A 125,515-nucleotide genomic window follows, 5' to 3' on the forward strand; every position below is an offset into this window, starting at 1 on the left:
TCCTGGGCTGGCACCGGGAGAAGGAGACACGGGAGGATGAATGGGCCCACCTTCCCAGCGTCCCAGATCGTTTTGGCTGCAAAACAGAGTTGAGAACATTCCCAAGAGAGAAAACCTCAGTGTATGTGGATGGACCTGGAGGGTATCATGCTAAGTGAAATAAGTCAGATAGTGAAACACAAAGAATCTATGATTTCACTTATATGTGCAATCTACAAGACAAAACCAACAAGCAAATGAAACAAAACAGAAACAGACTCATAGTTACAGAGAACAAACTGGTGGTTGCCAGAAGGGAGGGGGCTGGTGGATGGACAAGATAATGTGCAGGAGATTAAGAGGTACACACTTCCAGCTGTGAGATCCCAGGGATGTAATGTAATATAGGGAAAATAGTCAATAAGATTACTCAGCCATAAAAAGGAACAAAATTGGGTTATTTGTAGAGATGTGGATGGACCTAGAGTCTGTCATACAGAGTGAAGTAAGTCAGAAACAGAAAAACAAATATCGTATGTTAATGCATGTATGTGGAATCTAGAAAAATGGTACAGATGAACCTATTTGCAGGGCAGGAATAGCGATGCAGACGTAGAGAATGGAAGGGTGGACATGGCGGGGAAGAGGAGGGTGGAAAGAACTGGGAGATTAGCATTGACATACATACACTACAGTGTGTAAAATAGATAGCTAGTGGGAACCCGCTGTATGGCACAGGGAGCTCAGCTCGGTGCTCTGGGATGACCTAGATGGGTGGATGGGGGATGGGATGGGAGGGAGGTCTAAGAGGGAGGGGATGTGTGTGTTCGTATGGCTCATTCACTTCGCCATGCAGCAGAAACTAACACAACATTGTAAAGCAATTACACTCCAATAAAAAAAAAAAAGATTGTGAAAGCTTTATATGGTGACGAATGGTAGCTGGTCTAACTGTGGTAATCATTTCATAATGTATAAAAATATTGAATCACTATGCTGTACACCCAAAACAATATCCTAGTGTATGTTAATTATTACTCTTTAAACAAACAAACAAAAAAACCCTGTTTTCCCGGTGGTAGAAGTTCCCCTTCCCGTCCACCTCCAACCCTCATAGTATTTTCAATCTTCAAGACAGCAGTCAACTAAGAGTATAAAAAAGATAGAGACAGACAGGATTTACAAAAGTAACCTGTATTCCAGCCAAAATATCTTTAAAAAGAAATCCCTTCTAAAGGGTGGGGGGGCAAACTACATAAGACACAATACACTTAAAATATGTATTGAAATTACAAATCAAACTTTTCCATATGATTCCAAAGTACAAAACACAACATTAAAAGGCATTCAAACAGCTCTTTTATACATCACAGTGTTAGTGGCACAAAACGTACTGACATCTCAAAAACACAAACCAAACTTGTTTTTGTTGTTTTGTTTTTACCACCACTTGTCAAATACATAATGTATACATGTGCATGACTCATTCATGCATATTTTTATACAAGATTAAAATACACCCATGGTAAAATGAGCATGGAATGAAGGAAAGGTCGGGTACCTACCCCTCCCTGAAGGCTGTTGGAATCTCGGAAGACAGTATTGTGCAAACCAAGGACGGGGAGACCACGGGCTTTACACACCCAAACAGCAGGCTCTCCTGGTTAGGAGGCGTCCATCATTCTGCTTTAATGCAGCCCCTTCTCTCCAGCAGGCATTTTTGACAATACCAGTCATAACTCTTGTTTGCTTTCATAAGGGCTTGGGTTAATGATAAGGAATAAACAAGCTTTGGCATTTTTTAAAGAGACCTTCAGGAAGCTTTATACATGCAAAATGTTTTCCCTTGATGATTTTACTGTGATTATATACACATCCCAGGGTATTTATTAATCAATGAGAATCTGAGAAATATACAAAAAACCCACCCTGGTTCTTTCCAATCCTCTCATTTTTAAAGACGACCAAGGGAAAATGCTCTCTTCTAATTTGCGAAATAACCTTTAACATTTGTAACATAGGAGAGAAAGATAAAATCATCTTGGAGTAATTTTTGCATATCTGATACTCCCCTTCCCCCGGGAACTGGCCTGGTTGCTAAACCGGTTTTGTGCAATAATATGCTGTAAAGAGAATTTGTTCCCCTTTAAAAAGATGCCCGAGGTGGCGGATATTGGTCCCTCAGCCCGCAGCTCCCCCTGGAGGTGGAGCAGACACTGGTCTGGACAGCCATGCGTGCTGTCAAAGGCTCTGCGCATGCTCAGGTCCTAGGTCGGTCTCTGTCCCGTGAGCATCTACAGAGACGCCTCTGAAGGCGCTGGTCCCCTGTGACGATGGCGAGCTCGGCCGGCCAGGCTGGAGGATGCAGGGCAGGATCAGGCTCAGAGACCAGGCACGGCCGGGGAAACCTCACAGCGTTGTCAGTTACCAAAGGGACTCAGATAACCCCACCGGGACAGGGGCAGAGTCAGCCGTGGTCTGTCTCCATGCTCTTCCACCCCTCCTCCCCAGATTTAAAGGCCTCTAAATGAATAAACAGACGTGTGCTTCCAGAGAGTCAGCAGGAAAACCACCTGTAAAAGTGTCATTTTTAATTAAGACCAGCTCCTAAGCATCGAATCCCCAGGTTTTAGTGGGAGGGACCGAAAGGTCAAAACCCAAACCGCGGGCCACCTTCCCACATCCTGTTTACGTCTGACATCAAGCCTGGTTCATACTGCATCCCCACAAACAACGGGATGGCATTCCTCCCTGAAAGAAAAGGAGTCATATGGGGGCGATGCAAGTCTATGTAAGGATCTCAATGCGATCCCACTGGTATCTTTCTAGGGAATAGACAGTTTTCGTTTTGTTTTTACTGAATCAGACTGAGCACTCTGAGGCATGCCTGATGCAAAAACTCAGAGCAAGTAGGTGCCCAGCCGGCCCCAGAATTTCCGGTGTTCCCTACCTGGGTCAAACCATGTGCTATGAGCAGAGGTAAAGGCACAGGGATGGTTGATGCTCTAGATGTGCACGATTTACCCATGGACTCTTCTAGGAGAGACAAGACAGCCCGACTCGCTAGGAATAAAGGGACCTGAGCACTGACCCAGGGAATGCAACCTTTCCAAAGCCTCTGGTTCCCACCCCAAAGGAGGGGGTACTACTGTATGGACCTCTGTATGCAATGGGCAGCGGTGAGCACAGGCAGGATGACCTGGGATGATGAAGGCCTGCTCCGTGGACCACTGGACATGGGCCACGAGTCTGCTGTATTCCATACGAATTCTAAAGCGCACTCACAGATCATGAAGCCACCTCACGCCTGGGCCGCCAACCTCATCTTCAGGCCTCCTGGAGCTGTCACTCTCTCCAGAAAAGCCATTCTACCTCCAGGGCCGATCAAAACGTCTCAAACTGCAGAGACCTAGTGCCCAGGCTTCATCCAAAAAGATGGTCCCAGGCATGTTCTTATTGTTACTGAGTTTTCAAACTGCAATTATAAGGAGGATTTTTTGCATGTAATTTTGACACAGACTGGGTTCCTAAATGGCTTCGGTTTCAAAAAGAAAATCAATACTAGAGGGGAAGAGTGAGGTGAGCCTGTTTCTCCTAACTGATGAAATGTTAAGAAATAAAGACATTTCTCTATGGGAAGGTAAACCAGGACCTGAGACAGGTACCCAATTGCAGAAGTCAAGGATATAAAACACCACCACACTTTACAAATGTGCTTGCCACAAGCAAACAACTGAGATAAAAGTCAGGTTTTGTTTTCATTTTACTCCTTTGTGGAATGCTTAGTAAGTTTAAAAAAAAAGTTCCACCATGATAAATCTACAACATTTGCCTTTCTACTATGTTTAGAAGTCCCAAGTTGGATGCAATCAGTTTGCTCTTTAAAAGCCATTATTAAAGTCAACTTTCTGTAAAGAACACACTGTCCAAAGGCAATCGATGGAGTTCCGTGTGTCTTACTGATCCGGGCATCCTGCTGCCATGGTAATCGACACACACAGCCTGTAAAAGACCAATCCAAATAACTAAGTGAAATGGAAGATTTTTTTCAGCAGGGTAAGCAACAGGATTTGGAACTAAGATGATTTCTCCAAATTAGCTTAGTCATTACAAAAACTGTGAACATCCGGAAGCTTCTCCCCCAGCCCCTGGGAGTCCCCCAGCCCTGATAGGAGGCCCCCCTTCTGGGCATCAATGTCACTATTTGCTTGGTTTTGTCTGCTTGAGGAGACTGAGGCTACGGCCAAACCACAGGGATTCTCAGCAGAACTATTTCCAAGTAAAACATTTGGTTTCTGAAGACATGAAAAAATATTTACTGATACTTGGGTGAAAAGAGAGGAGTCCTGTGAGCTGAGCTGAATCACCAGAGAGAGAAAGACAAAAGGCAAACCTAAGGATGGGCATGTCCCTTCAAATGCATCCGTGTTTTCAAAGAAATGCAATGATACAGGAAACACGTTGATAACAGTACACAGCTTACAGCATCCAAAAAGTCTCCACAAGTTTCAAGAAAAACACAAAGAGCGCATAAGGCTTTCTAAATCTCCTGAAAAGTGGCTGAGCCAGAAAGGTCATTTAACCATAACTTCTTAAAATGCACATTTCAAGAAAAGGCATAGGATGGTTTCAATGCACCTTGTTGATTTTTCACTACTCAGTTGGGAAAAAAAAAAAAAAAAAAAAACCTTCTAAAAAGGATTTTACTAAATGCCATTAGTAATAAAAAGAGTTGTCATAAACAGAGTGCTTTTCTCAAGTCAGAACACTTGGATTCTGTCTGAAGTGAGATGCGATCCTTAAAAGACTGCTTCTCTCAGCAACGTGGCGCCAGCTTGAAGCCAAGGAGGAGACGGACAACATTCTGCGAGAGAAGGTCTCCTAAGCAACACCAGACGTTCCTAGTCTACCACCACCTGGTGGTCCATACAGCAGCTCCCTTGTCAAGTCTGCAGAGACAGCCTCTGTGGGACGTGTCCCACCCATGCCAGCCTTGCCTCCCCCACGCCGGGGTGACTGCACCTGGGGCCTCCGCCAATGATCTGATATCAGTCCCTGAAATCACGGCATCCGGCGTGACACTGTGAAGCTCAATGGGGCACATAAGGCAAGAAACATGTTTAGTGAGAGGGGGACGGCGGGGTGGGGATGGGAGAGAACCACGCTTCCCGGAGGTGGGGTCTTGTTCCAGCATCACGCCTTCCTCTAGGTGGGTAGGGGGTCGTCGTCGCCTTTACTGCACTTGCACTTGCAGCAAAGTACAAACGGAGTGGCCAGGAGCAGGAAAGGTGAAGCCACCAAGAGCAGGAGCCCAAATCCAGCAAAAATGCCCACAACCTGCAAGAAGGAAACAGAGGAGCAGAGGGTAAGTTGGCTGATCTGCAAGTTCAATAGCTAAAGTATAAACCACACAACAACCACACATCCATCATCCACCCACCTATATCCACCCATCTGTCCATCCATCCATCTGTACCCACCCAACCATCCAACTACCCATCCATCCATCCATCTGTCCACCCATCCATCCACCCACCTATATCCACCCATCTATCCATCCACCCACCTATATCCACCCATCTGTCCATCCATCCATCTGTACCCACCCAACCATCCAACTACCCATCCATCCATCCATCTGTCCACCCATCCATCCACCCACCTATATCCACCCATCTATCCATCCACCCACCTATATCCACCCATCTGTCCATCCATCCATCTGTACCCACCCAACCATCCAACTACCCATCCATCCATCCACCTGTCCACCCATCCATCCACCCACCTATATCCACCCATCTATCCATCCATCCCTTCATCCACGCATCCATCATCCACCCACCTATATCCACCCATCTGTCCATCCATCCATCTGTATCCACCCAACCATCCAACTACCCATCCATCCATCCACCTGTCCACCCATCCATCCACCCACCTATATCCACCCATCTATCCATCCATCCATCTGTACCCACCCAACCATCCAACTACCCATCCATCCATCCATCTGTCCACCCATCCACCCACCCACCTATATCCACCCATCTATCCATCCATCCCTTCATCCACGCATCCATCATCCACCCACGTATATCCATCCACCTATCCATCTATCCATCCATTTTACACACAACATCCACCCATCTTTCCATACATCTTTCATCTCTCCATCTACTCGTCCATCCACCCATGCGTGTTTCCATCATCTACCACCTGTATCATCCATCCATCAATCCATTTAGTCATCCACTCATCACCCATCCGTCATCCATCTATCCAGCATCCACTCACCTATCCATCCATCCATCCATCCATATTTCCTTCCCTTCCCTTCCTTCCTTTCACTCCCCCTTCCCTTTTTTCCCTTTTTTTCTTCCTTCCCCTTCTCTTCCCTTCCCTCCTTCCACCTAAATACCCAAACATTCATCCAATTATACATCTAGTTAAACAACAAGCTTCCTCCGAGCCAAAGGCTGTATTAGGGGCGGCAAACACAGAGGCACATTAGATCTTGGCTCTCAAGGACCACCCAGTCTGGTGGAAAGAGACCATGACTACAACTGATAAAAATACATTTTACAAAAACTGCCATTGGGTTCCAGGGTGTAAAGGGAGCCCAGGAGCCAGACACCTACATTAGCCAGGGGCAGGAGACTTTGCGTGCAATGGGAAACGGTTGAGATTATAAGGGTTATGAGGACGTGGGTGGTACACAAAAATGAGTGGGATAAGGCATTCCAGGTGGGAGAACAGAAAGGCACAGGCGTGGTGCATTAGGGGGTGACCAGACCTGTGTTATCCCTGGAGTTTAAAACCCAACATTTACTGCTACGAATTTTGATTTTTTTAAAAAAAAACATATGTTTACCCCTAGGTATGAGTAAATACCGAAGGAAGTAAGCCTCAAATGTAGACATACTGTCATTCAAATCAGGCAGTGAGGCTGGACAAAGAAGCAAGGGGGGTGGTTTTTTAACTGGTCCCCCCTCCACCAGCTGCTGGAGTCCAGAATCGGAATCCGAAGGTGGAGCTCGTCCGCCACCTAGTGTTCAGAGCGATAAATACATGAACCCCTTGGGCTCATGGTTCTAATCCTGACTCAGTGTGTTCACCTCTCTGGGCTTCAGTTTTCTCAATCATAAAATAAGCAGATAAAGTAAAAGATCTCCAAGAGCTAGTATCAGCTCTCAAGTATGAGGCTACGCTGCAGCATCACAGCAGTGTGAATGAAAGCGCACCCTTAGATTTTGCTGGAAAATCATCTCACACACACACACTCTCACACACACACACACTCTCTCACACACACACACACCGTGTTGTGTTTCTAAATTAGATTGTGCTTATGCTCAGAATCTGTGTTTTCTGCCGCCTGGCTGAGTGCATTTGTCTGAACATAATGTCAACGGTGGAATCACGCGGTGTGGACTCAGATCGTGCTCTGTTAAAATCACGCACGCAGATATTTCAGAATACATAAAACCCCCCAGGAAGGCATCACCGATCTGCAGGGCATCTTGGATAACCTCAACCACCTGGGACACTTTCTCAGTCTCTAGGGAGCCAGGGACTCTTGCACCAATAACACACCAAAATCCTTCACCAAATGCTCACATTCTTGGTCAATAAGACCCCATCTTCATTTTCACTCAGGCTATCTTGTCTCTTTCTTTGCATGCCATTGAACAAGCGATGTTACCCAGTGGGTCCCAACTGGTGATGGGAGGATACAGGTATTGTCAGAGGGAAGTCAGCCAACAGTAAAGAATGAGACAGGAAGCAAATACCTCACAACAAAAACAATCACTTCGTGAGCATCTTATAAGTACGTGTCAGGCAGAAATGATATACTGTAGGAAGACAGAAGGATAAAGAAGGAATCACGGTGAAACGAGGATCATTCCTACTGGCAAACCCTGATTTGAAGGAGCGGCTAAGCAGTCAGACAGTTTCTCAAGAGGTACACTCATTCGGAGCAGGACACAGTTTGTGTGACCACCATGAGTCCCTGCACACAGCCTGGTGGCTCTGCCTTAACCAATGTCCAATATGTGTTTATAGGATGAACCAGTTCAATGGAATCTAGTAGCTTCTGAATCCTCTGGCCCCAGAGAGTTCTGTGACAAAACCACTCCAGGGCTTGGGAACACTAACCCAAGTCAAAGTGACGGTGAGATGAACGGGACACATTTAATTCACTGAAACTTGGCATTGGACACAGCCTGGGTGTCTGCTGTGCCCAGGCCTGCATGCGCAGAGGCCGGGCCACTGGCCGAGGGCTGTGCTGGGGTATATGGGGGCTGCTCCCATGTCTCTTTCCAGTTCTCCATCCAATGACATCACCTTGGCAACTTGAAACAGCCATCCTGGGGGTGCTGACGCCGCCCCATGGCCAGTTGTTGAATATCCTCACTGCGCTGGCCCTGTGTGTGTTCTGAGGCAGGGGATGAATGAGCTAAGGGGGCCGGTGGCAGCTGCGTCGTCTACATGGAACGTTTACCGATTGCTCCCACTGCAGTCCTCCTCGCCCCACCACAGAGCCCCTCTTTTCTCTGCTTCATGAATATCTGCCGTTCTGGATTGGATAGAGTGCGAGAGAGTTAGGGTCTGCTTTTGTCCTCTGAGAGAATGGGTTCTCCTGTTGGGAGGAGGAGGTGGATGCAAATAATGAAAAACTTCTGCCCAAAAACAGAGTCAGGACACTGAAAACAGCCCCAGGAGAGGCGTCAGGACCCGCAGGGGTCAGGCAGGTGGAGATAGGGGCCTGATAAGGGAGACACGGGAAGCTGTCTCTGAGGATGGGATCGCCGAGCTGCTGTCTGCAGGAGAAGAACCCCAGCAGGGAACGTTAAGACGGCTACCCGTGCAGTGAGCCTGGGAGTAGCGTTCAGGGAGCAGGAAGGAGGTGATGTGGCTGGAGTGGAGGGGTGCTGCAGGGAGTGCTGGGGGCGGCCCAGGTCTTTTGCTCAGAAGATACGGAAGCTGGGGGTGTGCTTCCCGCCATGAGGGAGACCTGGAGAAGGAGGCGATCCTGAGGGAAAATCTAAACTTCCGTTCGCGCCTGTGCTAGCTGAAATGTACCGTTAGACGTCCAAGTGGAGATGGCCGGCAGCCAGGTAGGCAAGAAGCTGTGAGTTCGGTGGGGCCGCCAGGACGGAAACCGAAGTGAGGCAGACATAGCCTTGCAGTCCTGGGGGGCCGTGGGCTCTAGGAATGCACACAGAGGGCTGACACGACGTCCCCTCCCTGCCGTGGTCACAAGCGCTGGTCCCACCTGCCTATAAATGTAGAATAATGAAACCACGGTTGACCCTGGATAATGATCCAGTCCAATGTTCTCATTCCACCAATGCAACATCTGTGGCCAAAGAGCGATTCCAAAGGCCCCAGCACTTAAGACAGAGAGGACTGCGCGTCTAGTTCAAGTACAAGACACAACTTGCGTGTATTTTCCTGAGCGTAGTGAAAAACACCCTCAGAACAGGTCACTGCGCGAGGCCCCTGCCCTGTAGCCTGGCCTCGGGGGGGCTGAGTGAGGACAGCTCCACCACGTGTGAACACAGGCATCAGCAATCAGCCGCGTGTGAAATGCCACCCTCGGGCTAAGTGAGCTCTCTCTTTACAGGGAGGTGGGTCTCCTGCTCAGAAGAAAAGGAAGAGCCAGTGTGGGTGCGACTCCCCCTTGTCAGGTGCTGGCCTCCTAAGGAAGAAGATTTACTTGACTGAGAAAGAAATGCCGCCCTTGTCTCTTACGCACGATGGCTGGAACAGCGCCGGGAAAGGCAGGGGCCGCCGCACAACAAGCGTGTTTCCAGAGGTGTTCACGAGGGCAGGTGGAAGGCCCGGGCTGTGAGCCCTCAGTGTGGTCAGGGAAGGGGGCAGAATTAGGACGTGCAGAGCTGGGCATGGGCAAGACAGGGAGAGAGAGGGGTGGGTGATGAAGACCAGGACAACAGCGGGGCCACAGCGGGGCCAGGGAGAGGGACACAGCACAGCTGGGGGCTTGCGTCCCGAAGGCCAGTGAGTGACGAGGAGAAAAAGAGGAGGGGCTGCGGAGGGAGACCCAGAGTCAGGCCATGGAACGGGGGCCTGCCCGCCATCCCAGAGCACCTGGACATCAGCGCCTACTATGACGTCCGGGCGCTAGGAAGACACTGAATGCAATTTTCCTGAGTAAATTGATGGAAGATAATCAAACCTGCATTTCTGCTTAAGAGACTTGGTGATAAATGCAAAGTGAAACTCCACTCGCGGATCACTGACGAAGCAGATGATGAACGTGCCCTGAGCCAGAGCCCGTCTGAGGGGTAAGGGAATGGAGGCCACCAATCGGATGGAGAGCCAGGAGACTCACAAGGGAAGGGAGGCCTTTCCCAGCTTCCACGTGGATGCTTTACCTCCAAAAGCAAATTACGAGAGTGCAAGTTCCTTTCAGTAATGGAGGTTCTGTATCATGTGCTGGGAGGCGGTTCTAACTATGAAAACTGAAGGCTTAAGAGCGAATTGGTCTTGTGATTGCACACGAATGTCTGCTCTGGGCGGGGCTCTTCCACTGCACACCATGTCCCTCGCTAATTCCCAAGCCTCTGGCCTTCGTTCCTGGTTTATATGTCACATGCTTTGCTAGTTTTCGTGACTCCCTTACTTTCCTTTTGACACTGCTCGCTCATATTTTATTGTTTACCCCAAATCCAACACTAATATGTGGACATCTGTCTACAGCCCTGTGTGTCTCCAGGGTTCCTCACACCCCAAGGAAGAGACCCCTGCACCCCGAGTGCCTTTGTTCAATTCCACCAGCACCGAGAGGGGCCTGAGATCGGGGCGGGGGGGGGGCTTCCTTTGTCCATGTGGCTCCAGGGGTGACTCAGAGCTGGCACTCAGCAGGTGCCCCTGGCAGGTGCCGACCGACGATGCTGAGAGAGGCTGGTGGGAGGTGCCCCCAGGATCCTTCCTCAACAACAGGGGAGGCTACGGACCCCCATCCAGGCTTCTGCATTTCTCAAGGGCCCGTTCTCTAAATGACTGTTACCAGGAACTGCAACTGTTCCAGGACCCCAGGAACACGTGACTCACTCCCGCGGATAAGCAGGCACGAGGGCTGAGGTGTGAGCGCCCAGCCCAGCCTTGCTATTGGACAGGGTCTCCACAGCTCTCACATTCTCCTGGGAAGCTTGCCGTGCTCTTAGGGAGCTCAGGCCACATGGAGAGACAGCTCCTTATGCAGAAAGAGGGCCTTTACAGAAGGAATCAGGTTAAAATGACATTACCAGGATGGGCCCTGATCCATTATGACTGCTGTCTTTATCCATCGGGAAGTTTGGACACAGAGACAGATGTGCAGAGAGAAACATGAAGTACTGGAGAGGCGCACCTGGGAGCTAGGACTGCAGGGAACGACCAGGGGCCGGAAGAGGCAGGCGGGGCCCTCCTACAGGTTTCCGAGGGAGCCCTGCCCACACCTCGACTCCAGACTCCTGGCCTCTAGAACCGCGAGGGAGTCTATTTCTGTTGTTTGGGGTGCTTTTTTTACACAGCAGAGGTGGAGGGGCGAGCACTGGAGCTGGCCGTACTGGCCAGGAGGACGAAATAAAATGCAGCTAAAATCCACTCTCCACGCTGAGGTCGGCAGACTGGCCCTCGGGCCAGATCTGGTCCGCGGTCCGTTTTGTTTAGTTTGGTTCTTACAACTTTATGGAGCTATAACTCACATACCTCACAACTCACCTATTTACTGCACAGTTTGATGGTTTTTAGTGCACTCAGAATTGTGCAACCTTCACCACAGTCAATGCTACCACCTGATTGTTTAAAGCGTTTTCCTGGAATGCAGCCACGGGCCTTTGCTGGCCTACTGGCTGCGGCAGCTGCTTCCCTACCAGGCAGAGCTGATAGTTGCAACAGAGACCTTATGGCCTGCAAAGCCAGGACCGTCTACTGTCCGGCCACCTGGGGGCTCATCAGCCCTGCCACGTGGTCTGCAGTGAGGATCACCGAAGAAGCACACTTACGGGTGGTCTCCTTCTATTCCCACAAAACTGCCTGAGTCTCAGTTCCTGCATCTCCCAGACCGCCTGCTTCAAGGCTGTGCTGAGAAATGCCGACAATGTGGTAATGGTCGGAGCCCATCAAGGCTCTTCCCCGTACCCAGGAGCTGGCGCACACCTGAGTCCTGCCTGCAGCTCCCCTCGGTGGGCTCCCCCCGTGCCCAGAGCACACCCCGAAGATCGCACCTCATCCTGCAAAGCCCATGGGGTCAACTCTGATCATCTCTGACCACTGCTGCCTCCTGGTCCCCATGGACCTTTATGCCATAGTTCCTCCCATCAGCCCATCTCCGTTCCCCCCTGCTTGCACTGTCTCCTCTGCCTTGTCCCACCTACTCCCATGGCCGGCTCCCCAACACTCAGTGCTCAGTCCTAAAGCAACACCTCCAACAAGCCTTCCCAGCCACACCATCTAAAAGACCCCTCCCCAGTCACACCTCCCCTGTAGCTGAATTCACATCATATATATATACGTTATCTGTCCCTACACGGAATGTGGGTTCCATCAGAGAAGGATGCATCTATCTTATTCACTGGAGTATTCCCAGCTCCTAGAATACTGCCAGGCACACAATAGGAAATAAATACGTGTTGAAAGTATGAATAACCGCACCAGCTGCACAGACATCATCACCCAGGGACCTTTCCATTCCTTCCCTCTTACCCTTCTCTGTGACTAATTTGCTCACCTAGGAGCCTCTATGGACAGCTCTTCCATTAAAGGCCATGCAAGGACTGACTAAGCACAGTGGGTCATTACCAAGGTCGAGAGTAGGTGCAAGCAATGGAAAGCCTGATGTTGAAGCATCATCAGGGGCTAAGCGTGGTGCATATTTATTCCAGGCCTACTGAAAGCATCATCTTGGTCCAGGAAAAATTCAGGCAGGAACCCCATTTACTAGCTGTTTTTCTATATAACAGACCTTTGACCAACCGGCAAGTCTCCTGGAAACCCCACACACATGTACACATACACTCTCTCCCCCTCTCCCCCAGAGGTCAGAGTGTGAGGTGAGCGGCCTCCTACCTGTGTCCGATGCCAGATGACAGATGCCCTGGAATGACCCAGCTTGTTCCTGCAGGGCCCTTTATCATAATGGATCAGAAGGAAGTCATCCTGAGAAGGAAGGGAAAAAACAGGGGTGAGTGGGACAGTCCTCTCTGTTCAGTGAATGAGTCCTGCCTGGTCCCAGTTTCTTTTTTTAAAGCTCTGATTGGGGATGTGAGAGAATGAGGACAACAGCAGAGGAAGAACGTACACCCAGAGGGAGCTGCTGCCACCCCAGGTCCCTGTGAGTCCCCGGGCTCTCCATCCTCCGTGGAGCGTCCCCGACAGATTGCTCACGGGCCACTAGAGGGAGCCCTGCTCCAGCTTCGGTCTCTGCGGCAGCCTGGCTCCCCCACCCCCACCCCCGCCGGGCTCAGGGACTCTGTGCTGATGCAGGACTTCTGTACAAGTAGGTCAGAGCCCCCTGCTGCTCCACGAGCTGCCCCCAGCCCTGGCTGTGCTTTACTCCCCACGAGTCTCTGCTTGTGCATCTTCCCGCCACCCTGGCAGGATTATTCCGGGATGCAATGACTTCTTTATGTCTGGTCCATCCTCCTCGCCCTGAAATTCCTTCCTCTCAGCTCAGACCAAGAAAATGTTCTCAGTACTCAAGAGGAGACCCACCCTCCACCTCGGACTGTCTAGAAGTGAGAGACAGCTCGAGGGAACATCCTGCCCACCCTACCACCTCCAGGTGTCCTCACGTCCCACCTCCATCTCCAATCACCTTCCCCTGACAACCTTCACCAGACCGTCAGGTTCTTGGAGCCGGGACCCTGAGCTGATGTCAGCCTCTGTCACCACATCCCCGGCTCGGTGCGCGGCCCCCAAACCTCAGCGAGCAGCGACCGAGGAACAGGAGTGCATTTTCTGGACAAAGCCCTCTGCTTCTCCATGTACAGGAGGCGCCATTTTCTCTCCTATCGTCCATGAAAAGGGCCAGCTCAGTAAACAGCACAAGAGAGAGGCTGACGCTGTGTGTTCACTTAACTGAGCCTGTAAACATAGCCTCTGAGAAAAGGGGAAATAAGCACAAGGCCCAGCGTGTCTGAGGCGGGAAGTCACTCCTCCGAGGGCCAGGCAGAGCCGGGGGCGGTGGTGTCCTTTGGTCCTTAGCGGCCCCGCTGGGTGGTCCTCCCAGGGAGGCTCCAGTCTGATGATTTTATAGGTCGGCCTCGTGGAGCCTGAACACACGCTGGAGCATAAGGAAATCCTGGCTTTTTGGGGGTTGTGGCGAGGGCCCAGACGGCCACCCCCCGACTCACCCCCTGTCCTAGACCCTCATCTGTCCAAGGAAGCACAGGCGCGGTGAACGCACGCCTCTTCTGGCTGGAGCTTGTCCTCTCTGGGGCCATTTCTGATGACTTCTGTCCACGGAGACGCTCTGTTCCTCGAACTCCTAATTCTGTTTTCTTTCACCCACACACCACGGATAGTCACGTCCCACTTTAAGCCTCATTTTCCCAGGCTGCCTCTCACGGCCTTGCTCTGTAGACTCCTAACAGCCGTTGGATTTGTTTTCTGAAACGCAAGCTGAGCTGCTCTGCGTGACCCAGCTGAAAAGTCTTCAGGGCTCTCGCCTGGCAAAGCTGGACAAACCCGGGGACTGCACGTTACAGTCCCTGGGGCCGCCTGGGGAAACGCGGATCCTGACTCTGGGTCGGGGGCGGGGGGGTGGTACCCAGGTCACAGATGCCCCACGTGGCCCTCATCAAGCTGCTGTTGGACCAGTGTTTGGGGGGCACGAGCCCCCGTGCCAGAGGTCCAGCTCTAGCTCGGCACGGAGACCCTGGTCACGTTACCCGCCTCAGCCAGACACAGACCACGTACAGCCCACATCCTTCCTGACCACGTCCTGTCCTCTGGAGGTGACCCGTCTCCCACATTCTGCCCTCTGCCTGGTCGGCTAACTCCATAGCTGTGCCCACACCCCACTCCCACCCCAGACCCAGTGACCCACCCCGGAGGGGCTGCTGGGGACTCCACACCAGCCGTCCTGTAGCACTGTGCTCACGAGGACCAGGTGCTACTAGGGGCTTCTCAGTCGAGAGGTCACCAGCCCCTCAAGGTCACGGATTTTGCCAGCGGCATCCTGGCAGCCCAGGCCTCCATGCGGAGTTGAGTTGCCAACACTCACGGCATGCTTCCTGAGCAAAACAAAAGCCTTCTCCCTAACAAAAGCACTCCAAGTTGCTTTTACAATATAAAAGTGATTTCATCGTGACTTTAAGTTCCTGGATGAAGCCCTTGGGTATACCCACCGCAGGGCCTGCCAGGAACCTAGGTGCGTGGTGAGAGTGAATGTTTCCCTTACATTGTTCAGAGAAGCCTCATCAAGCTTCTGGGTGGAAGCAGAAACAATGGTGCTGGCGAAAGAGAGCACGGTGGACCAGATGCTCGCAGATAACAGTGAATTCCTCAGAGCAGCTCCACCACGGAAGGTGTGAGACTTCCTGTCCTACTCTGGCTGACAGTGACTGGTCGTACCCAAGCTGTTGGGTCTTGGGGTCTGAAAGATCAGAGAGTGGATGCCGAGTCCGTTCCTCACTCCTTCGGTGCTTTGGGGAAAGGTGGTTAACCTTCCTGGACTGCTGCTTAAAGTCAGGAAACAATCATTCCACCTCTCACAGAAGGAGCGCCCGTATGAAACAACAGGGCTGTGCAGCGCAAGTCACAGATAGGCTAACCTTCAGCCCACGTAAGCATCACTTCATAAATAGGGACCATTTACCACCAACTCCAAAAACGATAGAAGGCGAGCGGGTCCCTTCTGTCTGTAAGCGGTGAATGTTGGGCCCGCAGGGGCAGCAGAGAAGCAGTGCAGTCCTGGGCCTCACGGGTGAGGGCGGGGCCTGGCGGGGGGGCAGGGGCAAGGACAAGAATGGAAAGAATCACCCTAAGATGACTGATAACTCCGGGAGGTGTACGTGCCCAGGAGCCGGTGCTCGGAGAGGAAAATTCCCGAGAGGAGGGAAGGGGGCCGTGTAAGCCCCTCCTCCGTCTCAGAAGCTCTGCTGCTTCCAGACACACGTTCACACACTTGCCCTAAATCACGGCTACTGTCCTTGATTGACCGCTGCAGAGCAGACCCCCTGTCCCTCAGGGTCTGTTTTCTGTGGTCACAGGGTCACTTTTCAGCAGCTCATCACCTACAGAGGAAAACAGGCCACCCTTGGCCCCAAGGACACTGACCTTCAAGGAGGAAATTGCCCTGTGCTACCTCTGTCCCTGGTCCGGGCAGAGTCAGGACACAATGGGGCCTCTGGCCGGCAGGGACTGTGCTTTAGAGCCAAGTCAGATGGACACACAGACGGACAGAGAGGGTGTCTCTCCAGAGACCAGAGCAGAGAGAGAACAGCTTTGGGCTCAAAGGGGACAGACCTCGGGGAGGTCACGGTAGCAGGGGAGGTCACAGCAGAAGCAATGCTCCCTCTGGAAATCTGTGTCTGTCCATTTCTAATACTTCCCCCAAAAAATCTACCAGGAGATTTGATAACATGAGGTAAAACTGGCATTTCATTTCCTTCCCCCTTTAGGAAAAGTTGATAAGGAATTGCAAATTGCAGGCCAGACTTTAGATAATATAACATAATTTAATAATCAGTTTTCAAAAAAAAGAAATACAGTAAAATGCAACTTACATATATATTTATATTATGTATAATACAGGGAGACTATATATAGCCTATATATGATATATAGAGACTATATATTTGGACTATATATATAATTATATATACGATAAATAAAGAAACTACACACATAAAGCCTCTGACGGCCCTGAAGACTTTTTAAGGCTTCAGACATCATTCCAAACAGCAGAGACAGCGCAGGGCACACTGGGGAGACGGTGGCCGTATGAGGCCAGAAACTGCCATCCTGCCAGACGGCAGAGGGTCTGTATGTTCTTCTGCCCTGCAGGTGACACGAGGGTCACTAAAGTAACTGCCCCGTGCCCAGCATCCGCGGTCCCCTGCCTCCATCATCCTTGCTATTCCAGTAACGGCCCCTGCTATGGACTGTTTGCATTCCCCCAAATCCCTGTGTTGAAGCCCTGACCTGCAGTGTGATGGTGTTTGGAGGTGGGGCTGCTGGGAGGTGTTTAGGTTCAGAGGAGGTCATGAGGCTGTGGCCCCCATGATGGGATTCGTGTCCTTATAGGAAGAGGAAGAGAGTCCAGAGCTCCCTCTCTCTGCCAGGTGAGGCCACAGCGGAGGCGGCCGTCTGTACACCAGGAAGCGGCTCCAGAACCTGAGGACGCCGGCGCTGACCTCAGACGTCCTGCATCCAGCACGGAGAGACCAACGTCTGTTGTTTCAGCTCCCCAATGTGGGGAGATGCTGAGATCCTACCCACCCCTTTAACACCCAGGCTGAAGCCCAGTCTGAGCTGACCCTTCGCTCCCAGGGCTCCTGCACGAACTCCCATCTTTTGATACCACTGCATCCAGGGAGCTCACATTACCATAAATACGCACAGAGAAAACGCCTGACAGTGTAACTTCAGTGAAGCGGCTGGCGCACGCCTCCGGCTTCAGCCTGACCCCCAAAGCCCCCGCCGCGTACTCACGTCCAGGGACTCGAGGCAGTACCAGCAGAAGGCGTGCTTGCAGTTCTTACACATCATCTGTGCGCACCCTTCATCCCGCTCGATGTAGACCTTGCACTTGGGGCAGCGTTTGATGGGCGCGTCGTCCTCCTCCAGTTGGAAAGTGGAGCTGCTGAAGGAGAAGCTGCATCAGGGCTGTGCTCAGAGGGCCAGAGGGCCAGGAGACACCTGCCAGCACAGGTTAAGCACTAGCTCAAATAGAAGGACTGAGGTCACCTGTGAAATATGTTGAAACCAAAGAGACTCGAACTCTGGAAAACAATCACCGAAAAACTGTGAAGCAGCCAGTTTGGCTTGGGGAAAAGAAAAAGCAAGATCAGCACATGTCTAAATTTAGACGTGCACAGACAAACCAAAGAAAATAGGGCAAAAGGCTTAGAATGGAGGTCTCTGAATAATGGGATTATGGTCGAATTTTATGCCCTTATTCATATAATTGTGTACTTTCCTAAGGGTTGGTAACACATGGTACGTTCTTTGCCATTATCAGAAAAAAATATTAAAACACACACACATACACACAAATCGCTTATTAAGATCTACTTGGCTTGTCTGTACAAAACTGTTTTCCTGAGAGGTCTGAGCAGGCCCACAGGGGTGAGCATGGTGGCATTTAAGCTTGGGGTCAAGTGCAGCTCATCTGAACACTGGCGGGGTGGCAACCTCTCTGAGGCCCAGCCTTCTGGTCAGTGTGAGTGTGACAGATGGGGTTATGCATGTGTGAAGGGCAAAGGGCAGTGCAGGCCTGTGTGAAGTGCCCAGTAAACGGCAGCAATGATTCTATGCTGTTCATAACAAGACGGCCTAGGTATCTTTTTAGGTTGACTGTAGAACGATGTCCATCCCATGCTATTCATCTTAAAAGACAGCTAAAAATATGGAATCATCTGGAAAAGGAAGCCACCAAGGGCAGTCATCGCTGATTATGGGGCACGTACTGCTTGAACTCACTGCAGCTACTCAACGTCACCAGGAGAAAAGTGACTTCCCATTGGGATGAGCAGCCTTTTCAGAACCTAATGCATTCGTGAGTATAAATTCACTGCAAGTGAGCAAATTCTGGCATCCTGAGTAAATTCTGGCTGAAGGATCTTCCATAAGCATCGTAGTGAATGTCAGCCCTAATTATGTCATCGCTTTACACGGTTGTCTGAGGATCAGTGAGCTTCCGAACAATTGCAGTCTCAGGGTTTTCCTAAGCTCGAGGCTCCTACACCGTGGGGCACGTGCCCCAGCTTAATAGCTTCTTGTTTCGTTCACTAGTACAAGGTGACCAGGTAAGACGACCTGGAAGGAAGCAGTATGTCCTCGTAGTCAGGGGGTCTGGAGACAGACATGCAAGCCCTAGCTGGGCTGTGTACATACTATCAGTCTCCACGTCTGCAGACATGAGGCAAACTGCATCCGTCTCAGAGCGGGTGATGAAGATGTAAAGAGTTTCTCTGTGCTGAGCACATAGAACCCAGCACGTATATAGTAATCACTCAATAAATGCTAGTTGTTAGTAATACTATTACTGAAAGATAATACAACTGTAGCTCAAATTCATCTCTAATTTAACAGCAAACTGTGGACCAGCCTGGCTGCACAGAATGAGATTTACAATGAAGCAGGGCTGTCATAACACGTGCAGGTACCTCCATGGGGATGGGCAGGGGCCAGCCATGCACAGACGCTAGCTGCCTCCTTCTGGAATGAGCTTGATTTCTAACAAAGGCCAAAAGTCAGGAGGTACCAAGTCCCGTGATTAAGGTTGACTATCAGGTTAGAAAACGTTGTTTTGATTTGAAAGCCAGGTGTGACCTTAAAATAATGAAACCAATTTTCTCATGTGACTCATAAACTAATTTTGAAGGAAATGCCATGAACAGAGGCCACGTTAGTGGAGAGTGGAAAGCGCCTCTCAGGGAGACTTTTCAAGCAGAAACAGTTAAAATATGTAAGTTCTGGTGCATTGCGGCATGGAAATTATACGGTATAGACAACAGTTTTCAAACATTTTCTGGTACCTTAATTATATTTAAAATGATTATTAGTAACAACTACTACTATACACTCAAACTTGTGAAGGCAGGTAGGAGTCTTTTGACAGTTTCATCACAATTTACGTGGTCTAATGTCTTTAAGGGGCAAACACACAACATAAATGAGTGGGGCTTGTCAGGTGGTGGGTGGGAATGGGGGTTAAAGGAAGATTTAACTTAAAGGAAAAAAAAGTCTGTTATATGAAAATAACCGAGCATGTCCTCAGTTATAAATGGTAGTTGACAGTCAGCCCAGGGGCCAGGGAGACAAGAGGGAGTGGTGAGGACTGTGGCAAAGTAAAGATGCCAGAAACCCCAGATAGAGAAGGGGTTGCTGCCCAGCTCCAGACACCTGTCTCCTGGTGGGGATGGAGTTCCATGTGGCTGGATAAGCCAGAAAGTCAGATTTTTTGGGGGTAAAATCTTTGTTTTTTATATTTTCACAAAATAAGATTTGTGAGTTCTTACTCAAATTGCCCTTGTGTCAGTTTCTTAGGTGGCACAACCTGATTTTTTTTTTCATTTTGTTTGTTCTTGTCCTTTCTAAGGTATATCACGGATGATTTAATATACACGTATGTTGTGCCACCGTGACATAATTGCAGTCTTTGGGCAATGACCTCCATGAAATCAGAGCACCACAGATGAAGAAATACTAAGTCATCAGGCTCCCACCACCCACCACCCACCACCCTCCACCTTAAGGAGGTTTTATGGATCCCTTCTCCATCCCTCCCAAGAGCAGGACACCGGCTCTTCCTGACTCCTGGTTTCGCTGGTTCTTGGAAGGGAGGAGCCCCTCACTCACTAAGCGGGGCCTTCTCTTAAACAGTCACCCGACTGCTTCACGAGGGTACAGCCCCGCCTGCCCTCTACCTGCTTCTTCCCCAGCCTGGAAATCCAGCTCTCCCGGTTATGTGTAATCTGTCACACTCGCAGTGTGGCTCTCCTCACAAAATTATGAAGGATCAAGACCCTAACTATAAGTTAAGTGTTTTCGGCGCCTGCCGTATGCCAAGATGTGGGGTGACAACGCCCAAACACACACAAGAGCTCAGCCTAGTGGAGGGACTGGCCACATAAACAGATGAACTAACAGCCAACAAGGCTGGTGCTGTCATCAATGCAGACGATCTCCAGCGGGGGCACAGAGGATGGGTCTCCAACCCTGCCCCGGGAACTGGGAAGCTTGACAAAAGAGGGGACATAAGCCATGTCCTCGAGGGTGGCAAGGAGTCCCCAGGGGAAGCAGGAGGGCAGAGAAGGGACATTCCAGGCACAGCGCAGAGGTGCAGTCGGCAGGGGACAGGAGTGTGTCCGGCGTCGCCATGAGGGTCCCTGGGCAGGTCGAGCTGTGGTGAGAGGGGCGGGGGCAGCAGATGGGGACAGAGGAAGACAGGCTGGTGACACCTTCAGGTGGATGGTGAGATTTACTCCACCAGGAACTGGCCTCAACAGGCGCTGGGCCACCTCTATCTGATTGAACCAGATGCCACTGCAGATACTGGAGGACAAAACAGCTGAATACGATCAGTTTCTATGCTTCAACCTACTAAATTTCAAGGTACACAGAGTGATGCTGTGGTGTCCACCTGGCCATCCAGGCTGAGGGTCTGGCGGGGGACGGGAGGGCAAAACCGCTATAGTGGTTTACCGCAGCCTTCCTGCCAAGGCCCCCATTTCAGGGACATGTGGCCCCCTTGGCCTCAAGCACCAGGAACCTGTATTTGGTGATCCTTCTGGTGTTTCTAACCACTGCCCCCTCTCGTTTCTGTTCCCGCACCCCCATTTCGGATCATCTTCAGCACAATGGAGTCTTGGCAAAACTTCAGGTTATCACAGGACTTAAAACCCTGCCTAGTAACTGACTGTTCATACGTTTGCCTTTCTGGATGGGCAGAGTGTACTCTGTTTCTTATGCAACTTTATATTTCCAGAGGCTGGCACAGTGCCAGGCACATAATCAGTTCTCAAAATTTAATAATAAACAAATCCAGGTCTGAATGAGACCCAAGAGAAGACTGACCTTGGAGACTGACCGGGGTGCAGCCCTGTCCTCCCCAGAGGCACATTGAGGGAGAAGCCTGATTCCTTCTCCCGGCCTGCAGTCTGTGCCCTGAGCGTACCTGGTCTCCCCGGGAAGGAAGGTGATGGGCATGGTCTCTGGGCAGCCCTGGCCAGGGTGCCAGCTGGCTTTGCAGGCGGAGCAGAATTCCGTGTCGCAGGCTTTGCACTGCACCAGCTGCGGGGTCTGCAGCCCCATCTCCTGGAGCTGGCACACAGCCTGGCAGGTGGACGCCGGGCACCAAGTCCGACAGGGGTCCAGGAGCACCTCTGGCACAGGGAATAAAAACGGGCAAGTCAAACGCCGCAGGACCAAGGGTCTGGCGGGGCTTCGGACTGATGGACACGGACTTCACGTGTTTAAGGGAGAAAAGGAAATCAAGGTCAGACATAACATCCCCTTCACGATCCGGGACCCATCTGGCTCTACCTCCTCCCCCGCAGCCACTCCCCATTTCCCACTCCACTCACGTGGGGGACAGCAGATCCCCAAGTACCCCCAGAGTCCTCGTGGCTCAGGGGCCCCTACATCCTGGAAGCCTTGTGGTCCAGGGACCACGTGCTGCTCGCTGCCCGCCTGCCCTGGGACGTAGCTTCGTGGAGTCAGGACCGTCCTTCAGGCTCATAGCCTCACAACCTAGCCCAGTGTGGGGCGTGCATCGGGCATCCCCAAATACTGGTTAAGGATGGAAGGAAAAGAGGGAAGGGCGATGGCTGATTCTTCTTCCCATCGAAGGTCAGACCTCTGACTTATGACTATCTCCCTCCCAAGTTCAAAGCTAAGCCCTGAGCTAAGGACTGTATGAAATTCACTCTTCAACAGCAGGCTTTCCCTCTGAAGTGGAGCCCACGTCACTAAAAAGCCTGATTTGATGAAATCAGTCAGGAAGTTGATTTTGAAAAACAGAACACCACAACCCTCCCATTCCTTCACATCTGCTTTCATATCTCACATTTCTTTAAATAACGGTCCCGAGCTGTCCTTCACGTGAGCCTGGTTACTGGTTCCTTGGACCCTTTGTCCAGTGTGACTGGACTCTCAATGCAGGCCAGTGGGAGGGAGAGCTGGGCAGGAACCCACACGGATGCTGATGCAAGGCCAAAACGCCGCAAGGGAGGCCAGAGGATTCCAGGGTGTGTTCAAAGGCCTCCAAGTCAGCCACTGAGGGTCGCTCTTGAGAAGGAACGGACTGCATTGTGCTGGGAACTTGGAAGCAGTGAAAGGCGCTTGCAGGCTTCTCGGCCACGTGACCAGCGACGGCCAGGGTGGGTGGGTTCACCCACATCAGAGACAGGATTTGTAGTCACTGGGCACTCCAACAGGCTGGGGCTGTCATGAGCTGCAGGCGTCCGGGCCTCACCTCAACAGGCCACCCGTGTGTTTGCCATGCTCCCCAATCAGATGTGGATTCAGCCTGCCATGAATGAGCTCCTGTCAGGTACAACTGGACTAAAACCCATCTCACCACCAATCCGGGGGCTAACAGTAAGTATTTCAGTCTTGGAGGGCCATGAGGTCTCCATCCAACTACTCAGCTCTGCTGTGGTAGCACAAAGGCATCTGTGTTGATCCGTAAATGAGTGTTCCAATAAAACTTGATTTATAACCCCAAGCCAGGGGCCGTACTAATTTGGCCCACTGGCCATGGCTGGCCGACTCCTAACCTAATCTAACTTTTTTTAAAAGGTGAATTAATCAACAGCACAAAAGTATCAAATTGGTAGGTCTGGCAGAAGCTTTAGAAGACTTGCTAATACAGAGGAACACCTGCATTCAGGAAAATGTGATACTTTTTAATTGTTTTTCTTTATAATAAGGTAAAATCTTCCTGATGCGCCTAATAGTGAGCAAAGGAGTAAAGTTCGCTCTTGTCACGATGAGTTGAGAGTGGGGGCTTTTCTAAGACTGTCTCTGGCTGTCCGATCCGAGGCAGTGGTTTTCTGGGAAAACGCACGTGTGTGGGGCAGCGGCCTGCAGGCCCCTGGGCTGAGGAGGCAGGAGGAAGGCGGAGGGAGGGATGCAGAGGCGGCCGCTGCCCCAGGGTCCTGTGCCTTTTAGCAGGCGGCCCTCCCCCTCCATCATCTGGAATTTCTCTAAGAGCTCTGCCTCCGGTACTGGTGTGCTGGTGGGTGAGCCAGGGTTTGCCGCACCTACATCACGGGGCCCCTACGTGCCCGGCCCCCGAGGGCAGTGCTGCGGGATGTGCGCGCTCGGCCTTCCAACAGCTGGACACGGGCAGGTACGTCCTCAGTGGGGTCTGTTTCCCTGCCAACTTGGCAAGGTGTTTAGTGCTGTTGCCCCTAAAGGGGCAACACTGTCCAGTTTAGACCCTTCCAGTTCCCACCGCACCCCGCGTCTGCTCTGAGGAGCCTGTGACATCAGGAGGGGACCAGCAGAGTCTCTGCCTGCATCTCACGGCAGAGCGCCATCTTCCGTCCACTCCTCTTAGACGGCACACGTGGCTGCCGGCGGGTGGTGGGGGGAGCTTTTCATGAAAGGCCCAATTATATCCTGCAGCGCACAGCAGAGGAGACCCAGTTAGGGTTTCCATGGTAACGACTTCAACTGTGCGACCTGGGTCCTTATGGCACCGCCCATCCCTATGGGAGAGACTCCCTGTGGGAGATGTGGAGGGCAAACACTCTGCCCCATGGATCTGCTAGCTCAGAACACCCTTCTGTCGTGCGCCCGGCACACATGCCCCTGTGGGCACAGCCTGGGCTCCTCTCTCAGACGTCTATTGGAATTCTACATCATCACCCCGCTGCTGGAGTCTGCCAGCTGGTTGTACAAGATGGGATGCAATCAACAGGAAAATCCACACCGGGCAACAGCAGAGGTTTTCTTTCCAGTTTGTGTATATACACACATATCTATGTCTGTCCATCTACCTATGTATTACATATATATGTTATACTATACATTAGATACATTATATCATATGATATAACTATTATAAATATTGTATCTTTTATATATATATATATATATACATATTTGTATATATTTTCACACAAGGCAAGTAGTGTATTTTCTTGCACACTAGAAGAAACTCATCTTAACTCCCATCTCCCAAAGGTATATTCATAATAGATTAATGAAGCAGTTCCCTAATAGCTCTACTTATCAAAAAGCCCAACTCTTTTAAAAGATGTTTTTCTTTCCTTTTTTTTTTTTTAACATCTTTATTGGAGTATAATTGCTTTACAATGGTGTGTTAGTTTCTGCTGTATAACAAAGTGAATCAGCTATACATATACATATATCCCCATATCCCCTCCCTCCCACCCTCCCTATTCCACCCCTCTAGGTGGTCACAAAGCACGAGCTGATCTCCCTGTGCTATGCGGCTGCTTCCCACTAGCTATCCATTTTACATTTGGTAGTGTATATATGTCCATGCCACTCTCTCACTTCGTCCCAGCTTACCCTTCCCCCTCCCCGTGTCCTCAAGTCCATTCTCTGCATCTGCATCTTTATTCCTGTCCTGTCCCTAAGTTCTTCAGAACCATTTTTTTTTTTAGATTCCATATATATGAGTTAGCATACAGTATTTGTTTTTCTCTTTCTGACTTACTCCATTCTGTATGACAGACTCTAGGTCCATCCACCTCACTACAAATAACTCAATTTTGTTTCTTTTTATGGCTGAGGAATATTCCATTGTATATATGTGCCACATAAAGATGTTTTTCTTTCTTAAACACAGCTGTCCTTTGAGAAGCACACTGTGAAGGGCCCAGCATCCCCACTCATACTGGTCCATTCTCACTGCCCTGGATACATAAACAAATGCCTGCAGCGTGGTGTGGTCGGCGCCCAAATAGGAGCTCGTGTGTCGTCCAGTGGGGCATGCAGGCAAGGGCGATGGACCTTCCCTGGAAGCTTGTTTGTTCCCAGCCTTGGGGGTCTTCCAGTTGGGAGAGTAGGTGCTCAGAAAGCACCTCACAGCCTCCCTCCTGGCTTCCTGCTTCCCAAGGACCTGGCTGGAGGAGTGGGGAAACTCAGATTGAAATCAAGGCTCTGATATAAGATGAGACGTGCAAAGTTCACAGGAAGACAGTGTTTGAAACTTTAACCATAGGACTTTTTAGTAACTAACGGTTGTCAGAAAATCATGGCAACTGTCACTTTTAATCCAGTCACCATCCTCATTTGAAAACGAATTTCAAAGGGAGGGAGTACGTTGAAACTTGCTCACTGATCCTGTCTCAGAATTTGCTCAGTGACCAGCTATAATCAAGAGCTGTATTTTATTAGCCCTAATATTTTAACATTTCATTCAGACCGGTCTCTGGTCCTATTAAGTCCGAGTCCTTTTTGTGTGTTTTGCTGCTTTAAATGTAATGCTAGAAAAATGTTTTAAAGTGATGGGTTTGAGAGATATTTTTTTAACCTAAGTCGAGTTGGGTTCATTATTATGCAAAGGAAAAAAAAAAATCTTTGACTAAGCTAAAGTTCGGAAGAAATAACACAGTTAAAATTATTATGTAGGAATATTTACCCAGCTGCGTTTTTAAATTCAATGTCATAGAAAGTTCATTTTCTTGTAACCCAAGTAACTGCCACTTTCTGTCAAGATTCCCACTGGAAAATGTTTTCAGAAGACGCTCAAAGTCTCAGAAATCCAACTTAATTTTATTGCTCCACATACTGACTTTTGTATCACATGACATTATATTTAAGCTATAAACTGCCCCAAACCAAACAATATATGGCATTTGAATAAATAAACTCTTGAAAACAAATTTCAATGCCATCAAAAATCCTGTTTGATTTTTTTTAGGTTGGCCACACATTACCTTTTTTTTTTTGTTTCTTGAGAAGTGAGCCTCAAGAGGAAATGCAGCTATCTTTAGCAGTTCTTTAAAAAAAAAAAAAAAGAAAACTTTCCACATTCAGCTAAACTAAGAGTCTCTGGACACTTTACTCTAGTCTATTCCGCATTCCATTCCCATCCTGATGGTGTTTTCCTGTAAACACGCCACCCAGGGTTTCATCTCTCATAAATGCCTGATCCAGGCAAGGACCGAGAACCAGTCCAGGAAGAGCGGGGAGCAAACTTCAGTGCTCACAAACTGAGCTGAAAATTTTACAGTCCGGATGCAGCATCTTCACAATAAAGCTTTACATAGAGAGCATCTTCTACCCATGTCTTATTCTGCTCCTTTTCAGATGAGCCCAAGGTCCAGAATATATATGAAAACGAGGCCAAACAGAATCCACAGACTCTTTAAAGTACCATGTTATGATCCTGAAGTATTTCAGACGGCAAAGGGAAAGACCCATCCCGGACGCTCAGCGTGTCTGAACTCTGGAGCGGCCCAGCTCCAGCCAGCAGGGCTGGGCAGGGCACTGCGGGGGACCTGGTCCACACCCCACCCCACTACCCACCAGAGATGGAAATCAGGGCACGTCAGTGAGTCCCTGTGGGTGTCAGGTTAACAGACAACCTTGTCGGGCTGTTGGGAGACTTGGTGAACTAAGGACTCAGCACCCACTGGTCCCAGCGTGCATGACGCAGCCTGTGAAGGCGATGGACGTGTGTGCGGTCAGGATGGCGAGCGCCACGATTCCACCCTGCGTGACCTCGGGACTTGCTTCCAGGCCTTTGTATCTCTTAAATTCTCTGGAGGTCAAAGAATTAGTTCTCAGATTGTTAGGCCTTAACCTGGCTGGAGAATAATGCCCCACGAGGGTCTCTTTAAACTACCCCCCAAATCCCAAACCCCTAGAAGCAAGCTGTGTTTCACGAATCTTTCCTGTTCTAACTAGATCCCCAACAGAGGCCTTCCAGCTGTGAGCTCTGCAGAGAATTCAAACGACAGCCGAACTTTAGAAGTCTAATTTACATCCATGTTTCCACTTCTGCTGTAGCCAAATGATCTATAACCACAATCACCCAAAGCACTCCCCGAAGTTACCCGGATTCTGTCACGGGCTACGACACTGGGGCACCTACCTCTTTCAAATTGTAGCTTTTTGTATTTTTGCATGATTTCAGCTGCAACCATACACTCAATCTAAGGGAAAAAAGAAAAAGGAGTATAACAATCTGAGGGCTAGACTACAATGCCAGGTCAGCCTAGACAGAACCCATAACCCCCGATCCGCTGAGGAGCCCAGGCTCGTGCACCCCAGTTTTCCCAGCTGAACGTGCCTCGTTCTCCTGTAGGTGGCCCTGTTTGGGGCAGGCAGCATCAGGGCAGCTAATTGCAGTTTCTAATCCTTCTTTGATCAAGAGTTCCACATACTGTTTCAGGCACTGAAAAAAAGAAAAAACAAAACAGAGAAATATCTGTAAACATCTTTACTTCCCTAAGGCTGAAGGAGCAGTGAGGCATTAAAAAAAAAAAAGGGCAAATCAAGAACATTGTTCCAATGCATTTTTTTGTATATTTACCGTGTAGCCATAGCAACGACCAAATTAGGGGTTGTATTCACTCAACAAATATTTGCGTGGTACCTCTTCTGCACCGGGACTAGGGATGCGGGCTGGACCCCTGGACCCGACCTCGGCAAACACCATGCCAGTGCGCCCAGGTCAGGAGCAGAGGCATCGAGGGAAGCAGGGAAGCCGCGTCCCTCAGACACACATCAGACGTCAGGCGCCATGCTCAGTCCCCTATATTCCATTGTTTCACGTGCTCCTTAGAATATTCTCGCAGGAAAGGTGTGACCATGTCATCACTCGGGTGTGAACACTGAGTCACCAAAGAAGGAACTGCCAGCTCACCCAGACAGCAAGGGCAGAGCCCAGATTCCAAGCCAGCCTCGCCTGCCTCTAAGTCGCCCCTGCACCCCACACCGAGAACCCAGGTATGGCTGCCCATCCTCCTTCAGGGACCCCTTACTTACTGGGCAATTACTTGCTACCACCTTCCGCTACTTGGCAGTCTGGCTGGACATCTGAAGTAAGTCAGAAAAATCAGTGAGGGACACAAAGCAAAGTTCATACCAAAGCGAGGAGGCCTTTCCCAATGCCAGTTTACTCTTGCTTCACTGTCTGCTAGTCGTAAAAATCCAATACTCCCTTAAAAAGCCTTTGTAAACAACAAGTAGAAGAAAGGTCATGACCTTCCCTAGTTGCAAGCTCACTACCATTTGTGACTGAGACAAACATTGAAGCGCTTACATCAGAACTCAAAGAGCATGGGAAACCAGACCTTTCAGAGAAGGGACAACAAAGCACAATATCTCACCAGCGTCTCCAAACCTCCCTTCAGTCACAGCCCAGTGTAATACTGGGGCTCATAATTCCACCACCACTACACTATTATAATAACACTATTACGTGTCACAGCGATTCAAGAAAAGCACATGCACTGTTGGTGGGAATGTAAACTGATGCAGCCACTATGGAGAACAGTATGGAGGCTCCTTAAAAAACTAAAAATAGAACTACCATAGGACCCAGCAATCCCACTACTGGCATATACCCAGAGAAAACCATAATTCAAAAAGACACATGCAGGGGCTTCCCTGGTGGCGCAGTGGTTGAGAGTCCGCCTGCTGATGCAGGGGACACGGGTTCGTGCCCCGGTCCGGGAGGATCCCACATGCCGCGGAGCGGCTGGGCCCGTGAGCCATGGCCACTGAGCCTGCGAGTCCGGAGCCTGTGCTCCGCAACGGGAGAGGCCACAACGGTGAGAGGCCCGCGTACCACAAAAAAAAAAAAAAAAAAAAGACACATGCACCCCAATGTTCACTGCAGCACTATTCACAATAGCCAGGACATGGAAACAACCTAAATGCCCATCGACAGACGAATGGATAAAGAAGATGTGGTACATATATACAATGGAATATTACTCAGCCATAAAAAGGAACAAAATTGGGTCATTTGTAGAGACGTGGATGGATCTAGAGACTGTCATACAAAGTGAAGTACGTCAGAAAGAGAAAAACAAATATCGTATATTCACGCATATTTGTGGAACCTAGAAAAAAGGTACAGATGAACCTGTTTGCAGGGCAGAAATCGAGACACAGATGTAGAGAACAAATGTATGGACACCAAGCGGGGGAAGCGGCAGGGGGTGTGGTGATGGGATGCATTGGGCGATTGGGATTGACATGTATACACTGATGTGTATAAAATTGATGACTAATAAGAACCTGCTGTATAAAAAAATAAATAAAATAAAATTCAAAAATTCAAAAAAAAAAAAAAAGGAAAGCACATAAGCTGTTTCCTAAGCCTCTTCCTCCCCCCGGCAAAATGTCTAATCCATTTCATTATAAGAATGCATGGTTCCTAGGAACGGATGGGCCTAAAATCAGATCCAGCTGCACTTTCCAGTGGTTCTGTGCTTTGAACAAGTCTGCCTCTCTACCAGCCTCATTTTCTGGATCTGCATTTTAGGGTGGTTCAGCCTACATCATGGTGGAGTTGAAAAAATATTGTGCAAGGGAAAGAGGTCGAGAACTTCCCTGGTGGCTCAGTGGTTAGGAGTCCGCCTGTCAATGCAGGGGACATGGGTTCCATCCCTGGTCTGGGAAGATCCCACATGCCGCGGAGCAACTAAGCCCGTGCACCACAACTACTGAGCCTGCGCTCTAGAGCCCGCGAGCCACAACTACTGAGCCCATGTGCCACAACTACTGAGCCCACGTGCCTAGAGCCCGTGCTGTGCAACAAAGAGAAGCCACCGCAATGAGAAGCCCACGCACTGCAATGAAGAGTAATCCCCACTTGCCGCAACTAGAGAAAGCCCGTGCGCAGCAACGAAGACCCAACACAGCCAAAATAAATAAATAAATAAGTAAATAAGTAAATACATTTATGTTAAAAAACAAAAAGAGAAAGAGTCTAGAAGACTACATGGACAAGAGTGTATGCTCAATATATAAATGACAGTTGATCTAAATGGGTAATTCTCACCACTTTAGCAAAACCAGAATATTTCATTCACTAAAGACTCTAAAGATGGCAGTTCCTTTAAAAAATAGAAATCAAGGTAGTCCTCGAAAAGACCCACCTCCTACAGCCTCTCTCAAGAGCACTGAACAGAATGCTAAGACTCCACGTGTCAGTTGCAGCCTGGATGCCTACGACCCAAGGGCCCTGTATGCCTCTGTCCTATCCAAGCTCCCTGTGACCACGCGGGCCCTGAACTCAGGTTTTCCCCAGATCATCTATGTTTCACCAATGCAGTGATGATGAAGAGAGCTCCAGAGAACCGAGTAAGGATGAGCCTAGTCCTGGCATTGCCTCTGAGGCCTAAGATGGCAGAGGTTTCAGAGGTAAACTCATCAAAACCAACACGGGAGCTTCCCAGAACGAGGGAGGGGCAGAGGAGGAGGGAGGGGGTCACGCCGAGCCTCCATCAGGCCTGCACCTCTTCAGGAGGACGGCACCAGGGTTTGGTGGTGTGCTGAACCCCGACAGCAAGGTCTGTTCACGGTGGGAGGTGACTGGAAAGCGAATGTCCCGTGTGGGGCTGGGGGCAGAGGCTGAGGCAGAGAAACACCGCAGGCTTCAGAGCTACAGAGACACCTGGAATCCCTGCCCTTCCAGGCAGAGCCGCGGACCGGTTACGTGAAGAGTTTGGGCCACAGCCCCCTTGACTACAGAATACAGATGCCCATCTTGCTGGGCTTTTGCAACGGTAAGAAAGAAACTATGCAAAAGCACCCGACACAATTCCCAACACACAGACCAGCTAAGTGAGAGGGACCGCTGTTACCTGCGGTGTGTCTCTCTGGGTGACAGATGCCTTACAGTCATAGGTGAAAAGAAAGTCAGAACCTTAGCAACAAGATCATCATTTTACTTTTTACAATTAAGTTTGTCTACATTGAGTCTCTGGAGGACACTGGAATGCCATAAACTGATAAAATGCTGAAAACTCTCACAGTACTGTGCAGAGAAGTACGTGACGAGAGAAGGTTTACAAAATGCAACCATGAAAGCTGGTGTGAAGCACACACCCGGGGGGCATCTCCGAGTCTGAACGACGCTGTTGAAGAGACGGCACATATCAACAAGCAGTGCGTCACGTCTGCGGAGGACTACCCAGCAGCGTCCGTCCTATGCCACTAGCAGGCCGCTATGCAATTTGCAAAATGACTGTGCTCTGGAAGCATCCGTTTGTTTACTATATAAAAAGAGATGAGGATCTAAGTGTCTGACCAAGCACCCACCGAAAACAAGCCCGGGCTTCTTCCAGATATAAAGCAGACCGTGACTCACAAGCTATGGTTTTCAATCTAATAGCAAAAAGATGTCTTGAAACGAGCACAAAAGTACGCCAGAGAAACCTCAGTCAAAATATACATGACAAAGGCAGACACTGATGTACTGATACTTCCTACCATCATATTAGTTATAGCTCTCTGTAACCAAATGCCTCAGGACCCTGTGTTCATCACTACCTGTGTTAGCCAACTAAATAAACGGGAGGCTCTTAGGAGGTGTTAATCACTCCCATTTTATGGAGGAGAGAACAAAGCTCAGGGAGGTTAAAAACGAGCCCAGAGGTGGAGTCTGTAAGTGTAGGAGCTCGAGCTCAAACCCACGTGTGCCGGACTCCAAAGAGGTGAGGATTTTGTTTTTCTAAACTCGTGTCTTCTTCCTCCCCAATCAAGAATTCTTTCATAAGCAATCATTTATTACTTATTTTCTGTTACCTCATGAGGTTTTTTTATTTTTCTTTCAGTACAAAGCATTGTATGCATTTTAAAGTGGCAAAGTCTGAGTCAAACTAGACTGTGTCTTTATGTGTCCCTGATGCTTGGATGCCAGGACATTCCATGACATCAAGACCCCAAGGCCCCTGTGGGAAAAGATGCGGGTGCAGATCCTTAAGACGCACTGTGCTGGGGGCTCCAGTGGGGTCCCACCTCAGGGGCGCGGGTGGTCAGGAAGGCATCCCAGAGATGGAAAGCTGGCCGGAGGGACAAGACGTCCCAGCAAAGGAGCGTCTACCACACAAAGGGCAGGAGGAGGGAGGGGGGCTGTTGAGAGCCACAGAATGTTCCAGGCCTTTCGTTTTCCACTCTGTCGTCCAAGTCTTTGAAACCCGGTCCAAAGGCAGAGGCAGCACTGCTGATCTGCTAAGGTACCTCCGCTGTGCCAGAATTTTTCTGCCAAGGAGAAGGGGGCCACGCAGACACCGCTGCCTGATGTAAAGTCTGCAGCAAGCCTGAATTTCATCTGCTTTCTCCCTTGGAGGCCTGCTGGCTACTGATGATGCTAACAGCTGAAAGAAACCTCCAGAAACTGTGCTCAAAGGTGCTTGAGTAGCTTCTGCTTACCAAGATCCACTGTTTACAAACAGTCCATGCAGGCAGGTCCAAACAACTGTGGTGGGACCCCCACGAACAGTGTTCAAACAGCAAGGACCCTGGAATCCCCGCCCTGGGTTGGGATGCCAGCGAACCCGCCTGCCAGATGTGTGACTGGAGCCGGAGCTGTGCCTCTCTGAGCCCCCGTCCTCCACGGTGTGGAATGAGACAAGCCTGGCGGACAGAAAAGGGTGCCTCTACAGTCAGTGCCCCAGGGTCCGCAGTGCTCCGGCATGGTGCCCGCACACGCACCACGTGTTCTGCCCGGCATCCCCTCAGCCTCCATCACTGAGGGTCTGCTTACATTCCTTCCCCATTAGAAGGCAGGCTCTTTGAAAGCAAGAACTGTTTATCTCTCCAGTCCCTGTGCCTGTGAGTGCTGGTAGAATGCAAGGGATTAACAACGCCGCAGGGAAAGGCAGATGCCAACAACTGGGGAGCCGAGCGCTCACACACACGACAAGCCGACACCCGCATGGACACAGACACTCAGCAGCCGTGCAGAGGAGGGGAGACCCAGGGCGGCACGGACCTCAGGTCACTGCCAAAGAGCAGCTGGACGACGTGGCATCCCAGGCATCTCCGCAGGCGGGGAGGGCAAGCCCTTCCTCACAGAGCTGTCCTCAGGGAGGCGGGAGCCACTGCCTGGCACAGCAGGCATGACAAGGATGCTTCCTGCATCACCCCCCGCCCCCCGGCCATGCCACCAGGGGCTGGAAACCTGAGCAGGCCACCCAGCCGGCCCCGTGGTGAATGTGCTGGCCGTGACGCTGCTCCAGACTGCAGGAATGGGACTTTACCCAAAGCAGGCGAGTCCAGAGTATGAAGGTTGCTATTGTAAAAGTTTTAGAGGAAAACAAAATTCAGACGTACTTTCTACCAAAAGAAAACCCCCAGAAAACAAAACCCAACTCTCATCTCTGTGCTCTCTTTGTCCTCGGCTCTTGACAGACCACAGGATCTGCTGTCTCCTGGACTAAAGCTCCCCTGAGCTCCGACCCCTCGGCTTTGCTGAAGACCAGGTGCAGCCCCACAGTCAGCCCTGCTCCAGGTAACCTCAGTGCTCTGCTCCCTGGCTGTCCTTGGGCCTTTCTGGGGAGAAGACACCATTCTCTCCTCCGCAGGGAGGGCGCTCTCCTCACCCTCGGGCTCTAAACGAGCTGCAGGAGATGCCGTGTGTGTAGGACAAGGTCTCTCTTCTCCTAAGCTGCAGAGAAGCAAGTATGAGCGTTTCACCAAACCACACCTGCATCACCAAGAGCTCCCAGGGAAGGCCAGACAGAGCCGGCTGTGGTGGGCAGGGTTAACATGGAAATCAGAGTCAGGGACCCAAAGGGGTCCTCTGTTTCATCCACTCAACAGATATTCATTTACTCTGCACCAAAAGTCCAGGAGGCCGGCAATGCAGAAGCAACAGATAAACCTTGGGTTGAACTCTTCCTGAAAGTAGAATGAGTGTGTTTCGTGCGCAGTTGTGTGGGATCTGTGTGTTGTGTGCATGTGAATTTAAGAAGGCACGTGAGAGAAGGGGATGCAAGGATATGATGAGTTTGAGGGTCTGAGGGTGTGACAATGGGAGTACATGGGCAACTGCTCAGAATAGGTGGTACCTGAGGGCTAATTCTAACAGAGGGGTACTCTGTTCACCCAGTCTCGTTAGGTTCAGCTGTCTAGATTTTCCAAAGGACTGAAGATTATTCCATCGAATGGAGAAACCAAGACTTTTGTTTGTCTTTTATCTCATGAATAAGAAGGGGCTGGGGAGACCGAGAATGCCCATTTGGGTGTCTTGCCATCAGTGGGGCAGGGTTCCAGGACCCTGACTGCAGCAGGATGCGGATAGGCCTCCTGCAAGAGAACAGGGAGGTCGGCTTTGAGATTCAGAATCAAGTGCACAAAACAAGGAGAGAGAAAGAGGGACCCAAGTGTCCTTCCTGGGTAGGAAGGTACTGAGATCTGGGGGCATGAGAAGGAAGCCCAGTGCCCGTGACCCAGGACATGGCCTGCAAATGCCTCCCAGCAGCCCTTCAGTTCTCTGTTATGTTTGTCAGCAAAGCTGATACCAGGAGTCAGCACTTTCTTCTGCATGGTTAATGCACAGGCATCAGGTTTTAATGCAAAAATCAAATGCACCGGAGTCAAGGCACACCCAGTGAACGTTCTAGAGCAGCTGGCCCCGTCTTTCTGAGCTGCAGTGTCCCTTTTAGGAGATGGAGAATCCTGCCCACTTGGCAGGGTCTTATGGGAAGTGCGGCCATGTCGCAAGGCACGGGGTAGACCACCGGCAATCAGAGAAGCTGTTCTTTCACCCACAAGGGGAAGTTTTAGAGGGACCCTAAATCCAGACGTAAAAATGAAAACCACACCTGCGGAGCCTGTGAGCAGTGCCCCACCTCGCCGGCCCCAAGAACAGGAGCAATGACGGTCACACAGCCAAGGAGGCCAGAGGGTTCCCTGGGAACACACGTGTCTTCCTTACCCACAAGTCACCGAGAGAGATGCCCTCGCTCTACCTGTGGACAGCGCAGGGTGAGGACGTGCCGTCTGCAGCTGCTACCATTTTGTTACCATCGCTGGGAGCCCCAGCTCTGCAGGCTTCCTGGGTCACGGGCAGGATCCTCATGCCACCGGAAGCTCTTAATGCCTACACAAAGGCAGTGCCAGTGGGACTGGCAAGTGACAATGTCCGTGCAGTCTGAGAGCTCAGAGACTAAAGAGTCCCACTTTCCTTCCCTGGACAAGGGCATCAGAGAAGACGGGGAAAGGGACTCGCCCAGGGCCCCCCATTGTTAATGGTGGGGCGGACCCTAGGACTAGTCAACACTTGTGAATTACAGCCAAGTGCCCTTCCTGCAGTGTCCAAACTGTGGCTGTCTATGCAAACAATGCCCTGCCGAGAAGCTGGTCTCACTGGAAGATTCATGCACTTTCTAGGCCCAAAGCTTTCTGCTCCTTGCACATCTCTGGCCTCATGTGGGAGATGGATGACCCAAGCTGCCCTGCTCTCTGCACGTCACCATCCAAGCACAGCTGCACATTCGCATCTTTCTGGCCTGATGCCCTTCTAGTCCCTGCCAGTTATGTCACTGTGGGAACCCCCCATGACACCCCGTCCTTTGCCTGCCCTTCCTGATGGGGCTCTATCCATCACGCTTTCTTCAAGTGACCCCCTGAAGCCTGCCGGGTGAGTTCCCTTCTCTGTGTCGTCACATACCTCTGTTTATACTGCGATTACAAGTCTTTCCATCCCAATGACAGCAACCCAGACCTCTCTCGCGCCTACACATGGGATCAGGAGAGTAGAGACTGGAAGCTCTCATCTCCCCCAGGTACCCAGGGCACCTGGCACAGGCTGGCGCTTGACAAGGACTGAAGAATGGAAGTGACCAAGCACCCACTTTGTGCAAAGCTGATGGGGATGTTAAGGTGTGCAAGTCAAGGTCCATCTCTTCACGTGCTGGATTTCTGGATGAGAAAACATAACTAAGGGAAAGAGTCAGAAGTTCTGGGTCTCGGAAAACAGACATTTCCACCTTCCTGATCCCTGGGGCGTGTTATTTTGAGGGGAGAACCACAAAACCCCACGTCTTTGAGCCTCAAGTCCCCCCAACCTTCGGAACAAGAAGATCCCCTCCAGTGCTGCGAGCTGTCACACTGACCCTGCTTTGTCAGCAGTGAAACACCATAAACGTTCTATGTTATAGGATGCTGCAAGTATAGGGGAGACCACAATGGCCTTGATGGGCTTCATTTTAGCTTAAAATGTCATACATTTTAGCTTCTGGTCCACGGGGCATCTCCCAGGCCACCAGAAACATAGGCTGACGAAATGGAGGTGGGATTGGCTCTCAGTGCAGGATCTTAGTTTAAGGACATGTTTTGACATAAACGTCAACAACCCTTTCTCTCCTCCCAGTACTTTTGCACAGAAACTGATGGTCATACTTGAAGATTTCACATTTTTGCACACAAATGTTTACGTTTATCTCTTTAAGTTTCATTCTCACACTCAGCCAAAACTTGACCTTTTGAGCTACCTGGTGGGCGTCACATCTCCAAACCCCTGGAGCTTAGCATCATACCTGCAATGTGCACGGGGCTGGGAGGGTCCCTCCAGCCACTGAGACCCTTGGACCAGTGCATCCCCCTCCTACCTGTGTCACGCCCCACCGGCCCCGTGCACAGCCTCTCCATGACCTTTGAACTCACCCTAAAGCCACCAGGCCCCCTATAAACAAGGGAAATCCCCCAGAACATGTGTCATGGTCACGCCACGTTAGTACGTGGTAGGCACACACTTCTGGTGCTCGAGGAATCTGGGGAGATGCAGGTTAAATCAACAGCTGTCCCTCGTGTGGGTTCCTCGGGGCTTTCTCTGTGCTCTTGGGCACCCAGAGCGTCCCAGGGGTAAGGGTAGAGAGAGGGACACGGTATGCTGTGTTTAGTAAATCCACTGAAACACACAGATTGTCTGAGTGCATCTTTGAGGACAAGTGTTCCTCAGGACACACGCTTGGGGAAAGCTGCCCAGAGCTCCCTCGAATCCCTGCGGTTCTAAGTCCCAGTTCAGAAGCGAGATGGAGAGGATCTGAGCCTCCACGTGGCAACTCCTTCACACGTCCTTCCTGAACCTTAGGGTAAACTCCGTTCAGCTCCATTATACAGATGAGGCACACAAGGGAAGCTGAGGTCAGAAACAGCCTGCGTTTCAGTGCCCTGACGCCTGACCCCAAACACCAGGCTTTCCCCTCGAGCCCCTTCCTCCTTGAGGTCAATCTACCTCAGACCTAAAGCCCATAATTCTCTAGTAGTGTTTTATTTGAAGAGTGCCCCCTTTCAGCTTTGCACAGTTTTCTCTCTTCACTCTTTCCTACCTTCCCAGGTCTGTCCCCAGGAAGAAGACAATGGCAGTTCTGCTGGCTGGGGGCCCCTGAGGCCTACACAGAGGGGACAGCAGGTGACGGAAGCCCTAGGGGACATGGGCGCCTTCCCCCAGTCTGCGACACGCAGGTGTTTCCTGTGCTTCACGGTGCAGGGAGCTGCGGACACAAGTAAGCCTGCCTCAACATCTTAATTTTTAATAAATGGCTGTGAGAAAACAATCACAGCTGTCACCTGTTTCTCAGCGCTCCCAGCAAACCCCTCTTTGAGAAAACAATGTTATTTTCCTCTGTTCACAGTCCCTGGCTTAAATTAAATGTTTGATCTGAATTAGACTTGCCTATTTATTTTCACTACTATGCTCTAGAAATAGAAAACTAAAACAACAATGACAACAAATGAAAGGCTGGGTAAAACCATGCCAGGGTGAATGGGCGACCTCAGAGTGGAAGAAAAGAAGTCGTGGGCCCGTGAGGCCCTCCCCACACGACGCAGGCAGGGGACACGAGTGGCAGCAAGCTCGCCTACAGGCACATCTGCAGAGGAGAATCGAGCCAATTGGTTGAGATTGCGGAAAACTCCCCTTCAGGCAAGAGGGGGCAATTCTTGCATAAAGAGAACCCTTTGATCCATCCCCACGCTGGACCATCTCATCCTCCAGAAATGAAAACAAGCCCAATTCTCTGTGTTCATTGGCTGCACGTCTGTCTTTCCACCCACCTCCCCCCAGGGCTCTCTCCCTCCCATCCTTCCCCAGCTCAGAAAAAGCCCAAAGCAACTTCCGGTGGTCCAGGTTGAAGTTACTTTCCTGGGGCTTTAATGAGGCACATTTCTCGGCTGCTAAGCACACGGCTGAGGCTGACTCTGTGCGGTTCACCCCAGCTGCCTCTCCCGAATCGTGGGCCCCGCTGCAAACCAGGCATTTGGGGGCAGAACCGTGCCCTCAGGAAGCCAGTGTCTAACACAAAGGGAAGTCAGAGACCCAGACTTAAACGATTGAAAGCTCCGTCTCATCCGTAAAATGCAGATGATGCTATTGAATGCACATAGGTCCCAAACAGACAAGGTCTGTAAAACAGAGGCAAACAGAATAAGGTCTGTAAAATAGGGGCAGGAAGAAAGAAGTCTCTGAAAACCAGGAGGAGGCTGTCGGGGACAGAACCCAGTCCAGACGTCTGAACCATACATGGGAAGGCCGTCCCTACAGTCCATTTATAACAGGAGTCAAATTCAGAAACTTTTTTAGTTTTTCACAGTTTAAAGGAAAATTGTTTTCTCCGGACTTTTCTTTTCTTTTTTTTTTTTTTTTTTTTGTATTTCTTGAATGGGAAGAAAAACCAAGCAAAATTAAACGAGACAAACTGAAAACAAACCCTACACCCTCATGTTTCTCTTCTGATAGGTAAAATGCTGGGTCTGAGAGAGGCCTGATGGGAACAGAAGCCCCTACAGGCATTAAGAGCAGGCCATTTGGCCCACGGTGACGCTGGCTGCATCTTCAGGAAATTCAAATGTGATTTCAAGATGCAGCCTCTCCGGCTTAGCACTAAAGCAGTGACGGCTGACACGGAGAGCTGACTGTTCTGCCGTACGCACTCACCAGGCCAGCACCCCTGCAATCTCAGTCATGTCACTGTTCAATTAAATTTAAAGGGAGCTGTGGTGAAGCTTTGCCTTTCCAGAAAGGAGCGCACACGCCATGCTCAGGGTTTCTCCACTGCGTTCCCAGCTCCTAAGATTCTGTTTAACTGATTACTTTTGCACCACGAGCGCCTGCAATCGAACCTGCTTGGGGAGCCTGACTGATTTGGAGGAGAATCCCTCCGATAACTGGGTAAAAGTGAGGGCAAAGGGCTGCACGGTGTCTCCAAAAACAAAAGTGAAAAAGGCTCATCCTGAAATTCTTTTAAACTGGCGTTTTCTGCAAGACCCACCAGGGTACAGAAGATGCATTGGCACTGGGCAATGGTCGTCATCTTCTCCACTGGGTACTCCCCGAGACACAGCTTGCAGGACACCAGCGGGTCCAGGGCCAGGTCCCAGGTGGGCCGGCACCGTGCTGTGGTCATGGCAGATTAGTCTGAAACGAGAGAAGCACAAGCCATCAGACACCTGTGGCCTCCACCAGAACTGAGGCAGGGGTCACTCCTGGCTGAAACTGGGGCTCTGGGGGGTGGCCAAGTGAACACTGAGGGGCCCGGGGTTTTAGAGTCCTCATCTGGGTCCTCTGAGAAGTTTTAGCCAGAGGTCCCCGATCTGAGTCTGTGGGTGATTCCCTTCCCGTATTGATGGTAATATTCAAAACGGCGAGTGATCTACCCGTCGGCATCCTTCCCTCCACCCCTCCGATGGGTACTGAGGAAGACGCCGTCCACTAAACGAAGCACCCAGCTCAGGAGGGCAGAACCTTAGCAACCCGGCAAAGGAAGCTTTTGTTACTAACTATTAGTAAAATAGTTACTAATCAGATCAAAGTGTTCTCCAGTCTCTGCTGTAGGGATATCCCAGGGAAACCAGTTGGTGGAGTTCTGGCCTCTCTGTGCCCTCCCAGTAGAATGGTCCTTCCACACTGGCTTCTGTCCTCACCACCCAGGTGTCACCTGACCTTCCAGAAGCAGCTCAAGACCACTGCCTCCGAAGTCCTGGAAGACTGTCTAAAATTTAAGTTTCAGGGAGGCAAGGCCCTTTGGCAGATTTGTTCATTTATGTGGGTCAAGTGCGTCCAACAGTGCCCGGTATGTGACAGACACTTCACAATCACCCACGGAACAGTCCTCACTTCCCCACCCTCCCCAACATTCTCTGTGCACATCCACCTCTGGTCTGTGTTCCCCTGATAACAGGCATCTTCCTATTGCTATGTTACACACCGATTTCCACTGCTTACTGCTCGAGGGAAACAGAGAAGGTGTGAGTGTCCAGCTCTTAGCTCGGCTCTGACCCACGGTGGCCTCAATAATTTCCTGTTGATTGACTGAATTCTTGCATCCAGGGAAATGGCTCCCTGCTCCTAGCATACCCCCTGCGACTTGATTTAAGCCTTACAACACTTATTTTGCACCTGTGGTGGGTAAGTATGTGCTTTATTCTACCAGCAGCCCCTTGCCCCCCAAACTCAGAACTGAGAAAGATTCAGTTAAAATTTCAGATAAAATCCACGGCCATCCAAACTCTCATTATCTGCTATCCAAATCTCAGGATCTAAACTGATTTAGAGAATTTGGTATCCTTCCCTACTGAACCCCTAACCTCACTCTCTAAACTGAGGCATGAAAAGATTTGGATGGCAAGACACACCTACATTCCCCCGGAGTTTGTGAGGCCACGAAAAGAGGGTTTGTCTTGTTCAACTCCACATGTACAGCAGAAGACTGTACGCATAACGACCAAGGTACACACATGAAGGGAAAGAAAGCAAGACAAAGCAACACCAACCAACGCCCAGAACGTACACAAAACAGCTCTCGGATCCTGGAAAGTCTCAAAGATGCGTGAGACAGAGCTCCCCACCTTAGGGTCTTCGGATTCAACCCAGGAACATCCTTTGCCAAATAAAAAGCTAATTGATAACACAAGGCAGAGTGTAGGATTATGTGTGAAATCAGTGCTCAAGGCACTCGGGAAAACTGGAAATCAGCCTGGGCTAGAATCTTCCGGATAGAACTTCGCAGGGGAGATAAGGCTTGAGTTTTAATGGGAGGTTACATTTCATACAGGTGAAAAGGGGGTGGATATCAAAATAAGAGAGAGAGGTAACCCAGCATCTTTCACCAGGCAACAGGGTGTGGAGGCAACACCATAGGGGCAGAAGGAACTCTGCTCCTCCAGGGCAAACAGAACACCCCTATCTAGTAGGGTGCTGGCTTACTTGGCCACTGTCAGCCTCAGTCTGCTCATGTGTGTGATGGGGCCACAACCTCCATCTCCCAGGGCTGGTGCAGGATTAGCAGAGATCATATGAAGGACCTGACACACATGGGCAATGCTCAGTAAACCCTCGTCCCTTCCCCTGGGATGCCTCATTTGGCCATAGTTTATCCACCTGTGAGAAGGCCTCTGATGATACCAGCCAGGGGCTGGGTGTGCAAGTTATTTCTGGGGTCAGGGAGCTGTCATGATACTTTTTTTTAGAAAAAAATTATATCCATTTCTCGTGTTTTGACAGTCACAGCTCACCGGGTATCACTAAGCAAATATTTACTTAGGACGAACCACTGTGGGTTCTACGCAGGGCGCTGGGGGCGGGGAAGGCACGTGTGAGCTGGGGAAGAGACTCTGCGATGGTCTTGGGAACGCACAGAGGAGGTAAGACACGGTGACACACGACCCAGGCGCATGAGTGATGTCAGGGTGGCAGAGCAGCGGAGGAGACCCTGACCTATAAGAGCTCAAGCAAGTGAGGGGAGTTACTGAATTCCGGCGGGAATCGGCATTAGGAGTGAGGGCGGGAAATCCGAGGTCGGGGCAGGGAATGGACAGCAGCCTCCTCCCAGGACAGTTAGTATCTGTGGGCGACTTAGTCTAAAGTAAGTGCACTTTCCATTGTTAGAAAAGAACTCTGACACAAATTCAAGTAATTTTGGGGTGGGTTGGAGCCTTCCGGCTAATTTAAACGAACATGATCATTTGACCTTCATCCAAGGGCACCAGAACACTTAGGTGATTTGGGGGTCACTCAGAGATCTGGGGGTGCAAAGTGTACCAGAATCAAGGCCTCTCCTGTCCCTGAGTTCATTTTCATTTGGCACATCTCCCTGCATCTTGAATTTATGCTTATTATGATTATTTTAAATGTCCAGTGTTGCCTGGATCCTGGGCTCAGGTGCCAAGACTTTTTTCTGTATGTTTCTCGGCACCTTTTTTTGTTTTAATCCTTAATATCTCTTAAAGCTCACAGTACAGAGTGTCAACTGTGTTTTGATTAAGTCTGTTAGCTAAGCCCTATCAGGGATCACAAAGCTTTACTGGAAGCATTGAGAAACTGCCTAAGACTGGAAATGTCCCCAAGAGGACAGAGGTTGCTTAATTGGCTTTTCTGTCCTGGAGAGCTGGGGAAAGGCTGCAGTGGACACTGTCCAAAAGGTCTGGGGTCCAGATTCTGTAGGGCACTGAGCAGCAGATGACATGTCACCCAGCAGACCTGGGTCCAAATTCCTGTTCTGCCACTTGGTCATGTGATTTTGGAGAAATTACTCAACCTCGAGGAACTTTAGTGTTTTTCTCTCTGTAAAACGTACACACCATCACCTCCCAGGTACACTTGTGAAGAGTGAGTGAGAAAGAATACGTTTAAAATTCCTGGTAAGTAAAGGTCATTAGGCTCTGTCGGGTTCAAGAGCTTGGACGTTAACCCATATGAACCAAGGGGAGGAGAAAAACTGAGAGATGGTGAGATGGACTTAGTCTTAGGAAGTTCACGCTGATGGCCGTCATCTTTGGAAGAAGCAAACACCAAAACCTCAGAAGCCTCCTGCTTTATCATCTGCTGTGCAGGTTGCTCCAAGGCTGGACATCACCCCAAATGGCAGAAATCAGGGACTTAACCCTTTGACATAGTCCTTGAATCCCACGGCCCTGACCCCACTCACTGCCTTTCACCCTGGACCACTGGTCCCATCCTGGCTGGTTCCTCCTCAGACAATTCTCTCTCCCCCAGCTTCTGAGCTTGGCTCCTTTCTTGTTTACAATGACCCTCAGTTCAACTTGCAAGGCTTGACCTCTCACTTCCTTTCTTCCTGGATCATGATTTCCTCTTGACCTGAGACAGTGTGGCCTCCACTGCCCTGGGCACAGGTTAGCTGCAGCCTCTCACCTCCCAGCCCCAAGATTCAGCCTTGAAGCAGGTCAGACATGGTCTCCTGGCAACTTGTCAGTATTCTTTCCTACAGAGTAGACACTCTCTAAGGTGAGCTCACAATCATGATTCAATGGGAACAACAATTGGACATATTTTACCAAAAAAAAAAAAAAAAGGATACATTGCCTAAGCCCATCACGACCTTCCCGACACACAGGATGGGCTGAATATGATTTTGCAAACATTGAACAGCTGCAAAATTGAAACAGGAATTTGCAAAGAAAATCACAATGCACAATAAGAGAAAAAAAGTGTTTGTTTTCCTAATGTGCATGTCAAGTAGAATGAAACAACAAACTATTTTAAGAACATCTGGTCAATTATAAGCATTATTCAATCTAAGCAACTCAAAATGTTTATAAGGCAAGTTACTTATTAAGCACGACTGGGTTATGCAGAGGGTGCATTGTGATGAGAGGTATACAAAGGTGAGAAAGAGCTAGAAGGGAAAAAAACCCATTGAGGGAGATAGTCTTAAAAGTACGAAGTGGTTATTTGGCCAGGACCATTGCACCTGGGCTCTGGGGCTGTGGATTCTGAAGGTCCCTACTCACCCACTGTCACCCCTTCAAGGCAAAGTAGGGGAAGGGAAAATCAAATTGGTGTCAGCCAATCACTGCAGGACTGCCCTAAAGCCGGCAGAGGCATGTTGGTGGTTCTTCCCCAGCCGAGGGGGCAGGGGGAGTCACAGCCATCTGAGTTTTCACTAGCCTTTCAGGGAATTCCCATATGCAATGAAGTCTAAGAACCGCTGGGCTACATGATTCCACAGGATAGCATCTCCCCCGAGGACCCTCCCACCCTGAAGCCCATAGGGGCTTAAGCCCAACACATGATCACCTCTCAAAAATGCTACACTGCACAGCCTGTGTCTGCCAGGCACGGGGTTAGACTCTGCATATTAGCCTCCTTTATTCTTTGCCATGACTCCCTCCATGGAAGCGTGGCCTTTCCACATCTGCCACGTGTGTTAGTTTGTCCCCCAAATTGAAAAGCAGTGCTTTCTACCCTGCTGGACGGTGCTGGTCACAGGCAGACAGCCCATTACATACACATATATGTGCATCAGGCATTATGTGAACCAATTTTATACATTATTTCATGTATCCGCACAGTGACTTTGAGGCTTTAGTAGTTGTTATTATTCCAATTTCAACAATGAGGAAAGCAAGACACAGAGAAGGCACGTAACCAGCCTGCGAGACGTCCTTTGTATATCCTATGCATTGCATGAGAAGGGAGCCTTCTGGGTCTGTAGACAAACTAATTCCAGTTCTGCCACGGAGCTTCCTGGGCCTCACCCGAGTGCTTCCATGTTGGCGGCGGGGTGGAAAGCTACAACTTCACAGTTTGGAGCTGCCAGTCACAGCAGAAACATGAGAACGGTTGCTGGGTAGAAAACTGACTGCAGGGAGGTTGACTTATCCAAGTGTATGTGGTTCCATGAGCCTTCAGGAAGGTGTCTGAGTGTCATCTCCTCCAGAGGAGACGATGCTGCTCCCAGGTATTCACGGAACTAACGTGAAAACATATTCACACGAACACTGTGCATGGATATTTACAGCAGCTTTACGCATGACTGCCAAAACGTGGCCTCAACCAAAATGTCCTTCAGGAGGTGAACGGATAAATGACCTGTGTGTCATCCAGACAATGGAACATTTTTTCAGGGCTAACAGGAAATAAGCTATCGAGCCATGGAGAAACATGGAGGAAACTTCAATGCATGTTATTAAGTGAAAGAAGCCAATCTCTCTGAAAGGCCACAGACTGTCTGATTAAAACTATATGACATTCTGGAAAAGGTAAAATTATGGAGACTGTAGAAAGATCAGAGATTGCCTGTCAGGGAGAAAAGGATAAACAGGCCGAGCACAGAGGCTATTTTAGGACAGTGAAACTAATCAGTATGATTTGTAATGGTGGATGCATGTCATTATACATCTGCCAAAACCCACACCAAGTGTGAGCCCCAATGTCAATGGTGTGGGCAAAGTCATGTCCCCCACAAAGTTCCTATGTTGAAGCCCTAACCCTCAGTGATGACTGTATGTCCTTTCAAGGCAATGAAGGTTCAGTGGGGTCGTAAGGGTGGGGTTCTAATCCAGTAAGGCTGTGGCCTTATGAGAGAGGAAGATCTCAGCATCGCCCTCTCTTTCTCCTACAGGTGAGGACTCAGGGAGAAGGTAGACACCTGCAAGCCACAAAGAGGGCTTTCACCAGCACCTGAGGAGAACCCAACCCTGCTGGCTTCCCGATCTTGGACTTGTAGCCTCTAGAACTGTGAGAAAATACACTTCTGTGTTTTAAGTCACCCAGTCTATGGTGTTTCGTTATGGCAGCCTGGGCTAATACGGCAAGCTATGGACTCTGGGTGGGAGGGATGTCTCAGTGTAGGTTCATCGCTGTAACACCCACACCTCTGGTGGGGATGGGATGTCAGCAGTGGTGGAGACCTCAAACTCTTCTATATGGTACCTCCCTGTACAATCTGCATCAGCTTTCTAAATATAAGTCCAAATCTGTTAACCTAAAGCTAAATTTAAAACCAAATCTGTTCATCTAAACTGCCCTAAAATAAAAAGTTTCTTTTAAAAAATTTGTTATTTTCATTTAAACCCGAATAAGCCTATTAACATGCAGAGTCAACTGGAATCTTTTAAGAATCTAAGATTTTAATCTAAGACCATGTTTTCCCCAAGCAGTATTATTTTTATTTTTTAACTTATTTTTTTTTTCTATTGAAGTATAGTTGATTTACAATGTTGTGTTAGTTTCAGGTGTACAGCACAGTGATTCAGTTAAATTATATATATATATATTCTTTCTCAGATTCTTTTCCATTATAGGTTATTACAAGATATTGAGTATAGTAAACTGTGCTATACAGTAGGTCCTTGTTGATCGTCTATTTTACATATAGTAGTGTGTATCCATTAATTCCAACCTCCTAATTTATCTCTCCCCACTCCCTTTCCCCTTTGGTAACCATAAATTTGCTTTCTATGTCTGTAAGCCGATTTCTGTTTTGTAAAAAAGTTCATTTGTATCATTTTTTTTAGATTTGACTCCAAACAGTACTATTAAGTGTGATACTAAAAATCAGAGGAATACGGGATTAAATATAATTGGGCAGATTCGTGTGCTTATTTTTAACCATCAAACCCCGCGCGGGTCTTCAGGTGGTAACGAACACAGTGATACTCCAAGAAGGCCGTACAGTGTGGTTCCGCTGGACGAAGCACAAAACACGCTCCCAAGCACAACCACACACCATCAGGTTAAAAAGGGAAGAAAAGGCTACTTTTCAGTCATTTCGCTGTCACAGGTTCCCCAACATTCAGACTTTGCAGGGAAAAGAGCAAAGAGGAGACAATCAACAAGGGGCCCAGGGACCAGAGAGAACTCTGGCCTGTCCGGGCTGCACTCTGCACAGGAGAAACAGCCAGAGGCCTGTCAGGCACAGGTAAGGGTTTCCACTCCACATGTCGTAGAGGCCCAAGGGTCCCTTACCACAGACAGGACGAGGAAACTTGCCTTCACTTAACCTGGGACCTTCCGTTTACTTCCCTCCTGCCTCCCAAAGATTCGGACCATTTTACAAGCATATAAACTCACCTCTGTTAACAGTGACCCAGAAGCCTCTTTGTGCTATAAGCATGGATGTCTAAGGCAGTCAGCCATTCCCGGGCAAACAGGTCCTGTTGCGCTTGGCTGCCCCCCCCACCCCATCCCTGAGGCCCCATCCAGTAAGGCAACCCCCTTGCCAGGCCGTCCCACAAACCCGTGTCCCAGCCGGGCCCCGCGTCTGAGGAAGGTAAGCCTGTTTCCCCTTGAGGTCTTCAGTTGGTTACCCGACACTGGTGTCCCTCAGTCACCTTTTCCGTAAAATGGGGTTTTTAGTTTTGTCTTTTTTTTTTTTTTTAGTGCTGGGAAATACTTGCATTCAAGCAGGGAAGGGAAGGCAGAGGTCTGGCCCGATGCTCTATTCCTTTAATGCTGTGGGATCTGCCCCGGGAGCTTCTCTGCTTGTAGTTATCTCAAGTTCAACATATTTCAACTTAACCCCCTTCTAGATGTCGTTTGGAGGGCGAAGGAGATCTGCTTCCCATCGCCACTGGGCTCTGGGGCTCTGACTGCCTTGCCTATAGATTCATGGCTTGATAAATTTGTCATATTCAAAATCTTGAAATGTACTAAAAGTGGTTTAAAAAAACATCCACGAATGAGAGCTCTGCACCTTTCAAATGCACCTGCACAGGTGAGAGCGAAGAGGAGTTCCTTCACCTGGCGCATCCTGACTGTGATGCAGCCTCTACTCCTGGGCGCTGAAGTGCACAGTGGGGTTGAGGGGAAGGGTGACTTAAACGAGCCGCCTCCTTCCACAGAGCAGGCCCACATCCTCCCTCCATCCTACCCTGGCGCTCTGGGTCTGCGCTTCTCTTGCCAGAGAAAACGTCTGGGCTGGGGCGAGGCCAACACAGTGAGTCTTCCTGCAGCAGGGCCCGGAGCCCGTCTGCCTGCCCGGGGTGCCAAAGAGGGAGGTCCACACAGACAGGACAGAAAGCCGGCTGAAAAGCCCTTACAGACGTTTCCAGCGCCAGCCGGGGCGCCGGCCTTGAGACGCTTCCTCCCCGGCCTGGGCAGACCTGCGCACTTGCTTCTGGAAGCTGCCCCTCTGCGGGAGGCTTGGCTTATGAAACAAGTGACATTCACGGCAGAGCACTCACTCACAACGCCCCAGTATCCTCCTCATCACACACTGCTTCCCGCAGGCGGCCCAGCCCAGCCTGGCTCTCTGACCTCGGTCCAGGAATGAAACGAAGAGGGAGACACAAAGGGACTATTATTCCCACCGCAAACGTCACACTTTGGCTACCAGCGAGCGACAACTTTAAAAGTCAGACATAAAGGCGTTGCGTTTTAAGGCCGATGGGGATCCTCATCAGATTGTGTGTCCTTTGAGAGATGATTGCCTTGCTCCCAGCTGTTTAGGGATTTGCTAAGAGGTCACACGGCCACCTCACGCCATCCCACTGCCTTCTACCTGGTCGTGAACTACCCTGATGGTACTATTGCCAAACCTTGCCAGTGACACAGTGAATCATTATCTCCACTTTTTAGTTTTCAGATAAGGACACAGAGAAAAGAGCAACAGAACATGTCCACACATGTAGGATAGAGCACGGACAGCATGGGCCATGCCCATTCCCGGCTCTAAACATTCCTAATCACACTCTGCCAAAGAAAGGGCCCTCAGTGGGGCACAGGTGTCCTCCGCGTCCCCCCGCCCCTTTAAGTCAGTCCTGGTTGATGGCAGGTGCTTTGGGAGCACGCTCTGGCCAGCTCAGGTGGGGGTAGGACAGGTACGTAGCTGTGTCCTTCCAGGCACCAAACAGAGGTCTTGCTGCTAAGACAAGGAGCCTGGGAAATTCCTTGGTGTGGAGCTTGTCAATCCCTTGGGTTAACAGAACAAGACGTGATGGAGTAGGGAACACGCAGTGGGATGGACACGGGCCTCTGTGAAGATTCCAGAAGCCGGGGTTCTCATGTCAGCATTGCTGCCCACCGACCACGCGACCCCCGGGACCTGTCCTGGACCCTCCTGGATCAGTAGCCTCATCTGAGCACTGGCTCGGGCCTGGCTCGCAGGATTCCTCCAGGCCCCTGAACCCTCCCTCCTTCCACCCACCTGGGAAGCTGTCACCCAGCTCTCAGCAAGAGTGACTGCTGCTGTGACTGCAGCAGCAAAGGGGGGCCTCGGCGGGGGGCTTGGGGGGCGATGCATCTCAGAGAGAGAGAGAGCTAGAGGATAAAACATGCTCTCGAAGGATCGATCCTGCCACCACAGACCCATCTCAGAGCTCAGGTACTCCTGCGGCTGTGAGCCCTGTCTGTCCACGAAATCATCTCAACACTCCTGCCCGCCCTTTCTAAGAGCTCATCACAATTCCACCTCAAGCCCCTCCCATCCCAACACCTATGGTTACACACCCAATCCTTCCATGTACTCCCGATCGGTAGTTAGCCAGCCGGCGTTAGGCTTCTGTAATGATCCAAACACTGTTCTAGACACGGGATGACAAGGGCCAGAGGTCTCACCCACACAGCACGTCGGGCAACAACCAAAGCCTTTTCTCCGGTTGAAGCACCTGCTTGTGAAGACCTCAGCATGAAAGAAAAGGGATCAAATAAAAGGTATAGAATGACAGGGAATCTGTTCAAAGAAATCTTGGGGGAGTCGAGCAGAATCACCCTTTTATCAATATTGAGCTGCAGATGGTTTCGGCTTCCTTGATGTACTTTAGCCAGAAAATTAGGTAAAATTTGGAGCTTCCAAATACATGCAGCAGATTTCTTATTGTACCGATATATACACTTCTTCTATCAGGTTTATTTGGATTTTGTCTTTGCTTCTTAAGAACAGATGAGAGGAAGGGGTATTGCTAAAAACAGAGTAAGTGGACACCATAAACTCCACTCGGGTAGTTAGAGCTGATTCATGTTTTCAGTGAGGAGGCCAGGTATCTGCCAGATTCTCTGAAGACAGAGTTGGCAGGATGACATGTAGGACTCAATGAGGGGCCTGAAATAACCAAGAGGCACACATGGCCCAGCCTGAGGTTCCGGTGGTGTCCCTGCAGGCCAGGCCATGGCACGTGCCAGAGGTCTGGGGTCGTTCAGGGTCTGCATGCCCGAGAAACATGCATACACATATACCCCTTAGTTTTCAAATGTACATGATATCATTGGGATGAACTAAAATGTGTCCCTAGGGGAATTCACACCTGGGACAACAGAAGGCAGTCTTCCTTCGATCATTCATTAAACAGGTATCTCGGAGCGCTTTGTTCCAGGCACTGCTCTGGTCACCGGAAACGTTAACAGTGCACAGACTCTGCAAGCACCCCTGCCCTCTGGGAGCTAACACTCCACTGGGAAGACAGGAAATAAATGAGGTAAATCGGTAAAACAGACAGTATGTCAGCCAGTAATGCGTGTGCAGTGGGCAAAACAAGCAGGGTGGGGGAGATGTGCTGAAATGGTGTCCAGGGTCCCCGACAGACCAGCGGGGCAAAGGCAGAGGCCAAGAGACCAGTGGGAGACAAGGGCAACTGTCCAGGTGAGAGACGGGGTGTGTCCGGGTGATGCCATGAGAAACAGGCCGAGGACAAGCGGTCATACTCTAGACCTGCTTGGAAAGAAAAGACGCTAGGACGAGCTGACAGCCCAGGTATGGCTATGAGAGAGACAGGGTCCAGGCCAGCCCCAAGGCCTTTGACCTCGCAAGTGGAAGGACTGAAGGACAGAGCTGCCCTTGCTCAAGTCTGGTGGGCGTGGGAGGAAGGTGCCAGGGTTTCTCCATCATTTACCGCCGGCTGCAGGATCTCAACGAGCCTCTCTGAGCCCAGCTCAACCGCTTTCCCAGGAAGCAGACTCGGTGGGTACACGTTACCAGCAGGCAAGGCAGGCTCTGCACGGGGCAGAAGCCCTCCAAGTGAAGAGCAGAGTCTGCGAACCAGGGCCAGGCCTTTTCTTTGTACAACCTTCAAGCTAAGAATGTCTTTTTGCATTTTGAGAGACTATAAGGCAAAGAAAAACACAAGCAAAGAAATGTGGGCCAGCAAAGCCTAAAACGCTCACTATCTGGCCCTGCACAGAAAAGCCTGCCAGCCCCTGATTTACAGGTGGGCATCCTCGATTCTGTGGGTGGAGCCAACTAGGACTCCTGGATGAGGCTCAGAAACAGGAAATTCCTACAAGAAGTCCTCCAGGAGAGCAGGCCCAAGGTCAGGACCAAGGCCAGGGACTGACGACAGCAGCCTGGAAATGTCACTTTAAACACACGTAACCGTGAGCAACTCTCCAAAGCCTGAGGTTCGAAGAAAGGAAGTGAAAGAACTAGAGGTTTGGGCCCTTTCTCTGCTTCCACATGTATGACAGCCAAAGGCTGGACACTGCCTGGACAAGACAGTTCTCAGTGCCCCATCCTTTGTGCTCTAGTTCATTGAGACCCAAGGGCTCCTAAGGATTTGTCCTAGAAAGACCACAGCAGGCGCAAGTCAGAAGGTCCAGTGCACACCCTCAGCACCCAGGAGACTTCCTGTGGGAAGGCAAACAGGAAGCTTTAAATCCCGCTTCTCCTAGTTGGAGCAGACCATGAGGTGATTGCTCACACAGGGACCAGACACATAAAAGTGCAATCACCTCGTGGTGTGAGCCACACTCAGTCCCCACGTCTTTAGATCTGGAAGCAGTAACCTCTGACACCTGCCAGCACAGGCATGGGAGAGACATGCAAATCCCACGTGCAGAGCAGGAGTGGTGTCCCCTGCCTTGGACCCTGTAACACTTCTATGACAAGTATCTTCCCTATGCTATCTCCAAACTCTCATTTACACCTCTGGGTATACTCAGAGTTCACTTTTAATCACCAATAAATTATAACCCGCTGCACCCCGAGTTGGGCAGAATCCACATCACTCTATTCCTTGGGGGCTCAGCTATTTTCTCATTGTAATAATGGCCTGGTAACTATTAAAGGACCCCTGTATTCAGAAAACGAGAGCTTGGAACAAGCCTAAAGAATCCCATGTCACCTTCATCCGTATGATGATTATGACAATAATATCACGAATCTTTGTTTTCCAAAGCCCATGACCTACAGACTATCACATCTTTCACCTTCTTTCAATCATCTGATCACCTACATAAAACCCCCTGCATCCCATCACCTCCAGTCACCTGTCCCTCTTTATGTTACCCCAGGCATTGTCTACACGCACGTCTTTATTTATGTATTGTTTTCTTCCCCCTCGAAAGTAAGTTCCATGAGAAGAGTCAGTATTACCATCCGACAGTTTAAAAAAACCTACTCAGAAAAATATGGCTGTATTTAGTTCTTTCCTTTACTGCCTAGTTAACTAGGTGGAAAAAAAAAATACTAGCCTCAGTGGGCATTACTTATTTCATTGGGGTGAAGAGGACATACCTATTTTCTGACCAAACAATGCTGAATAGCGTCTCAGAATGCCCTTGTGATTGCCTGCAACTGTTTCTGAACTTCTATTCAAAAACACTTTCTATTGTATAGCTGATAATCAACACTTCAAAGAAGGAAATCAGCTCAGTTATCTTCATTTAACAGATAACAGCAGAGGCTGAAGAAGAATAAAACATTTGCCAAAGTCCCAAGGTAACAGACGGCAAATCCAGAATTCTCACCCCCTTCCTGACTTTCCAAAGCCACATTCTCTTCCCGCACCAACGTTTCCACTACTCTCAGGTCCACCGAACGCTCTCAAGGCACCCACTGCTCAGATTGCTGACGGGGTGGCAGAGTCTTCCCTGGGGCTTGGAGAGGCTCCTTCACTCACAAGAACTCCACTCATGGCCCCTCTACTCTCGTCCACTGCTCACAAAAGCCAATTGCTAACCTGGCTGTTCCACCTTTAGATGACAACAGGCCACCCTCTGAGAAAAAACGCCACTGCTGTTTTAACCTAAGAATTTTGAAAGTGTCATGTTTTGCACATAAAAATATCCTTTCCGTCACCGAGAGTCCTCCAGTTATGAAATGAGGCATTTGGCCCCATGATGGTTAAGGACAGTCCATTTAGCTGGCTAAGATACCGAAATCAATCCAGCGTTCCACTTCCTTGATGAGATGATGAATCATAATCTCACAAAAAGCTCCTCTGTCTTCCCCAGGCCCAATGCCAGAGTCTGTACTTTCTAATAATCAGGAGAAACGATCTATCACCCTACTGGGTTTCCTAACCTCTTTGTGAAGAAAGCTGGGTCATCAGTATGTCCTTGGACAGGACTGAAGACCAGGGGTCCAGAGGTGTGGCCAAGATTAGGGAGTCAGGAAGGGTCCTGAGATCCACGTACCCAAGCCCCAGGCTCAACCCTCGCCCACGATTCTAGAACTCATATTCCAGTAGGGACTCAGAGAACATCACAGCTGCTCCAATCTCTCTTTTCTGCCCCTGGCTAAGGAGACCCCAAGTGCAGATGAGCTTACTGGATGGAGAGAGAGATACCCAAGTCATGACAGAGAGATGGGATCATGGAGATGCCACGAACCCCTTCTCGTCCCTCTCCTGTTCCAATACCCCGCCTGTCCCCACTCTCCAGCCTTTAGCTAGACAACACTGGGGACTCTATTAAATATCAAAACCACAAAACTTACTCAAAATTAGTTCTGACATGGTGGCGATGATGCCCCACAGGTGTAGACACAGAGCTTCAATTTAGAGAAGAGTCACAAAGACAGAAGGAAGGCCCCAGACGAACAGAGTCAGCACTCTTCCTGCAGAACTACTTCACCGTCTCCTGAACATGCAGCTTTGTTCGAAGCCCACCCATGAGGGAACTGGATGTAATCAAATAAACTGATGCAACCTTTCCTGCAGGGAAACAGATGCCAACTTCAGATAACTCTCAAGAAAACACCAGCTTCCAAGGTGGGCAACATTCCTGCTGGGAATACCCATAAGAAAGCCAGTCTAGAAAGCGCATTTATTTCCAGCCCAGTGTTGAAACCCGAGTTGTACTCCTCGGACCGGCACATGGTGTTCCTGTGCGTGGAGCCTTCCTTCACGGAGAACAGACGTGGAGAAGTCTGTTTCGGGGAAGGACCAAGTTGTTGACATGATAATGGGTCTAAAGGGACTACGTTCTATCAAAGACATACAACTCTTTGGTCACTTGAGAATCATCAGTGTAGAATTACAGCACCCAAAATAATAGGACCCACTATGTCCAGCCAATGTTTTCCTCTTTCACAGATTTCAGGCCTCTGACGCGTCAAGGGCCGTCTGCATGCTTCCTCACATTCCAGAAAGGAGCAGGCTCAGGTGCTCCAGGGCCGTGGAAGACCACACACACCCTCATCCACAGGCACCCAGATCTCATCTCCAAGTCTGCTCGCACCTGCGCAGAGACGATGAGGGATGGGGGCCGAGGGGCTGTTTCTCCGGGCTCCGCAGCAGCCTCACGTGTCTGCAGGACGCTATTTCATCAGGTCTCTCCTGCTTGAAAGCTTCTGACCCCTCCCCAGCAGTGCAGATGCAATGCAAAGCCCTCAAGCTCCACCTGCACCCACCTTCCTCTTCCTCAGAGCCCATCACTGTCTGCGGCTTACCTTACTTATCTCATTTATCCTCTGCCGCCCTTTCCTCGAGGAGGCTGATTTTCATTGTCTTTTCTCACACTTGCATCCAAAGGCCCCGGCACAGAGGACGTGTCCCATGAAAATAGGTCAGCACAATCTACCTGATGCTCCAAACTCATGCCTGGGAGAAAGCCAGGGTGACTGGGTGAGAGGGATCTCTGCTCTACTAGAAGCTTTTCTGGAACAGGGAGGATTTTATGTCCATGTCATATCCACTACCTGGTATTATGGGTTACATGTGGAAAGTAAATATTTACTGAGTGGATGTCTCAATAACTACTAAATTAGCAATTTGGTGTGACTTTTCTCTGCAGTGAAATACAATTGCTCATTTTGGCCCAGTTAAATTTAGTGAAAGTTGTCCAAAGGACCACGTCCAGTCACCTGTGCTCTGGTGTGAATTCATGTGGAAAGGTGCCAGCTCTCTCTTCCTGGGAGCCAGGACACTGGCCGTAGCCACTCTGTGACCTTGACCCACCTCCTGGGCACTCTGCACCCTGATTTACTCACGTGGAAGATGACAGGGCTGATCCTCCACCTATAAAGTCAACTGCACATTTTTAAAATTATAATTACCTGGCTATAGTCACGGAGCCACTACTTAACACACATGGCTAATGGTAACACATAATGATAGACCACTACCGAGAGGCAACAGTCAATCTTCTTCAAGGACCTTAAAAATGTTCAACTCCTTTGATCAAGTAACACCGTTTCTGGGAATTCATCCATAAGAATAAAAAAATCAGGACTTCCCTGGTGGTGCAGTGGTTAGGAATCCGCCTGCCAATGGAGGGGACACGGGTTCGATCCCTGGTCCGGGAAGATCCCACATGCCGTGAGGCAACTAAGCCCGTGCGCCACAGCTACTGAGCCTGCGCTCTAGAGCCCCCAAGGCACAACTACTGAGCCCACATGCCACAACTACTGAAGCCTGCGTGCCTAGAGCCCGTGCTCCACAACAAGAGAAGCCACCGCAATGAGAAGCCCGCACACCACAACGAAGAGTAGCCTCTGCTCGCTGCAACTAGAGAAAGCCCGCGCACAGCAACGAAGACCCAATGCAGCCAAAAATAAGTAAATAAATCTATTTAAAAAAAAAAAGAATAAAAAGAATCAAGGGCATTAAATGTTCATTATAGCATTTCCCGTAATATTAAAAAAGTTTTCAGAGCATAAATATACGTTTTAAAAAGAAATATCAAACCGGTAAAAACGGAAGAATGGAAAAGTACGAGCCAGAGAACGATATTTTACAGTCTTAACCAATGGCTTTACAATATAATTGTGGATAAAAATCATATGCTATGCTAGCCACCACAGACAAAGAAAGGATACACACCCACACAAGTAAAATCACTGCTTCATTAGAATGAGGAGACATTATGTTTCTTCCTGGCAATATTCCTTTATATATACAATTTCAAAAAATTCTGCAAAGCCAAGGTAAGTCAAAATAAATAACAAAATTATTTTAAAAAACAGTTGCAAAACTTATTCCAGTTAATTTCCTTTGTACAGTTTTAGAAATTGAGAGATAAAAGAGCAACAGTAATAGAAAATGATCAAAGTACAAGAAGTAGTTCACAGGGAAAGAAAGACAAGTGTCCCCAGATGGACTCATTCCTAAGAAGAGAGATGCAAATTCACTGCATAAGATGCCACTTCTCAACTCTCCAACCGGCAAACATTCAAACGTTTGACAAAACACTCGTCCACGAGGCTGTCGGTCAATAATTGCTCTCCTGCCCGACTTGTTGGAGTCCGAGACGATACAACACATCAAAAGGGTTTTGTTGTCAGAATCTACCGACACTTTACCTACATTTATCCTTTGAACCAGAAATCCCACTTCTCGGGCATGTGACCAGTGTATGTGTGAGCAAGTTTGTCATTGTGGTCTTGTGTGAAATATCAAAAGATTAAAAACAATCCAAGTAGGTGACAGGTTAAATAAACTGAGGAAGTCAACCCTGGAATGGATTACTAGGCTACTGTAGAAAGAGGAGAAACATTCCACGCATTAAAATGGGAAGATTTGAACGATGTAGTAAATTTAAAAGGCAAAGTGTAGAACATGTATTTTGCATACTGAATGTTGTGTAAACTTCATATGTATATTCGTACTTATTTGTATTTGCATAAAGAAACACTGGATGCTGCAGGCACTATGGAGAACAGTATGGAGGTTCCTTAAAAAAATAAAAATAGAGCTACCATATGATCCTGCAATCCCACTCCTGGCCATATAGCTGGAGAAAACCATAATTCAAAAAGATACACCCAGTGTTCACTGCAGCACTATTTACAATAGCCAAGACATGGAAGCAACCTAAATGTCCATCAACAGATGAATGCATAAAGAAGATGTGGTATATATATACAATGGAATATTACTCAGCCATAAAAAAGAATGAAATAATGCCATTTGCAGCAACATGGATGGACCTAGAGAGTATCATGCTAAGTGAAGTAAGTCAGACAAATATCATATGATATTTATATGTGGAATCTAAAATAAATACAAATGAACTTATTTACAAATAATGCCATTTGTAGCAACATGGATGGAAAAACAGATTATCATACTAAGTGAAGTTAAGCCAGACAGAGAAAGACAGATCTCATAGGATATCGTTTATATGTGAAATCTAAAAAAATGATACAAATGATCTTATTTACAAAATAGAAATAGACTCACAGACATAGAAAACAAACTTATGGTTATCAAAGGGGAAAGGGGATAAATTAAGAGTTTGGGATTAACGCATACACACTACTACATATAAAATAGATAACCAAAAAAGAACTACTGTATAGCACAAGGAACTATACTCAATATCTGTAATAACCTATAAGGGGAAAGAATCTGAAAAAGAATATATATATATATAACTGAATCGCTTTGCTGTGCACTTGAAACTAACACAGCATTGTAAATCAACAATACTTCAACAAAAAAAAAAAAAAAAAAGAAGAGAAAATGGAAAAAAAAGGAACACTGGATGAATACCCGAACCATAATTAAAGCAGTTACCTAGCGGAGTGGGCTGGGCTAGAGGGTGGAGGGACTGACCGGGCACAGAGGCAAAAAGGACTCTTCAAATATTACCTTTAAATAAGTTGATTGTGAACTATATGGATACTCCTGTTTAGAGATTACAAAGATTTTAATGAAATAAACTTAAGTATTTTAATAACAGTAATTTAGAATAAACAGAGGGTCTCTTGCCTGGTCCTAATTCCATCAAGGGATAATGCCTATTCATTCTACACATAGACTTGCGTACTTAAAGTCAGGGGAAGCATTTCAAAATTGTATAAGAGAAAAGTTCCAAATGATATTTTAATAGTGTTTTTCTTCTCTGAGCTAGCTCAGAGTTCCAGAACTGTCAACGTATAAATGCTCTCCTCCATGTCTCTTCCAAATTTAAAACCTGGCATTTATTTTATTGTTGAAAGGCTCAACGTCCTCTGATCAGCTGCCTGTCAGTGCTAAGTTCTCAGACAAGGGCCTGTCAGCTCACAGAGTAATAAGACTTTCACAGTGTCAGCCTTTGGGGGAGGGTTTTATACTTCCCACAAGGAAAAAAAAGCAACATCAATTCAAATAAAGATTAAGAAATAATAATAACAGCTAACATTGACTGAGAACTTGCTAGGTGCACAAATTCATGAGCCACTTAATCATACAGCAGCTGTAAGAAACATCACCCCTCATTTGCAGGAGGGCCGGGGTACAGGGAGGCTGAGTGGTGGAGGTGGGGTGCATCTCTCGGCAGGCAGGACCCAGGCCTGTTCTCTAACCACAAGGCTGTACGTCTTTATTTTCTGAATGCAATGAGACCGACGTAGCACTGGTTGTCACGAGGCAGCTATAACCTCAGCGACACGCGGGACCACGCTCCAGTCGCCGCTCTTGCTTTTTAAGAATCCTATGTGTTCAGTTACAACATTCCTGGTGAACAGGGGTAAGTGAGCTCGCCGTCCCAGTTTACAGAGTATGAATGAGATGGAGCGGGTAAGTGGGTGGTGTCCAAGCTACCATCAACAGACGAGCACTAAGCATGGTCTGGGAGCTGTGGAGTCTAGAATTCTTACCCAATCTTAATTTCTACATCCTTCCTTCCACTAGTGAATAATGTGCTATGAAAGCCCAGTAAAGGTATAGACCAGAGGCTGGCAAATGTTCCCCATAAGGGTCAGACAGTTCCTACCGTAGGCTTTGTGGGTCATAGAGAGGCTCCGCAGCAACGGCTACACTCGGCAGTTGTAGCCTCAAAGCAGCCGGAGGCAGCTCCTAACCCATGGGCGGGGCTGTACGCCAATGAAACCAGGGGTCAGGATATGGTGTAGATGCCTGTGGGGGAATCCTGCCCGTCTTTCTGACCGTCCCGCTGCTCTAACGTGGTTCAAGACTGTAACAAAGTTTGCCTTTGTTTTGTTTTGAAATCATTTCTATTCTGAATGCCTGAGCCTGCAGTGAAGACACTACACAACCTGAGGCTTTGCCAACTATAGCCCGAAGAACGTGTGCACCGAATAGCCTGCCTGGCTTCACGCAGGACGGGGACCCAGTCAAGGTCAAGAAAGAGCCTTCCACTCAGGCCACGTGCTCTAGTGTTTATTTCTCGCAGAAGTCCTGGGCCTTTGCTCGCGCGGATGTCCACGCCTCTCCTCCACCTAGTGAATCTGTGCCCCCCTCACCATCCAGCTTCATGGCATCTGCCAAGATCACTGCAGTGCGACCCTCCCATGACCCTCCCATGAGTCTCCCCGGCCCCAGGTCCGAGGTACCCCGACCACAACTTAGATTCAGACGCAACGTCTTACCTCCATGCTCAGTATCTAAGACCCTCCAGACAAAGCTACGCCATCTTGCCTTGTGCTCCTGACTCTTACGTAAGCATTTATCCTGTGGGTCAATGGCAGTAGGATGGCTTTACCGTCCCAGTACACACGCGAGGAGCTGAGAAGGTGCAGTACAATAACCCGGCCAGGCTGTGGTTAAAGAGTTAGTGGCAATCCTGAGAGAAGATCCTAAGTCTCTTTATCCAAGGAGCCTAAGACATCACAGGAGCCTAGTCTGATAGACAGTGGCCTTTGCTGAAAGTGGACAATCTCCAGGACCAGAGGCCACTGGGTTTGAATCTCAGCACGGCCCCAGGATGGTGGCAAATCACTTAAACTTAACATCAGCTTACAGTTACCACGGCACTATCTTAGGCTGTATAAAATGCATACTGCTTCATTTAATACTTCCACCAACTGTGACGTATGCACTCTTATCCCCATTTTATAGATAAGAAAACTGAGGCCCTGAAGTGCTGCAACTTGTCCAACATTAAGTGTCAGAGACTAGTTCCAAACTGAGGTGTTCTGGCTCCAGAACCCCACTCTTCCAACCATAAACTCTAGGGCCCCTTGGGCCTCACTGGCAATGGTGTCTGTTGTTATTGATCATTCAACACATGCTGTTATTATGATTATTCTCTCCTCATTGGCAGAGGATGTACACCTCTCTAGCTAAGGCGGGTTGGAGAACTGACCTCATCAACTCTTTCCTGCCTCATCAACTTCTCCGCCAGCCACAAGCATCTACAGGAGGTCTTCCTCTGGGAGTCTGGGCCTGGACACAGCCCAGGGATGGGCCTCCTGATCTCGGCCTTGGTAGGTGTGGACAGTGCCCTCACGGAGGGTCAGACACACCCTGGAACACTGCTGGTTGCCTTGTCAACCGAGATCACAGCAACACCTACAGCCAATGGTAAGATGGTGCATAAGCTAGAGAGGCCAGGAAGTGGGTGGGGAGGACCTAGAAAGGGAAAGCGTTGCCAAGGAGTCTGATCCTACGCTCCCATCCCAAGAAAGAGCAATTAGCCCACAGAAGAAACCACCTGGGGCTGTTTCTGCTCAGCCTGACCCACTCGAAAATTCTTCTAAAAGGGAAAAATCAGTTACAAACACATGAAGACTTGCAGTTTAAGAAGGTGAGGGGTGCGGTGAATGCCAGAAGTTACATAACATCCTTTCTGTAGGCTGGGGGAAAGCTGTCTCCCGAAGTTTGACAAATGAACAAAGAAACGTGGCAGCATTTCAGACTGCCACCCAGTCTTTCTGTGGAACTGATGTGCCCACGAGTGAGCCCATCCCAAACCCTGGCTCGTGATGAAGAGGAGAAGGTGGGGAGGGGGAGGGAGATCATGTAAAATTAGCATCTTCTCAGCTGTGTGCTGAGCTGGGGCTTCCAGGATAGCGGACGGGTTCTGTGGCTCCAGCCTGATTTGCGGTTATTGCATAAGGTTGTGGGCCTGGGGGTGGGAGCCGTTCCTCCCCAGGAGCCTGAGAACAAAGAAATGAGGCTCCTCCCCCACGGCCCACCGCTCGGGAACCAGGCTGTGGTCTCCCCTGTGTGCAAGCCGGTAAGAAAAGACCAGAAAGAAAACTGCATTAAATTCAAAAGAAGCCAACAGGAATCCAGAAATATACATGCTGTACTTAACCTACAGCAGAGAAACACGCAAGGCCTCATTCAAAGGTAGAGTTGCAGTTAAGCAGAGTTTACTCCACACTTGCTAACACAGTAAAAGAGGAGGGACAGCTCTGGGAATCACACTGTCCAAGCCCTCTTCCATACACATCACTCAGAGACAAGAGACCTCCATGGCCACATAGCAGAGCGGCAGAATCTAATCAGAAGACAGGCCCCTAATCCCCAGGTCCGCGGAGGGGCTGTACCAGCACAGTGAGATTGGAGGGCTGCCTGCGCTGAGAATAAGCTGTTCACACAGCTGAAGTGAGGGGCAGAGGGCACGAGGTCTACAGAGAAGGGTCAAGGAAAATGCTCAGTAACCCTGACGCTGTATCTTGTTTTCATCCAGACCCACCCAAGAACCCAATCTGTTTTTCACTCTTAACCATCACGTCTCAGAGGTAGCTCCGTCTTTTAATTCTGCAGCATTCATCATCTTCCTGGCATTTATGCGGAGCAAGATTGGAACTACCACGTGTACCGGATGCCAGTCGGCGGGACCGCCCCCCAGCCATCGCATCACAGCCCCGTCCTGGGCTCACAGCACCAAAGAAATCAGGCCGACTGGAGAAACCAGACAGCTGGAGGAGCATTCAGACGGGTTCACAATGGTTCACAGACTCTTGGAAATCGGAGGATTAAGAGAACACTGCACAGCCCTCCCTAGAGGCCCCCGCATAACTTCCGGGCTACGGTGAACCTCGAGCCAGCTGGAGCTTCTGCAGTCAGGACAGAAGAAGACAGTGGGCAACCAGAGACACCGGCAATAAAGTCAAACAAGGTGCTAATCAGTATTCCTGTTCCTCTAGATTTGCCAGATATTTCACAAAGTGTATGTTATACTTTGTAAGAAGAAAAACAAGTAAGAAAAATGTGGCAAAGAAGAAAAAAGTTTAGGAAAGTAAGGTAGAGCTGAGTGATTTTAGCGCACAAAGTTCATGTCCTCAAGGTTTTTGTTTGTTTGCCATTTTTTTTAACAAACTTTTTTTTTTTGCGGTACGCGGGCCTCTCACTGTCGTGGCCTCTCTCATTGCGGAGCACAGGCTCTGGACACGCAGGCTCAGCGGCCATGGCTCACGGGCCCAGCTGCTCCACAGCATGTGAGATCTTCCCGGACCGGGGCACGAACCCGTGTCCCCTGCATCGGCAGGAGGACTCTCAACCATTGCGCCACCAGGGAAGCCCCAAACGTTTCTTTCTGCAATAAATTGTGTGCAGGCCATGCTTCAGGGGCAATACATTTAGCTCAAAACTTCAAACAGGGACTTCCCTGGTGGCACAGTGGTTAAGAATCTGCCTGCCAGTGCAGGGGACACGGGTTTGAGCCCTGGTCTGGGAAGATCCCACATGCCACGGAGCAACGAAGCCCATGAGCCACAACTACTGAGCCCGTGCACCACAACTACTGAAGCCCGCACACCTAGAGCCCGTGCTCCGCAACAAGAGAAGCCACCGCAATGGGAAGCCCGCGCACTGCAACGAAGAGCAGCCCCCGCTCGTCGCAACTAGAGAAAGCCCGCGCGCGGCAACGAAGACCCAACACAGCCAAAATTTAATTAATTAATCATTAATTTAAAAAAAACTTTGAACAGGGACAAGGTCTTGGGAAAAAGGCAGGGAGCCCTGGGTCCCTTGAGAAATCTCCGTAGGGTGAGGAAACTCAGCCCCTGAGGTTGTGCAGGAAGAAGGCCCACATCCCTGCCCCCCGGGACTGCGGGCCGAGAGCACGTGGCTGGAACCAGATGACCTAGGTCACACCCACCTGCGGCCCGTGCTCTCTGGGGACCTTGGGCAAGTTACTCAAGCAACCCAGCCTCAGTTTTCCCATCTATAGAATGAGGATAAGGAGATGTGCATTAGTTAGTTAAGGCTGCCTTAACACACCACCACCGACGGGCAGCTGAAACAACAGTCATCTATTGCCGCACAGCTCTGGAGGCTGCAAGTCCCAGGGCAGGCTGGGGGCAGGGTTGGTTCCTCCACAGCCCTTCTCCTTGGCTTGCAGACAGCCATCTTCTGCCCATGTCTCTTCACATCGTCCTCCCTTTTGAGGTGTCTCTGTCTCCATATTTCCCCACTTGATGAGGACACTCATGATATTGGGTTAGAGTCTGCCCTAATAACCTCATTTCAACTTAATTCCACCTGTGAAGACCCCAGGTGACTGCTGAGGGCCCTAAACTCAGCCAGTGCCCTTCACGGACTAACCATCATTGTCATCATCACTCTCAGAGCTCCATCCCTGGTGACAGGCTGTCACCAAGGCCGTGTGCAAGCCCTGGACCAGAGGCAGGAGGCACAGCCCGAGGCACAGGACCCCATCTGTCCAACAGGACGAGTCACACCCTGCCAGCCTCACCCTTTCTCTGCAGGGGACGGGGTGGCCTGGAAGGGCAGCACTCGGGGACACAGCGTGGCCACCATCACCCTTTCTGATGTGGAGGAGGAAGATTTGCAGAGCCATTGCCCACTGCCCCCTACGTTCTAAGTGCCTCCTTTGTCCTGAAGAAGAGTGAATTAGTTTTTCTAGACATGGTGGCTCAATTGACTTGTAAAGAACAAATTTACAAGGAATTCCGGGCGCTCTTTTGTATGGTTGGAGAGAATGACCTTTGTGTCAAGCATGTCTGTTTCTGTGACAAGAGCAGGCTGGGTCAGAAGCCCCTCATGCCTGCTGCTGCCACAGGACACACTAAAATTACTGGACGGGCTGTGTTTTCCCAGAATCAGTCAAGGGTTTGCCCGGCTGTGGAGGTGAACAGCAGTTGGCTCAGCGGGGCCTGCCAGCCAGGAGGGAGCTGCGGCCCTAATTCCCACCTGGCTTCCTTCTGTGCCCTAAATGTTCACCGCACTCCTCCTTCGACCAAAATAAAATGGAAGTGTTTTTGCCAACATATTTCAACTTGAGAGTCATTCTGGAGGATATTGTGACTCTGTATTTTCTAATGCAAATAAGGAAAGCCCGAGGGCCCTGGAATGTCCCTCTGCCAGCCTTCGAGACAGTGGCCCAGAGAGCGGAAGAGACTTGACAAAGGGACGCACTCGGGGTTGGCAGGGATGGGCTGTCTGCGGACCGTAAGTCCAGTACGTCTGCCCCTGCCGTGCTGTCTTTGCATCAGACTGCCCCAGGCCATAATATCCTGTCTTCATAGAAAAGTTCCCTTCACTCCGTGTCATAGTGGCAATACAGGGGGAATAGTAGTGCAGTGCAGGAGAGGGACACAATTTAAAAGCAACTAACAACAAATCCCACAGAACTAAGAATCCTTTCAAGAGGGAACCATTTCTCGGGCCCCAGAGATGTCAGTGACTTATCATTGCAAGCAGTGACCCGTTTCTGAAAAGCATCAGTGTTCCTTGAAATGCTCATAGGAGGTCCGCCAACACACGGATTCCAAATTCAAATAGGTTAGCGCTTTGAGTTTAAAAGTACATCCATGCCCTTTAATTCATCTGATTCTCCCAGCAAGCTCTTGGCTTTTCCCTCGTTTCGCACATAGAGAAACAGAGCCTATGGAAGCATCTCAGCTTGGCCTCCCCCAGAAGCAGAAGCAGTTGATTTCGGGAGTGATCCCAGAGACCCAGCTGTAGACGTGCAGAGTGAGGCAGGAGAGGAAAGGCAGCCAGAGCAGGATTCATCAGGAACAGCTCCCCCCATGGGTCATGGGGGCTTCCTCCCCACAGCTGGGTGCTGCAGGGGGCGGGGCGGGGTACAGACCACAGGAGTCACTGCAGACCGGGGGTCTCCATCCCCCCACCAATGGGAGTGCCCAGCTCTGAGCTTCGGGAAGATTTCCTGGGGCAGGTGACAAACGGGCTGTGCCTTTCTGTACATGAGGAATTAGATGTTTCACAGAACATCTTCCAAGCTTGATTTGGGGTAATTTGTCAGATAAATTAGTCTCTAATTGGAGACAGAACAACCTAAATGCACAGAGATGGGTGAGAATTTATTAGAATACGTGCCTGAATTGATGAGAACCTGCATTCAGGGGGATGGCGATGGGAAAATGCAGGAGCATAGGATGGATGGGACAGTCAGTGAGGGAAGATGCCAGAGGGATGCGGGGAAGGATCAGGGGCTGGGGAGGAGGAGACAGAGAAGTACCCCTCAAATGCCCCTCGCAGGTCCTGGAGACACTCTTGACACGGTAACAGAAATCAAGATTTGAGAACAGGAGTCTGTGCCGGGCAGAAACATGGACGTTAGCAAGACAGAAGGGCTTCCAGGTGGACACACAAACCCAGTCTCTGTATCCCAGGTCTGTCAACAGGGAATCGGGTAGCTCATACACCCATCTGGGTACCCACAGCCCAAGGGACCACCTGGCATGCCGAAACCTGCCCAATGGCCCTAACCACTAACCTCCTAACTGTCCTGTTCACAGAACACCCTCCTCGGTTATTATTCTACTAGACAAACTTGAGGTTCTTCAGACCACCCCAAAATAGCCTCCAGTCACTCACCCTCTCAGACCAATATTGACTGGACTTCATAAATGCAAGGGAGGAGGTTGTTAATTTAGCTACCATTAGCCTCTACCCTAAAATGTTCTTTTTATAACAGATTGTTTTGGATATTTTGGTGATTGGGGATTTCTCCAGTGGCCATTTACCCTTCTCCCAAAACAACCCTCAAAGCACAGCCTTTCCCGTCTCTGGGAAGCCCAGGGCTGGACCATGGCAACTGGATACCGTGCAGTCTGCCCGCTGTGCTTGTGGTCTGGGTCCTGCACCCTAGCCTGAAGGTGAAGAAAATACCCAACATGGAGAAGATACCCCCAATCTTAAAATATTCTAGAGCCCTTCTGGCCAATTTGTCACAATTAAGACTCACACGGTCAATTAAACCTCCTCTTTTCTTACTATGTAGGAGTTAAAAAAACGAGGCAAACTCAGGGCCTCACGAGGGCACAGCAAGTGCTTGCTGAGTGAGGACTTTCCTAATACTGAACGTGGGATTTTGGTTTGGGGACAGTCTTCTTTTTTCTTCCCTTTTCTTTCTTTCTTCTTTATTTCCTTTTTAAAATAACACTAAACTTTTAAGTCTCTCAAAACTAAAATGTAAATCCTGTTTAAAAACTAGAAACGTAATAAATGAAAACCCCAAAACACATACCTGGTAGTTAAAACAAAGATGTCCTTCTACTATTACAAAGTTACTTGCAGAAAAAGAAAAAGGTTGTGCTTATTTCACTGTTCACCTGGAAAGGGTAGACAGATGGCTTCATCTAGGAAACCCTGAAGGTAGAATCCTATAATATTTTCCAAGAACTGGTGCCACTGGCCTATCAGCCCTGCACATCTGGGGAAGCCACCTGCACGCGGATCAGCTGCCTGTGCTCACGTTTTACAACCTTGTCCAAGACTTTGGGAGGTTCTGCCTTTATAAGAAACTGGTCCCCCAAACTTTATCAAGGCCCTAAATGCACAGACCTTGCTGTAACTGAGAGAAATCTACCTCCCCAGGGAAGGGGGCCTGGTGCTGCCAGCCCACGCACCCCAAGGCGCCCATCGGCCTTGGCAGGTGTCGGGGTAGCGGGGAGGGCCGGCGGGGAGCCCTGCACAGACACCTCAGTCTCCCCAGCAGGGTCAGAAAACCTGTCTCGTGTCACCGCCTCAGACAACCCTTCTTCAACAGCAAAGGACACGTCCTCATTTCCGCACCAGCCTGATCACTGCCCATTCGTCTGCCGAGTGCTTATGCTTCTGTAATATGCTCAAAACAGCCTCGCCAGCCAAGGCAAAGGAAACAGTTCCCACCTGAGTACACGTGGCTACACGCAATTCCAAACGAGGGCCCCGCATAAACACGCACTCGGGACCCCGTTTTATGCAGAAAACCCTGCTTTTGTATCTCATCTCCTTACTCTCTCCTTGATCTCAAACCATAAGCCCTGCTCCAAATAAGGAGAATTCACACTGAAACCAGTGTGTTCCTTTGCCCCTGCTTTTTCGTTGTTCCTTTCCATCTCCGCTACTCTTGCAATGGTTTTCCTTTAACCCTACTCCTCTTTTCCGGGCCACTTCATTAATTCTTCTACAGCTCTGCCTCAAGCTGCTGAGGTGGGCCAGTTGGTGAGCAAGGAAAACACAAGACTCCCAGAGGGACCCTTCTCCAGTGCAAAACCGCTTCACTTGCATAGCCTGTGTGCCCGACGCCTTCCCCAGCTGAGGACGCTCGGGACCAGGGACTAGATTAAATGCATCTCCGTGACCCCAGCCCCTCATCCAGTGACTGGCACGTAAAGGACAAATGAGCCAGAAACCCTGAGTTTTACCCCTGGACAGGTCATGAACCAGCTGGAAGACTTTTACTCATCAATAGGAGGGAGGGAGGAAGGGTGAGGAGAAAGAAAGAAAATTGGAAGAAAGATAAAGAGAGAAGGAAAGGGAGTTAGTTAAACCACGTGGTTTATTTGGTTCTCTTCTCTTGTAATGTTCTTTCGTTCCATCATTTTCTTTCCAGACGTGGGGCTCAGGCAGAGGACATCTAAGCGGACATCACACAGTTGACTACACAGATTCGTTCTGAGAAGGGGGAGGAAGCCAGACAAAGGGTTTAACTTAGGAGAGCCAGGTGCCGAGGAGCAGCGTGACATGTGAGGAGAAGGTGGGGGCACGTGGAGGGCTCTCGGCTTGATCAACACCTTCAAGAACAGGAAGAAGCCAACACGGGGGAATCTCTCTGATCAGAATCGGCTGCGTGGTAACTTGGTGCCCTAACAGAATGAGTGGAAATTATTTTCTCTCTAAAATGCACGGACATACTTCAACCCAAAGACCCCTTGCTTGGCCAGTGAGGGTGAAAATACACTCGTGCAAGAGTTGGGCTTGCATCGTTAGGCATTTAAAATCTGTGCCATCAGAGAACTCATGATGCCACCTCGATCCCTCCTCTCAAGGCCCAGTGCCTCTCTGTGGAAGGGACAGAAAAAGATGTTCTCACGTGCCTCAGACACAGAAAACTGGATCTCAACAATCAATCTGCCGCTCTCAGACTTGCTGCCTGATTCCAGGCCACACGCAACTTTCCCCCTGTCCTCTGCTTCCCAGCGCCGAGGACGGCCCCGTTATTCTTCCGTCTTTCAAGATCAACATTATGATCGTGCGGTCTCCCTAGACCAAGACCAACCAAAGACTCCAAAGGTCCAGCATTGGCCTCACGATGGCACAAACCATGGAGAGGGCAAAGGGCCGTCCAGTCCGTGTGTGAGGGTCTTCACTGGGCCCTGGGTAGGACAGCATCCAGCCTCAGGAGGTTTCCAACGCAGGTGATAGAATAAGACACGTGCACAAATAACTACACAACATAGAAGGGAAAAGAAGTGATGTTTTACTGGTTGCCCAGCAAGTGTTAGGAGCTTTACCTATTTACATTAATTTAGCCATGACCTCAGTCCAATGGGATATTTGTTACCCTAACTTTACAGATGAGGAAACCTACTGTCAGAAGGTTAAAGACTTCTCACAAAATCTTACATGTATTTAGTCAACAATGGGAGATTTCCAAATGCCAACCAGACACCATAGCTAATGCCAAACACTCTAGGAGTTCCCAGTAGAGACACAGCGTTTCCAGATGAACTCATCGGTAATGCTTCACGGAAGAGGAGCTATTTGTGTGTGGCTTTAAGGGACTAGTCGGATGCTGCTGTGCGAGAGGAAAGAGATGCCAGGCAGAAGGGCCAGGGAGTGATGGAAAGTAACAAACCACATGCCAGAAATGAAAGCACGACCTTGCTGGACCCACCCGCATCGGAATTCCCATTTCTTAGTGACATGTGTCTCTTGAAATAAAGTATTAACGATGTCATTATCATGCATGTCTCATCTCTCCAAATACATAAACATCTCTGTGAAGGCTGGATCTATGCCAAATATCTTCAAATCCCCAAAAGGTCCACTCCCAGAGCCTTGAGTGTAGTCGTCACTTAACGCAAATCTTAAATGAACAGATAGCATGCTGAGATGCAGTGTACTTTTACAGGAATTCAACGGCAAAAATAAAGTACCTCCACCCCTTAGAAAATCATTGTTTCTTTTTCCTGATCTGATCTTGCTGCATATTATCATTGTAACATCTGAGTACAACGAAAGAAATAAAACGCAATCTAAATATATATCAAATACCTATGAAGCAACCAACCTCTCTGTAATGCAGTAAGAGGCAGTGAGAAACCCACGGACTGCTTTAACATCAGACTTAAAAAAGAGAAAAGCATTTATTATTTCTTTCCCAATTGCAAAAGTATGGCTTGATGTTTTAAAGAGAAAATACAAGAAAAGGCATAAAGAGTCAAATGATAAACTCACAAACCAAGAAAGACATGAAGGAGGCCAGGTTTATTTCAAACACCTAAGCAGGCTGTTTTAAAGGTTTCTTCAATACCACACACACACACACACACACACGCACACCCTAAACTGGCATTACACTGAGCAGTGGCTTCACACAATCCCTTCACTGCCAAGTTCAAAATAAAAGGCAGACAGTACTTTCTTCTGTTCTTCCTTTCATACTGAAGGTAGCAAAACAAACCACTTGTGAATGTGAACACGGCAGAGCTCCCGACACCCTGCCTGCAACACCTCACCCATCCAGGGCAAGGGGAGTAAGTACACACACAGCCACATGCAGGGCGATTTGCAAAGACAGGACTGCCAGCACCTCTTCCTTTTATAGGTGAGGAAATTGAGGGCCAGTGAGATGAAATAAACGCCAGGCAGAAAGCAAGCCCATGGCTCCTCTGACTTCAGTAATTCTTTCCCTGAGCTCCAGCACGTCTGAGTCATGACTGCTTTCTCTTCACGTTCAAGATTGGGTTAAATTTCTTCAGTGACAGGTTTTGGTCACCACTTCCCATAACGCGTGCCTGGCCGCTCTCATTGCCAGGAGGAAAGGGCAGCATGTAGGGATCGTCGTGGACATATGCCCCCACTCAACTGCTAACAAAACAGAAGCAAAGGCCCCCTTCTGGGTGAGCCTTCCAAGCATCAGAGCAGGCTCTTGCGATGCTAAGTTTCAAAAAATAAGAACATAGGCCAGCGTTTATCTGGAAACCTCAGAGGGCTTGGCTCTGCGATAAAGACTCTCTTCCAAAGGCACCAACGTCTCCATCTACACTGTACATCTTCCCTAGCCCACCCCAGGGGAGAAACAGAAAAAAAAATAAAATTAAAGGGTTTCAATCAGCAAGAAACCAAAACAAGGCACAGTTGACTTTTCCTCTTCTCGTGTGTCCGTGTAGTTCTCCAAAGGCCTCCACTGCCGTAAATTTCCTCTTCTCGTGTGTCCGTGTAGTTCTCCAAAGGCCTCCACTGCCGTAAAGCATCCTCTCGACTGTGAGAGGCGATCCGCACATTTCCAAAGAAGAGCCAATTCTTAGAATCTCCGAACGTGGGCTGAGGAGATCGTAGGAAGCAAAGCGTCACAGAGAAGAAGTGGCTTAGAGGAGAAATGTGGGATCTCTGTACCTGCAGGAAGGTGAGATCGAAGTCCTATTTGATGCCAGACAAGTCTTGGGGGACCCATGGGACTTGGGGCTCCACTGGCTGTTCCAGCTACAATTCTCCTGCCCGGACGTGAGCACGCAAACGGACCCAAGGCCTCCATGCTCTTAACTAACCATCAAATTCTGCAGAGGTTCTGAGTTTCTCTCCCACTTCTCCATCCCAGGTCTCAATTCCTCCTCTTCCCGTCCACCTTTTCCTACTCCTGGGAACCCCAGACCTCTCATTAGGAGAGAGGTTGTGAACATTTCAAGGCATCCTAAGAGTCCAGGGATGTGGAATTGAGAGCTCCCCGGGTTCAGGCCTGGGATGCTTGTGCCGTGTAAGATCGCCGACCTGGCCCGGGGCTGTGACTGGGCTGCAACAGCACCTTTTACAGGGATCCGGAGGCCCCTGTCCTCGCAGGGTAGGGATGGGGGAGGGGGAGGTGTGTGTTCCAGGTAAGTCACTGGGGCCACTTGACAGGAGCATCGCACGTCCCTGCTCTAAGGGGAGAAGAGGACGATCAGGGGAGAAGCCAGCCCTGCTCGACGGTGACCGAGCCACATGCTGGCTCATCTGAAGTAGGATTTAGGGGGGCTGACCGATGGGGAAAATATAATTCTTAATTCAGTACCCAAAGTCCTCTCAGATGGCCCGCCCGCTCTAGACCTTGATCTCTGCACAACCCACCACAGTGTTACTCTGCACCCTGTGCACTCAACCCAGATCATGACCCCGCCCCTCTCCTGCAGGGTTTTGAGAGAAAAGTGGCAGTTTCTCCACGTTTCCATCCTTTAGGTCTTCTAACGTTTGCCTTCTGCAAAATAGAAGCTTAAGACACATGTGCTGAGTGGATCTGGCCTCGGGAGAACAGGCACAGGTGTATAAAAATGTACAAAAGTAAAAGACAGTGTGCCCTGACCGCTGGACGAGTGGAGGGCGGAGGGCGATGCAGCGGGCAGATGTGGCGTCAGGTAAACATGGCCATTAAAAGGGGGTCAGCACTGACCAGCCCTGTGGCACAGGCCTGACCTCTCTGCGCCTCTGCTTCATCATGGGAAAAACAGGGGCATAAGGCCTGTCTCGTGCGTGAGGTTTCCGCGAGGGATGAACCAGCCTCTCTGTGCACAAAGCCACCCACGGCCTGGACAGAGGAGACCCGCCAATGCCAGCTGCCTGAATCCGGCGCTTCATGACAGAGTCAGCACTGAACTGAAGGGAAAGGGCTTTTAAATGATTCTTAAAGAAAAAAACAAAACTCTAAGCTCCCTAATATTGACTATAAACACACCACATCCTAACTGCAAGGGTTTTTAAGAAGTGGTCAGTGGGGCTGGTCATCCTTCACGGTCTCAGGCACTGGCAAAGCTAGCCCTTTCAGCACACGGTGGCGGTAGCCCAGGAGGACAGAGGTGAAACCTCAACTCCTCGACAGCCCGAGGCCACCAGGCTCCCGACACCTGAGCCAAGGCCCAAGAAGATGGCATCAGGCTGGTGAATGTTCATGGTGAAGCCGGGCATGTGGAAGGGGGGGGGGAGACGGCACTCTGGCCTTCCCCCTTCACATTGCTGGACAGCCCACCTGCGTCTGGACAACCCGCCGGGCCCCTCAAGCCTCTGCCCCCCGGTCTGTGTGTCTGTGCATCTGTGTGTCTGTGCACCTGTGAAGGCAGGCGGGCTGGCTTAGGACCAGGAAGGGGCCCCAGGGTTTGCACAATGATTTGGGGTAGAAGGGAAGGGGGTTCTGCATCCTCCACCCCAGCTCAGATCACACATGATAGCTGATTTGGAGGGAAAAAGTTCCACTGCCAAAACAAAAGCAGTTTGTAACATGTGGCCTATATTCGTTGCTAAGGCCCCTGTGGGTCTGAGACCCTCTGAATGAACCCTGCTGCTGTGGACAGCCTCTAGGTCTGGCAACACCACCTGCCCTGACAACAAAAACAAGGACCGAAAGGCCCCCGTATTCCTCTAAATCCCGTGTTTTCAGGCACTCGCACACTCCCGGGGTCAGCGACATCTGTGCAACGTGCGGGCCAAATCCCTCACATCTCCTACCAAGATTCACGGGAACACCTGACTGATTGGGAGGGAAGGCCAGCCTGGGACCCTCTGGGAAGTCAACCGTGGTCACACGGATGTTCCCAGAATAGTGGACGCTGAGGCTCTGGCCTGGCCCGAAAAGCCACATCAAAGGCCCAGGAACTTGCCACTATGATTCAGGAGAGGCTGCCATGTCATCAGCTAAAGGTGCGAGTCCCAGCCTGACTGTGTGATGCCCAAAGGGGCCCAGAGCTACTCCGGAACCGCAGACAGGTCCCATGGCCACTTTCTCAAGGTCTGTGCCGAGAGGCCTGAGGGGAGCTAAGGACCTTTCTTCTTAGAAACTGCTCTACCTGCAGTAGGGCTTTTTTTCTCCCTCGCTGGGTGATGAGAGAGCAAGGAGAGCTTGTCTGTTTTTTGTCCGTCTGTCTGTGTACACCGTCTCTGTCACAGCATTAGCGAGTTAGCTGGGCTTTGTGTTTCCATCATTCCTGTTTACTTTCTGGACCTTTCCCAGCTTCTACAGGAGCAGCAGTGCAGAGCAGGGGGCCTACGAAGGGGCTGCAGGGGCAGGGCCGATGGGACGGGGCCCAGCATCCCGAGAACAAGCGGGCCTGTCCCCTGAGGTTGCCACATGACAGCCACTCTACAGACTGCCGGCATCCCTCTGTCAGCTCCACGCACAGGGCAGAAGCCCTCCAGGGATTCACATGCTTCCCGGAACGTCCCCTGCCGCTCCCACCCCGGTCTGTAGGTGACTAATGGGACACATCCAAGATTAGGTGGTCTCAGTCCAGGAGAAAAGCTGAGAACCTGTATCGGGCTGCTGACCAGTCAGTACAGGGTGCTGGGAAAGCAGGGAGTGTGAGGTCCCCACGGGGCCTACAGGGTGACACACAGGGTGACACAGCTCAAAGACTGGAAAGGGTGGAGCAAAGGATACTGCTTTTATTACAACAGAAGCATTTCTAGAACTAGCTCTCAGAGCAACCCTCTAAGTGTTCTCTGGGATCTATGAGAGGCCCAGAACCGAAAAGGCTCAAAACGTTTTAAGTGTTGGGCTTCCCTGGTGGCACAATGGTTGACAGTCCGCCTGCCGATGCAGGGGACACAGGTTCATGCCCCGGTCCGGGAAGATCCCACATGCCGCGGAGCGGCTGGGCCCGTGAGCCATGGCCGCTGAGCCTGCGCGTCCGGAGCCTGTGCTCCACAACAGGAGAGGCTACAACAGTGAGAGGACTGTGTACCGGAAAAAAAAAAAAAAAAAAAAAGTCTAAGTGTTGAGAGAAATTACAGTGTTATACAACCCCATAAACATCGCTGAGAGCCAGAGCCGTGCCAGAGCGCTGTGCAGAGCTGCTTGGGAGAACACAGAGACGAACCCCATGGGGCAGCCTCCCTGGCAGAGGCCACAGCACCGTCCGTACATCAGGGGCTTGGAGCCCAGGACAAGCGCCAAGGTGAACGCCAGGTAGAGCAGATTCCCTGTGAGTGACCCCATGGCAAACCCCCTCTTCTCCATCACATCCTTCCAAATACCCATACTGCGCACACACATGTAAGGGGATTCAGGAGGGAATTCTTGAACTGTAAACGCAGTCCATTTACTCACTGACTAAGTGCACGGCCTTCCAGGTGCTGTCAAAGCCCAAGGAGATGCACGGTCTTCCCCACCAAGCTCACAGTCTACTCAGAGCTGGTTAAATCCTGATGACAGGGAGGAGGGACATGGGCTCCAACAGAAGCAAATGCAGGGGACAGGGGAGGGGCTTCTCCACCGAACTGGGTCTCAGGACCAGCTTCCTGCAGACACTGGACCGAGGGAAGGGAGTAACAACTGAGAAATCACTCCTTGGACTCCAGCCAGGTGCGTGCCGGGGGCCTCCGAGCAGACAAGGCCGCAGGTAAGCTGGAGCTGCCTCGTGGGTTCAGATAAAGACTCTTATCTTGGTCCTTGAAGCTCTGGGAGCCAGTGATGGAGTTTTGAACAGAGGGTATGTTTATCATTTTAGGACGATTACTCCTCGGCCAGTAATCCAGTTAGATTACTGGGGCAGAGAAACCAGTTAGAACTTTGCTGAAGATCAGTAACAATTTGGAAGCGGCCTCTCTGTTTTCAGCAGTGTATGTACATAGTGAAAGGCTACCAGAGAACGTGTGAGGGCATGGGATCTAAAGCGGCAAGCCTTCCAGAGCGTGATGCTGAGGCAGCCCAGTGCCCCCGGGGGCCAGTAGATTAAAAAAGGGCATCTTTGAGGATATACCGGTAGTGAGACGAAAAGAACCCCTAAGATTCAAGAGACCTAGACTCAAGAGCCGATTGCACATTAACTTCACAAGCTCTTGGATGATTCCACACCCCCTGGAAGCCTCAGCGCCCTCATCTGTAATTTGGAATTAATAGCGACCACCCCACGTCTCATGGGGCGGTCACGGGGACTGCATAAACGAAACGGGAAAGCATCAGGGGCGTCCGCGTAGGAGCATCAGGCAGGGAGCTGGCGGCCCTCTGCTCTCCGCCCCCTGACTCTCTAGTTCAGCCACTTCACAACTATTTCGGGTCCATACCTGTGCCAGACACTGAGGCTACCGAGACAATTAAGGAAGGTGCCGCCCTCAAAGAGTTTACGAGAAAATAAGTGACCATTACTGTGCATCTTGTCCCAGAAAAATAGAAACAAGAGAGGAATTTGCCCGTCGGCAGCCATGACTCAGTGCTCTATGGATCACACCCCCCTTACCATGTAATCTGGGATATTCTGGAACAGCCATAAGCCTTGAAATGATTCAGAGGGACCACCTCGTTGTCAAAGGTCTCGGAGGGCTCAAGGCCATGTGATATTTTTACAGCTTCTTTTGGAGTCAAGAGCAGTACAGATTTTGTACTTACTCTGAATTTAACCAGCATTTAAGCGTGCTGATTATAGCTGCAAATACACTTTCTGCTCCTGCGTGTGACTGGAGAGTGGCCAGGGGAGAAGCCTTGGAAATTTACAGAACAGAAATAGCATGTGGTCTGTCTGCTTGAAGGAATGGGTCCCTCTGTGACCAGCAGGGAGAAGACCAGCAAAGGGCCTGAAGCAAACTCAAGACAGAATAAAATGAAGCTTTTTGTCACCATCTCCCTGTTACCAGCCACCTTTTCCCCAGTCTGGGAGACCCCTAAGAAAGCCGACAACAGACCCGGGGCGGGGGTTTCAGAAGACACAGGACGCAGCAAGTCTATCTGGTGAACTGGGGTCACCCAAGCAAAACGTCTAGACATAGTTCTGAATATAAAGAAAATAATGAAAGTGGAAACGTGCAAATTGCTTCCTAATTGGCTTTGCACGAACGAGCAGCTGTCCTGGTTGTGGAAATGAACTATTAGCGGCAGGAAGGCCTAGAAAAGGATGCAAAGACTTGATCTCTGCTCCAGCCCCCAGCCAACCTGGGGACCTTTGATGTCTCCAGCTTCTCCTCTGCTGAGCTAGGAGCTAGAAGGAAAGGCCTTGTGTAGGGTCTGCACTTCCCCGGCTCTCCCTGAGGGCCAGGGTGGGGAGGCCTTCACTGGCACAGGCTACAGGTGCCCCAAGTTTGTTCCAATCTGAGCCTGTTTATTTTTGAGACATCAGGCTTCCCGAAGACTTCTTTGAAGAAAGGATCACTGAACCACCTCCCTGAAATAATTGTGGAAACCACGTGATACATGAGAAGCACGATTTCCTTTAAGCAGAACACTCCACAATTCTATATTCAGACACATCGGCACTGCCTGGCAGGGAAGCGTGCAGGAGAACAGAGAGTGTGATCTTGCCCCATAGGGTCTGGCATAGTGCCAGATCCCAGAACTTCAAGTCACTGAGAAAAACATGGGACAGAGAGGTTCCTTTTTAAAGAAATACACACTTGGACTTGTTTTGTTTTGTTTTGTTTTGTTTTTTTGAGGGAAGAGGGTATAAGTGTCTTTATAAATGTTGATATACTATAGAAAATAAGGGTAAAATGAAATTACAGAATTAAAAAATCTAGAATACCATGTTGATAAGAAGCAATGTTAATGTTGTTGTGTCCTCTCTGTATGTTTGCATGATGTATGAAGGAAGCCCCTCTGTTTACATACAGGTTACATCTGGATCAGTCATCTGGTCCAAACTGACCAACAAATATTTCTTTACACTAACACTTGCTGCACCCATTTCACTGACCATCTACATAAATGTCCGCAACGGGAGAGGCCACAACAGTGAGAGGCCCGCGTACAGCAAAAAATAATAATAATAATAATTTAGTAGGAAAATAACCAACCCTATTAAATCATGTAAGAAATAAACTGATTAAACTCAATAGCCAAAAGAAATAAATGATAAAATTGAAATTTAAAAACAGAGATACACATAAAACCACAGGAAACTGGAAAGATTGGAAGTCAAAGGATGGAGAAAGGTGGTCCAGAAAAATGCAACCCAAAGAAAGCTATCAGACAAAAGAAGACTTAAAGCAAAAAACATAGCTAGAGTAAAAGAAGGCAATTATGTAACAATAAAATACCCAGTTCATTACGTAGCTATAGTAATTCTAAGTTTGTATATATCAAATAGCTTCAAAATATAAAAAGCAAAAATAAAATAGTTTCTGAAAAGAAATGACAAATATACCACCACAGTGGGGAAATCACAATACATTGTTTAATATAGCAAATATAGAAAATTAGGAAAAACAGAGGTGATATGAAAAGCACTATTAACAATCTAAATTTAATAGACATAGGAACTCTCATAATCAACAAACTGAAAATCCACAATCTTCTCAAAAATACACAGAACATTTACAAAAACTGACCTTACACAGGGACATATAGAATGACCAGCAAATTTCTAGTAACTGGTATCATGTGGATGATGTATTTTGACATCAGTGCAATTAAGACAGACATCAATAATGAAAAGATTCTCCATGCTTGAAAAGCACAGAAGACTCATCAATAAACTCATGGGTTTAGAAGAAAATATTGAACTTTAAAAACATGTAGAACTAAACATACTGAGAATATTGTTTAACAAAACCTACGAGATGCCATTAAAGCAGTACTAAGAAATTTATAATCTTAAATGCTTATATTTAAAAAGAAGTCTAAAAGTTATTGAGCTGTCTCTGGCTTAAGAAGTTAGAAAAGCAAGTAGAAGAAAATAACTATTAACAGGTAAACAAAAATAAATAAAACACAAAGTTAAAATAGAGTCAACAGAGTCAAAAGTATTTTTCTTTGAAAATAATAAAACACACTGGCAGATTGGTCAAGGAAGAAAAAAGAGATATGGCCCAATTAACATATTTGTAATGAAAAAAATGGATAGGGATTTTAAACTAAATGAATAATTTTACGCTAATTTTAATTTGAAAAACAGGTAACTAGGAATATACTCCTAGAAAAATATAATTTAAGAAAACTGAAAGAAATTCAGTTTAAAAAGAAATAGGGATTCAGATCATTTTAAAAGCCTCAAAAAAATTAAATAGATAAAAATCTTACAACAAGGAAAGCACGAGTTCTTGTTTTTAGCTGAGTACTACCAAAATTTCAAGAGCAGATAATTCAAATCACACAGAAAATCTTGCAAGAAATAGAAAAATAGAAAAAAAAATCCTCTTTAAATCAGACAAAAAGCAGTTAAAGAAAGGAAAAATAGAGGCCAAACTTACTCATGAGTAAAGAAACAAAAATTTAAAACAAAATAAGAGCAAATAGAATCCAGATGTGCATCAGGCATGTATTTAGGGGGAAAAAAAGTAAAGCCGAACAAGCTAGATTTATCCTAGGCATAGAAGAGAGTTTACCATCGGAATGAGCCATACGTGTAAGATAACATAGTAATAGAAACAGTGAAAATCATGCGATCATCCTAATAGATGCAGAGCAGCCTTTGATAAAACTCAGCATATACTTACGAATAAAAGCAGAAAACAAAACTGTAAAACAGAAACATAAGGGAACTTCCTTAACCTAATAAAGGGTATTTGGAAAAAAAGTGATAGCAAACAACATTCTTAATCAAATTAGAACACTCCTTATAAAGATTAAGAACAATGAAGGGCTATCTTCTATTGCTCCAATTCATTATTGTACTGGAGGTCCTAACTCAAACAAGGAAAACAGGAAAAAGAAAATGTGAGAATTGAAAGGAATAAACCATACTTTAATTATTCACAAATGGCTTTTTACATATAAGAGGATCCATAGACAAAATATTAGAAATACTAAAGGTTGAGTTAAGAGGCTGGATGCAAGATCAATGTATAGATATCAATTACACTTTTATCCTCCAGCAAAGACGCCATCTCTGAAGGCACCCCAAAACTGAGGTGGCTGGAAACAAACAAACATGGCACATGTACCTAAGAGCATACAGCAAATGAGTAAGATCTATCTACAGAAAAGTATAAAGCTTTCCCAAAAAACATTTGTGAAGACAAATATATGGATACTGACACAATGTTCATGGATAGGAGAACTCAATATCAAAAAAAGTCAATTTTTTCTCAATTGATGTATAGATTGACTGCAATCCAAGCAAATTCCCCACAGGTTTTGTTGTTGTTTTTATTGTTGCTATTGCTGTTTCATAAACTAACTCTAAAATCTCTATAGAAGAGCAAAAGTCCACGTACAGCCAAACATCACCCAATAAGAGGGAAAAGATGAAAGGACCAAATATCAAGACTTCGTAGAGAGCTACAGTCATTAAGAGCAGGCAGCACTGATACAGAGGTGGGCAAATTAACCAACATACAAATAGAGACAACACAGAAAAACAAACCCATGCACTTGGGGAAACTCAATATATTACAGACTGTATATCCCAGATCAATAGAAAAAAAGGATTATTCAATAAGTGGTACTAGGAGAATTATTATTCTTTATGGATAAAAATAATCCTGGATTCTTCTATCACACACAAAAATTAATTCCAAATAATTGTAAAACTGATAAAAGAAAATAAGGGAGTAACTTATAACCTTGGGATACAGAAGAATATCTTAAATGAAAGGCTCTAACTATAAATGGCCAAGGTTGTATACATTAAATACATTAAAATCAAGAACTTCTGTTCATCAAAAAGCACCTTGTGAAAATATATGGCACAAAATAGAAGGTAATATTTTTAACAGTATGAATCTTCAGAATATATAAAGGATGCTTTCAAATCAATGAAAAAAAATATACAACCCATTGGGAAACTAGAACAAGGAGATGAACAGTCCTTTTACAATAGATGAAACAGATGATAATTAAATATGTGAAAAGAAGCTCAATATTATTGGTACATTAAGTTCACTTCACTATTAATTTGTCAAAAATTAAGAAGTCCAATAACACCAAGTGTTGGGATAAGGCAGACATGAATCTTAAAGGACACTTTTATTCACTGCTGATGGCAATGTGCATTGGTGGTATAATCACTATGGAAATCACCAGGACATTTTCTTGTAAAGTTGGTCATGAATTAGCCTTTCTTCAGGCCCAAACTCTCCTCCTAGGTATATAACCAAGGAAAAAAATAGTGTACGTATAGCAGAGATATATGTGCAAGAATATAAATAGCAGAGTATTTTGTGACAGTAAAAGACTGAAAATAACTCAAACACCCACTGACAGGAGGAAGCATGGATGTTAACCTTATCAGATATTATGTAAGCGAGATGAATAAATATAGCTACATGGAACAAGGTGGTTAAATCTTAGAAACAAAACACTGAACAACAGCATGACACAATTTTTAATGAGTAACATTATGTATACTTTTAGGAGTACAGACTACCAAAAATAGCAAGGGAAGATTAAATGATAGTGCGGGGAAAAGCAGTCAGATAGAGGAAAATGTCGACATCAATATCACAGTGTTAATATTTTTGTTTAAGAGACAGGTTCATGGATATTCATTAATTATGCTTCATAACTCACATACATAAAGTGTTGTATGTACTGGATCCGACTTTAAAAGATCTGCACATTTCTTTAAAAGATCTGCTTAGAATGGTGTTGTCTAATCTGGTTCAGATTTAAAATGAGTATCTTTTCATGGGTACTAAATTTTCTAGATGGGGAAATTAAAAAAAATTAAAAAAATAAAAATCAATAGTGGTTTCCTCTGGGGAGGACAAAGAGATGAAGCATTTACATTTGTATTTAATAACCTGTCTATATTTTAATAATTTTACTACATGCATATACGTATTTAAAAAATTAAGTACCCAGCTTAATTGGTAAGCTTTAGGAACTCGAATTTGGTGGTTATGAGCAACAATAGCTCATTGGATTCAGAAAGCTCATTGTTGATTCATCATCAATGAAATTAAAGAAAACAAGGATGTCCGGGCTGAGTTGGTGGCCAGCTCTCTGAACGGATGTCCTGGACCATGCCCACACCGCCCCCCAATCCCACGCCTCCATCGCCCCGGCCAGGGAGGCAGCTCTGGGCACAAGACGTCCAGATTCAACTCCAATACCAGCTCTTAAGGTCTACAGATTTCATGATCCTTTCAATAAAGAGGACATCCTTTGGGTCCTGTCCTATAAAAGAATAAGAACCTTCCTCAGATTATGTACTTGTAATTTCTTCTCTATTCTATTGGAAGCTTTTTGATTCCCTAAAAACGGGGGGAAAAGGACGATGAAGTGTTTTCCCCTGGCTAGCCCCCTCTTCAAAGATTATGAAATACGATTTTTTTCCCCATCTTGGAGCAATTTATACACAAAACATCCTGCTTCTTGTTAATCCTCACATTCCATTCACTCACTCACACAGTGGAGAAGTCACAGTCTGCTCTTCATTCTGATGTTTCAAAACCCTATAGTTCATTTGATTTTCTTTCTGGGGGATATTAGTGATAAGATTACACTCTCTGGTGTTCACTTCAGCTTGCACCACAGTGTTGAACTTGAACTGAGCAGAGAGAATCCAGAACACAATTACAAAGTACCCTGTGGTCATCTTATACAGCCTACACTTCCTAATACTTCTAGGGATGGATGCCCCAGAGCCCAACTGGCCTCTTCCCTCACCACACCAACCCCGCCCACTAATGGACTTCACAGTGATGTTCCAAAACTCCGCAAATAATTCATCACATTTCAATATATATGGCCTCTCCCATAGCTGCGTAGTTACTACTGGCACTGAAGATGTCTTGCAAACCTAAATAACTTCCTGTTGGCATGGATGCAGAGGAACTGACATTCTAATACATTGCTCATGAGACTGCCAAATGTTACAGCCAATGTAGAAAACAGTTTGGAAGTTTCTTGTAAAGTTAACCATATCTAGCAAAAAAAAAAAAAAAACTTAAATAACTTTGTTTCTGAAATTTCTGAACCAAGATGTTCTCCCAGACTTCCTAATCCTCCCTGCTTTCCTGGTGCTGAGAGTGCATACAAAACCTTCTTTATCAGGCAGAAAGGTCAAGTGAGATCTGGAAGTTGGGTGTCCTGGCTTTGTTGGGCTCCACCACCAACTTCCAGCTGCATCATCTTGAACAAGTTGCTTTCAGTCTTAGTTTTCTCAACTGGACAGTAGGAAGAACAATAGCTATAATCACAGGAGAGCTGTGTAAGCTAATAACAGTACACAGTGCACATGGAGGTTCATGTATGAACTCCAAAGCGGTATACCAACGACAGCTATTAGCAGCCATCAGTAGTTACCTCATCTCTCCCTAGACATTTGGACAGTGGCTTCAGAAGCCAGAGAGTAAATCAAACTCTCTAGGGTTGTGGCTTCTTCCTGCTGTGCTGGAAGACATCCCTTAGCCAGTTCCTCCAAATTCCTGCAGCCCTCCCTAGTAATCAGAATATCCCTCCTCAGAGAACGCATGACTGCGGGAATGCCTAGCCCTCCTCACAGCTGTGAGCAACGTGCTTCCTGTCATCTTGTTTGCATCTTCTGTGGTTCCAAGGTCCAGCCCCACCTGCACACACACTACCCTCACTGCCCCTTCCCTCAGGTCCCAGAGGAGGCGGCAGGTGGTCATTTCATTTGCATTTGGTTCCTAACCAGTAAATAATAGCTGAAAGTTGTTTACACATCATGAGAAATGTCCCCATCCTTCACGCACATCTGATCCTCACAAGGACTTCCAGGTAGGTAGGGAAGCATTGCTGTCATTCCCGTTTTGCTATGAAAATATCCAGGCTCTGAGACGTCAATGACTTTCCCAAGCTGCACTGGGCAGTTAGTGGTGAAGCTGGGCCTAGACCTGTCTTCTGACCCCCTGTGTCCATCACTTCCTACCACACCACAAAGCCTTGAATTTGCTCTGTGTGGCACAAAGCAGAGATTTTCTGGTTTTGTTGGAGAGGGGCTGGGCTATAGCCAAAAATAACCTTTTACAAGTACACAGGCCTTTAGCACATTCCTCAGTTGCCATTAAAAATTATAGAATTTTAAATAGTTGCAGAATATGTAACTTCTGGCATATTGGAAATATCGCCTTTTTAAAATAAAGTAGCAACAGTTGAAAAAATGTAATTTTCAGTATATCATTTTTTTTAATATGCATGAATAGCTGAAGCAATCCTGAGAAAGAAGAACAAAGCTGAACACTTCTCAATTTCAAACTATATGATGCAGCTATAGTAATCAAAACAGTATGGTATTGGGTAAAACAGACACATAGATCAACAAAACATAATAAAAATCCCAGGAATAAACCCATATGTATAGGAGCAATTAATTTTCAACAAAGACACCAAGAATATACAATGGGGAAAGAATAATCTCTTCAATAAATGGTGTTTGAAAAACTGGATAGTCACATGCAAAAGACTGAAACTGGACCCCTATCTTACACCATAAATCTAGAAGAAAACCTAGGCAGTAAGCTCCTTAACACCAGCCTTGACAATGATTTTTTTTTATTTGACACCAAAAGCAAAGGCAACAAAAGCAATGTAAACAAAAAAAGTAAACATCAAACAAAAAAGCTTCCACACAGCAAAGGAAACCATCAACAAAATGAAAAGGCAACCTACAGAATGGGAAAAAAAATATTTGTAAATCCTATGTTTGATAAGGGGTTAATATCCAAAATATAGAAAGAACACATACAACTCAATAGTAAAAGTACAGGGCTTCCCTGGTGGCACAGTGGTTAAGAATCCACCTGCCAATGCAGGGGACACAGGTTCGAGCCCTGGTCCGGGAAGATCCCACATGCCATGGAGCAACTAAGCCCGTGCACCACAACTACTGAGCCTGCGCTCTAGAGCCTGCGAGCCACAACTACTGAGCCCATGTGCCACAACTACTGAAGCCCGTGCGCCTAGAGCCCGTGCTCCGCAACAACAGAAGCCACCGCAATGAGAAGTCCGCGCACTGCAATGAAGAGTAGCCTCCGCTCACCTCAACTAGAGAAAGTCCACGCACAGCAATGAAGACCCAACACAGCCATAAATAAATAAATAAATTTATTAAAAAAAAATAGTAAAAGCATAAATAATCCAATTTTAAAATGGGCAAGGAACTTGAATAGATATTTCTCCAAAGGAGATGTACAAATGGTCAACAGGTACGTGAAAAGATGCTCAACATCACCATTCATCAGGGAAACACAAATCAAACCACAAGAAGATGTCACCTCACACCTGTTAGGATGTCTATTATCAAAAAGACAAGAGTTAACAAATGCTGGCAAGGATGTGGAGAAGAGGGTACCCTTGGGCACATGATGGAGATGTAAACTGGTACAGCCACTATGGAAAACAGTATGGAGGTTCCTCAAATTATTATAAATATAACTGCCATGTGATCTAGCAATCCCACTACTGGATATATGTCGAAGGAAACAAAATCATGAACTCAAAGAGATATCTGCACCCCCATGTTCACTGCAGCTCTATTCACAGCAGCCAAGGTATGGAAAAACCTAAGGGTCTGTTGGCAGATGAATAGATAAAGAAAACGTGATATGCGTGTGTGTGTGTGTGTGTGTGTATTTATTATTATTATTATTATTATTATTATTATTATTATTATTATTATTATTCAGCCTCAAAGAAAGAGGAAACCCTGCCATTTGCAACAACATGGATGAACCTGGAGGCTATTTCTCTGTCTGGAAATAAGCCAGACAGAGAAAAAGACCACACGATATCACTTACATGTGGAATCTAAAAAAAAGGAAAGAAAGTAAAACTCAGAGAAACAGCAAAGAGGAGAAAGGTGGTTGCCAGGTGCAGGAGGGTGTGGGAAATAGGCAGGGGTTGGTAAACGAGTGTAAACTTTCAGTTATAAGATGAATAAGATCTGAGGATCTAATGTACAACATGCTGACTATAGAGGCCCCCTGTTTAAACAAATACACTCAGAAAAAAATTTGAGAAAAAATACATTCATTTCAATGCACCTCTCCATAGAAAATACCTTAATACATGATTTTATTATAACCATGTTTCAACTATATGTTTGTCCATATTATTTGCATATTTAGCTCTTCCAGTAACTTAAGAGATGAAGACAGTTTTCACTGTCAAACCAATGAGCCAATGAGAATTCCTTTCTATCAGAAAGATTTTACCTTGTTTTTAAATTCAGATAAGTGTGTTTATATATAGATGATAGATGAATTATGGAATACACCCATAAAGTCAGCCATTAAAATAAGTAAATTCAGGATTAAAATGAGATTGAGATAATTCAATTATGCTATGCAGTTTTCAATACATGATAATGACTAGATACTAAAGGTTTCCTCATTGATATTAATCAAGCAATGCTAAATGTAGCTAACATCATAAGTATGATAAAAGGATGATATTTCTCTGGTAAAAGTGCTTGCATGTGTTTGTGAAGCTCTGTTCTTAGGCTTTGGGGAATAATCAAAAACGTACTGTATTTTTTAAATCGGGGGGAAAATATTCCATTAATTTTGTTAAGCCACATGATCAAACTTTTCCTTTTGACTGTTTTCCCTGTTTTCCATCTTTTCTTTGTATTAGGAGCACAAGAGTGCCCAATGAATCTGTGCAAATCACTTTTTAAAAAAATCCTATCACTACCCTTAGCAAATCATAACGGTCCCCGACCAGCCACAGGAAAGAGTCTAACTCCAAACCTGCACGGTCCAGCCCGAGTGGCCTTCCGTACTGCCTTCTCATCTCTGTCCCTCTCTCCTCTCCACTCAGACATGTCTCAGCCGTGAAGGGATCTAGTACTCAGCACCCACTTCTCACAGCCTCACTTCTGCTCTGTCCCGCGCTCAAGTTTTGGGAATTGGCGTTCCACATCTGCTTGTTAACATTAGTCAAAGGAAAACATAACAGCAGAGACCCGCCCCGTGTCTACTCCTCCATCTCTCTTGGCCCAAGCACATGACCTTGCACATAATAGATGCTCATTAAGTGTCTGCTGCTTGGCTGTCTAGAGAAGTCCACACTGCCCCAGGGAACAGGCACTTGCTTCTCCTTGATCAGTGGTTCTCGTTGCCTCTGCACTTTGGGATGGGGAAACACCGAGAACGCTCACGGAGACTTACCCAGGAAATACTGACTTGACAGCAGGGCTTAGAGGATAGCACATATAGCTCTCAAAACAAAACAACAAAAAGAACAACAAAAAAATTTTTTAATTAAAAAAACAAAGAAACTGCAATTGAGACAAACGTGGAAAATGTGGTCATTAAGATTTATTTGAACTGGGCCTTCCACCATAGCAACTCAGAACAGCATCTCTAAGTGTTTCTATTTCTAAAAATATTGCTCGTGTAACTACCTCAGCCACTCCAAAACCATCAGAAGTTAAGCAGGGTACTGATATTTTCGATTCTAGTTAGAGTTTTAAACGACCTTTGCCTTAAAGCTTCACCAGCCAAGAGCAGGGTTGAGCCCAGCTGTCCCAGCTGCAGCTCTCCACATGCCGGCCATTCCCAAGGCTGAGTCAAGGCCAAGGCTCAGTTAAAGTTTCTTAACAGAAGATTTATTTTCTTACCAATGACATTCTCCACTGGGGGAAGAAAGAAAAAGAAAAAAATGAAACTATCTTTTAGATATAGCTATGTCAATGACAGAAGTGTGAATTGGGGGTGGTTTATATCCAACGGAGGCCGTGTCTCTTTATAAAACCTAACCATTTAAAAATATCTTTGCTTGTGCTGGAATGCCATTTTCTGGTATTTTGGCTTCTTCAACATGAATCTTTTGTAACTATGAAGCCATTTCAGCTCTTGGAATTTGCTGGAGACAGATTCCCAAGCAGAACGTCCTGGGAGGTGGGAGTGGGCAGATTCAGGAAAGAATGCACAATTCCACTTGGCCTTGCAGTGCATTTGTTCCAGGGTGCTTTCATGTTTTCCTCATACCTGAGGGAACTCTGTCTCTGGACCAGCAAATGTACTGCAGAGAGGGATGCAGTAACCTTAAAACGTTAAAGTCGAGGTTAAAAAAAAAAAGAAAAAGAAAAATCCTCTTAGTGTCCAAGGCCTATGAAGAAGGGGAAGGGCGGCTTCAAATGTCAGCTGTCACATTTCCTGTGTCTTTACTGCACTGATGAGCTGGCTGCAGGCCTCCCTCTGCCTCAGCAAAGAAATGTGTTGGTAAGAAATTAGCAATATATTCCCAGTATTACCAGAGGAACATTGGTAATATCGGTATCTGGTTCAGGATTCAACAAGAGTTCTCGAGCAGGCCCTTTCACAGTGCAGGCAGTGAGGGAGCTCCCAGGTGGCCTAGTGGCTAGGACTCCGCACTCTCACTACAAGTTCAATCCCTGGTCTAAGAACTAAGATCCCACAAGCCTAGAGGTGTGGCCCAAAAAATTTAAAAAATAAAGGGCAGGCAGTGAAAAGGCAAAGCGGGGTGATGAGAACCTGAGGCTAGGGGGAAGGAACGTTGGAATTTAGGTTCCCAAAAGCACCCCAAATCCCCAGGTTCAGGCACACGGTCAGCCCACCACCTCTGGTCTCCCCAGCCATTCCCTCCAGTGTCCCCGGCCAGACAGCTCTGGCCCTTCTCCTGTACCTCCAATTCCCCTATCGCCCAGCCCAACCTCCTTCTCACGACTGATGTCCTCTGTCCTCAAGTCACCGTGGCAATCTCCAGGTGACCTGGGCCATCTCTCTCCTGCAGATGCTATTGCTGGGGCCACCCCTGTCAATCTGTCCCTCTCTGCTCAGCCAAATGACAATTCGATTCTTTTTTTTTTTTTAATTTTATTGGAGTACAGTTGATTTACAAATGTATGTTAGTTTCAGGTGGACAGCAAAATGAATCCGTTATACTTACGTATGTATCCATCATTCTTTTTCAGATTCTTTCCCCATACAGGTTATTACAGAATACTGAGTAGAGTTCCCCGTACTATACAGTAGGTCCTTGTTAGTTATCCATTTTATAGACAGTAATGTGTATGGGCCTAGACATTACCATACTAAGTGAAGTGAGTCAGACAGAGAAAGACAAATATCATATGATATCACGTATATGTGAAATATAATTAAAAATTGATACAAATGAACTTTTTTACAAAAGAGAAACAGACTCACAGTTCTCCATAATTCAATTCTTGAGCTATTGTGTGTGTGTACCCTCAACTCCACAGCTGAACTGTTTAGAAAAACACACAATCTCACTGATGAGTACAGGTGGACTCTTACGACTAACAGGTGATCACTCCGCACCTCCTTCCCTTTTTTCCCAAACTTACAAGCCCTCCTGCACCATGGCACTCTCAGCTGGTGACTTTACTTCCTATTTCACAAAGAAAATAAAAGCGATCAGAAGAAAACTCCTCTTCTGAGCACTACCTCGGCCCCCATGTATCTGTCATTTAGTCCGTCCCCCACCAGTAACTATCTGTGCTCTGCCTGAAGCAAACAACTCCACCTGTACACGAACGCACCTCCCTCACCCACTCAAGACATGCTTCCAGCAACCCTCTGTCCTATATTATCAACTTTTTACTCTCTACTGAATCATTCCCATCGGCGTATAAATAATGTTAATGCTTCCAACTCAAAACGAATTCTCTTGGCCTGACTCACCCCACCAGGTACCACCCCATTTTCGGCTCCCCTTTGCAGCAAACCTTCTCCAAACTGCCGTCAACAATCTAGGTCTCAGAGTTCTCCCTTCATCTTTCCCTCGGTTGCCATAGTCACCAGACCCACATGACATTTGCTGTTTTTACCGAAGGCACCAATGACCTGCGTGGCACTGATCCAAGAGTCAATTCCAGTCTCCGCCTCATCTGGCCCATCCACACACTGGGCACAACTCATCATTCCCTCCTTCTGAAGTGATTTCATGTGGCTTCCAAGATGCCTCACACTTGGATTTCCCCTCCCTCTCCGGGGGCTGCCTCTTGGTGTCCCACTTCCTTTGCTCCTCCTAAAGCCGGAATGTTCCAGGGCCCAATCCTGAGAACTCCTCTCTCACTAGGATCTCACTGACCTTATCCCTTTAAATCCCAACTGCAGGCCAGAGACCCCCATTGTACCTCCAGCTCAGATCACCATCTTCAACTATCGGATGTGGATATACCTGTCCACTCAGCATCTCCATTTGGGGGGGTCTTATAATCTCAAACTCAACCTGTTCAAAACTGAACTTCTAACCTCTTTTGGCACCAAAAGGGCCAAAACCCTCCCCACCCTGCAGACTTCCCCATCTCAGGTGGCGACAACTCCCTCTAGTTGCACAACCTAAAATCTCTGCCATCATGATGGACTTGCCCTTCTTCTCAAGCCCCACACCCATTCTGCCAGGACATCGTAAAGGCTCTTTCTTCAAAATATATCTAGAATGTGACCACGTTTCCCTACTTCCACGGCTACCAGTGGCGCAGGCCACCAAATTATCTCTTGTCTGACTTACTACAATGGATTTCTCTAATGACCTCTAAGTGGTCTCCTGGTCTACCCCCCATCATTCAACACTGATACCAGAATGAGCCTATCAAAATGGATCCCGTCCCTCCTCTGCCTAAAACACTGCACTGATTTCCCATCGTAAAGCCTAGAATTCCCCCCAATAGCCCGCGATGCTAACAGGTTTCTGTTACCTCCTGACCACTGTCTGACCCCACCACCCGACTCACTGCTTCTGCTGGCTCCCCTGCCTCTCGGTGTTCCCCCAACGTGCTGCGATGCACAGACTGGACTCTGGGCCTTCACACCCACCTTTTCTTCTAGCTCCAAGTCTCTTGTCCCAGTCGGTTAAATGGCTAATTCCCACACTTCCTTAAATCCACGTTCAAATGTTGACTTTTTTATGAGACCTCCCGGAGCACTCCATTTAAAACTCCACCCCTCTAAACTTGGTAGCTTTTTATTTTCTCCACAACACTTATGCCTGGGAATGAGACATGAAATTTACTTCTTCACGTGGTGGTCAGTCTCTTGGTGCCTGTCCCCACCCTCCACTCACACGCCCCCCCGCCAACCTGGAATCTCCATGAGAGAAGTTTGTGTCCGTTGTGCTCACCGTGGGTCCTGGGTTAGAACAGCACCTGGCGCAATACGGCTGCTCAATCCATATGTTCTGGACAACTTAATGAATCACTGAGACCCTAGGGACGTCACTTTGATCTTCTAAACCTGTTTCCTGGTCTACAAAACCGGACTAGCAATAAGAGCCTCATGAGCTTGTTAAAAGCAGAAAATGAGGACCCGTGTGGTAGCCTTTGTAACATATTAATTACTATAACCGCTTAACATAATATGTTGAAGACCATCCTCAAAACTCATTCGGGGAAGCAAACTAGGCAATTGCTTATTTGGTGTGGTTTAAGAGGTACAGAAAAACCCATCCAGGTTGGGGTCTTTCCCAACAATGGCCTGAGAGCCCACCAAGAAGACATAAATGAAGGTTTTCAAGCTTTCATTTTCCAATGTCAAAGTTACCTTTGAAAAGTCCTGATGGGAGGAGAGGAACGGTCTTCTGGCCAAATCCTGGTGTCCTGATGTGCTCAGCTGGCCCTCCCTCTCATGACAGGCTGTCCATCTGGAGTAGTGGGGGAAGATCTCTGGCACTGGGGTCCCTGCAGACCTGGGGGATGGGGAGTGTATCAGACTCAGCAGGGTGAACACCTGGGGAGCAGGAGAAGGGCACAGGAGCTTAGAGAGCAGGTTGGGGGGTGGCAGGGGGCAGCAAAGATGATTGTGCTGATTTAGAACCCAACATCAGCCTTTCAAATCCCCAACCCAAGGGAGAAAGCTATTGATATAACTACTAGAAATCTAATCTGATCAACATTTGGAAGGTACCACTGGAGAAGAAACTAAGGTTTATGGTATAGGTAATCAAATTCCACAAAGAAGTTAACAGATAAATCTACCAACACAGACAATTCTCAGATAACAATGTGTCCCTGGGTCTCCATTTCTGTCCCCTCCTTTTCCAATCACAGCCATTCAGGTTTGCCCCAGTGGGACTCCTACAGGCAGAGGTTTAGGGCCACAGAAAAGTTTAAACATAAGGCAAGATTATGTTAACTGTAATCCCCAGGGCAACCACTAACAAAACAACTGAAAAAATGTATAAGACGTGAACAACAGAATTAAAATGGTATGCTAGAAACTAACACAAAAGAAGGCAAAATGGAGGAATAAAGGAACACAAAAGACATAAGATCCATAAGGAAAAAAAGCAAAACGGCAGACATAAATTCTATCTTATCAGTAGTTACACTAAATGGTCTAAACGCTCCAATCAAAAGGCAGAAATTGGTACAATGGATAAATAACATATGCTGTTAGAAGAGCACCAGAACAGAATCAAAAAGAATAAAATACTTATGAATAAATTTAACAAGATATGCAAGATTTGTACATTGAAAACTACCAATATATCATTACAAGAAATGAAAAACTAAGTAAACAGAAAGGACATCCTGTGCTCATGGGTTGGAAGACAATATTGTTAAGACAGCACTACTCCCCAAATAGGTCTTCAGATTCAATGCAATCTCTATTAAATTCTCCGCTTTCTTTTTTGCAGAAATTGACAAGCAGTTCTTAAAATTCATACAGAAATCCAAGACATCTCACATAGCCAAAAGAACCTTGAAAAAGAAAAGCAAAGTTGGAGAATTCACACTTTGGGATGTCAAAAAAAAAAACAACAAAAAAAATGCTATTGTAATCAAGAGAGTATGATACTGGCATAAGGAAAGACATAGAGCGCAATGGCTTAGAACTGACAGTCCAGAAATAAACCCATACATTTACGGTTAATTGATTTTCGCCGAGAGTGCCATGACAACCCAGAGGGTAAATGATAGGCTTTTCAGCAAATGATACTGACATTCAGAAAATAAATCTCTACACAGACCTTACACCTTTCACAAAAATTAACTCAGAATGGATTGTACACCTAAATGGAAGAGCAGAAATTATAAAACTCTTAGAAGAAAGCATAGGAGTAAATCCTTGTGACCTGAGATTACGTACTAGTTTCTTAGATATGTCACCAAAAGCACAAATAGCAAAAGAAAAGTTAGATAAACTGAGACTCCATCAAAATTGTAAAGTTTTGTGTGTTATAGAACACCATCAATAAAGTTACATCAACCCACAGAAAGGGAGAAAACATATACAAGTCATGTACCTGATAAGGACTTTGTATCCAGATTATATAAAGAACACATTCAAATCAACAATAAAAAGACAAATAACCAAATTAAAAAATGGGCAAAAGATCGGAATAGACATTTCTCCAAAAAAGATATCCAAATGCCCAATAAGCACATTTAAAAATGTTCAACATGGTTATTCAATTATGGAAATGCGAATCAAAACCATAATGAGATACCACGTCACACCCACTAGGATGACTAGAATCAGACAGAAGATAACAAGCATGGGTGTGGGTGTGGAGAATTCTCAACACTTACACATTGCTACTGGAAACTGAAGTGGGGCAGCTGCTTTGGGAAATAGTTTGGCAGCTCCTTATAGGGTTAAACACAGAGTCACATATGGCCCAGCAATTCCACATCTAGGTATGCACCCGAGAGGATGGAAAACAAATGTGCACCAACAACCTGTACATGGATGTTCATAGCAGCAGTATTCAAAACAGCCACAAAGTGGAAACAGCCCCAATGTCCATCAACTGGTGAATGTGAAAACAAGATGTGGTATGTCCACAGAATGGATTTGAAATGCTACAATAAGGATGAACTATGAATATATCATGCTAAGTAAAAAAAAAAAAAAAAAAAAAAGTCAGACCAAAAAGGCTACAAACTGCAAGAAAACATGTATATGGAATATCCACAACAGGTAAATCCAGAGGGACAGAAAGTAGATTCACGGTTTCCAGGGGTTTGAGCCAAGGCAGAGTAAGGAGCGACAGCCATTGGATCAGGGATTTGGGAGGGAACTGAAAATGTTCTGGAGTTAGATGATGATGATGCTTGTACGACTCTGTGAATATGCTGAAAACCCCTGAATTTTATACTTCAAAATGATGAATTTTATACTATATGAGTTACATCTCAATGAAACTATTATTGAAAAAGAAATATATCAACTGGAAAAAATGTAAAGGCATAATAACTCCAGAATTTCCCAAGTTTCTCTCTCCACAAGTACAGCATCTGCTCATCAGAAATGCAACACCAGCATCTGAACTTGGCTTATTTTTAGGCATCTATGGTCAGGAAGCAAAGAACAAAATCAATTCTGTCTTTCTAGTCACTTCAAAGTAGGGCATCCGAGAGCAGCAGATGTTTCCATCGGAGTAGACGTGAGATACATCCCAATGGACAAATCCACATCTCCTCTGGAGCTAGCGCTTCCTCCCTGTGCTTTTACTAAAATGACAAGCTTTGCCCACGTGTGGCCTGAGCAAGTGAGTTTTCCTGCAATGCTCCTGACCAGCTCCCAAAGCCTACAGCCTTCAATGTGGAGGCTGAAACCTCTGAGCTACCCCCGCCCGTCACCTGGTCCCTGCACAGAGCAACCCTGTCCACCTGCAGGAAGCTCCTCCTCTGCCCTGAAGCATCAAGGTACCAACTTCAGAAAATATGACCCTGTGTTTGCACATCTTTTCTCTGCCTGTACTTGGCAATCAGTAAGAATCCTTCAAACAAAAGATAATACAAAAGTCTGCTTTACTACATGTTTCTGCCATTTTTCCCAGGTACGAAGAGCCAGTAAATAGAACTATAATCTTCAGCAAGAAAGAAAAGCTCTCGGTGAGCTGCTGCAGTGACAACAGAAGACTTTTAGCTACATTAGAAAAATGTTCATGAAAAGAGGCTGCACGCAGAGCTCTCTGCCCGGAGGCTGTGCTGTGAGCCTGTGTGTTTTCAGGCTGCCAGCAGGTCGGAAAACCCGTGCCCACCTTCCAGAGCCCCACTCTGGGGGCTGCCTTACGCTGGCATCGCCTGGGCTCCACAAACAAGCAGGGGTTAAAGTATTAAAGTGCTGCAGTGTTTCCCACGGTGGTTCTTCAATCACACGTTTTGTGGAAGTGGTGGCCACCTCCAGCCTTGGCTCAATCCTCCAGGTATGAAACAGTGCCCTTCACAGAGCTCTGCTTACAGAGCTGCACAGATTGTGATCGGTCAGTCCCCATCCTAGGTCCCCACAAGCCCTGCTATTTTTAGTGCTGGTGTTGCAGAGAACTGGGAATATATGTACTGGGTTTTAGCAGAAACACCTATAGTAAACATTTATCAGTTATTAACCTTTTTTTTGCACTCCCACCATCTGGGTGGGAATGATACAAAAACGGATCTGCCATGATCCTGCTCTCAAGGAGATCAGAATTGATAGGAACTTTTATGCCCACACATTACTCTCCTGGGTGATTAAACATAAAAAACATTACTTTTTGTCACTGGAAGAAATATGACACACCACAGCCTAGGACCAGGCTTCTTGTTTCCTAAGTCTGTGCTCCTCTGGAATCTCAATTTCATTCCAATATAAATTTAATAAATTCACCCTTTTATAGGAACAGGGATGTTACATCAAATAACAAAGGTCTCAACTGTTTGGAATAACCTGAGAAAGCCAACCTGGTACAAAAATACGCATTAAAGAAATTATTTCACCAACTGTATGTACATCAATATATAAATGGGTCCTATTAGTGAGTTATATATAAGATTATTCCTTGCTAAATTAATTCACCAAACAAAGAACAGCTGGAATCACTAAAATAACCAGGCTTATTAGAAAAAAACTGGGGGAATTCCCTGGTGGTCCAGTGATTAAGACTCCGAGCTTCCACTGCAAGGGACACAGGTTCGATCCCTATTTGGGGAACAAAGATCCTTCATGCTGTGCCTCATGGCACGGCCAAAAAAAACAAAAACAAAAGAAAAAACTGGGGTTAGTGATAACCACTCAAAACCTTCAGAATTTCGTAATACATATACGCACACCCATATATATATATATACACATACTGCAGGATTGCTTGGCCCTGCTGAGGGAGCACTGTGGTCAGATCTAGGGTGGCAGGGGGCCAGGCGGAGCACTCCCTCACCTCCACACAGCAGCTCAGGTGCAGGCACACAGTAGCAGGAAAATGGACTTAGCCAAAAATGGGTTTTGCCAGGTGATTACTAAAGTGGGAGAAAGGGCCACATTTCAGAAAGAAGAGGATTGAAGACATAAGGGTGGCAGTGAACGCTGAAAAGAAAGTAGGGCTGACGATCCTGTGGGGATGACATATTTCTGAAGACCAGGAGCAAAAGGATTAGCTGCACTGAGGAACGATAGTGATCAGAGTGGGTGCTGGATGTCAGGTGTCGGAATAACCAGGTATCACTTTGGGAACGGGCAGATGACAGAATGCTTCACAGCACTCTTTGCGAGATAAAAACTGGAAAGTGACTTAAATGTCCATCAAAAGGGACAAGCTGAATAAATAAGATGGTGTCTTTCATATAAGTGAAGAAGGAGCTGGACCTGCAGGCATTGGTATGAAGAGATGTCTAAGACATAACAGCAAATACAAAGGCATAATACATAACAATGTGTAAAATAATCCCATTCACAAACATAAGTTTTAGTTATACACTCACACACACACAAAATTCTTCTAGAAGAATGTAGAAAAAAACAGTTAGTGATCACTTTATACTACAGAGAATTTTATTCCTCATTTTATTCCTAATTAAACGTTTTTGTTTCACTTTCTACACTTATAACTCTAAGCTTTTAGAACTAAAGTTTTTCATGTAGTCTATTGCCCAGGAGATGCTAACATTGAGAGAAAGGAGTTGTTTTTCTTTGGCTTCACCCAGGATCTCGTACTGCAAACTGAATTAAAATCCCACAGAAAGCCCCATTGCTTTGCATTCCAGGGCTCCCTGAAGCAAACCCTTAGAGCGGGACTGGCTCTGCCATGGGCACAGGGATTAGAGTTAGTGGAGGCTCTTCCTTCTTCCTGTCTGTCTCTACACTGGACGGACATTGAGACTCCACTGGTTATCAGCACAGACTCCAGCTCACAGAGTGAGGTCCTCCCACTTACCTACGATTCCGTACACACGAGTACTCAAGAGAGATCCAAAGGCAGTCCCTCTACCTCTTCCCAATCTTTCAATTTCCAAATCAAGAACTGTCTTTTAGTTGCTGCTGGGCTTGAAAGTTCTTAATTCAAAAATCCGTGTAGTTCTACTCAGTTCAGCTTCTGTGGCCTCAGCAAGTGGAGGCTTTCGTATGTGCAATTTGTTTGACTCTGAGATGAATAGAGGTCTTGTCCGGCGTGTATAAAGCCATCTCTGTCTACGGGTATTGTATACTAATAGCATCACACACTGGGAGACAGAGGGCCCCACAGCCATCCCTTTGGAGTCGTCCTGCAGTTAGTTATTTCACATTTGTCTTCTCTGGGGGAAAATAATACACGGTCTTCAGCAATGGAGGTATCTGTCAAATTATAGCTATGGAACAGATTCATTGGCTCCTTAACTATCAATTAATTAAATGATTTTCAATTATCTTGTTGTGATAAAAGGCATTTGGCTAATACCATCATCCTTCCTGATTCTAAGAAATGACTCATAAAAATGAAGCTAATTCTTAGGTTTAAACCTGCTCACAAAGAGCAGATTGATTTACCCAACTGGATACTGAATTAGGCACAGATTAAGCAGCTTGTTATAGTAGAGGCATTACCACAGGAAAGAATGGTTTATTTAGAATGGTGAGATAAAACACACACCAACTTTAAGAACTTAGAAAATAACTCCTTTGACTATGTAGCTCTGAAAAGGAGAAAGGTGGATCTTTATGTGCTGATAAAGAAAAATCCAAAATAAGTAGAAAAAAAGCAATATGCAGCATTTCCCACTTAAAAAGGGAGGTGAGAGGGACTGGTGTGGAAATATATAAGAAACTGATAGCAGGTGCATCTGGTTCAGAAGATTAAAAGCCTGGGGCAGAAGGAAGAATTGCTTTGTACTGTAAAAGTTTTTATACTGTTAGACTTTTGAATTTTTAATGTGCTATATATGATTTTTATTGAGGTCAAATTCACATAGAATTAACCATTTTAAAGTTAACAGTTCAGTGCATTCAGTGCACTCACAATGTTGTACAAGCAGAACCTCAATCAAGTTCCAAGATAGTCGCATCACCCCAAAATAGAGCCCATTACCTACTAAGCAGTTCATCTCCACTCTCAGTCCAACCAGTCCCTGGCAACCAGAAATTGGCTTTCTGTCTCTATGGTTTTACCTATTCTGGGAACTTCATACAAAAGGAATAATACAATATGTGACCCTTTGTGTCTGCGTTCTTTTGCACTTCATTTTTAAAACTAAAATTTAAATACAATATTTCCTGGAAAAATTCCATTCAAGTCATTCATTATGTTTTTCAAAAATATTTAAATGCCTAATATATGTAAATCCATTATATCATGTCCCATAAATGACAGAACAATGAAATTAGCCATGAAAAGATTATTCAGCTAATTATGTTCCACTTCAAAGGGCAAAAAGTTATCAGCCTACTGAAGAAAAGTTTGAACACCTACCCTACGCAGAATCTCCTGCAAAGTATCATGAGTAATTTAGAAGGAAGAGAAGGTTAGATTCAAAGCTGGAAGGGAACAGAGGTTTCATTCACTTATAGGTTAAAAAGTCAAGGCCCAGACCCACAAAGTTCCCCAGCGTCACACCGCAGTTCTGAGTGCCCTGGTTTCCATTGATATCCTCTCCAGTCTCACAGCCAATGCCTTCACAAGGTTTGTTATTGAACAAAGGAGAGTAAGGCAGAATAGCACATGTGGGCAGAAAACTGTGAGGGTGGAGACCTGAGGTTTCAGCTCTGACACATAAAGAGCTGTCACTCCCATTCTCACACGAAAGGGCTGGACAAACCCACAATCAGAAACTTTTTGGACCCATCAGAAAACCGAAGGCGCAGGGCAAACCAATCCCCTGAAATCTGGAGAGGTCACAAAGTCACAGCCAAGATCTGCTCACCAGAAGGAGAATCCTCTAGGCCATAACAGATAGGATCACCTACATGGTAATTTTCATGAATTGCTAGAAGTTGAGTATGAACTAGACTGAGCGAGAAAGAAACTACTAGGGGCCACAGTCTTGAGGAGGCCCCCATGCTTTGGTGGGTTTGACCTCTAGGAATCCCACCAGGTTCTCACAGTGAAGAACCAAGAAAATTCACTCCTGGTTCTAGCTTGGAGAGGGGAAGAGTAACCAACTGAAATATGCCCAGATGGTCTACATAACACAGGCCCATTCTGCAGCCCTCACCTAACCTGAAGAACAGCAATGACTCCACTCCAGTCCTGTCTCACCCTGTCTCACCCAAGGAGGAGCAAAATAGCTAAGAAACTCTTGTGAAGAACACAGCCCAGGTACACTGTCCTGCTGAAAGACTGAGGCTTAATGTTGAGAGGATAGAATGCTCCCCTGCCTCGCAACTTACAGCCCCATTAACAGGGCACCAGTATGGTAACAGTGAATTACAGGTGAGAGGGCTGCAGGAAACAGACACTCTCTAATGATGAGCTCTTAGGAAAGTTCTTAGGAAACCACAAAGACGTCAGGGAAGACAAAAAAGTTCATGAGAGGAATTTGAAGCCTCTGGCACCTACAGCTACAGCACACATTAAACACAGCTCAGCTCCTACCAACATTCACATAAAACCTCATCCTGAAGGCTTTCTACCTTAGTTCCTACCAACAAATACATCATGCTCAGCTATCAACAAAAAACCCACAAAGCATACCATATGCAAGAGAAATTGCAATCTGAAGAGACAGAGCAAGCATCAAGCCCAGACCCAGACATGACACAGATACTGGAATTATCACACAGGGGATTAAAATAGCTATGGTTAATACAATAAGGGTTCTTTGGGGCAGCGTAGACAAAACACAAAGCCAATGGGTTATGTGGACTGAAAAAAAATGCACAACCTAAAAGTTGAGAATTATGTTTTATTTGGAGGATTTTCTGAGGACTTAAGCCTGGGAGACAGCCTCTCAAATCACTCTGAGGGACTGCTCTGAAGAGGTAAGGGAGGAACCAGGATGCATAGGAGTTTTGCGACAAAAACCCAGTCTTCCGAACATTAAAAGATTACAGTTAATTAAAGAAAAAACAGACATCTCAAGTTAATGAATTTAGCGCTTTTCTATGTATGGGAAGATATGAGAGTCTGGACTCATCCCGAAACCATTCCTTTGACGTGCACCTCAGCTATCCAGGGCCAGTGTCCTACCTTTCTCCACCCTAAATCCCCTCAGGGTACACAGTCGGTGGCGGCTGCAGTGGCTGATGGCTTGGTGGCCACAACATCTTTAGTCTACTGGTGTGGCAGGTGACATTTTTCACCCACAGTTATGTAAACATAAAGATGGAACTTTTTTTAAGAATCAAAGGAAACGCTAGAAAACAAAACATTGTAAAGAATGAAGAATGCCTTAGTCAGGCTCATCAACAGAGTAAGCACAGTGAAGAGAAAAGTCAGTGAGCTTGAAGACAGGTAAAAGGAAGTTCCCAAACTAAAATGCAAACCAAAAAGAAAGAGAGAGAGAGAGAGAGAGAAAGAGAGAAAGAGAGAGAGAAAGAGAGAAAGAAAGGGAGGGAGCGAGGAAGGAAGGAAGGAAGGAAGAGAACATCCAAGAACTGTAGGAAAATTTCAAATTTCAACAGTAGGAAAGTTCCCCAACTAAAATGCAAACAGAAATAAATAAATAAATAGATAGATAAATAAATAAAAGAACATTCAAGAACTGTAGGAAAATTTCAATATACATACGGACATAGGCATATGTCAGAATATGACATATACATAATTAGAACACCAGAAAAAGAAAAGAGAGGAAAATATTTGAAGCAAGCATGGCCGAGAATTTCCCAAAATCAATTACAGACACCAAACCACAGATTCAGAAAGCTCAGAGAACATCAAATAGGAGAAATACCAAAATATGTACTCCTAAGCATACCATACTCAGCTGCACAAATCAAATACCAAATGAAAATCTTGAAAGAAACCAGAAATGAAGGAGAAAAAACACTGTACCTATAGAGGAGCAGGAATAAGAAAGTAGATCTGACTTCTCTACAGAAACCGTACAAGCAAGTAAGTGCAGTGAACTATTTAAAATGTTGAAAGAAAGCCACTACCAAACTAAAATTCTATTTCCAGGAAAACTATCCCTCAAAAGTGAAGGAAAGGGCTTCCCTGGTGGCGCAGTGGTTGGGGGTCCGCCTGCCGATGCACAGGACGCAGGTTCGTGCCCCGGTCCGGGAGGATCCCGCGGAGCGACTGGGCCCATGAGCCGTGGCTGCTGAGCCTGCGCGTCCAGACCCTGTGCTCCACGATGGGAGAGCCCACGGCAGTGAGAGGTCCACGTACCGCAAAAAAAAAAAAAAAAAAAAAAAAAAAGTAAGGGAAAAATAAATACTTCTTCAGACAAGCAAAAATTGAGGGAATCTACCATAAAAAATGTAAAGTTCTTCAGAGAGAAAGAAAATAAGTCAGAAACACAGATCAACATAAACACAGGGAAAGAGTTAGAGAGAAAATAAATGAAGGTAGAATATAATGTTTCATTTTTTAATTTTCTTAATTGATCTAAAAGAAAATTATTTAAAGCAGGAATAGCAACCGTGCATTGGGTGACTACAGAATATGGATAAGGGAAAAGAATGCCAGTGAAGTCATAAGGGCAGGGAGAGAAGAATCAGGAATACCTGCTATAAGGCACCTTTCCTGCATAGCAAGTGGTGTAGTGGTATCTGAAAGCTGACTTAGTTTAGTAAAATATGTGTATTGAATACATACATATATATATATATACTATATATATATAGCAAACTCTAGGACAACCACTGAAAAAGTTTAAAAATAAGTATAACTGATATGCCAATAGAGGAGATAAAATAGAATGATATAAAATACTCAAAACCAGAGAAGTCAGAAAAAGGGGGAGAAAAAAACAAAGAACAGATGTCATGAATAGAAAACAATTTCAACTATGGTAGGTATTAATCCAACTATATCAATAATCACTTTAAGTGTGAACGGTCTAACCATACCAGTTAAAAGTCAGAGATTTTCAGAGTGGATAAAATAGCAAGACTCAACTATATGTTGTCTAAAGAAACCCACTTTAAATAAAAAGACTCTGGTTAAAAATAAAGGAATGGGGAAAGACATAACATGTTAATGATAAAAGAAAGCTGGAGTAGCTATGTTAATTTCAAACAAAGCAGACTTCAGACCAAGGAAAATCATCAGGGATAAAGAAGGACACTACATAACAATAAAGGAGTCAATTCTCCAAGAAGACATAAAAATACTAAACGTGTATGCACCTAACAACATAGTGGCAACATACAGACGCAAAAACTGACAGACCTGCAAGGAGAAATAGACAAACCCACTATTATGGCTAGAGGCTTCCCCACTCCTTTCAGCAATGGACAGATTCAGCAAGAAGAAATGCAGTTAGTACATAGCTGACCTGAACAGCACTAAACAATCAACTTGATTTATTTGACACATAGAATATTCCATCCAACAACAGCAGAATACACATTCTGCTACTTCATATGGAGCACTCTAGGCCATAAAACACATTTTAACAAATTAACAAAAACAACAAAAATCATACCGAGTATGCTTTCACTTCACAATGGAATTAAATTGGGAGTCAATAACAGAAAGATAGCTGGAAAATCCCCAACTATCTGGAGATTAAACAGCACACTTCTAAATAACACATGGGCCAAAGAAGAAGTCTCAAGAGAAACTAACAATATTTTGAACTGAATGAAAATTAAAATATAACTTATCAAGATGAGCAGAATGTAGCAAACACAGTGCTTACAGGGAAATTTATAGCATTAAATGCCTATATGCCAGAAGAAGAAAGATCTAAAACCAATAATCAAAGCTTCCTCTTTAGAAAACGAGAGTAAAGAGAGCAACTTAGGCCTAAAACAAGCAGAAGAAAAGACATCATAAAAACTGGAGCAAAAATCAATGAAATCATAAACAGAACAAAACAGAGAAAAGCAACAAGAGCTGATTCTTTGAAAGATCAATAAAATTGATAAACATCTAGCTAGGCTAAAATTGTGATGGTTAAGATGGTACATAAAACATAAGGAGTGTGAGCTTTCAATAAGAAATGCACGTAGGAGTAACCTCAGCCCATAGCCTGTATCTGCCATGTCTACCAGCAATGCAGTGGTTTAGAGCATTTTCACTGAAAATTTAAAGCAAAACAACAATCAAAAGAGAAAAATAAGGAAAGGAAGAAATGTGGCATTATTTCATTTAGACTGTGCTCAACAGAAACAGCTGAAAAGCTAGAGAAAATAACAGCCTTGATGGGTCTAATACTTTCCATTTCTGTGGACCAGAAGGGCAGTATTATATCCAGCCAGGACGTGCTTCCCCGATGGAATTTGAGTGCATTTAGAGGCAGTATTTGTCCGAGTTCCCAGACCCCTCACCACTTCCTCACATCTCATACCTGGCTGCCCCCGTCCCTGTGGAATTCTGAAGACTTATTCGTGACTCTGCCTTTTGGATAGAGCTTAAAGGCGTTTCTTCAGGTTTTCTCATTGGCGATTTATGAAATCCTCAGAGGAGCCAAAAAAAAGAAGTAGCCCTAGTACTAGTCTCACTTTTTAGGTGAATAAAATGGGACCGTTTACAGAGAGGTTAAAGGTTTTTGCAGAAGTGACCGATGAGATGTGAAGTCTGGGGCAGGATTCTGAGCCACCGGGCCTGCAGTCCTGCTCCGTTCAGCTCAGGCAGTGACCATAACCACAGGGCTAGGAGGTGCCCGGACTTCACAGGGCGAGTCATGGTTCTGACATGAACTGCCACTGCTGGGATGCAGGGGCATTAGCTACAAGCCAGCCTGAAAGAGCCCCCTTTCGGGAAAAATGTCAGTGTTTGTATTGCTTTATCTTGTTTAACAGAAGGGATGTCTACTAGTTTACACTCATTTCTCTTCAAGCCCTGTCAGCAGAACGTCCACTTGAGACACAGAGTTATTTGCTGAAATATATTTGTTGTATATGAAATAATAAAATTTTTTGAGGGGGGAGTGAAGAATTTATAATTAAACGTTTTTAAACTGAAATAAGTCCACTATAAAATTAAACAGAACCACAATTTAAAAAATCAAAAATAGAAAAAAAATGTCACAATCCTTGTGAGTTAGGATTTCCTTTCTGTGGTATATTTTCCATCTTTGTACACATATCATGTATACACTTCAGTCTCATAATTGTTTTCATTTAATGATGTATTTTAAACATTTTCCCATGACCATAATCTCTAAAAATCTTACCAAATAAGAGCGGGATATTTGCTTATCCATATTTAGATGTTTGCCATTTGGGGCTATTATTAAAAACACACAAAGAAACAAATGAAGAGCCTTTGGGCCTCAAGCACTTCTTTTACTCCAGATTTAGTATCATTTCCTTGAGCAAAATTCTCCAAAGTGCAACTGTCTGAAGTAATCATGTGGTTACAAATAAAAATCATGCATTTATCCTTCAGTCATCCCTTCCCCCAGATTAGACCTAGCAATTCATTCTTCCTGCTGAGGCAACATGATTTATATTTAAATGCTCCCTGCTCTGCAGCAGGGCTCACCTCATCATATTAGCAAATTTTCCCTGTAGCTAACTTATCTTAGGATTGTTTTTCAATTAAAAAAAATTTTAACCCAGAAATGTTTTATCTTACTACCCAAGGTATTTATTATCACATAACGGTAGTTACACTGTAACTAGACTGATTTCTAGATAAGCAGAGTGGTATAAAGTACATGGGGTCCATGGAAGGAAAGATCTACACACAATCTAAGCTAAAATGATACAAACTACATTTGCAGCTTCTAGATGATTATTTTTATTAGCAGTTCATCTAAGGGTTTTTGTCACGTGGGGTCCGTTTATAAATGTCAGTGGTTTTAAAAACTACCATATGGTAGTGTTTCAGAAAAAAGAGAAAACTTTTAAACCTTCAGGCAGTATCTTAATGTCCCTCATTTATTTATGTTTTTAACGTACTGAATTGCGATAAAAGTTTAGCACACTGAAGCTGGGTGTAAAAGGCCCTGTGCTGGGAATTCAAAAATGAGTGATAGGCCTGGCCTGCCATTTAGCGAGGCGCGTGTGATAAATAAATGGGGAAGTCTGAATCTCAGAAGGCAAAAGCATGGAGAGCAGTGCTTACCTCAGGGATGTTTTACTCCCAGAGGCCCCACCATGAATCATGCCAAACACTAAAAAGTACCCTCATTTCAGGTTAAATATGATTTTCTATATAACTGTGTCTTAACTCTCAGCTGACTAAATGACAGTTATATTTTGTTGACATAACACGACACGGGTGTTACCATCAATTTTGGCTTTTCAGGTTTTGGGCTTCTTTTTGTTTCTTGTTTTTTTATAATACTTTGGAGCTAATACTTGTTTCCAGGATTTTAAAATACTCAATTTTGCAAAGCTCGCAGGCCCTAGGCACCGTGCCTGCTGTGATCGCGAGTGAAAGGATGCTGACTCAACTCCGTGTCATCCACAAAATGCCAGGGCAGTTCAGAGCCAGGATGAGGTCCAAAGGGGCCACGCAGAGCTCCCAGGAACCGGCAGGAAGAGAAGCAGCTGGTGAGCCAGGATGACCACAGGAGAAGGCAGAGTGCCGAGTCAGGAAAACGGAAGTGAGCCTGGGATGCAGGGAAAAGCAGGTGATGTGGAGGCAGAGGTATCCTGGGTCGCCCTGGACCATGGCAGTGTGTCCAGTGACTGCGGGGAATACAGCCAGCCAAGGAAAGCAGGCCAGAGAATGGAAAAGGCAGGCGAAAGAAACACATCTCAAAGATGCAGGGAAAAAAAAGCTGGCAGCTCTGAAAGCGGGGATGCAAACAAGGCAGGCACCGTTGCCGGGAATGAGGACGACAGCTCTCCGGAGGTCAGCTAGAGAAGGATGCCTGGGTGGGTGGCTGACCAGCTGGAGAAAACACTCTAGAACATCTTAGGCGAGATGTGTGGACTCAGGCCAGGCACAGGTGGCAAGATTCACCAAGAGGGGACATGTGTGGGAGAGGATTCTCTCAACCAGCCTCCATTGGGCATCTAGTGGTGGAGGACTGGTGGATACACTTGACCTGATCCTGGACAGCGGGTGGCCAGAAGCCGATGTCCCAGGGCAAGCCAGGTGGACACTGTGAGCCATGGGGGACTTGGGAGAGAAAACCAGGAGGGCGGCTATTAACCCGAGGCCGGAAGTTGACAGTCGAGGCAGATTTCAATGATCAAGGAGCTTTGTAAAGAAAAGTGTTCATCTAAGGCGAGCCCCTCCTTTTACACATAAAACATAAAAGTCCAGGACTTGCATCTGAATTGGTACTGAATGGACTCAGTGGAATGCTTGAATCTGAATAGCGAAGGCTGTGGAGAAGAGGATGGGCCGAGCTGGGCAGGAATCTCAAGCATCCAGGACTAAACTCAAGAGAGAACCGTCCAGTGACAGTAAACTCGACACAAGTCAGGCCCAGACCCGCTCCTGGCTGGCCCCACCAGTGCCGAGTCCCCGGGTGGCCAGGTTCTAGAAGGGGGCAGAGCTGGGCTGGTCACAAGGTCTGTCAGCTGAAAAAGAAACTCACCCCTCCAAGTCCCTTTGGACCATCAGTCCAAGGAAATATCAGGAGAGCCGCATCGGTAATTTTAAACGTTCTGGTATCCACATTAAAAATAAAATGTAAAAATAAGCAAAGGAAATTCATTTTAGTAATATATTTAACCCAATACAGCCAAACTAAAATCATTTCAACATGTAATCAACTTCAACGTTATTAATGAGATATCTTGCATTCTGTTTTTCACATTAGATCTTGGAAGCCAGATGCTTTCTACACTCAGGACACAGTTCACGTGGAACTGGCCACAGTTCAAGGGCTCAGCAGCCCCACAGGACGAGTGGCTGCTGCCTGGACAGCCCGGACCTCCACCCGCACTCCCCTCTGCCTGCCCGCCTTTGGTTTGCTCCTGCTGTACCAGGAAGAGGTCCCCAAAGAGAGGCCTTATCTGTCAGGCCCCAGGACACAGCTCAAGGCCTCCAACCAGCGGCCCCCTCGGGCAGTCGAGCTGGTCCTCCTGGACAAAGGCTGGACCAGCTGCATGTGGCTGGGGACAGGGAGAAAACAAGGTCACTATCAAGGAAGCATGGCTTCAGGCCAAAGGAAAAGAATCCTAGGAGTGATTAAAGTATTAACAGATAAGAACTGTTCCCGGCCACTCTGCTGTAGGAAGGGTACATTCATCGAAGGACAAACTGAAAACATTTCCTTCAGAGACTTATCACGTTTGCACATTCCACAGCCCAGGACCTGGCTTAGGGTGAGGGCTCAATGAATATTTACTGAGCATATTAAAAAGCATGCACCTTACGTTGGAGCTATTTCACAAATAGGAGAGATGGAGAGTGAGCAGTGTTGCTATATGGAAATTCCTATGTGTCCCAAGTGATTGTTTTTAGTGAAACTGCAATTTATAAAATTACAAAAGTTTACGAGATTGATACCTGTCCGTCCTGTTGATTACTGAACAGCACACCCTATCTTGTTCTAGAAACGCCTCACCAGTCCCCCCGCCCCACCCCCCATGGCTCACCCTCACTGTCTATTCCTTCATCTGCCTTTCAACCCCCAGGACCAAAACCATTTTGCCAAGTGAATGAATGAACAAGAAGAAAGAAGGAATGACGAGATTGTTTCTGGACTGGAACATCTTTGAAGGAAAAAGACGCCTACTAAGTTCAAGAAATATTTACTGGGCACCTACCGTGTGCCAGGTGTTAGAGGGATACAGAAATGAACAAGACTGGACAGATTTCCTGGCCCTCGTTGCACCCCAAACCACAAACATCCACGGGAGATTCAGGGGTGCTTGCACTACACTGGCGAGACACCACGAACATTTAAGCCACGTGCACAGTGGTCTGGATCTCATCCCATACGGATTCTTGCCTTTCAGAGAAGAGCAAGTGACAGCAGCAAAGACATTGTATTAAATCACAGTCTAGCCACGCACCACCCCGGAAGCTCTGTCCTGTCCTGTCCACTCGGGGACGCTCTCCCTGCTCCCGTGGTCTCTCACGTTCTCAGCATCTCTTACTCCCTGGAGTTGCCGTCCAGCCCACCGCAATGAGACAGAAACAGAGGCAGCCGTGGTGCTTTTGGAAAGGGTGGTTTCCATGATAAAGAAAGACAAATGGATCTGACACCAACTGCCCCACCTCTCCGGCTACCTAAACACGGGTGTGAGTGCAGCCTGGAGAGCCATCTGGCCCCGGGGTCCAGGGCAAGACGGTGCAGACACAGGAGACCCTGGGTTGTCAGAGCAGCTGAACCAAGGCCAGCCACCAGCCCCTTCCATGGCTTGTCACAGAGGGCACAGGGAGTGTTGTGTTGCTGGCCAGACATACAGTAACATACAAGGACATATGCACATGTACTGCATGGCACTGGGAGATGTGTGTTATGGGCTGAACTGTGTCCCCAAAAGATATGCTGAACTCCTAGGTCCCAGCGTCTGGGAACATGACCTTATAAGCGTCTCTGAAGATGATCAGCAGAGTGGGTTCACCCCAGTATGACTGGTGACGAGCCATTTTGCCTATCTTAGTCCATCCAGATATCCCTAACAAAAATTCCACAGACTGGGTCGCTTCTAAACAACAAACATCTATTCCTCACAGTTCTGGAGGCTGGGAGTCCAAGAACAAGGTGCCAGCAGATCTGGTGTCTGGTGAGACCCATTTCTGGTTCACAGACAGCAGTCTTCACCATGTCCTCCCACAGAGAAGGGGCAAGGGAGCTCTCTGGGGTCTACTTTATCAATACAAGGGCACTAATCCCATTCATGAGGGCCCCACCCTCACGACCTCATCTAAACCTATCACCTTCCAAAGTCCCCACCTCCTAGCAACATCCCACTGGGGGTCAGGTTTCAACATACGAACTTGGGGGGCACACAAATCCTGGGTCTATAGCATCACACGTCTGCCTGAGGACAAGAGGGAAGTTAGTAAGGTCTCAGTGAGCGAGATTGGGAGGAGCAGGGAGAATAAACACGGAAGCAGAGGCAATTTCTTAGGGTCCCACGAGCTGAGGGACTAAAGATCCCGTTTTTCTTCTTTCTCATACATCCAGCCCACCCACCACTCTACCTCCCACTATCTCAGGCTAACATTTCAGCAGGACACAAAGAAGAAGAAGCAACTGCGATCCCAGCAGGGACACCCAGCTCTGTCTGGTCCACACCAGCACTGGCGCTGCCTCACGCCTGCCAAGCGATTAGGAAGAAATATACAGTTTCCGCCAACAAATTCGGCTCCCAAGGCGCCAGCTCTGAAAGCCTTCGGGAAGCTCTTTGTATTCCATTGTCCTAGGACTGTTATGAGCCATGCATGTGGTACCAAGAAGTACCGTGTGGCAATCAGGGTGTCAGGAAAAATCAATTTATGGGACTGTTTGTTTCTTTGTGTTCTTAATGGCATAACCAACAGCCAGCCCCCCAGGGTGTCTGCAAGCCTTCCCACTTCCCAGAGCAAAGCTGCTCTGGGAACACACAGCCTACAAGATGCTCTTGAATGCAAACTGGCCCCATGCACCAAAGCAGAGGGGAAGGCACTCAAAAAACAGACCCCTCGGGGACAGATACTCACCACTATGGATTATCTTACATGCCCTGTAGGTCCAGAACCTCTAACAGCTCTATTCTTCTATGTGACTCGAGGGTCCCCACCACATTCACCTGGCAAACACTCCAGGAACCCGGATCACCTCTTTACCTAGAGCACCTCTGTCTCCCATTAGAAATATCCAGACTCATGAGGCTGATGGAGCCTCACCCTCAGCTCCGGGTCCCCGACATCCTCATGAACACATCCTGCAGTGTCCTGCTCTGTGGCCTGACCTCCCCAAAGAGAAAGCATCTTTCGATTTGCTCAGATCTTGCTGGAGAACAGAATGTGAACCCTGATCCCATCTCTTTGTCGATAACCCGCCTCAGGTTCCCTTTTGAACCAGGTTTCTCTATCTTGGATTCAATCACAGAGCAAAAATTCATTTAGAGAGAGCATGATAGGCACTGAGGGAATGCAAACATGAAGAAGTCCCTACCCTTGTAGAGCTTATAATTTAGTAAAAGAAATGATAAAGTTACAGGAAAATTAGAGTAGAGAGGTTTAAGTGCAATTACAGGTTCTGAGAAAACGTTGCTGTGGAAACACCTGGTAGAGAAGAGGCTCCCAGCTCACGGGAGAAGAGGCTGGGGCCTGGAAAGAAAGGGGCCTGGCTGGAGCCCCAGGTCTGCCATTCCGTCCTCTCTGCTCCGTGCCTGCATTTTCTCATCTGCAAGATGCCAGTGCTGGAGGAGTCAGCCTCCACGGCTACCACGTTGATGACCCCACAGCTTTAAGAAAAAAGGCAACATGTGTGCGAAGCCTGGAAGAATCATTAGGAATTTGGCACGTGGAGGTGGTGGGAGAATGTTCCAGGGCCTACGTGTGGAAGCTGCGGACAGATCAGCCTGGAAAGACGGGCTGGAACCAAGTGGGGAAGAATCTCAGAAGCTCGATCCAGGGACACATGTGTGACTTAACAAGCAACGGTGTCTCAGCAGGAAAGTGACAAGAGGTCAGTGGTGAGCCTGGAGGCGGACACCACTGGGAACCGCAAAAGTCGTCCCGGGAAAGTGAAACAATATCTGCATGATTCTGGCCTCAGAACACCTACTGAAGAGACTGTTCTACCTTGAGGTCAAAGAGGCCCCCTAATGCAGAGGTCTGCACACTTTCCACCCATGAGCGGGGCGGGGGAAAGCAGCCCCTCTGCCCAGGGGGCTGCCCTTCCTGTAGGGTGTGTGGGCAAGCCTCCCCGCGGAGGGGGCAGCAAGGGGTGGCCAGCGGGGCTGTTCTGGAACGTGGGAGCGCCTGAAGACCTGCCGGCTACAGAGGACAAGCAGGGAGGGGATGCACACACCACCTGCCGCTGGCCAGGGACCACGTCCCAGATGCAGAGACAGACTGTCAAGGAACGGCTCCCTGGCTACCCGTGGAGTCCGAAAGGCATTCTGTCCTCCTTCGATGCAGCCTGCACAGCCCACCTCCCTCCAAACCACCTTTAAACGCTGCCACCTCAACATCAAACATGCTGTTTCAAAGGACTGTTTGAAAACTGACCCTTCGGAGGCCGAAACACGTCCCAGGTCAACCATATCATAGGGTTCCATCTGCTGGGTCTGGAACTCCCTGCCCCACCAGCTCTGCCCGGGTTCCTGCCCGCAGGGTGGAGCCGGCAGGAGCAGGGGTGACCCCAGTATCCCTGCCATCCTTCGCTGGGGCTCACTTCCAGCTCGGAGCTTCCCCACTGCAGGCCCGGCTGCCATCACCTGGGGAATCACAGCAGCCTTGCTCAGGTGACCCCACAGACAGAGCGTGGCGACGCTGGGCTGTAAAAACCATGGCTGCCGCTGGGCTTCCTCTCATCTTCCCTGAAGCCTCTCTCCTCTACCAAGGAAACTGGGGGCAGGAAGGGAAAAGGAGGGAAGACTTCTAGGACAGAGGCTCCAAAACCAAAGAATGGAAGTCCCCCGCACTGCTGGGATGGTCCAGGAGATTCCAGAAGTGAAAGCAGCGCCGTTGCACCCAGGAGCTTGGTTTGAACAGGGTTCAGAGATAGCCGGGCCACCCTCCAACAGGACAGGGGCTCAGCCCCGCCGTGCCGGCCCGAAGTTCCCTTCCCACCCCAGGCAGTTTCTTGCTGTTCCCAGCCCCAGAATTTGACCCTGATCTTCTCATTTGCCTGGTTAACCGGGACTCATCCTTCGGGTCCTAGCCAGCATCAATGGCTCCAGCGGGCAGGCTGCTCACCACGCCCCACTGCATGGTGCACACCGACCCCAGTGCTAGAACAATCTGTGACTGTCTACCTTCCGCCCCCCAGACCGTTGCCTCCTCAAGGTCATGGAGGATATCCTTTTCCACAGGACTCTGAGTTCCACGTCAGCTTCAACATGTACCACGTACCTGGCCTTGGACGCCACAGCTTCTCCTTGTCCCTCTCACCTTGGTAGGTTGGGTACAGTAGAGATGCCTATCCTATGGGCCAAGTGAGAACTGGGTCCGAGCATACAGAGCACTTCCTATCAGCACCTGGTGATGGAAAATGCTAAATGAACACCCACTGTTCCCTGGCTCTCCAGGGAGCCAAACTCCAGGAGACTATAATATGTTGGTTGACATGCTTCTTCATGCTATCCAGGAACTTATTTTTTCTCTGTAACACTGCATCCAGCTTGTCCACTTGTTCCTTGGTGAAAGCCCTACTCTGCGTCTATCTATAGGCCATTCAGGAAACACAATCCGATTCAGGCTTTAGATTCCAGGAAAGAAGGAAGATGCCAGACTCTCATCACCAAGGAGCCACCCTCTTCAAAGCCCATCTCTCAAATTATCATCTTTGAGAAAAGCCATTGTTCTGAAAGCAAAAATATATATATAATGTTTTTTCTTGCAAAATTCTTTAAAAATGGTTACATTGGCAATATTGAGGCTCCTGGAAAAGACCTTTAAAGCAGCACATTTTTATATCTGGATCTTGGAAATCATTTAGACCAACACCTTAGTTTCACAGTTGAAGGAACTGGGGCCACACAGGGAGGTTAAGACACTTGCTCAAGGTCACAGAGCTGGGTCAGAAAGTTGTACAAGCTCTGCCTTTCAGCCCGAATCCCCAGCAGGTATGTGAACAGTTGCTTCCATTTAATTTCTTCATCTAATTAAGAAAAGGTATTCATGTGTGTCAGTAATGCAGAAACAAAGGAGAGAGGAGGCTGGTTCCAGAAATGATTGCCTCACGTGACTTTTCCAGTCTTAAAGGAAAGAGCCTTCAACTTAGTTCTCGGGTCTCCAAGGTAGGAAACTACCCAAGGGAATACGGGGAGGGTCCGTCTTCCGTAGAAGCATTCCATTCTACTCACAGCCCCATGGCTGCCTCTCATCTTCCACACCCCAGGGATCCAGGGGAGGTCCTTATTGGCCAGATGCGCCGGAAGAGTCTGGGGGGCTCCAGACCACCAGACCCCAGGGCAGCTGACACGTCTTCATCCTCCCAGTTCTAGGGTGGAACAGGAGAAAGAACAGCAGACCGTCGGGAGAGCTGATGCCAGGCCCAGGCCAGCCATGGCCCTCTGTGTCGCTGGGGCCCCTGACCTCCCCCCTCCAGTCGACAGTGTCCTCCGTCACAGTGGGCCGGCTGGCCTGGTGACCTGTGCTGACCAGCGAGCTCCGTGATGCTCTGTCTGCGGGGACAGACTTCCCCTGTCTCTACACCAGAGAGAAAGGCTCTCAAGAAGGAGAAGTGTGCACAAAAGAAGGCAGTGGGGACAAATTATGAACCACAGTGGAAAAAACAGGCAACGTGGCTCCCGGCGTCTGGCCCTGCCGCCGTCTGGCCTAGCGGCACGTTCACCCGCTAAACGCCAGCAGCTTCAACTGAAGTGTGGGCAGTCCCTTCCAAGTCCAAAACCACATCGAGTCCACAAGCCAAGCCCTGAACTCAGGTGAAGAACTGGATGCAGGGATTACACTCGATCAAAGTAAGGGCACCGGAACACGCTTCTAAAACACAGGGATTGGTAAGTGCTCTTGCCGGTTTCAGTACCCCCATCTTCACGGTCCATGGGCGCCCATACCATCATCGGCCGGCTGAAGCTCTGCCCCCCACACTTGGGTTCTCCCTTCATCAGCTCCTCTTCCAAGCAGCCTGACACTTGAATCAGAGCTTCTTTAAACAAACTCCCAAACCCCAGTGGTGCTGGATCTGGAAAAGGCCCCTCCCATTAAAATTAGGTCATCTGCACCTTGTTTTCTCCTGAGGTTCTGAATCCATGCCTGACCTTTCGTAAGGGGCAAGGGCACAGGTGGGAGCCCACGCTGGGGACTAAAGGCGACACACCGCACACTGGACAGTAAGGTGCGGTCCCCATCCTTCAACCCCGCCTTCACCACTCTAAATCCGGGCCCAGCTCACTCTCCAAAAGCATCAGTGGCTCCCACTGCCACAGGATCAAGGCCAAAGGAGGCCTGGAATTCAGAATTTCACGATCTACCCTCATCTGACCACTCTAGGCATAATTCCTTTGCACTCTCTAAAAAATAATAAAAGCAAAAATTAAAAAGGTGCTGGAAAACTGCACAAGACCAGGTCCTGAGTCTCAGTACCAGGAAAGGGAACACTTGGGCTGCAGGCCTGTGGGAAAGTTCGAGGGTCACACTTTGTGTTCCTTCCCCCTTCCTCCGCTGGGCAGTTCCTTCTGGCCTGGGGCCCTTCCTGTCACCTAGAACCTGCCCCTCCTTCAAGCTCTGACCCAGTACCAGGCTCCCCGGCAGCTGGGACCCTCCTCCCCCTGCCTCTACCTCCTGGGCACTCACAGAGCTCACAGCTCTTCAGGCAGGTGTCCACACACAGCACTTTCCTTCTCACACTTTACTATCCGCACAGCTTATCTGCCAGCTGCCCCCGGCCAGATTCACTGGAATGTGTCCTTATCAGATCCCCAGGCCCGCTCCTAGAAAAAGGCTTTCCTCCCACAACAGTTCAAAGCAAGATGTGAGGTCCGTTTTTAGTTCAGGGACCAGAGCTCCCTCCCCCCGCAGGGCAGCAGGACCTGCTGGGGATACTGCCCTGGGGCTCCCTCACCCCGCCTGCCTTAGGCCTGGCACAAGGCCAGCATGGGATACTTGTTGAGCGAGATTTTTATTATTATTATAATTGTTCACTGGGAAAAAGGGCAGGCAGAGAGAACTTCTGGAGTGCCCATCCAGAGGTCTGCCTATGGAGATCAAAGGGTGCACGAGGCACCCGTTCCTCCCCGCGACCCTGAGCCTCCAGGCTCGCAGGAGCGCCAAGAGCTGGGTGCCCAGGACAGTACGGGGAAGCTGGGGAGCCACCGCCGGAGGGTGGGGTGGGGAGACCCACAGGGAACTTTCCGCGCGCCCCTGGGGAGGGGACGGCTTGGAGGAGCGAGGCTGGCGGCCGCGGGCATCGGGCGCCGGGATGTGCCCCGCGGAGGACGCGGCGCCGGCCCACTCTGGCCGGGCTGAACCTTCCCGACGCCCCCACCCCGCCCCGCGCCCCGGCGGCTCGCCCTCGCCAGACCCCGTCCACCGCTGTCGTCCGTCCCGCGGCCCCCAACCCAGGGCCGCTCCGGGACCGGCCGGAGCGCGGGGACGCGGCGCTGCAGACCCGGCGGACCGGGGAGGCGGGCGGGGTCCCGAAGGGGCCGCGGCACTGGAGCCACCGAGGGGCAGGGCGAGGGTGGCGCCCTGGGCGCGGACCGGCCCTCGCCCCTGCCCGATCCCGGCGCCCGAGGCCAGCTCGGCACGGCCACCTCTCTCGGGCCCCTCGGCCGCGCCCGGCTCCCGCGAGGCCGACACAAAGGGGACGCGCGTCACCCACCTGGTCCCGCGCGGCAGGGGCCCCGGGGCCGCCGCTCCTGCTCGGCCACAGGCGGGGCTCCGCGCGCCGTGCCTAGGTCCGCGGTCCGGGGCCGGGTGTCCGCGCTGCGCGTCCGCCGCCCCGCCCGGAGTTGCCCTTTATTCCCGTCCGCCCTCCAGCCAGGGCGCACGGCCCGCGGGGGGAGAGTGGGCGGCGGCGCCGAGTGGCACAAAGACGCGGGGAGCACAGGCTCGGCCCGAGCGCCCCCGCCCGGCGCGCAGCGCCCCCTGCCGCCCGCCCGCCGCGCCCCGCCCTGGGCCGCGCAGGCCCGCAGGGAAACCCGGTGCCCGAGGACCACCCGGACCTCACGCCGCCAAGAGGCACACAGGGCATGTCGTCCGGCGGCAGCCAGAAGACTGCCCCAGATGCCGATGCGCCGGGAAGAAACGATCAGCAAGACAGGAGAGAAATGGGTGATCCCAAAACACTCTTAGCGCGGGTGATACAAAGAGCACTGCCTCAGAGCAGATCGGGGCTCCCAGAACCTGGGCTCGATGCCCCGGCGTGTGGGGACATTGAGATGAAGGCTGAGGGCCTTTCCACGCCAGCGTCACGTGAAATGTCTTTGCATCCCACTACCTGATTGCTTGGACGGACGGAGAACTGGAGGCAACTTGTCTGGTCCTTCCTTCTGGGGATTCCCGAGATCCAGGCACAGCAGTTTACTTCCTATGCTTAAGGGTTTCTAGCTTGTTAGAGCCAAAGATCTTTGAAGGTAGAATTTTCCTGTAAGATTTCTCTTTGCCACTCCCTCTAGTAGCTGGAAGTTGCACCAGTGCTAAACTATATGTCTCAGGCATGCGTATCTGAACAAAACCTATTGGTGCGTATGAAAGAATGCCTCCTTCAATAGACAGACTCTTTTCTCCAGAAGTATGGGAAAACCCACCACCATAGCTTTCTTCAACACGAATTCTAATGCCATCACCTACGGGCCCAGTGACCTTAAGCAAGTTACTTAACTTCTCTGTGCTTTGATTTTCTTATCTGAAAAATACAGATGGTCATCGAGATCTTGGCAGGGGTTAATAAGGCAAATATGCATAAAGCAATCTCAACATAACTGGAAAATTGTAAGGATTCCATAATCCTTAGCTGTTATTTGTCTCATTTTTCCCCAAACTACAAGATTCTTAACTATCTTGACACCGCATCATTTGTCTTCCTCTACTACATAACCGTCTTTTTAAAAATCATAATCATAATAAATCTTCTCATCTACATTGAGAAGTTATTCCAGTAAATATTTTTCCTCCCCAAACATGAATGAGCACTTCTGATGTCTTTGTCTAATTCTTTGTACAAATGTCATCTTTCAAGGAAAAGGCACAATGGGAAGAATTCTAACAACGCTTGGTTACTCCAGCCTCTCACCAGAAGATGAAAATGATTCTGCATAAAGGCCTGAGCTTCACAGAAAATAGATTCACCCCTTCTATACACTGGTTGTGGTACCAGGAATGTACTGGTGCAATACTGCTTATGAATGAATGATTAAATGAATGAAAGGATGACAGCAAATAGCAGGAAGGAGGATGAATGGGCCCATACTGAGATGCAGATGTTTGTATGGTTAGCAGGGGCATGGGAATGGGGATGGCGGGAGGGCTGGCAGGAAGAGGGCTGAGGTGCAAAGCCAACTTCTTACCCAACTGAGTCACTGAGTCCTTAAGCAGTGATGTGTGTGTGTGTGTGTGTGTGTGTGTGTGTGTGTATGTGTGTGTGTGTGTGAGACTTCATTCCCATGTTTGTTTGTTTGTCTTTGTTAACATAATTTTTGTCGGGAAGATGGGGAAAAAGGACACCATCATTGACAATATAGCTTGCAGCAGGCCATACACTGAATCTCAAATGTCGTTTTTCTCTGTGAAGTCTTCCCAATCCATCACTGCTTTCCCCACATCCAGGAGTCTGAAGTTGTATAATATGCTGATCATGGCATCTCTTAGACTTCATGCTTTGGATATTTACTGCCTGATTTTATTAGGTCGTGAGATTCTGTAGAACAGCAGTGAAGTAATTCTGTATGGAATTTCCCAGAGGGCCTTGAGCATAGTAAGTGCTCAATAAATAAAGACTAGAGTCATCTGTTCTGAGCTGTGCCACTGAGCAACCTTCCTGGTTCTTTCCAATGTCTCTCAAGGTCACGTCCACCCATCACTGGTTGGTTTTCTGTCCGACTGACCCTCTGCACAGGTCAGGGCTCTCAGCCATCTCACCCAGAGGTTTGTCAGGTCAAGATCACTTTAAAAAATACCCTTTGTTGCTAAGTGTTTGTGCCTGTGGGCAATGTGACTCATCATTCACTCTCTGAACAAGCCCCTTTTTGATTACCTACTAAGGGCAAGATTCTGTGCTAGATGGTTACAGGCCAGGGAATCAGTGCCACAGTAAATAAATGGTCCAGAGGCTGGAGAAATGGAAGTCCATTATGAAGTTCCTCCTTTACATAGAAAATTGAGCGAAGCTCAAGACTCACACTGGTGGCTTAAAACAGAACAATTTTAGACAATGGAGTTTGTATGAATTCATAGTCACACATTCTGAAAGTAAAGAAAATTCACATTTCTTTAATTTTTAAAATTAACTTAAATTCAATTCCTCATTTCTAGAGTAGCAAGTAATCAGAATGTCAGTTGTTGTTCTATTTCTCTCTCCCTAGAGGCGCACAGGAATCTGGGGGATTTTACAGTACTGAAATATGGGATGTAACCTGTCCTCTTCAGCCCATCACCCGGTCCATCCAGCAGTCCCTTCTCCAAGCCCTGCAGTCCCTTGCAAGCAGGCTGTGCTCAGCTTCTCTTCCAGGTACACAGGAAGCTGAGATGTTCCCCACCTCGCAGGGTGATGCCAAGTCTCTGCCGTTCTCAGGGCTTCTTGGGAAAGCTTTCATCGTCCCACCCCTGCCTCCCTTCCCACAAAGACCTCCTCTCTTTCCTTCCCAGCCTAGATGTCCCAAATAATCTCTTCCACAGGTGGAGCATCTGCATAAGGAGCCCGGAGAGGCTGTCTTCAGGCAGCTCTGCCTTCTGCTGTACAAAGACCCCTGGAGCTAGAAAAAGTGCAAGGCTCCAGGTATTTTCCCAGAACACGTGGAGAGAAAGTGCAAAAAAGCAAAACTGCCTTACCATCACAATAAAGTGTGTGGTCAAAAAAACAAAGCATGGGGCTTCCCTGGTGGCGCAGTGGTTGAGAGTCCGCCTGCCGATGCAGAGGACATGGGTTCGTGCCCCGGTCCAGGAAGATCCTACATGCCGCGAAGCGGCTGGGCCCGTGAGCCATGGCCGCTGAGCCTGCGTGTCCAGAGCCTGTGCTCTGCAACGGGAGAGGCCACAGCAGTGAGAGGCACGCGTACCAAAAAAAAAAAAAAAAAAAAAAAAAAAAACGCATGATAGCTTAAGGAAGAAAAACAGAACTTCAGGAAAGAAAGTACAAGTGAAGGGGAAATTCATCCTTGCAATCACTTAACAACAGCACTGCTAGGGGTGAATTGTGTCCCCCAAATTCATAGGTTGAAGTTCTAACCTCCGCCACCTCCTGATATGACCTTATATGGAAATAGGGTTGTTGCAGATGAAGTCGTACTGGAGAAGAGTGGGCCCTAATCCAATACAACTGGTGTCCTCATACAAAGGGTAAATTTTGAGACAGACAGGCACACAGGGAGGATGCCATGGGAACATGAAGGCAGAGATGATGTGATGCCTCCACAAACTAAGCATCACCAAAGATTCCAGCTAAGCCCCAGAAGCTAGGAGAAGGCCTGGAACAGATTCTCCCTCTCAGCCCTCAGGAAGAACCGACCTGGCCGGTCCCTTAATCTCAGACTTCTAGCCTCCAAAACTGTGAGAAAATAAATTTCTCTTGTTTAAGCCACTCAGCCCATAGTATTTTGTTTCAGCAGCCCTAGCACACTAATACAAGTAGCTAGAAAGTGCCCATGGGTGACTACGATTTAGAGAATAATTTCATAACAAAAATAAAAATGTCATACCAAAGTGATAAAGAACATGCTAATAAGCAAGAAGGCTACCATGTTAATAAAAAAGTAAAGATAGTTTTCTGGCACTCTCTCAGAAAGTAAAATCATTTTCTGTCTTGTTCACCACCAACCCCAGCACAGTAAGAACAAGTTCTGGGCACTTAATAAATATTTGTCAAAAGAAACAGATAAATCTTGTCTTCCAGGACTCTCTGCTACCTTGTACTTCTATATGGCTCAGATGCAAAGGCCATAGGTTCTACGCAGACGTTTAGACCAGAGAGAAAGTTTAATCTCATCTTTTCATTTCACACATAGAAACACTGAGGTTTAAAGTGGCCCTTGAAGGTCCCAAGATCGCTGCCAGTTGGTGACACCCACGGTACTATTACTCAAGGTTCTGGCTGATCCAGTTATTTTCATGTTTTATTATATTGCTTTTCTAGAACAATCAATGGGATCTGACCCTTGTGGCTTGACAGAATTTTAAAAGGCTTTTCCAGTTCTGAAGGAATGACTGTTATATTCAACATTAGATGGACTTAATTGTGGGCAGACATTTGATGCTCACTAAATATCTACGTACTTCCCCACATCTCCCAGCCCCTTGCAGGTAGGAGGGGGCACGTGACTCATTTTGTTCACCAGACTGTGCACAGGACTGTCACTTCTGAGCTGAGGCAGAGAGAAGAATTTCAAGACCTCTAACTGGCCTGGCCTGGCCCCATCACAGTGAGCACACAGCCACCTAGTGAGACGGTTGGACCCTACAGTGAAATCAGTCTGGGTTCCTGGGTTACCTCCTGTTAGGTGATTCTTCTGGTAATTCCCAGAACAATGTACACTTGCACGTGTTAAGCTATGGAAACCTAGTCTACACTTACTAATGCCTTCGTTCTAGACTTGCTGTCGAGTCACAGTAATGCACTGTGGGGCTTAAGGAGAGTCAATGTGCAGTTCCAGGTAAGTAGAATGAGTCATCAAGTCTTAGATGCGAGAGCACATTTGAGGCAGGTGGCCAGGAGCCAGAGAATATGGGAACCTGGAAGGAATGGAGGTATCCGAGAGGCAGAAAGGCAACACCGTGAGGAAATCAGGCGAGAATCAGAACAGAGATTGTGGTGCCCGGAGCTCATTCCTCATGCGTGTGGCCATGTGGTATAACGTCTTAAAGGTTTACAATAAAGGCTGAGAGGGGAACAGGACATGAGCTCCGTCCAGTGGACAGGGTTTGGGTGAGATCTGACAGGTCGATGCAGCAGTGCCTTTGCACAGACCCGCCTATAGAACCTGCGCTCTTCCATCCTACCATGGAGCCGTGGTTCCAAGCAGCACTCACTCCCCAAGCTGCCTGGAGTGAGGGGGTGTTGACAGCTCACTTCCTGGGAATTCTCCTCTGCCAAAGGAAGCTGCCTCACCCAAATGTCTGGAGGCAGTGCTTCCAATCATCGGTCCATTGGGAGTTAAAGGCCTGCTCAACTGCATTAATTTGGCACAGTCCTGAAGGGTCCCAGCCAAGTCCCATCAGCTGAAGCTCTATCGCAACCTCCTCCCAGGCCCTCTTCTCCCCACTCCCTATGAGAGCCATTCAGAGAGAATTCCCTGCCAGGAAACATCCATGGCAGAGCCTGCCTCCCAGAGAGCTGACCCGGACATAGTGAACAGCGGGAAGAGCCCCAGCACAGCCACAGAGGGGAGAACCAGGACACATCAGGCGGGGTCAACTGGTTGGGCGAGGCAGTGGGTTTGTCTACCAGAAATGAGGGTGGAGTGTGGGTCCTGGACAGCCAGGATCCACGGGGCCTTGGGTACCACCTGTGGATGGACAGTTCTGAGGGACCATGGGAGTAAGAATAGAACCGTGGCTGCAAAGACCCTTTCTGGATCTAAACAGACCTGGAGACCCCTTTGGAGATTCTTGTTTCTGTTTGTTTCTAAGAACCATTTGCTTTCTTTGTATTTAACTTTTATTCTGCTATGATTTTAAGGGTACTTTATGTTAAGGAGATGATTCAATCTCTTTAAGTTCTCCAACCCCAGACAAGCTGGGAAACTTCTCATATTTCAGACCTCAGTTCACTGCTGTTGCCTTTGGTGTCGTTAGGTCACCAGTCTTTGGGCCTGACCCGAGCTCTCATACTTTCCTCACTCTCGTGGTGTCCATGGCTCTGACACCACGGTTCCATGTTGGGATGAAAGAATGCAGCTTCCTCTTCCTCCGTCCCCATCCTGCATGTGTAGGAAGGTCTGTATCAATTCTCTGTCTTCCCCTTTCCTCCCTGTCTTATTCCATATCTGTGTATGAATGCTGGATGCCCGGCTGCATTTCTGAGAACTTTTTCTTATCACAGGATCTCAGGGTAAGGCCACGTCTCATTTCCCTGAAAGAAGATGCACAGTTAGAACATCTAATCATAAAGAGAAGGCTCCACAGACTCAAGCAAACAAACAAATAACAACCAAGCAATACCTGGAGTTGCTGAGTCTGGGTGTCCCGGGAGGTGGGGAGGCAGAGGGAATACCCACCTCCCAGAGCCTGGAGCCCAGGCGAGTCCTCCCCAGTGTTACCGACCGGTGGTCTCTGCCACGTGAGGGCAGCAGGAACGGCTTACCCGGCACACAGTCAGCCAGCACCTTGGTCTTGGACTTCCAGCCTCCAGAACTGTGAGAAATAAATGTCTGTTGTTTAAGGTGTATTATTATGGCCACCTGAGCTGACTGCAACAGGTCAGTTCAGTGCAAACAACACTTGAATAAAGTGACATCTGTGTTACGATGGAAGGAGTGACGAGGTATCCCTTGAGAAAATACACAGCTCCTGCTTCACACACACACACACACACACACACACACGCACACACACACACACGTCTTGTGACTCCTCAGTAACAGCTTATGGGGAGGAATTCTTGGAAACTTATTACAACCCAAACTCCAAGAGAGAACTGGTAGAAGTCAGTCTATTCAGACATGGAGCTAAGGGGGTTCAGGGTGACAGATCATAATTTATAATAAGAAATACATATTTGGTCTTCATCCTCATTCCTGGTGCAGAGCTCCTAAAACCCTTGGACTTTCCTAAGTGATGATATTACTAGGTTCTTGGATCACTTTAATCACTAGAAATTGATTAGAGGTCAGATGAGGAATTGAGGCAAGGCTTTATTGGGACTCATGCTACAGCAGGAGGGAGTGAAAAAAAGTAACAGGTTTCCTTGTTTGCTCCCCAGAGGGAGCGAGCTGGTCCCTTAACTGGGGTGCGGGGGCATAGATGGGTCCAGGAGGGGTGGCTTGGATGGTGTGCCCACCCCTTTGGTGGTGCTGTGTACAGGGGGCACGTGCGGTCCCCTGCTTTTGCTCCCAGCACCTCAGAAGTGGCCGTTGGGTTTTAGCCTTTTTGTATCTTGTTCATAATTTGCCCCAACTGTGCGAGTGCACAGTTACTTTTAGCCCCTATAGTTTCTTTTTATTCCATTGTTGTAGGAGACATTTGTGCAGGTGCAGGCATTTAGGTAAGGGGGTCCCAGGTCCCAGGTCCCAGCCTATCTCAATGACATCAATATGGATGTATTTGCTACACTATTGAGGGGACTTTGGGAAAGCCCCTAGGCCACCTCTGGTGGGGGGTGATTGCCAGGGCACCGACCATGTGATTAGGGGGTTAGAACTTTCAGTCCCACCCCCAGACCTCCAGAAGGGGAGTTCAATCACCAGTGGCTAATGACCTAATCAGTCATGCTACGTAATGAATCCTCCATAAAAACCCAAAGGGATGGAGTTCAGAGAGCCTCCAGGTTGGTGAACATGTGGAGACTGGGAGAGACTGGTGCCCCTGGAGCGGCCATGGAAGCTCTGGGCCCTTTCCCCATACCTGGCCCCCTGCACCTCTTCCGTCAGCTGTTCCTAAGCTATATCCTTTCACGGTCCACTGGTAATCTAATAAGTAAAATGTTTCTCTGAGTTCTGTGAGCTGGTCTAGCAAATTAATCCAATCCTAGGAGGGGGTCCTTGGAACCTTCAATATAGCTGCTCAGTCAGAAGCACAGGTGACAACCTGCAGTTGTGATTGGCATCTGCATTGGGGGGAGGGGTGGTGAGGGACAGTCTTGTAGGACAGAGCCCTTAACCTGTAGAATCTGATGCTACCACCAGGTAGAGAGTGTCAGACTTGAGTTGAATTGTAGGACATCCAGCTGGTGTGGGAGAATTGCTTGGTGGTGTGGAAAAACTCACACATGGGAATTAGGAGCAGGATCAGACAAGGACGGGACCTCCCTGGCGGTCCAGTGGGTCAGATGACATGCTCCCAATGCAGGGGGCCCAGGTTCGATCCCTGGTCAGAGAACTAGACTTTGCATACATGCCTCACCTAACAGCCCTCATGCCACGACTAAGAAGTCCGCATGCCGCAACTGAAAGATTCCACGTGCCTCAAGGAAGATACTGGAGTGCCACAGCTAAGACCCGGCGCAGCCTAAAAAAAAAAAAAGGAATCAGGCAAGGACAAGCCGAGATGGCCCCAGGTGAAAAAATAAATCACTTTTGGGCAGTTCCCTGGATCTTCCTGGAATGAACTTGCGCAGAGAAGCTTTCTTTTCATTATTATATGTATATTTTCTAGATAAAGTGAATTCCCAGAGCACAAGTTGCACTCACATTCATAATCAAACACGTAAACAACTCAAAAACGAAATCCAGTGATTTTTTTTTCAAATTAACTGTTTTTTTTAGAATACCATTGAATCTCTTCTCATCTTTTTGTGTGAATTGTTAAGAACTGGCTGTTCTCATTAAAGTGTAAGAATGCTAATTGGCTTTAAAACCCTTCATAAGATATTAGTGGAAAATAAAATTGAGTAAGAGCTCAATTCTATTAAAACTATGCATTACTGGACATATGCATGAAATTAATTAGCAGTTGCCTCTGGGTGATACAATTATGGGTAATTTTTATTTTCTTCATTTTGCTTTACTTTGTTTTTCAGATATTCTCCAAATGCATATTCTTTTTAGAATCATGGGGGGGGGAAAATGTGGTTAAAGTCTTTCTGGTCTTTCAAACCCAGCTCAATGGCATCTGAGTTGAAATTGCTATGTGGGTTTTCTGCATAATTTCCCATCCTTTTCCCCTGACTGGTACGACATATGCCAGCAGTGGCTTGACACTGGGTTGTGTACCCCAGATGTGGCTGTCTGTGTCCCAGCCACGATGACAGAGGACCTTGGCTGCCCCTTGAGTCTCTTTCACTGTCTTCAAGCCCCTGGATTTGACCTCTGTCCTGGGGGCTGGAGCCCAGTGTTGGCCTGTATCCAGGATGGGAAAAGGTAGTGAGGCCATATCCTTCTTGAAGAAGTGAGTGCTTTTAACCAGAGATCAAGTGCAAGTACATGTCTGGGAAATGCCACATGTCCGAGGAGGACGAGTCTGCGTCTGGAGGATGTGAGGTGGGCATTGGAGCTAGGGATGTGAAACTCTTAGCTCCCACAGCCAGGAAGCAGGTGGGAGGGAGAAACAGGCTGACAGGGGAAGCAGTGGCAGGGCCGGCCTGATGCATCTGAGGTGACGGAATAGACCGCTTGGAACTGGGTGTTCGGGGGGAGCTCTGCACGTCCTTGGACTCCAGGGTGCCAGACGCCTGCCCTTTGGACTGCTGACCAGGTCACACTCAGAATGGTGGTTCTACGACCACTCGTACCCTGGGCTGGTACTATTCCTGCTGCCTGTCTGCAGGAATTCATTCCTTCAGAAGGGATCAAGTTTTGGACACTGGGCCCCCAAGAGGCTGGTTTTTATTTTAGAACACAAGGAGTTTTTTCCCCAGGGGCTCACCTCTGCTCCATCTTGTTGCCCAGTGGGTTGGTTGAGATGTGCTTATTAATTATTGATAAGCTTCTTGCTTATCAAGAAGCTTGCCTTTAGCGAGGGTGGTTTGTAAAAGCATGTAATTACTTTAAAACACACACCAAGGAGAGACTTCATTACATTGACCCACTGAAAGTGAAGGTAATGTACAAAAAAATACTTTAATGTATTATAACATCTTACAATACAACAGACCAGTAGTCAAGAGCATCATATATGGAGAAAAAATATACATATTTACATATATTTCTCTAAAATTAAGAATGTCCTAAATATACTCAAGAAAAAACCTTAAAATCTTATTGCATGATTAGTCTTCAACGAATCGCAGTGAATGAAACAGTCCTTTCAACAGAAGAGCAGCCTACGGGATGAATTATTGCCTGATGGAGCCTCATTGAGAATTTGTCCGCCTGTTTTAGTATCATGATTCTCGTTACTGATCCAACAGTTAGACTCCCAACTCCAGATTGTCATAGAATAAGAGCTGATATTTCAGATGATTCAGCCAAATGATCTCATTCATCTTCAAACTTAAACAGGCAACTTTCATAGCATTTATCACTAAATAACAGAGATGGTTCATCCTTTCTAAACCAGTACGCT

At 47.7% G+C, this 125,515-nt stretch overlaps 1 protein-coding gene across 11 annotated transcripts; it reads right to left on the reverse strand.

Moving 5' to 3' along the window:
• Positions 1-1,157: 1,157 nt before the first annotated feature.
• RNF144A (ring finger protein 144A) lies at positions 1,158-115,829 on the reverse strand. Of its 11 annotated transcripts, none has more exons than XM_067703764.1 (10): positions 115,644-115,826; positions 90,925-91,069; positions 39,882-40,027; positions 27,938-28,042; positions 27,740-27,800; positions 21,839-22,046; positions 17,650-17,800; positions 13,060-13,149; positions 9,067-9,263; positions 5,181-5,316 (listed from the first exon to the last, which is right to left on the reverse strand). In XM_067703764.1, exons 3-9 carry the CDS (start codon positions 40,014-40,016, stop codon positions 9,069-9,071), a joined length of 945 nt encoding a protein of 314 aa, XP_067559865.1. In that variant the 5' UTR covers positions 40,017-40,027; positions 90,925-91,069; positions 115,644-115,826; the 3' UTR covers positions 5,181-5,316; positions 9,067-9,068. The 11 variants fall into 11 exon arrangements, with proteins under 11 accessions (XP_067559872.1, XP_067559873.1, XP_067559865.1 ...); XM_067703762.1 differs by lacking the exon at positions 115,644-115,826 and adding an exon at positions 115,026-115,243; XM_067703763.1 differs by lacking the exon at positions 115,644-115,826 and adding an exon at positions 115,026-115,243 and having other exon boundaries at positions 90,925-91,110.
• Positions 115,830-125,515: the final 9,686 nt, after the last annotated feature.

The sequence above is a fragment of the Pseudorca crassidens genome, chromosome 14 (assembly GCF_039906515.1).
Source record: "Pseudorca crassidens isolate mPseCra1 chromosome 14, mPseCra1.hap1, whole genome shotgun sequence".
Lineage (NCBI taxonomy): Eukaryota > Metazoa > Chordata > Mammalia > Artiodactyla > Delphinidae > Pseudorca > Pseudorca crassidens.

What these genes read in the sequence shown, in the direction of transcription:
- RNF144A (XM_067703768.1), bottom strand. Translation starts at nt 40,016, where the DNA reads ATGACCACAGCACGGTGCCGGCCCACCTGGGACCTGGCCCTGGACCCG. An exon ending in GCCACCTACAGGAGAACGAG is followed by an intron (nt 27,801 to 27,937) that starts GCACGTTCAGCT and finishes TTTTTCCCTTAG; the next exon opens with ATTGAGTGTATGGTTGCAGC. An exon ending in TTCCTTCCCGGGGAGACCAG is followed by an intron (nt 17,801 to 21,838) that starts GTACGCTCAGGG and finishes CTTCTCCTTCAG; the next exon opens with CAGCTCCACTTTCCAACTGG.